The sequence below is a fragment of the Sorex fumeus genome, unplaced genomic scaffold (assembly GCF_029834395.1).
Source record: "Sorex fumeus unplaced genomic scaffold, SorFum_2.1 ptg000232l, whole genome shotgun sequence".
NCBI classification, from domain to species: domain Eukaryota; kingdom Metazoa; phylum Chordata; class Mammalia; order Eulipotyphla; family Soricidae; genus Sorex; species Sorex fumeus.
The window spans coordinates 1,287,504-1,428,562 of record NW_026606289.1 but is presented as its reverse complement, the minus strand read 5'-3'; the positions used below and the strand labels follow the sequence as shown (position 1 = coordinate 1,428,562).

The following is a 141,059-nucleotide window of genomic DNA, read 5'->3' as shown; positions in this document are numbered from 1 at the left end:
GGGCTCTCTGGGGGGACACGTGCACCAGAGAACGGGGGGACACGTGCATCAGAGAACCTGGGAAGATGGGGCTGAGGACAGAAGCGGAGAGAACAAAGGCGCACGTGCTCGAGGATTCCTGAGGCCTCCATGACATACATCTCTTCCATGTAATAAACGGCTACTAAGACCAACTAGCTTGGCCTCGTTTCCTTCCTTCACCTGACCATCGCCATCGACCTCCCTGGAGTGGGGAAACGGCCAGACCGCCGGCCTTTTTATTTTTTGTGTGTTTACACAGACAATAATTGCAGTACACAACTACGAAACTATAGCATAGTCTGGTTATTTTTTTACTGGTCACTGTGGACTCCAGTGGACTAGGCAACTCAAAGTTAGCTATCCATTTTAAGAGATTTCTACATGAGGGTAAGAACATCCACCCATTAGCCTTGTAACTGGCTTGCTCCTCTTTATGCAGGAAATAAGAATCAAAGGAACCATCCTTGTCTCTCTTGGCAGCAGAATAATCAGATTCCCTCCCACCTCGTCTAAGGACACCTAATGTATTCAGATGAAGGAGAAGAGAGTCTCATTAAGCTCTCGGTAGCTATGGAAATCCAAGGATTTCCCTAGCAACAGCTCTGTTTCAGCCTTGTTGCTAGGGAACACTGGGATTTCCCAGGTTACTGCCTGAGTAAGACTGCTCTAGCCAGAGAGCAGAGGTGTGAGCACAGCTACTGGCCTGACCCAGGGAATAGATTCATTCATTTGATCCTGACACTTTCTGGGCATCCTAGCCCATAGCCAAGTGAAACGGAGCTGCATGCTGGGTACAAGGTAATGAAGGGGTCAAGGAGGCAGTGTTGTGGAGCAAGCAAGCTAATTAGAAACAAGATATTCGCCCTGCAGATGCAACCAAATCAAAGACACTGTGATTCAGGAAGCTCTTCAATCCTCAAGACTTTGCCCAAAATATCAGTAGCACAGCCTTGCTAAATGTCAAGGAAAGGCCGAGGGTGAAAACTAAGGCTGGCCTCATGCTTGCATGCCCGGGCGGTTTCACAGGACTCTGCTTATATAGGTTCCATATGTTGGTCTACTGGTCTGTTGGGACAGTTCTGAAATCTGTTTTAAAAAGCCATGAAGTTTTATCTTTCGTTGAATTCTACAAACTATGTAGCCTAGTTATAATACCCATTTTATGAAGAAGAAAACTGGCCCAAAGGGAACAGATATAAGTAGCCCAAATTCACATGGCAGCAAGCAATTACCCTGCTCTACTTTGGGGCACTAGCAACTAGAGGGGCTTCACCCAAATAGACCTTAAGCACGCTCCTGGAATTCTGATGGCAGAAAGACAAGTTTGGCCAGACTCAGGGTCCACTCAATTATGCTCAGGGCTGAACAGACAACTGGAAAAAAAGCTTTCAGGGTGTTCCCAGTTCTAGTCAAGTAGATTGACAGCATTTAGAAGAATCGGACCTGGACCGTGCTGCCACATTCGTAGCTGTGTGACATCTCAAACTCTACACCACTAATAAACCAGGAATAATACACCACATTGGATGGTATGTAAAGTAGAAGATAACCACTCTCCACTAACAAAATATAAACATACAAGGCTTAACCTGTAACAACATGTTAGTAATCTCTTTTATAAGGGCTTAATGGCTCCATGGTGAGATACAGCAATATTTGAACACTTTCTAAGGAAACATTTTTTTGATCATTCTTAGTGAATTATTTATAACAAGCAATATAAAATAAATTATTCAGTGCCTGCAGTATGGGCAGGCTTGAAGGGTGGTTGGGAAAATTATAAATAATGGTTGTTGGAAGGTGCAATGGTGGTAAAATTGGTGTTGGAATATTGAATGTAATAAATTATAATAAACAAGTTTATATAAATTATTTTTAAAAAGAAGGAAGAATTGGAATCAGGACTGAGGCCACGCTGAGTCAGCTCTTAGCTGCTATGACTCTACCCATGTATTACAGAGCCCTGAAGAGGCATTCATAGTCCTACTGTCCTGGCTCTGAAAAATGAAAATGTACCCAGTCTCTTTTCCTCCTAGACACTAATTACAGGGCATCAAGAAAATGCCCACACAACACTGTACACATATTTATTCTATTTTTTATTTTAGGGCCACACCTGGTGACATCCAGCAGTTACTCCTGGTTCTGCAGTCAGGAATCACTCTTGGTGGAGCGTAGGGGATCATATGGGGTGCCGGAGATCGAGCCTAGGCCACCAACATGCAAGGCAAGTGCCTACTCGCTCACTGTAATAGCTTTCTGGCCCCAACACTGTACAGTAAGTAATGTAAAGGTTTCCAACATTCCTGAGATAAATTCTATTATGGGATGAACTGTGTCCTGAGGCTCTCATAATATGATTGTCTTTGGAGATTGCCTTTAAGGAGATAATTAGGTTTAAATGGAGTCATTTGAGTTCATCCTAATCCCATGTGATAGTGCCTTTATAAAAAGAAAATCGGAAATAGAGAGGGAAAACACTGAGAGAGGGAAGATTGTGTGAGAACACAAGGAGAAGGTAAGTTTAGCAATCCAAGGAAAGAACATCTGAAGGAGCCAACTCTGCTGGCATCTTAATGCTAAACTCCCAGTATACAGAAATGTGAGGTAACATAGGAAGAGTGGTGAGGTTCTTGGATTATATTGTTATAAATTAAATATTTACTAGTGTAAGTACTTACCTCTGGAATTTTAGTTTTATTATATGTGATGGTGTGTCTGCTTTTGTGCCAATACCATGCAGTTTTAATTATTGTCATTTTGCAGTAAAATTTAAAGTCAGGTAACATAATGCTTTCATTTTCCTTTTCTTTTTTCACCCACTTTATTTAAACTCTGTAGTTTACAAAGTTGTTTATGATAGTTGTTGTAGCCATTCAATATTCCAACTCCAATCCCACCACCACTGTCACCGTCACTCCACCATTGTCACCATTTTCCCAACCACCGCTCGAGCTGGCCCCTGTAACAGTCCCACAATAATTTATTTTATATTGCTCGTCATCAATAAATGGTTAATGGAATCATAAAAACATTGTAATAGAAGAAAATTTGTGAAAATTGTTGTAGCTCACCACGGGAACATTAAGTCCTTGTCTGAGGGTTTACTAAGCTTTTATTGCAAGTTAAGCCTTCTGTGTTAATGGTTTTGCTAATGGAGATTAATTGAATTCTATGCTACATTCCCATCCAATTTGGTGTGCTCCTACTGGGATAATTAGTATTATAGATTTTGGAGATGTCAACTCCAGAAAATCCAGAATATTTAACTGGGCAGTATGGCTGGAGGTATGAAAGCAGTTGTTGGGGTATGAGGGCAGGAAATTGGTCTGCCCCCACCCCAACATTGCCTGGAGGCCTCAGCTAGGACAGGGTTTCCTAAAAAAATTTGTAGTTTTTATTTTATCTCTTTTGAGATTTATTTATGAGTCTCTGGATCAGGGCTGGTAAATGAGCTTTCATGCCGGCAGCAGTGGGATATGGGTCCATTCTTTTCTTTTTTTCATTAGGATTTAGCTAGCCCTCTGAGGTCTTTCACAGTTCCATGGAAATCTCCATCCTTTTTGTTCTACTCATTTAAAAAGTCTTTGGGATTTTAACTGGAATTGAATTAGATCTGTGTACTGCTCTAGTACACAGCTGGAGTGATAGCACAGCGGTAGGGCGTTCGCCTTACAAGCGGCCAACATGGCCGACCCGAGTTCGATTCCTCCGCCCCTCTCGGAGAGCCCGGCAAGCTACCAAGAGTATTCGATATGCCAAACACAGTAACAACAAAGTCTCCAATGGAGACGTTACTGGGCCCGCTCGAGCAAATCGACGATCAATGGGATCGATCAACGGGAGGGCCTTTTACTGCTCTAGTAGAATGGACACTTGACTATATTAATTCTCCCCATCTATATACATGGAATGCCTTTCCATCTCTTAGAGTACTGTTCTATGTCTTTTAAAATGCTGTCTGATTGTTTTGTTATAAATGTCTTTCTCCTTTATTCATTTTATTCCTAGGAACTTACTTTTATAAGATTAGTCTACACATAATGATAATTTCACTTTTCCCCTCTGGATTCCTTTTATTTGTTGTCAGAATATTTTCCTTTAGGGTTAAAGTAGCTGCACCAGGAGTCCCCCAACGTTTATACCTCCATGTAAAGATGTAGCTCAACTCTTTGGACTCTATCCTTTATCCCCAGTACAGTCGGGTATCTCCCCAAGCAATGAACTATAGCCCCAGAGGAAGCAATGTTGCGTCCCTGGAAAGCTTTAAAACTATGTTAGCAATTCTATGACTGAAAATCACAAACAACCTTGTAACTCTGTATCTCACTGTGATCAGATTTAAAAATTAAATGGTTTTATACATCAAGATTAAAAAATAGGTTGATAGTGCTGTATTAAGGGATGGCGTAAAGGTCTTGAGAGTGATGGGGAAATGCTCACATTTAAATATATTAGTCAAGATGGAAATTGCAGTCCCCAGATATAAATCTTGTGCCTTGCATGTGCAAGATCCTGGGTTTCATTCCTGGATCACGTGTTCTTGGGAGCAGGATGAGGTGGGGCCCTGTGATCCTGAGCATGGCTGGCTCTAAGCATCAACAAAACTGACCTCACACCAATGAACCCAAGAGGCAGTTACACTCTTACACACAGTCTGCCACCTCTCTACAAGGCCCCTGAGCACAAAATACCCTCTGCAGTCTTGTGCACGGTATGTTTGTCCCAGAGGCTGCAGACCTGAAGCATACGATTGGTGGAGTAGGTGACCTTGCTCATAGCAGAGCCAGAATTATGACAGAGATGGAAGGTTCCAAGGGAGCAGAGGAGGAGTATCGATCCGGCCTAAGCTAGTCATAGAAAATCCCTCTGTAATGTTGGCCTGTTACATGTAAACCAAGTGGAGATGAGAAAGGAGGGGGTGTCATAGACGTCATGAGATACAAAGGTTTAGGGGAATCCAACAGTTAAGGAGAGTTCAGAGTAAGTGCATGGTAGGATGCCCCAATAGGGTGTGACTGGGGTTCAGAAGCCAGCTGTGGTGATAGAGAAATAGAACCTGGCTTTTTAAAAAAAATTTATTAGTGAAACACCATGAGGTACAGTTGTAGACGTACAAATTTTTGTGCTTGGGTTTCAGTTATACAATGATTGAGTACCTATCCCTCCACCAGTGCCCATCCTCCACCTCCAATGCTCCCAGAATCCCTTTTGGGCATTATGGTTTGCAATACAGACACAGAGATTATTATGTTTGGCCCTTTATCTACTTTCAGCACACATCTCCCATCCCGACCAATTCCTCAAGCCATCATTTTCTTAGTGATCCCTTCTCTATTCCAACTGCTTTCTCCCCTCCGCTCATGAGGCAGGCTTCCAGCTATGGAGCAATCTTCCTGTTCCGTGTATCTACTATCCTTAGGTGTCAGCTTCATGTTATGTTGTTTTATATTCCACAAATGAGTGTAGTCCTTCTATGTCTGTCCCTCTCTGACTCATTTCACTTAGCATGATACTCTCCATGTCTATCCATTTATAAGTAAAGTTCATTTCTTCATCTCTCCTAACAGCTGCGTAGTATTCCATTGTGTAGAGGTACCAATGTTTCTTTAACCAGTCATCTGTTCTAGGGCACTTGGGTTGTTTCCAGATTTTGGCTATTGTGAACAGTGCTGCAATGAACATATAGGTACAGATGTCATTTCTACTGTACTTTTTTGCATCCTCGGGATATATTCCCAGAAGTGGTATTGCAGGGTCATATGGAAGCTCAATTTCTAGTTTTTGAAGAACAGTCCATATTGTTTTCCAGAAAGGCTGGACTAGTGGGCATTCCCATCAACAGTGAAAAAGTGTCCCTTTTTCCCCACATCCAAGCCAGCAATGGTTTCTTTTGTTCTTTGAATGTGTGCCAGTCTCTGTGGTGTGAGATGATATCTCATTGTTTTGATTTGCATCTCCCTGATGGCTAGAGATGTGGAGCATTTTTTTTCATGTGCCTTTTGGCAATTTGTATTTCTTTTTTAAGAAAACTTCTGTTCATTTCTTCTCCCCATTTTTGATGGGGTTGGAGGTTTTTTTCTTGTACAATTCAACTAGTGTCTTGTATATCCTAGATATTAATCCCTTATCAGATGGGTATTGTGTAAATATTCTTTCCCATTCTGTGGGCTCTTTCTGTATTTTGGTCACTGTTTCTTTTGAAGTGAATAAGCTTCTTAGTTTGTTGCAGTCCCATTTGTTTATGTTTGTTTCCACTTGCATGGTCAGTGCTGTTTCATCCTTAAAGATGCTTTACCTTCAATGTAGTGGAAAGTTCTGCCTACATTTTCCTCTATGTACCTTATGGATTCAGGTATGATATTGAGGTCTTTAATCCACATTGATCTAACTTTTGTGCCTGGCATTAGATAAAGGTCAGAGTTCATTTTTTTTTCAGATAGCTATCCAGTTTTCCCAGCACCATTTGTTGAAGAGACTTTCCTTGTTCCACTTCACGTTTCTTGCTCCTTTGTCAAAGATTAAGTGGTCATATATTTGGGGGTATGTGACAGAATATTCAACTCTGTTCATTGGTCTGCAGGTCTGTTTCTAGCCCAATACCATGCTGTTTTAATTACTACTTCTTTGTAGTAGAGTTTAAAGTTGGGGAAGGTGATGCCACCCATTTTCTTTTTTCCCAAGAATTGCCTTAGCTATTCGTGGAGGTTTATTATTCCATATTAATTTTAGTAGTGTTTTGTCTATTTCTTTGAAAAATGTCACAGGTATCCTGATAGGACCGCATTAAATTTGTATAGTGTTTTGGGCAGTATTGCCATTTTGGTAATGTTAATCCTCCCTATCCATGAGCAGGAGATGTGTTTCCATATCCCAGTGTCCTCTTTTATTTCTTGAAGTAGTGTTTTGTAATTTTCCTTTTGTAATTTTCCTTTTGTAATTTTCCTATAGGTCTTTCATCTCTTTGGTTAAGCTGATTCCAAGGTACTTGATTTCCTGACGTACTATTGTGAACAGGATTTTTTAACGTCTCTTTCTTCTCTTTCATTATTTGTATTTTGAAAAGCTCTGGACTATTGGGTGTTGATTTTGTAGCCTGCCACTTTACTGTACCAACCTATTGTTTCTAGGAGATTTTCTTAGAAAATTTTAGGGTTTTCTAAGTATAGTATCATGTTGTCTGCAAATAGTGATAGCTTGACCTCTTCCTTTCCTATCTGTATGCCCTTGATATCTTTTTCTTGCCTAACTGCTATGGCCAGGACTTCCAGTACTATATTGAACAGGAGTGGCGAAAGTGGGCAAACTTGTCTTGTTCCCGATCTTAGAGGGAAGGCTTTTAGTTTTTCCCCATTGAGAATGATACTTGCCATGGGCTTGTGATAAATGGCTTTGACTATACTGAGGAAATTTCCTTCGATTCCCATTTTGCTGAGGGTTTTCATCATAAACTGGTGCTGGATCTTGTCAAATGCTTTCTCTGCATCTATTGATGTGATCATATGGTTTTTATTATTTCTTTTATTGATATGATGAATTATGTTGATTGGCTTGCGAATGTTAAACCATCCTTGCATCCCTGGGATGAATCCTACTTGGTGATGGTGTATGATCTTTTAGATGAGTCGTTGGATTCTATTGGGTAATATTTTGTTGAGGATATTTGCGTCTGTGTTCATCAGGGATATTGGCCTGTGATTCTCTTTTTCTGTAGTATCTCTGACTGCTTTTGGTATTAGGGTGATATTTGCTCCATAGAAACTGTTCAGAAGTGTTTCTGATACTTCAATTTCGTGGAAAAGCTTAAAGAGGATTGGGAGTAAGTCCTCTTTAAAGATTTGGAAGAATTCACTAGTGAATCCATCTGGGCCAGGACTTTTGTGCTTAGGGAGACATTTTATTACATTTCAATTTCCTTGATGGTGATAGGTCTGTTCAGGTATTCCAGGTCTTCTTGGTTCAGCCTTGGGAGGCTATAGAAATCTAGGAATTTATCCATTTCCTCGAGGTTTTTTTTGTTTCGTGGTATAAAGCTTCTCAAAGTAATCTCTCAGGATCCCTTGAATTTCTATAGCTTCTGTTGTGATGTCCCCCTTTTCATTTCTGATTCGGCTTATTAGGGTTTTCTCTCTCCCTTCTTTGTGAGTCTTGCTAGAGGTTTATCGATCTTGTTTATTTTCTCAAAGAACCAGCTCTTGCTTTCATTGATCTTTTGGATTGTTTTTTGGGTTTCCATCTCGTTTATTTCTGCTCTGAGCGTTAATATTTCCTTCCTCCTGCCTGGGTTGGGCTCCTTTTGTTGGTTAGGTCATTTATGTGGGTTATTTATTTAGGTTATTTATGTGGGCTCGCTCTACCTTCCTGAGGAATGCTTGTAGAGCTATAAACTTTCCTCTTAACACAGCTTTTGCCATGCCCCATAAGTTTTGGTAACTTGTGTCCTCATTTTCATTCGTTTCCAGGAATCTTTTGATTTCCTCTTTGATTTCCTTTGTAAGCCACTCGTTGTCCAATAGTGAGCTGTTTAATTTCCAGGTGTTTGACTTGATTTTCTGTTTGTGTGTGATATTTACTTCTATTTTCAGTTCATCATGGGCTGAGAATATTGTTGATACTATCTCTATCTTTTTAATTTTATGGAGATATGTTTTGTGGCTCAGCATGTGGTCTATCTTGAAGAATGTCCCGTGCACACCTGAGAAGAATGTGCATTCAGCTTTTTGAGGATGAATTGACCTGCATATATCTACCAAGGCCCTTTCTTCCATTTCTTCCCTCAGATAAAGTATGTCCTTACTAAGTTTCAGTCTGCTTGATCTATCAAGAGGTGATAAAGCGGTGTTGAAATCTCCCACTAGTATTGTGTTGCTATTGATGTCTTTCTTCAAGTCTATGAGTAGTTGTTTTAAGTACTTTGCTGGTCCCTAATTAGGTGCATAAACATTTAGGAGTGTAAGTTCTTCCTGCTGTACAGATCCCTTGATTAATAAGAAATGACCTTTACTGTCTCTTATGACCTTCTTCAGTTGGAAATCAATGTGGTCTGATACCAGAATGGCCCCCCTGCTTTTTTATGGGAGTTGTTTGCCTGTAAGGTTGTTTTCCAGCCTTTGACTTTGAGTCTGTGTTTTCTCTGACTGTTGAGATGTGTTTCTTGCAAGCAGCCTCTCTAATTTCTTATGTAGAATTTTGGTAGCCTACAAGGACAGGGGAAGTACTTACATATATGTAGTTCCTGTTGTGGGGTAAGGCCTCCAATGAGGCCCTCTTGACCAGTGTTGTGATTAATTTTTTGTGTCAACTTGATTTGTCCCTGAAGTGTCAAACATTATATCTATGAAGGGGTCTGGCATGAGATTAACATTTCAAATCCATAGTATGAAGACTATGCAGCCACAAGAATCGATGAAGACATGCAATTCACTACAACTTGGATGGAACCAGAGGGTCTCATGTTAAGTGAAATCAGTCAGAAAACAAGGATAAAGACCAGATGTTCTCAGTAATCTGTGTCATATAAAATAACATGTCTAGAGAATGGAATGTGTCAAAGGTGGGAAAAACATTGGCTTTAGATTTCAGAAACAAATGCCAAGGAAGGAGAGAAATGAAGGGAGTGAGGAAGTAGGGGGTAAGAGACAGGGACCTCGGATTTATCTGTGGTGTAGAGGTGAGGGACCTGTATGAATCTAAAACTCTAGAACCATCACTGCCGTAAGTAGAGGACCCAAGTTATTATCATTGGATTGTAGATTGTAACTGTCAAGGGATCAGGCTGGGGAGATGTAGGGAATGCGGGGCCATTGTGGAAGGATGGGGTTGTGGGGTGATGGAATTCGAGGTGGAATATTATATTCCTGAAACCTTATTGTAAACAGCCTCGTAAATCACAGTATCTAAAAAAATTCATAGTGTGTGTGAAAGTCTTTCCTAATGGTATTAGTCTTAATAATAGTCTTACCCAAACAGAGGAAGGCTTGACCAGAACAAAATGGCAGACTCTACCTCCAAGTAAGAGAAAATTTCTCCTTTGAACTGGACAGTAACTTCTGATTCAGGCTGGGACTACTCCTGGCTCTGTGCTCAGGGATCTCTCCTGGTGGTGCTCATGGGACCATTTGAGGTTCTGGGGATCAAACTGGGGTAGACCACATGCAAGGCAAACACCTTAACCCCTGTACTATTGCTTTAGTTCCAACGTCAGCTCTTTCTGGATCGTAAGCCTACCAGCCTTCAGACTTATGTACACAGCTTCCCATGAGTTCTGTTTCTCTGGAGAATCACCTGTTCCCTGGCCCATACTACTGTGGCCAGCAGAGACTGAACCCTCATCCCATACTGAATCTTTCATGTGTTGGTACTCTTTGATGGCTGCTTTATTCCAAAGGAAAAGAATGTATCTAATTCCTTTTATTGCCACACAAAGGAGGGTAATAGAACACTAGTCATAGTTCTGCTATTAGTGACAGAATCACCCACTCTAGTTGATTTTTCCTGAAAATCAAAGACCACATTATTATCCGTGGTCTGGCTGCAGGACAGATTTCTGAAGTTCCACTTCTTCACTAGAATGAATGATGGGATGAGGAGAAATGGATGAAAATGGGCATTGCTCACAGCATAGGCATATATCACACTTGCACCCATGTGAAACTGTCAATTCAGAGAAGAGTCTGAAAGGATGTGCACGAAACTTGCAGGGAGAGGAATTTGCTGGGGGCCATTGTGAAATTTGAAATTTGATTCCATTTCTAATTTGAATCTGTTCTGGGCTTAAGTTATTAATGAGATTTCATCCAAGTGTGCCTTACATATTTTAAAGTATAATGGAATAAGAACATTTTATATGTGCTACCATGGCATCACACAAATAATGGGAAATACCAAATGTTGATGAGGATGTGGAGATATTGAAACTCTATTACATTGCTTTGGGGGGAAGCATTTAGGAAAACTGGTGGTTTCTCAGGAGTTTATATATTAAGCAATAGGACCCAACAGTTCTACACCTAGATATGTTTTCAAACAAATCGAAACTAGGAACTTGAAGAGATATTGGTACATGAACTCCCTAGTTACTCTAGTCACAATAGTCAAAAGATGCAAGGAAATCCGTGTCCCTTTACAGATGGATAATAAAATGTGGTGTGCACCCACATTTAATAACTGAATATTATTAAACTATATAAGGGTCAGACATATAATGCAGCAGGCCTTGCACATGGCTGACCTGGGTTTCATCCCTGGCACCAACATATGACCCCCTGAGTACAGAGCCAGAAGTAATCCATGATCACAGTAGGTTATGACCTAACTCCCCAGTCCTGAAAAAATAAAAGTAATTACACTTTGTTGTTGTTATAACATGACTAGACTCTAAAAGCATTATACTTAGTGATAAAAGTTTGAGAACATGAAGGTCAGGTACATATTCTATGTTAGTTGTCAAAATAAGAAAATACATTGAGACAGAAAGTAGAATAGATTAACAGGGGGTTACAGGAAAGAAGAAAGGGGAAAAGGAGTTATTTCTGAGGATAGAATTTACGCTGTGAATGATGAAAATCTTTTGACTCCAGACAGTTGTAATGGTTAAAAACAAAACTGTGAATATATTTAATGGCATTGAATATACATCTAATAATGGTCAAAACAACAAATACAGTTATATATGTTTCCCCACAGGAAAAACCCTGGAAAATTCTTGAGAGAATGGAGTGCTGCTCTCTAAGATCCAGTCGTACATTATGAGAAAGAGGGCAAGCCTCAGATCTGTGGACAGTGTACTTGAGTGACACAGTAAGTACTGAGAAAGTTTGTGACAGTTGGATATAGTTAATGGAGGTGAAATGGTCCAAGAGAGCTAGTACAGGGGTTACAGTGTTTGCCTCAGCTGACCTTGACTTGCTTTTCACCAATGCATATGGTCCCTTGGGTCCCATAATCAGTGTTCCCTGAGCACAGAGCCAGAAGTGAGTGTTATGAATCCTGCCAAACAGCCCCTGCTAAAATGGGACAAATAAACCACACACACATACACACACGCACACACAGACTGTCCAAGCTTAGGGCCACCTAGGCAGTCCTGAGTGGCCTCCCAGGCTCTCTATTCAATAACCCATGGCTCCCACAGCCAGTTGACATCATTTGAGTTGACAGAGACATTAACACAAATAGGTAGATTCAGAGCGGAGGCTGGGGTATTGCCAAGCCAATAAGCAGGCACCCTTAAAGGATCACATCCTGAGAGTTCCCTATTTTATTCTTGCCCATGAAGTCTCTACTTCTACAAGACCTTTAACAGTCTTATTCTATGCTTACTTGGCACATCTTTGCAGTCAGCTGTTATTTTGTTATCTATTCTGTTTATCCAGGCCTTACAGATTCTTGTGTTTCTCACAGAAAAGAATTTCAGGAGGATACAAGCAGTGAAGTAAAAACAAATTTTATTTGGAGGCTTTTTGAGGAAAGAAAAGGAGAGAGTAACACACTCAAGAGAGACTTCGGGCTTCTCCAACGGTGGAGAGAGCCCCAGTACACATCTCAAGAGGGGAGAGGCAGGCACCACATGTGCTGGGCCACAACACGTGTATACAAACAGGCATCTTCAAGTTGGTCTTTACAGGGTTTTTCCCAAGCTGCCCCATGTGGGGTTTTCTAGTTAGATAAGTCCATTGCTAGGGTGGTTGCCAAGGGGGTATAGAGTTGGGATGGTCTTCTTCGAAGCTCATTTTTAAAAAAAATTTTTTGGTGTTTATGTATTTATTTTGCTTTTTGGGCAACAGTCAGCAATACTCAGGGGTTCCTCCTGGCTCTGCACTCAGAAATTACTCCTGGCTGTGCTCGGGGAACCATATGGGATGCTGGGAATTGAACCCAGGTTGGCCATATGCAAGGCAAATGCCCTCCCTGCTGTAAGATTGCTCAGACCACGAAACTCCTTTTCTTGACCTACTGTTCCTGCTGAACCTTATTTTGGAGAGTTGGTCCAGCCTTCTTTGGTCTGGGCTAGCTCCAGGTAAAGGGCTTATCAGGTCTTATCCTGAGCTCACAAGTTGGGTTCTGAAAGTCCTAGGGTCAGTTTGTTTTTGCTTCCCAAGAATTCCATTGCCATGGGGGCCCTTCCTTATCTAGATGCCTACATCAATATAGATTTCCAGGGGTAGGGTGAGTGCATTTTTTTATGAAGAGGGGTAGTAGGCCAAATCAGTTTGAGAACCACTGTAAAAATCTAGGTGATGGGGCTGGAATGATAGCACAATGGGTAAGGCACTTGCCTTGGCCAACCTGGATGCCATCACCACTGGGTATGCACCCCTACAAAAATCTAGGTGATGATTTTACTGATTCAATTTACAAATTCTGATGTAATTCAAATATTTTGATTCATCTTTCAATTAACTTTTAAAATTATTTTTAGGTGGGAAGATTTTTTTAAAAGTTTTTATCATAACCCCACAATTTACCAAGTTGTTCATAGTAAAGTTGTTTCAGGCATTAACTGTTCCAACACCAATCCCACCACTGGTGTGCCCCTTCTCTCCACCAGTGTTCCCTGTTTCCCAACTATCACCTCAGCATACTCTCTTGCAAGCACATTCAACTTCACATCATATTGTTTAACACAAACACAAATGGAATTCTCTAAACTAAGATCAATAAGAATCAATTAGTGATTATTGTTCTGTCTCACACTGATGTTACTAAAATCGTTGTCTGAGGATCTACTATGCTGCTTGGTGTTAGCTGAGCTTTCTGTGTTTTTGTTCAGCCCACTTGGTGGGCTTCTGTGCAACTTTCTAATCAGATTTTCTGTGACCCCACTGGGCTGACAGTATTAGGAAAATTGGAGGTGCAGCAGCTGTGGATCTGGGACAGTTTGGTGGCTTGGTTGTTTCATAAGATTCAGTTGTTTAGCTGGGATGTACCTAAGTTGAGAGTGTTAGGTATGATTGCGGGCTGCTGTGCCTTCAGGCAGAAAGAGGAATCTTCCCACACCCTCAGCCCCATTCCAAAACCATTCCAAAAAGGTCCCAGAATTCTCATCTAGTCACCCCAGTCTACCTGGGAAACATTTTTTTAATTGAATCACCATGAAATACAGTTACGGACTTAAAAAATTTAATGATTGGGGCTGGAGCAATAGCACAGCGGGTAGGGCGTTTGCTTTGCACGGGGCCGACGCAGGTTCGATTCCCAGCATCCCATATGGTCCCCTGAGTACCGCCAGGAGTAACTCCTGAGTGCAGAGCTAGGAGTAACCCCTGTGCATAGCTGGGTGTGACCCAAAAAGCAAAAAAAAATTTCATGATTACATTTCAGTCATACAATGATCATCAGTGCCCATTCTCCACCACCAATGTCCCCAGTATCCCTCCCATCACCCCCACTACTCCCCACCCCCTACCTCTGTGGCAGGCACATTCCGTCTTTCTCTATCTCTCTCTCTCTCTCTCTCTCTCTCTCTCTCTCTCTCTCTCTCTCTCTCTCTCCCCCGCCCCTTTTGGGTGTTATGGTTTCCAATATAGGTACTAAGTGGCCATCATGTTCGGCCCATAGACTACTTTCAGCACACATCTCCCATCCCGAGCGAGCCTCCAAGCATCATTTACTTGGTGGTCCCTTCTCTATCCCAGCTGCCTTTCCCCCCAGCACATGAGGCCAGTTTCCAAGCCATGGTGTGACCCTCCTGGCACTTATCTCTACTGTTCTTAGGTGTTAGTCTCTTATTTATGTAAACAACCAAAAATTAAAGTAAAAATTGTGTCATCAAGAGAGAACAAGAACAGGACACACTGTTCATTTCCACTGAAAAGAATTTATCTGAAGCCCATCAAGGAAATTGAAATGGTAATAAAAAATCTCCCCAAACACAAAAGTCCTGGCCCGGATGGATTCACTAGTGAATTCTTCCAAATCTTTAAAGAGGATTTACTCCCAATCCTCTTTAAGCTTTTCCACGAAATTGAAATATCAAAAACACTTCCGAACAGTTTCTACGAAGCAAATATCACACTGATACCAAAAGCAGACAGAGATACCACAAAGAAAAAGAATTACAGACCGATATCCCTGATGAACACAGATGCAAAGATCCTCAGCAAACTATTAGCAAATAGAATCCAACTACTCATCAAAAAGATCATACACCATGACCAAGTAGGATTCATCCCAGGGATGCAAGGATGGTTTAACATTAGGAAATCAATCAACATAATCCATCATATCAACAAAAGAAAAGATTAAAAGCATATGATTATATCAATAGATGCAGAGAAAGCATTTGACAAGATCCAGCACCCCTTTATGATGAAAACCCTAGTCAAAATGGGTATAGAGGGGACTTTCCTCAACATAATTAAAGCCATCTACCACAAGCCTACAGCAAGCATCATCCTCAATGGGGAAAAACTGAGAGCCTTCCCTCTAAGATCAGGGACGAGACAAGGATGCCCACTATCTCCACTGCTGTTCAATATAGTACTGGAAGTACTTGCAATAGCGATTAGGCAAGAAAAAGATATTAAGGGCATTCAGGTAGGAAAGGAAGAAATCAAGCTCTCACTATTCGCAGATGATATGATACTATACTTAGAGAACCCAATAACCTCCACCAAAAAACTCCTAGAAACAATAGACTTGTATAGTAAAGTTGCAGGTTACAAAATCAATACCCAAAAGTCCATGGCTTTCCTATATGCAAACAGTGAGAGAGAAGAAAGCAACATGAAAAAAACAATCCTGTTCACAATTGTGCCCCAGAAAATCAAGTACCTAGGAATCAGCTTAACTAAAGAAGTAAAGGACCTGTACAAAGAAAACTACAAAACGCTACTTCAGGAAATAAAAGAGGACATGAGGAAATGGAAAAATATCCCCTGCTCATGGGTCGGGAGACTTAACATTGTCAAAATGGCAATACTACCGAAAGCACTGTATAAATTCAATGCAATCCCTATAAGGATACCCATGACATTCTTCAAATAAATGGAGCAAACACTCCTGAAATTTATATGGAACAATAAGCCCTCACGAATAGCTAAAGCAATTCTTGGAAAAAAGAAAATGGGAGGAATCAACCTCCCTAACTTCAAACTGTACTACAAAGCAGTAATAATCAAAACAGCATGGTACTGGAACAAAGGCAGAACTGCAGACCAGTGGAATAGGGTTGAATACACTGACATCTCCCCTCAATCATATGATCATCTAATCTTTGATAAAGGTGCAAGTAATGTGAAGTGGAGTAAGGAAAGCCTCTTTAACAAAGTGTGCTGGCATCACTGGAAAAAAATGGGCTCAGAACTCTGCCTAACACCATGTACAAAAGTAAGATCAAAATGGATTAAAGACCTCAACATCAGACCAGAAACCATAAGGTACATTGAAGACAAAGTTGGCAAAACCCTCCATGACATAGAAGCTAATGGTATCTTCAAAGATGCCACGCCACTGGCCGAGCAAGTGAAAACAGAGATAGATAAACGGGACTATCTTAAACTAAGAAGCTTCTGCACCTCCAAAGAAACAGTGACCAAAATACAAAGACAGTCTACAGAATGGGAAAGGATATTTGCCGAATACACATCTGACAAGGGGTTGATATCAAGGATATACAAAATGCTGGTTAAACTCCACAAGAAGAAAACATCCAACCCCATCCAAAAATGGGGCAGTAAAATGAACAGAAATTTTCTCAAAGAAGAAATCCGAATGGCAAAAAAGCACATGAGAAAATGCTCTACATCATTAATCATCAGGGAGATGCAGATCAAAACCACAATGAGATACCATCTCACACCTCAGAGACTGGCCCACATTCAAAAGAACAAAAGCAACCGATGCTGGCGCGGATGTGGTGAGAAAGGGACACTCCTTCACTGTTGGTGGGAATGTCGACTGGTTCAGCCCTTCTGGAAAACAGTATGGACGATTCTCAAAAAATTAGAAATTGAGCTCCCATTTGACCCATCGATAGCACTCCTGGGAATATATCCCAGAGAGGCAAAAATGTATAGTCAAAGCGACATCTGCACTTGTTTGTTCATTGCAGCACTCTTCACAATAGCCAGAAACTGGAGGAAACCTGAATGCCCAAGAACAGATGACTGGTTATAGAAACTTTGGTACATCTACACAATGGAGTACTACGTAGCTGTTAGAAAAGATGAAGTCATGAAATTTACATACAAGTGGTACAACATGGAAAGTATCATGCTAAGCGAAATGAGTCAGAAAGAGAGGGATGGACATAGAAAGATTGCATTCATCTGGGGGATATAAAGTAACAAAATATGAGATTAATACCCAAGAATAGCTGAGATCAGCACCAGGAGGATTACTCCATAGCTTAGTGGCCAGCCGGGCATTGTAGAGGAAAGGGCAGCTCAGATAGAGAAGGGCGCACCAAATAAAGGGTGTTTGGAGGATCCTCCCAGGAGGGGAGATGCATGTCGAAAGTAGACTATGGACTGAACATGTTTGCCACTCAATGCCTCTTTTGCAGACCACAACACCCAAAAGGAGAGAGAGAACACAGGGGATTGCCCTGCCACAGAGGCAGGGGGGGATGGGGGGATGGGGGTGGGGGGGATATTATCCATGGTGGTGGAAAATGGGCACTGGTGGAGGGATGGGTATCTGATCATTGTATAATTGAAACCCAAGCACAAAAAATTTGTAAATCTACAACTGTACCTCATGGTGTTTCACTAATAAAAAAAAAACAGTAAAAAAAAAAGAATATCTGAAGCAAGGAGCCAATGAATCACCTTTCTGGAAAAGAGTCATAGGGATGAAAGAACATGAACTTAGTCTGAGTTCTGTCTTCCACGCTTCACCTTCTTGAGCCTCAACTTCTCTCTCTGTCAAACGAGGTAATAACTCCTACCCAACAGCGAGAATGCAAAGGCTACACCCTTTCTAAGCCATTAAGGCTTTGGGAGATCTGGGATTCAGTAGTCATAGGCCATTGTTCCTATAAGGATGCATTAAACCAGACAACCAAGAGTGAGAAGTTGGAAAATAATCAGAACTTGAGGAAAAGTCATACCAGTGAGAAGTTCCCAATAATAATAGGAAGGTCAATGCAACCCCAGCCATGAGCCTATGCCTAGAGTCATTTCTCAATTTGGCTGATAGTCCAAGGGGACCACAGGCGGAAATCACATGAATGAGGGGTCACAAAAGAAGACTGGGGGTGTCAACAGGTAGAACACAGGAAGCAAACAGGTCATAAAGGGAGCATGGATGGAAAAAGGACATTGAGAAACATTGAACTGGAAGACTTGAGGCAGACTCTGGGAGGAAAGGGAGGGAAAGGGAGGAAGGCCACAGGTCCCATATGTGCTCACCGCCTAGCGGTCTCCCGCCCACGGATTCTCAAATGGAAGCTGTCCACTGAGCTCACTCTCAGGCTCATCTCTGCACAGCTGCCCAGGAGAGACTTTGTGGGCCAAAGCAAACTATTTCCCTGCTGAGTCCAGCAATGCCACCTGTCACACACGGAGCATAAACTAACTTAGCAGAACTACAGAGCACTGCCTGGCCAGACTACCCCCTCCTTCCACACCTGACATTTTTTTCATTTGGCTCTGCAGAAGTCACATAGGCCTCCTCAGGCTTCGGCTGTCCCGCCAAGCCCACTGATGCCTCAGGGCCTTTGCACTTGCATTTCCTCTGCTAAAGCAGGCGCCAGATCCCTGCTTGGTTGCCTTCTCCACAGAGAGGCCTTCCTGGGCTTTAAGAGCAGCACCTTCTTCCTTTTCCATCTTCTTATCCTATTTTACTTTCTCGACATCGTTTTCTGTCTGTCCTTTTCATTTAGAATGGAAATCCCAGGTCCAGAGCGATAGTCCAGTGGGGAGGGCATTTGCCTTGCACACAGCTGATCTGAGTTCAATTCCAGCATCACATATAGCTCCCTGAGCACTGACAGGAGTGATTCCTGAGTGCAGACCAGGAGTAACCTCTGAGCATCACTGGGTGTGACCCAACCCTGCCCTCATCAAAAAAATGGAAACCCTGTGAGGCAAGACCCTTTATTTCATTCACCACATGACCTGTGCCAATGAACAAATGCAAAGGAGAGAAGAAGAAAATCTAATGATGATTTTTTTGCTTTTGGCTCATATCCAGCTGTGCTCAGGGCTTACTACTGGCTCTGTGCTCAGGAATCAGTCCTGGTATGCCTCGGGTAGGAAGCATATGGGGTGCTAGGGATCAAACTCTGGTTGGCCTAGTGCAAGGCAAGGGCCCTACCCACCATACTATTGCTCCAGTCCCTAGTGCTATATTTTTAAAGCACTGGTAGGGACCCAGGGGATAATTTGGAGGAGGTCAAAGCTGCAAATGGGGCTTTCAAAGAATATGGAAATAGATAAGTAAAAGAACTGAAAGCCAGTATAGCGAGGGATAAGAGTATCCTCTGGAAGAAAATAAATCCTCTTTCCTTGGCATTTTCCTTCAAGACTAATCGTCAAAATAAAAAAAAAGTATGGATGAAATGATGCCCAAAAGAAGAGAGTAAGAAGGAAGGTGTGTTCCACAGTGGCAGGGAGTGGGGTGGGTGGGGGTAGTGGGAGGAATACTGAGGGGCATTGGTGGTGGAAAATTCACACTGATGAAGGGATGGGTGCTTGGTCATTATATGACTGAAACTTAATCATGATAGTTTGAAACTGTATCTCACGGTGATTCAATATTTTTTTAATTATGGATGGATCCAGTTAAGGGCTGGACTCGAGGGTTCCACGGAGTAAGGGTAGCTGGGAGGTCTAGATGGAGTTGGGAGAATGTCCTCACGCTCCTAGTCTGCGCAGCAAGAGGTAGCCAACGGTGCCCGAACTGCCCCCTGCTAACAAATAACCCTGGCAGGGCCACGAAATTGGCAGGACTCAGGGAGATCCCAGGAGAATGCCAACAAAGGTATTTCTTCCACTCACACACACACTTACACACATACACCCCCCCACACGGTATAATGCTAGGGATTTGTGTCTTTCTTTCCATGACTCAAATCCCGGGCAATAGATCTAAATAGGTCTTTTGTGCACTCTAAACAGAACTGGTAAAAAGTGCTTGCCACTTGTTCTCACACTTTGAACTGTTGTTTAAGACTTAAAATGTTCCCAAGGTGATCTGTGGGCCCCCTCAGGGGTCAAGTGTCTCTGGTTAGGAATCTCTTTCTAAAGTAGCCCCTAAAAGGCATCAATGAAATGAATGGCTTTCTCCTCAGACCCATAGTTATGTTCTCTATCAATTCTCCGTATTTAACCAATAGCTCTTGAGGCATACCACTTGCTGGGCAACGGCCTTTGTGCCTTTACTATATTAACTTATTTAATCTTTCCAACTGCTCTACCATGAGCACTGGCGCTCGGCTTTTCTTTTTATGACACAAGTGCCTGACTCACACCGATTGCTGATGCATTTACTTCGAATAAACATCCACTTCAGGTTCTCTGGAATAAACACGTTGCTGCTGTGGGGCCAGATTAAAAGTGTCTGCAAAACTGTCTTCTTGACCGATACATATGCAGTATTGGTTTCTTCCTTTGAGACATCAGATGCAGATGCAACTATGCTTTCATAAGAACTTATAGAAAACCACATTTCATTTTGTGTTTTTACAAAACCCCTTTTTCTCTCATTTGACCCATACCTGCCTTTTCTACTATGATGTTTTCAGACAAACATCATAGTAGAAAAGGCAGGTAAGGGCCAAATGAGACATGGGAAACTTCAGGATTACTACCCAGCCTGCCCAGGCACAAAGATTGATTCCAGGAATTTCAGAAAAATCTTTTTTAATACTCGAGCGGGTCCAGTAACATCTCCATTGGAGACTTTGTTGTTACTGTGTCTGGCATAAGATATATTTTCTTTTCTTCCTAATTCTGTTGCTCTGGTAATGGTTCACAAGAAGATTCACTATCACTGCTCAGTAGGCATCTCGTGCCTCTTTGACATCTTGGTATTGCATCACTATCATTCTCTAGTTCACAATCGTCTTCAGCATCTTGATAATTCACTGTTATCAGCAACAATAAGACCACTAGAAAGTTCTTCATCAAATTGCTCCAAGTCACTCTCATAATCAAAAACTTCTGTAGAATGCATTCCTTTTCTCTGACATTAGGGGGCAGTGTAACACAAACAAGTCTCACTAATTGTTTCTTCTGTTGTGACGGATACTGAGTATTTTAAAATGAACGAGAATGGCTCTTCCTGTTCGACTGCCGGGCTGTGTCCAGCATGGTCCTCCCATGTTATTTGTACAGATAAACCTTAAAGCAGGAAAACAATGAACAAGGAGGTGCATGGGAAGTGTTGTCTCAACTAACTCATCAGACTTGTCATCTTGTACTTGGGCAAAACAGATGCATGAAGGCTTAAGAGCTGATTCCCCTGCCTACTGGGGCCCTGGAAGCTGTCTCAGAGGGTGGCACCGCCCCCCTTCAACACCACAGAGTGAGGTCCCTGGCTCCACTGGGAGTGATCTCTGGGCTCCAGAGAACTGTTGGGGAACCCTTCCTCCAAATTGTTCATTAAAAATAGCTGACGAGTTGGGTTACTCAAATTTCTCATTCTTACACTTAAACTTTCCAATTTTAATTTCAACTCAAGAGTGCACCTGGAAGAACCCTAAGCTTAGTGCCCCCCCTGCCCATAAAAGCAGACCCCAAGGGCCTCTCCTTATGGTTCTTTCCTCCTCCTGTTCTTCTGCTCCTCACCATGTGGCCCCAGGTGTGCTGTATAATTTTCCAGATTCTGAGAGTCATAAACTTCTGTTTGTTTTTTTTTTCAGTTTCCTAATGGTCTTTGCTATAAGGGCACCTCACAGTCATAATAAGAACCACAAGGAACAGCACAAGCCCGTAACAATGGATATTGATAGACCGAAACCATCACAAAATATTTATCCTAGAGAAAAATGATTCTATTCATAACCTCCTTTTGACAGCTGATACTACCAAGGCACCACAGTTGTGGGCCACTTGTGGAGATCATGTTATGGAAACTCCATTCGTCCACTTCCAGGGACACTTCACCATCATTCCATGGTGTCCCTGGAGTGGCTGGTGTCTATTCCTATAGATAGTCAGTGGCATCCGGAAAACATTTCTCTTAAATAGTAGAAAGCAGAATTTCTTATGCCTTTGCCACTCCCAACCTCTTCTGCCCAAGACTTGGTTTTACAATCCCAAGTATTCGAATATTTAGTGGCAATAGATCACAAATTAGGTAAAGATCACAAATTGATTTTAAAATATTTTTCAAACATTTTTCAGGAGCACACAGTTACCATGTGGAGCTGTGACCCACAGCGAGGGTCAGAAGCCAGGGTCTAGATCAAGAGCCCTGCAACCATGGCACTGAAGGCTTTCACCTTAGCATGACTCATTCACTGGCATGGGGTTTGATGACTCCATTTGGAAACAGCTGTGCACCTTTTGGACCTGTGTACATGACTTAATGAACAAAAATTTTCCCATATACCATATTTCACATTTTCAGATGATTTTATATCCATGGACAAACTTTCACTCCAATTTAAAGGAAAGACCCACAACTGACAGTGAGGCCGTGGGTGTTTCTGGAAAGGCCACACCAACGACTTGGGCAGTGGAGATTCCAAGCACAGGTGTTGCTTCTTGACAATCACCAAACCGCCTCTGGTTGGATTATTTGGGAGACCCTAGAACATTTTTCAGTAGCAGGCAGGGAAGCATATCAGTTTGCTGGCACTGCTAAAATTATTGCGCTGGGCAGCTTAAATGACCAGGGGGCATTTCACAAGAAAGTAATAGAGGTGGGCAAAAGAAAGGGCGTCATTTCAAGAAGAACAATGGCAGATATGTAAAGACATGCATGGGAATATCACAAAGTCCTGGACACTAGACTTCTAAGACCAGGGGTGGTTCCTTCTTAGGGCTGTGAGGGAAAGATCCATTTTGAGCCTTTCTCCGGTTTGCTGAAGGGCTTCTCACCCAGTATCTCATCATCTTCCTTCTTTGTATGTCTGCGTCCATTTCCCCCCTTTCCGAAGGACACATTCTTTCATTAGGACCCTCTTGATAAGCTCTTTCGAATGTGTTAAAGACAAATACAGTCACCTTTGCGGTTTTCGGGGTTAGGATGCACATCTTTTAAGGGAACACAGTTCGAACCTCGCAAGGGATAATCACTTTTTTTTCTTTTTGGATCACACCCGGCGTTGCACACGGATTCCTCCTGGCTCATGCATTGAGGAACCACTCCTGGCGGTGCTCGAGGGACCATATGGGATGCTGGGAATCGAACCCGGGTCGACCGCGTGCATGGCAACTGCCCTACCCACTGTGCTATCACTTCAGCCCCAGGGACAATCATTTTTAAAAGCCATGGAAGGCTAGAATGTTGTATCTGGTAATGAGTTCTGGCTGCGGGATCAACAAAGTTAGCACAGGAGTAAACCTGATCATGAATGGAGCATTGTACCAGCACAGCAAAGGGTATGAAGAAACCAAAGTTACATCTTTGCCCTTCTCTGGAGTGCTGTGCAGAGGAATTAGGTACTCTGCCAGGCCGTGCATGCACTCGGCAAAGCAAACAGGTCGTTTTATTCTTCTAATTAGACTTCATCAGGCCTATAGCCAGACATCGTTCCCTCGGTGTCCAGATCTGGTGACTTTTTGAGGGTTGCCAACCTGCTTGGAGTGTGTCTCTGGGCTGGCATCACGGTTTATGGCTTGACAGCAAAAGGGCTGGGCTCTGCCCAAGGCCCGAGGCGGCCTCTTGGTCCTGGCCCGCCACCTAGTGGCTAGAAGCAGCATCTGCAAGGCTGTCGGGGCCGAACTCTGCTAGAAGGAGCTGCCCACTCAGCCCCCTCCGTCCCCCGCCCGCCCCCTACTCCCCCCCCCACTCCCACGCGTTCTCTCAAACCAAAGTTTTCTGGAGAAATGGGGCTCTGGATAACTTCAGGATCTCTCGCGGATGTGAGACTGGATGATACACAGCTAGGCAACAGCAAAGGGCCGAAGGTCACAGGAAGAGCGAACTGATCCACACAACTGTGTTGGGGGAAAGGGGAGGGGGGGTTGAGACGGGCGCTGAGGGTCCTTGGGTGATAGAGGGGGTACCCTGGGGATGGGGATAATGTTGGGATTATGTGCATGAGAAACCATCATTGACAGTATTGTAAACTGCAGAATCATCTCAGCCAAGAAAATATTAATAATACATTTGTGGTTTTGTTTTGGACCACACGCCAGTGGTGCTCAGGGAGCACTCCTGCGGGCTCAGGGAACCATGTAGGATTGTGGGGATGGAACCCGGGTTGACTATAGCCAGGGTAACACACACAGGCTAGAACAGCCCAGATTGAGGACAAAGGATAGCAGATGAGAGGGGGCCTGGGGGAGGGGTTGTCTGGGCAGCTGGTGGAAGTATTAACATTCGTCCTCACCATGCCCATTTTCCAGAAGCCAGAACGGAGGCACAGGATGTTCTGTCTTGTCTCCCAAGACCTGGCTGCTTCAAAGACAGGGTACACCGCAGTTCTGAGGAGGAGGACACGGCTGGGAGGACAAGGCCAAGCCAGACTGGAGCGGAGATGGGATGCGCTTTCAGAAGCCAAGAGGGGAGGGCTGCCTCAGCCTCGGGGAGAGCGCGCTGCAGGGGGACTTGGCAGCACTCCAGGTGCTCAGAGCAAAGAGAGAAAGGAAAGGAAAATGGCCATTAAAGCACAGCAATCAGGCAGGAAAGGAGGGGGGCAGGTGGCAGCTCAGGGGGGCTCCAGAGAGCGCTTAGCACAAGCGGACTCGACTGATTCAAGACTGCTGTGTTCAGGGTTTGAGCCATCACACGTGTGTGACAGGTCACACATGGCATGCTAGGATGGCACATGCTTCACACTTAGGATCAGTGCTCACCAGCTTCTTGCCTCCAGCGGAAGACGCCACCCCAGAGACTTCTGGAATAGAGTAAGGGGAGTTGGGTGGGTCACGAGGCACTGGGAGGCAGGTCCCCACGGCAATGGGAGGGGGACAAAGGAGGTGCTCTCTGTTGCCCGAGTTGCTAAGTGCAAAGACTGTCCACCTAATGAAGCCCCAAGGTTGGGCTAGTCCCCGGGCCAAACAGCTTGGGGCTTACACAACAAGCGCAGCAAATGTGCGCCCAGGAAAGAAGAAAACACTTGAGTGTCATTTATCTGTAGTGGGAACGTAAGCAAAACGGGCCCGGAGCCATAGTCCAGCGAGGAGGGCATTGGCCTTGCACGCTACCAACCTAGGTTCGATCCCCAGAATCCCATAGGACCCCCAAGGCCAGCAAGGAGTGATCCATGAGCACAGAGTCAGGAGTAAGCCCTGAGTATAGCTGGGTGTGGCCCAAAGACAAAACAGAAAGCAGAGGCGAAAACAGAGTAGGAAACGGTCCAGCCTTTCTGTCCTAAGGTCACCTTTTGATGGCTTTGCCAACCACCCCAGCCTCTGACTAACTGGCCTAATGTTGCTGTCACCTTAACCAACAGCTCAGTGTTGGGAGCAACCCGCGAGACCACTGATGGCTGCACAGGGGTCCCTAAAGTGCAGACAGTCCTTGCCTGCTTGTCTATTCTCTGAGGCAGGTGCCAACCACTCTGCTTGTGATAAACTGATAAACGGCTGCAGCTAGGTATGGAGGGGGGTGTCCCTGGCTGTGTTCTCTGGAGAGGTGAGTGGCAAGCACGAGTGACTTATCTGGCTGAGGGTGACATGCTCCCATGTCTCTCAGGAGGCAACAGTCCATGTGCATTTCTGCCCATCTGTGCCCAGTGGGCCGCCCAGGCCAGCAGCTCATCCGGAAAGGGCACAACACAAGCTGCCTCCTTCTTTCAGCTGCTCCGTGCCCCTTGCAAGAGTCTGAGCGTGGCCCCACAGACGCCAAGAGCCATAAGACTGTCAGTTCCTAAAGCATCATGGCCAGGGCGTGACTTCTCCAGCCCCCAGCAGCCGCCACCGGGCGACACCTGCACATCTCTAGTCAAGCCCTGCAAGGAGGGAGCCCCGTTCTCTGGCCCCCAGCCACCCCGTACCACAATCCAGATCAGCCTCATAAGGCCCATCCTGTCGAACCTGCCTCAGCCCCTCCCCTGAGCCTCACGCCAAGCCCAGGTTTCCCCTTGGGGCCCTCCCTACTCCCTGGGATCTTCCTGCTGTATCTGCACTAGGAGTGACCTCCCCGGCCATCGCTCTGGCGCACTCAGGAGGGCTGAGCCCTGCTCCCTCTCTCTCCCCATCTCTGACGTCCCCCTCATCCCAAGGGGCACTGCCTCTGGCTGCGCAAACCACTCCCCCACATCTCTTTCCTCTCCTTCCAGCTGTCCCACAGACAAGGCCAGCAACAAGGCTCTCCCCTCCCGTCCACTGCCTGTACCAGCTGGTCAGTGTCCCCTGCGGCCACTCCGCTGCAGTCCCACATCTGAAAACTGCCAGCCCGCCACAGAACGGTTGTGCGGGCTCCAGGGTAATGACAATGACACTGGGCTGGAGGAGATAAGGCATTTCCAGGGTGACAGCACTGACTTCTGGCAGCGCTGGCAAAAGGGGTCACAAGGGGAAAGCAGTTTAGAAGCGCTGCTCCTAGAAGCCCCTCTACAGCAGACCCCCGCGGTGGGCCCTCAACGACAGTTCCCCACAGGCTCTGGCCAGATCCTCCTAAAAGACAGCAATGTGCTTCCGTGACATCCTCCCAAAAACGCTACCAACTCGACACAGGAGTCAGTAATCAGAAGCGTTCCACAGACACACATAAACCCCAGGTGTGGTACATGCCAATCGCTCCAAAGCAATGAGGCTGAGGAGAGACACTCTGGGGCGTTGTGCTGTTTTTGTCGGGCCCAAAGTCCAGGCTTCTGTGTCAGCACTGATTTGAACCCAGATTCTGAGGCTGGTACAACTCTTCCTGTGGCGGCAGGACCCTGGGGCCAGATTCCCCCCATTTCCCTCTGCCCCGGAAGAAGTGGCATCCTGAGAACCCAGCTCTGAACTGGTGCCGGCCTCTCTTGCTCCCACCCTTTCCTCTATGACCTAGCTTCTTCAATTGTGGGTGCCATGATCCTTTGGGGGTGCCAAGACACTGAATGTGGTGGGGGGGTGACAAAAACTTCCACAGTAAAAGGTTGCAGCGCTGACTTCACAATCAACCACATGGTGAGTCTGAGGGACTTCTGGCAGCGCTGGCAAAAGGGGTCACGAGGGGAAAGCAGTTAAGAAGCGCTGCTCCGTTGGGGCTGGAACAATAGCACAGCGGGTAGGGCATTTGCTTTGCACGCGGCTGACCCGGGTTCAATTCCCAGCATCCCATATGGTCCCCTGAGCACCGCCAGGGATGATTCCTGAGCACAGAGCCAGGAGTAACCCCTGTACATTGCCGGGTGTGGCCCAAAGAGCAAAAAAAAGAAGCACTGCTCCGAGAAGCCCCTCTACAGCAGATCCCCATGGTGGGCCCTCAGCGACAGTTCCCCACAGGCACTCACCAGGCCGGGTGGAATTCGGTTCACCTCAGCAGCTGGGAGTGCAAAGGGGCAGGTCTCTGCTGAGAGACGTGCCCTGGGCCAGCCCGTGGCTTGCTCCCATTGCAGCTGTGGGCGACTGAGGAGTCCATCTCGGACACTTCCCCCTGACCGGGACCTCAATAGGTCTCATCTCTGTGACAGGCCCCAGGGAGGCCCAAGAGGGAGCAGCTGCACTGGCCCCTCACTCTCCTCAGCCCCACAGCAAAATCCCAAGACAAAGCCAAGCACAGCAGCTGGCCACAGAGGGAGACTCAGCCAGCTGGTGCTCTCACATTTTTTCCCAAGCTCAAATGACTTTTCCTTTTCAGCCTCTCATGGTGCCACAACTATTTATAGGGCTTCATGTAGGCTATGGCAACAGGGAAACTACTAGTTTATAAACTAAGGGGCTCCTAAACAAGAAACAAATCATGTCAACAGCAAAGGATGATTTTGCTTTCTGTCCATAGGCAGTCAAGAGTTCGGATCACCATGCTGCCTTCAACACAAACGTTTAGAATAGTTTCTCACCCAACGCCGCATGGTCCCCAGTGGGCCCCCTGGGATATTCTAAGTGCTACAGGTGAAAATCATGTAAATGGGGGGTCACTACACAAGACTGGGGGGGCACTGTTGGCATAGATATGGGGAAAAGGGAATCCCATCCACCCCTGGTGGGAATGTTGACTGGTCTGACTTTTAGGAAAATAAAGTGACACTCTCATAAGCCTAGGAATTGATGGGGTCTGAGGGCACAGAGGGTTAGACACTTGCCTTGCAAGTTGCTGAGCCTGGTCTGATCCTCAGGACCAGCTGTGGCTCTGGAGCACCGTGCCAGGAGTACGCCTTGAGCACCACCAAATATAGGCCAAAACAAACCACCGAGCTTCCATATGCTCCAGCAATTCCGTTTCTTGGCATCTATCCCACGAGTCCAAAAATTTTATTCCAAAAAGCCATCTACACTCCTATGTCCATTACAGCACCTGCGTCCAAGGCCTCTGGCTGGGTTCACTATAGTGCAAATTCCTCATGGACTACTCACCTGGTTGCAAGACAAAAGCATGCTATTTGCTGCTACGGGGATGCATCCGGAGAGGATTATGCCGAGTGAAGTTAGCCAGAAGGAGAGGGAAGACACAGAATGAATGACCCCTCACAAATGTAGGATGTAAGGAAATACAGTAAGGGAATAAAAAGTCACCCAAAGCAACAGAAAATGAGAACTTGTCAACAGACATGAGCTCACCAAGGAGGCGGGCTAGGTGGGGTGTCTGGTGAGAGGGTACAGTTCTGTACGCATGAAACCCCATCATTAACAGGATTGCAAATCATGGCTCCTCAAATTGAAATAAATGAAAAGACCCGGGGCCACCTAGTAAGACGGAGGAAGAAGCAGGGCAGGGAGAGAGCCACGGTCAGGGAAGGCTGAGGATGGCTGATACCTACAACAGTTTCTCCAACGGGATGCTGCTGCCTCTGCCCACTCCCAGGGGGACACTGCAGCTATTCAGGGGATGGGGCTAGTTTTAGATAAGGTTGGGGGCACTTTGTATTCAATTACTTAAAGAAGGGGACTGGGTGATTTTTTTCCTGAATAGGAGGCAGTAGACCAAGTTAAGTTTGGCCACCTGTGGTTGGCACGATGGTGAACGGGTGGTTTTCAACCTGCCCATAGCTAAAACCCATCGGTCTCGAGAATGAACCGAGACTAAAGAACTCATCCTTTGAGAGTAAAAGCTCAAAATAAGGAATTTATTTTAAGACATAACAAAATAGCACAAATACACATCCAAATGCAAGTGAGAGTTTTAGAAAAGAGAAAGCTCAGGTGTCAATCAAACGGGATCCATCAGAGACAGCCCTGCCTGGGGCATGTGGGCACATGTGCTTGTCCCAAAACCCTTCTGTGGCTGGCCACAAGTGGAATGCATGGAGGAGGGGGGCAAGACCGGCAGGGAAGTACAAGCTCTGAGGCCCTTTCCTCCTCTCTACTGTGCTCTCCCCTAATGTGCCTTAGACAACTGAAGTGGTCAGAGCCTCTGACAGAGAACGAGCTAAGCAAACGTTCCGCAGCGGCTCCAGTTAGCTGGGAAGGTCAGAGGTGAGTTTGTGTTGTGGAGCGTTTCACGCAGGGCAGGTTCGAAGCTAGAGGTGTGTGTGCTTGCAGTGGAGACGGACAGACTGGTCTCAGTAAAGGCTGGTCTTCTTCATGATGCGCAGAAACTCCTGCTCACTCACCTCTCCATCTCCATCTCGATCGGCTTCATCAATCATTTCCTGCATGACGGGAAAAATCCAGGTCAGACAAACTCAGAAGCAGAACAAAAATGTGGTCCCTCAGTAGGCTTTGATCATGGTACATGAAATGAAAAGTGAGTCTGCCCCATCTCTTCCCCTCCAAATGGAGACAGAGATTAGACGCAAGGGAGCAAAAGGGGCATGCTAGAGAGAGAATCTGGAAGCGAGGAAGTTCCTTTGCACGCGGCTGGTGACCCCGGTTCTGACTCCGTTCCACAGGTAGTTCCCAGAGTGCTGCTGTGTGCAGCCCAAGCCACCACCTGACGAAAACCAAAGCGGGCTGGCCTGAGGGTTGTGGCCAGGAGGATGCGACAATCCTGCTCTTCAAGCAGCCACTCTTATGCCCTCTTGGCTTTAATCGGACCAAGACAATCTTACCAACACTTTTCTACTAGCAAAGAGCCCAGATCCCCAGCGGGACAGAGATGGTCAGTGGAGGCTGTGTAGTGCAGTGTCCCTGACCCCATGCCCATTCCATCATTACCACCCGGAAATTACTCCCTGGGGAAGAGAAGGGGACCTCTCTGCCACTTTCTTGATATGTGCTACTCGTTCTGAATGTTCATTGCCTGTTCCCCTGCTGTGCATGCCCACCTGTCCCCTCATAAATATGTGTGAATCCCCCCCTAGAACACCCCTAAATAAGTGTAGCCTGTCACATTATGCTTACTCCACTCGGCAAAAATCCAGACCCGTCGGCTTCAGCGGCACAGTGCCTCTCTGGTGAGTGTGAGGGCCCCAACTTCAATCCCCAACATCGCCACACAGATGCCAAGCGCTCTCCTGGGGACACCTCCAATGCTCAGGGTGGCAAACGAGGGCACAGCTTCTGGCAGACAGATGCTGAGTCTGAGTGGAAGCACTGCAGCCAAGTGGGTGACGCTCGGCCAGCACAACAGCCAAGGGGCCTAGGTTTTTCATTCAAAAGCAGCTACTGAGACTCCAAATCCCCACCCACCCCACCCCAAATGCTTGCCTTATCACTGCTGTGATCGGGGGCCATGAGTGACAGATAGCCGCGGCACACCCAGTACAGACGTGCCCCGCACTTTCACGCACTCAGAGGGGCCCAAAACCCAACATGGTGAGTACAGTTGTGCAATGTGCGTCCTCCGGGAGCAGGAAGGAGAGACCCCAGAGCCAGCCTGGACCAACCTGCAGCTCCTCGTCAGGGAGGTTCTCGCCCAACTCCTCGGCCACGCGTTTGAGATTTTTGAACGAGATCTTCCCAGTTTCATCATCGTCGAAGAGCTTGAACGCTTTCAGGATTTCCTCTCTGGTATCTTTCTCAGACTGAAGGAGGAGCACATGACAGAGTGAGGAGGGAAACGCCACGCTCCCCCGCCCGGTTTCTGTGAGGGCTCTCAGAACATAGGCCCGAGTGACAGACCAGACTCCTTGGAGCAGCAAAGGAGGACAAGCTCAGGGGCTGCGGCCGGACCGTAAAGGCTGCGCTCCGTGCACGGTACTCAGAGCAGAGAAACGGAGGCGGAGCCAGAGCAAAGAGTGGTGCAACCGAGGGTGGTGTGCTGGTCGTGTTCCTTGCCGGAGGCCCAACGGCAAGCCTAGCAGTTGCGTTTGCAGTAAGGCAAGTGCCCACTGAGCTCCCACGGCCAGGACGCCACCCCAAATACACAAGGGTGTGCAAACACAGAGAGGGCCAGGCCGCACCCCCACTGTCACTGGGCCACTGGCCCCCGCTGACCTTTTCCTTCTGTGTTTCAAATTGCAATTTCATCAGTGATGCGAACCCCAAGTCTACATCCCCTACCCTCAACACAACAGCAGCCGCCAGGCTCCTTTGCACAAAGTGATCTCTTACCTGTGTGGGCCAACAGGTATAGTGTGAACCCTGGGGAGCTATGTGAGCCCTGGGGGCATGTGGGTCCAGTGTGCTGTGTGAGCCTAGAGGTGCAGTGTGAACCCAGGGGTGCAGTGTTATTCACGGGTACAGTGTGAGCCCCATGGTGCAGTGTGAGCCAAAGGCTAAAGTGTTAGTTTTGGGTACAGGGTGAGCCCAGGGGAGCAGTGTGGATCCAGAGGTGCTTGTGGGCCCAGGGATGTGGTGTGATCTTAGGTGTAAGGTGTGGGCCCAGCAGTGTGTGGTCCCAGAGGTGCTGTGTTAGCCCAGGGGTGCAGAGTGAGTCTTGGGTGTATTGTGAGCCTACGGGTGCTGTGTGAGTCTAGGAGTACAGTGTGAATCTTGTGTGCAGTGTGAGCAAAAAGGTGCTGTGTGAGCTCAGGGGTGAAGAGTGAGTCTTGGGTGCAGTGTGAGCCCAGAGGTGCGGTGTGAGTCTTGGGTGGAATGTGAGTCCAGGGGTGTTGTACTAGCCCACAGGTGCAGGGTGAGTCTAGAGTGCAGTGTGAGTACCGGGGTGCTGTGTCAGTCTAGTGTTGAACTGTTGGTCTTGGGTGCAGGGTGAGCCCCGGGGTGCAGAGTGAGACTGGGATGCAGTGTGAGCGTCCATGGGTGCTGTGTGAGCCGACAGGTGCATAGTGAAACTTAAGTACAGTGTGAGCCCAAGGGTGTTTTGTGAGCCTCGGAGTGAAGTGTTAGCCCTGCGTGCAGGTTGAGCCCAGGGGTGCTGTGCTAGCACAGGGGTGCAAGGTGAGACTTGGGTGCTTGTATGCCCAAGGGTGCGTGTGAGCCCATGGGTGCTATGTATGTCTTGGGGTGCAGAGTGAGACTTGAGTGCAGCGTGTGCCCAAGGGTGTGTGAGCGTTGGGGAGCAGCAGCATGAGACTTGGGTGCAGTGTGAGCCAAAGCGTGTGTGTGAGTTCAGGGTTGCAATGCGAATCTTGGGTGCAGGGTGACCCCATGGGTGCTCTATGAGCCTTGGAGTGCCTTGCGAACATGGGGTGCCATATGCGACTTGGGTGCAGCATGAACCCAAGCGTGTGTGTGTGAGCCCAGGGATGCAATGAGTCTTGGGTGCGGAGTGATCCCAGGGGTGCAGGGGTGCAGTGTGAGCCTTAGGGGTGCAGTGTGAGACTTGGATGCAGTGTGAGTCCAAGCGTGTGTGTGAACCGAGGGGTGCAGTGTGAGTCTTGGGTCGTGTCTGCCCAGGGGTGTGGTGTTAGCCCTTGTGTGCAGTGTGAGCCCAGGGTGGTGTGTGAGCCTAGGGTGCAGAGGAAGACTTGGGTGCAGTGTGAACCCAAGGGTGTGTGTGAGCCCTGGCATGCTGTGTAAGCCTAGGTTTGCAGTGTGAATTTTCAGTGCAGTGTGAGCCCAGGGATGCTATTAGCCCACAGGTGCAGTGTGAGCCCAGGGGTGCTGTGCTAGCCCACAGGTGCAGGGTGAGTCGAGGGTGTAGTGTGAGCCTAGAAGTGCAGTGAGTGTTGAATGCAGTGTGAGCCAAGGGTGCCTTGTAATCAAGTGTTAAAGTGTTAGTCTTGGGTGCAGTGTGTGCCCAAGTGTGTGAGCCATGGGGTGCATAGTGAGACTTGTGTACAGTGTCAGCCCAGGAGTGATGTGAGCACCCAGGGTTCTGTGTGAGCCTAGGGATGCAGCGTGAAACTTGAGTGCAGTGTGAGCCCAAGCATGTGTATGAGACCAGGGTGAGTCTTGGGTGCAGTTGGGCCCTGGGTACTGTGGGTGCAGTCTTGAGTGCAGGCTTGCTGTGTTAGCCCAGGGTGCAGAGGTAGTCTTGGATGCATGTGAGCACTGGGTGCTGTGTGAGCCTAGGGATGTAGAGTGAGACGTGGGTGCAGTGGTGAGCCCAAAACTGTGTGTGCCCAGGGGTGCTCTGAGTCTTGGGTGCAGTGTTAAGTCCAAAGGTGTGTGTGAGCCTAGGGGTGCTATAAGATTTGTGAGTTCAGTGTGTGCCCAGGATTGCTGTGTTAGCCCAGAGGTGCAGTGTGAGACTTGGGTGGAGTGAACCCAGGAGTGCTGTGTGAGCCTAGAGTTGCAGTGTTAGTCATGGGTGCAGTGTTAGCTCGTGGGTGCTGTGTCAGTCTAGGGGTGCAGTGTAAGACTTAGATGCAGTGTGAGCACAGGGTTGTTTTGTGAGCCTAGAAGTGCATTGTGAGTCTTGGGTACAGTGTGAGCCCAGGGGTGAAGTGTTAGTCTTGGGTGCGCAGCGTGAGCCTAGGGGTGCAGTGTGGGATCTGGGTGCAGTGTGAGTCCAAGGGTGTGTTTGAGCCATGGGTGCTGTGTGAGTCTTGGGGTGCACAGTAAGACTTGTGTACAGTGTGAACTCAGGGTTCTGGGTGAGCTTAGGAGTGAAGTGTGAGTTTTGGGTGCAGTGTGAACTCAGGTGTAGTGTGAGTCTTTGGGTGCAGAGTGAGACTTGGGTGCAGTGTGAGTCCAGAGGTTCAGAGTGAATCTTGGGTGCTGTGTGAACCTACAGGTACAGAGTGAGCCTTGGGTACAGAGTGAGCCTTGAGTGCAGTGTGAGCCCAGGATGCTCTGTGAGCCTAGGGATGCAGTGTGACTTGAATGCAGTGTGAGCCCAATCATGTTGTGTGAGACCAGGCGTGCAATGTGAACCCAAGCTTGCTCTGTCAGCCCAGGGGTGTAGAGTTAGTCTTGGGTTCATGTGAGTCCTGGGTGCTGTGTGAACCTAAAGGTTCAGAGTGAGACGTGGGTGCAATGTGAGCCCAAGAGTGTGTGAGCCTAGAGGTGCAGCAAGATTCGTGGAGCAGTGCGAGGCCAGGGTGCTGTGTGGGCCCAGAGGTGTTGTGTGAGCCAAGGGGTGCAGTGTGAGTCTTGGGTGCAGGGCGAGCCCAGGCGTGCAGAGTGAGACTTGGGTGCAGTTTGTGCCCAAGTGTATGTGTGAGCCAAGGTACTGTGAGCTTTGGGGTCCAGAGTGAGATTTGGGTAGTGTCAGCCCAGGGGTGACGTGTGAGCTGAGGAGTGAAGTGTTAGTCTTGGGTGCAGGGTGAACCCAGGGGTGCAGTGTGAGCCTAGGTGTGTAGTGTGAGAGACTTGGGTGCAGTGTTAGCTCTGGGGTACTGTATGAGCCTAGGAGCGAAGTGTTAGTCCTACATGCAGGCTGTGTGAGCCCAGAGTTGTGTGTGGGCCCGGGGGTACAGTGTGAGGCCAGGGCTGTGTGTTGTACCGGAGATGCAGTGTGAGCCCAAGAATGTAGTAAGATCCCAGGGTCAAGGAATTTGGTGCAGGCCCAGGGGCCATGTTGGCACAGGCATAAAAAGTGACCCTTTTGGGGCTGGAGAGATAGCACAGTGGGTAGGGCGTTTGCCTTACACACGGCCGACCTGGATTCAACTCCCAGCATCCCATATGGTCCCCTGAGCACTGCCAGGAGTAACTCCTGAGTGCAGAGCCAGGAGGAACCCCTGTGCATTTCCGGGTGTGACCCAAAAAGAAAAAAAATAAAAGTGACCCTTTTGCAGTTCCTGGTGGTCAGTACTGGAGGCCTCTGACACCCTTAGAAGCCCAAAGGCTGTCCCAGCAACGCCCTGGTAAGCTGAGCCCGACCTGAACATCCCGAGCAGTTACTCCTGAAGGGGCTAGGGACAGCAAGCCGAGGGCATGATGGAACAGGAATCGCTCCAGTGCCTCATGCAGAGAGAAGCACACGTGTGAGCTGTCGTGAGAATAGAGCAGAGCGGGTGCGGGTGGCCTGCACCATCAGCCTAAAATCACACGATCCCTAGGGCAGCGGGGACCCCGGGAAGGAGGTAGGAGGCGAGGCAAGAGCACCGGGTCAGGAGGCCTCAGGCCTCTCTGGGGACAGAGAAGAACTGGAGCGACATCTTACCGTGTCTTCCGCCCCTTCAGGTGCTAGGAAAGGGGCGCACTGAAGCGCGGTGGCGACAAACACAGCTGCCAAGGCCCCAGGCCGGGGCTTGCCAAATTCCCAAACGGGGGACAAGAGAACGCAAACGGTGGAGTCTACCCAAACACATGGCCTTCCCTTATTCGGGGTGCTGCCGGGCTCCCCACAGCCTGTGCGCCTCGCCCTGACAGAGCAGGTGCAGGAGAGCAGAGTCCTTCCACCCCTGGACCCTGGGGCTCTGTGGCCTTTCAGAGTCCTCGAGAACCTATGCGCCTAAGCTCTCGGCCAGAAATTCTAAGCGTGACAGTGGGAATCTCCAGCCTTTACTGATTTTTCTCGATGGCACTTTCTGTCCTGATTCTAATCCCACCCAATTGGCGGCAAAGAGGCCGGCTGACTTAGCCAACTCACCATTTTCTGAGTCATGACAGTCAAAAAGTCACTAAAGTTCATCTTGCCAGTCCCTTCCTTATCGATTTCGCTTATCATTTTCTTGATCTCTTCTTTCTTGGGTTCAAAGCCAAGGGCCCGCATTGCCACCTGCAACAGAAACAGGTTGTGTGGATAAGCTCGGGTGCACCCAGTGGGGCTGCAGGCCGGCAAGCCCGATCCTGCGCGCACTGCTGAGGTGAGGCGAGTCGGGCACCCAGTGGTGGGCGTCAACCCATTACAGAGGGGAAGAGCGGGACCGGGCCGGGGACTGGGACTTGCCTTGAGCTCCTTGACATCTATGGTGCCGGTTCCGTCGGCATCGAAGAGATCAAAGGCTTCACGGACCTCCTGGATCTGCTCCTCCGTGAGCTCTGGCTTCGGACTCACCCTCTTCCTCTGCGCAGAAGACGCCATGCTCGCCTTCTTTACACTTGAGGCCTTCAGGCACGCCACAAACATAGAAGCAGACTTCTGGAACACAGCTCACATGGTACGTGCCAGTCCCGCCCCTCCGCCAAGCCAGTGCCCAGGCTTCTCTCGGGCACCCCGCCCTCCCTCCTCTTGCTGCTGCCAGGGGCAGCGCCGACCACTGCCTTCTGGACACCTCTCAAGGGAAATCGTCCCCCAGGACAGCTCATCAGGAGGCTGACTGCGACTGACAGTCATCAGCTCGCCCAGAACTGGGGGACTTGAGTCCTGAAATGCCCACTGGCCGTGGCTCCCCCCAAAGTACTCTCACATGAAACTCCATCCCGAAAGCCCCGTCAAATACACCTTAAAGGAGTGGACCAGCTGGGGGTGGAAATTGGTGCCAAGAGGCAATTACAGTGTGAGAGGGTGTAGGGACGTTAAGCAGGGCGGAGGAGGGGGGGTGCCCAGAGTAAGGAAGGCCAGGGGTGGGGGTTTGGAGGGGTGGGGAGCTAAGGAAGGTGCGGAGTGGATAGGGAAGGTGTGGAGAGCCTAAGGAAGTCGCCAGAGCTAAGGAGGACAGGAGGTGGAGGTGGGGGCCAGGGAAGGGGGGGGGGGACTAGGGAAGGGTGGAGGGCTAGGGAAGGCTGGAGAGTGAGAGGCTAAGGAAGGTGGGGGTGGGGCTAGGGAAGGTGGGGATTGGCTAGGGAGGGGAACTAGGGAAGGGTGGGGTGGAGGACTAGGGAGAGGGGATGGGGATGGGGCCTAGGGGGGTTAAGGGGTGGAGAGCTAGGGAAGGCGGGGAATAAGGGCCTAAGGAGGGCTGGGGTGGGGTCTAGGGAAGGCCCGGGGTGGGGGACTGTGGAGGACTGGAATGGGGGGGTTGGGGAGGCCTGGGACAGGGGGCTGGGGAGGCCCAGGACGGGAGGCTGGGGAGGCCCGAGGCGGGGGCTGGGGAGGCCCAGGATGAGGGGGCTTGGGAGCCCGAGGCGGGGGCTGGGGAGGCCCGGGATGGGGGGCTGGGGAGGCCCAGGATGAGGGGGCTTGGGAGCCCGAGGCAGGGGCTGGGGAGGCCCGAGGTGGGGGCTAGGGAGGCCGCGGGGAGCCCAGGGGCGGGAGGAACGGATGGCGGGCGCGGCAGGGCGTCGGGCGACTCTACCCAGGCCTTCCGGGCGCTGCGGACGCAGGGCAGAAGCGGCACCCTGAACGCTGACGTGCGCAGTAGACGCGGCGGGTCGCCTGAGGCCTGGGAACTGTTCGGCCCGCGCGCGCGCCTCCCAGCAGCTGCCACTCACCATCGCTACCGGACGGCGCCGCCCGTTGTCACGGCAACGACGTCCACTCGGACTCAGCACCGTCCCGCCCCTCAGCCCCTGACCCGGCTCCCCATTGGCCAGTCCTTCGCCCTCACGTCTTCTCATTGGTCGAGCGTGGCGTGGTCGAGGCTGACCCGGACGGGGGCGGTGCGCCGGCGGTCCAGGCCCGAGCTCATTGGGCGGCGTCACGGCGCCGGCGCACACAGCCCCGAGCCCGGCCAATCGTCTGCGTGCGGACGCCTCGGCCCATCGTGAGCTCACGTGGGCGTGGAGCTCAGACTAGTCTCGGACCGCGGGCGCTACCGCCGTTAGTGCGCACGGACGCCGGCCGGGACGGGTTCGCCGACACAGCGGTAAGCATCGTGGCCTCGGGCCCGCCGCCACGGGGTACCAAATAGAGGGTCCGGGAGCTGGGCGGGCGTCCGCGATGGCGCGGTGTGGCGGGAAACGGCCAGAGGGACGGGGGTCTTCAGGGCGCAGGTGCACACGGCGTCTTCTTGGTCTCGGGACGGGGGAGTGGGGCTGCGACAACGCTAGTCACTCGTGGGAAAGAGACCTGCCGAGCGACCGGCGGGGCGGCCGCCACTTTGCAGCCGACTCCGAGAAGACCCCCGCAGCCCGAGCCGACGAAGCGTCCCCCGCCGTTCCCGAGCGCGTTCGGTCTTTCTCGCAGGGCCGACGGCAGTGCGCGGAAGTGAGCTCCGAGAGCCTTCGAAAGCGGCGACGGTGGGCATCGGCGGAGCAGCCCCCGCGGCTCTCAGCCCTTACCTGCCTTGCCCCGAGGCGCGGGAGAGGGGGCGCGGGGTGTCGGGCTCAGGAATAACCCCCTGACCCTCTGCCCATCTGCCCTCAGCCGTGGCACCTTCTTCTCCCTGTCTCCTGGCAGCCCACTGCCTTCCTGGCATCGCAGTTTCCAGCACTCTGTCCCTCTCTCACTTCAGCCCAGGGTGCCTGCCTGGCACCCTGCTCCCTGTTCTCCCAAGCACCTTGCTCCACCCCTTCTGCCTTCACCTTCTAACTTCATGTCGACTTGCTTCCTAGGTTGCTTCCTTGGTCCCTGCTGCCCCTTCCTGGGTACCAGGGACAGCAAGGGCTGCAGACCCTTCCAGAGCCACCGGGGAGTCGCCCACCCGATTCCTTACGCTGCCCTATCACTCTCTTCACCCCGTTTATCTTCTGTCACGGGCTCTGCTCAGGTCCCTTGCCTGCTCTCGGCCCTCGGAGCCCTCCTCACTGTTTGGTCAGCCCCCAAGGCTGGCCAGAAGGAACGCCCGCGGGTTCTGCCTGAGCTGGGCCCCAGCTGTGTGACCTTGGGTAAATGGCTTGGCCTCTCAGAGTCTCCGTTTCCCGTCTGTCTCTCCTCTGCCTTCCTCTAACCCTCCCCTATTACCCGCAGCTAGATGCTCTTTCACACCACACTGGACCCTGGGGTGATGACTTCGCCTGGCCCATGGGCGCTGCCTCCTCTCACCTTTGCCCCCGTCTTGCCTCACACTCACTGTGACAGCGCACTGGCTCTGTCTGCCTGGCACCTGTCTTTGGTTAGCCGCTCTCCCTTTATGCTGCTGCCTGCCAGCCTACCATACTGGGATGGCTCCTAGGAGTGGGGCCACATTGTATGCCAGTCCTGCCCTCGCTGCCCTCGGTGACAGAGTCAGCCTGCGGGCTCCACTCCTTTCCAGCTCACAGGGAGGTCTCCCTGCCCCACCAGGGCTCATAGCCAGGTAGAAAATGGGCACCATCATGCTAAGATGGGGTGGAACAGAGGCTGAGGAGGAAAGACGGCTGCCCTTCTCAGGGCTGGGACCCTGAGGATGGGAGGAGAAGACCTTGGAGAAGACCAGGACAACACCCATCAGCTGGGTCGTGCCGGCGTTCATATATCAACAGGCAGGTGACTGACAGTGACAGGCAGCCCCTCAGGCCCACGAATGCTCAGGTTGAACTGATGGAGTGCTTGGGGGGGGTCTTTTGGGATGCTTGCGTTTTCTTGGCCACAAGGTCCCAGACATCCCAACCCATACCCCTGAATTGGTCTGTGTGGCCCATCACCCACGATCTCCCAGAAGACACTGCTCCCTATCTGGCTTGCTCTGGTCAGAGTGTCCCTTTGTGTCCGGGACTCAGTGCTCGAGAACTTTCTGTACTGGACGGATGGATGCGTAGAACACTGCCTGCTCGCCTTGGAGCAAAAGCGGGCAGCCACCCCCCTTCGTGGGAGCTGGAGCGAAGCGCTGGCATTTTATCTGTGTAGCTGCAGGCTCTGTTCCAGCAGAGATAGCTGTGTACAGACTCCCTCTGAACTGAGTCAAGGCTGCTGGGCACTCCTTCACAGTCCCGAGCACATGTTCATTGGGCCTGGGCCTCCTGTCACGGTGCAGTGGCATGGGAAACTTTTGGAACTGGCCTGTGCAGCACCATTTGCTTCTGTCATGCAGCTGTCCCCACCAGTCATCTCTCGAACTTTTCCCTTTCCCAAAGTGCAAGCCATTAGCCATGAGGCAGTTCCCCCGGCACCAGCACCAGCAGTGCCAGGTCACACTTCACAGCTATGACTCTGCCCACCTTGTAGGAGAATCAAGCTCTTTGAGTACCTGTATTTCTGCCTCATTTCACTGAGCGCAGTGCCCACCACGCTCATGCTCCTGGAAGCATCTGTCAGAATTTCTCTTCTCAGTTTAGTTTTTTTGGGTGAAAACAGTGAACATAAGACCCGTGGCGGCGGGGGGGGGGGGAATATAGTATAGCCATACTAACTGTAGATGTTGCTGGAATGTTGGACAGCAAATCTCTAGAACATTCTCATCTCACGCCTCTGATGCAAGCCCCTGCTCCTCCTCACCCCAGTTGCATCGTGCCCATGTTCCTCTCTAGGGCTGTATGAGTTAGTGTCTGTTACACAGTGACTGGCTCCTTTCCCCTTGAATAATGTCCTCAAGGCTAGTTTTTGTTGCCACAAATGACAGAATTTCCATCTTTTTACAAGGCTGAATAGTATTCATTTGTAGCTTTCTTTTCCCACTCATTTTTGGTAGTCATTTCCATCTTGACTGTTGGAAATCGTGCTATAGTAAAAATAGGGTTCCTACTGTGTCGTCAAGATCTATTCTTTTTGAGCTCTCTTAGATTTTTGGGGTTTTTGGTTTTTTGGGGGGAGGGGCCACACCCAGCGGTGCTCAGGGGTCTTCCTGGCTTTGCACTCAGGAATAACTCTTTTTTTATTTTGCTTTTTTGGGTCACACCTGGCGATGCACAGGGGTTACTCCTGCCTCTGCACTCAGGAGTTACTCCTGGCAGTGCTCAGGGACCATGTGGGATGCTGGGAATCGAACCCGGGACGGCCGCATGCAAGGCAAACGCCCTACCTGCTGTGCTATCTCTCCAGCCCCTCCAGAATCACTCTTGGCAGGCTCAGGGAAACATGGGATGCTGAGGATCGAACCCGGGTTGGTGATGTGCCAGTTAAGTGCCTTCCCCACTAGACCATGACTCTCCAGTTCTCTTGGCTCAAAAATCAGACATGATTGCTAGGTTACCTGGCAGTGTTGTTTCTGGCATTGTGTGGAATCTCCACACCAGTTGCCAGTCCGTCCCAGCAGCTTGCCAGGGTTTCTGTTTCTGCAGGTTTCGCTAACACTTCCCTTTTCACCTTTCAGTGGCAGCTGATCTGACAGGGGGAGGTGCTCTCACTGTGGACTTGACCCGCGTTTCCTGGGTGATTCGTAGCCTTCAACGTTTTCTCCGTATGCCGTTTGCCATTTGTATGTCTTCGTAGAAATGCCTGCTCAGATCCTTAGCCCATTTTGGGGGTGGGGCACACTCAGCGGTGCTCAGGGATCACTCCTGGCAGGGCTTGAGGACACCGTGCAGGCTGCCAGGGATAGAGTTGGGCTGGCCATGTGCACGGTAAGCACCCTGCCTGCTGGATTGAGGCTCTGGCCCCTTAGTTTTCAATCAGGCAACTGAGGGGTTTTCTGCTAGTGAGTTGGATAAGTGCCTGCTAGACTTCCACTGGTGGCCAACTCCATAGCAGTGCCCATGGGCCACTTCCCATGATACTTTGCCCAGCTGTGGGCCCAGTGGTTTTGTGCTGGGACCTTCAGGGCTCTGCCACCATGGTCACACCCAGCAGTGCTTGGGGGCCAGCAGGCCCGATAGTGGTAGTGGGGGGGTGGGTCCATGCAGTAGCAGGTATCAAAGTCAGTGCCTTGTGGGGCTAGAGAGAGTACAGCGGGAAGGGTGTTCACCTTGCATGCAGCTGACCTGGGATTGGTCCCTGGAACCCTATATGGTCCCGAAAGACCCCGCAAGAGTGATCCCTGAGTGCACAGCCAGGAGTAAATGCTGAGCACCGCTGGATATGCCCCCCTCTGCAAATAAAGCTCCTTGCCTGTGCATGCAATGTATGCCTTCCGCCCCTTGGCGCCATCTCCCCAGCCCCATGACATAGTTTTGAGATGAGCTCCTTACTACGTGTCTGGCTCACAAATATACTCTCTCATCCCATGGTTACCAGAATTTCTTTTCTTTTGAAGACAGTAATATCCCGTCACATGCATAGTCCTTGTATTGTCCCTTATCAGTGAGCACTTGCTTCCGCCTCTCTGCCATTATCAATAGTGTTTCCATGAACGTTGGTGTCTACTTTTTCGTTCCTGGCTCTACTTTCCATTTGCGGGGGTGCATAGACGCAGATGTGGAATTGCTTGATCGCATGCTGATTCTTGCTCTCTGCCTTTTCTGAGCCCACCCCCAGAACTGTTTGCCAGCATGGCTGCAGCATCTTATACCACTGACCACAGGCGGGCCCCGGTCCCGCTGGCACTTGCGGCTCTCTGTTTTGGCCATCGAGTATCATACTTGGTCTGTTCTTGCACTTCCCTGCAGATGAGCATCTTTGCTTAGGCTCGTCAGCCGTTGGTAAAGGGTGTATTTTGAAGAAGTATCTGTCGGAATGTTAGAGCACGTGGCAGGTGCCAGTGGGAGCTGACTGAGCTCATCCCTTCCAGACACGAGTGGATGTGTGTCTCAGAAGGAGGTTTGCTCAGGTTACTTTCCAGTGGCTAGTTTTGTCCTTCCCGTCCTGGCCCCTTTCAAGCAGGGGAACTGTGTGGAATGGGCCGTGCTACGGCCAGTGCTTGTTTTCCTGCAGCTGCCGTGAGTCTTGGCCATCTGTTGTTTCGGCTCTGGCCTGGCTCTGAACATCAGGGTTTCTGCACATCTACCCACAGCCTCTGCTCTCTGGGCTCCTCGAGAAAGTTGGGGGTGTCTGCATCTCACCCTCGCTTCTAACAGGTGCTGGCAGAGGCATTGGTGCCTCCTTTCCAGTGCTCCAAAGTCTCTCCGCCAACCAGGAAGGGGCTGGGAGGGCTGCACGGGGCCAGACTGGCGGTTCTTCCAGTAGGTTCTGACAGAGGCCAAGGGCGTAGAGTCTTTTTTTTTTGTATTTATTTTTTAATTTTTTTAGTGAAACACCGTAAGATAGAATTACAGACTTACACACTTTGGTGTTTATGTTTCAGTCGTACATACAATGGTTGAGAACCCATCCCTCCACCAGTGCCCATTCTCTACAACCGATGTTCCCAGTATCACTTCTGCCACCCCCACCTCATCCCCACCTCTGTAGCAGGCACATTCCCTTTTACTCTCTTTCTCTCCTTTTGGGTGTTATGATTTGCAGTACAGGTATTAAGTGGCCATCATGTTCAGTCTATATGGTCTACTTTCAGCACACGTCTCCCATCCCAAGCGAGGCGTAGTGCCGTTAGGCTTTTGAGCGCATCCAGTCCTCACCAGGGCTTCCTGCTGGGAAGGGCTTGAGCTGAGCTTGGAGGCCATGCAGCAGCCACAGCTAACATAGCAGAAATCCTCCCACGAAGATGGGGCACAAGACAAGGCTGCCTGCATGCCCCGCTGTTCTTGGGTCGAGTATGGGGGAGCCCTGTGTTGGCAGTCACGTGCTATCTGACGGCCAGGAGCAGAAGCTGATGTTTTGGGCAATGGCACTGGGCCGGGGTAGGGGCTAGCTGCTGTGAGGCTCCTCCTGATTGGACTGAGATCGCCAGCCTGCAGAGGCCAGGAGCGGCCTGGGGGTCCAAGGCCACTGAGCCCCTAGTGGCACACATGTATCGTGGGTGGCAGGCTGTGACCATGTGCTCCCCAATATACATCAGTGAGTAGGGCCCACCCCCTAGCATGCTCTGCTCACTAGGCTGTGGCACAAGAGAGCGATTCCCCCTCACCACCTTCACTGATCCGAGGCCACCAGTCACTCTATTTCCTGTTAACGGATGTCAGGAATCCAACCCAGGAAGGTGGGAAAGGCAGAGTAGTAGCACCGGAAGAGCCTGCCTCCCCGTTCTCTGCCTTCTGAGAAGTGGTTTGGAATGGGGTATATGGGCCTCTATTTTCTCTGAGAGCAACGGCCCTAACCTCAGTTTCTGGGCCAGTCAGGCACCCACAGAATCACTTCTACAGGGAGTCCTGCCCTGTGCAGGGCTGCAGGGGTCTGCAGACACCCCGAGCTTCCCTGAGCCTGCCAGGCTGTTGTGTGGTGTACGCTTGGGCCAACTCCAGAGTCCAAGCTCTATTACCCTAGTCATTCGGCTGCGCCCCGTGCCGTGGGTGTGCGAGCAGATGCCCAAAGCAACGTCCGCTGGCCACTTGTCCCTGCCACTTCAGTATTTGGGATGAATGAAGGTCTGGCACGAGTCTCTTTCAAACACCTCTTCTGCTAGGTGCTTTACGTGACTTCTCTACATCTCGCTGGCATCAAGTCTCTCCTCACCATGCTGGTGACATCCCGAGGGTTTCTGATGGCCCCGGACACTCCCCAGTTCTTCGGCACAGAGACAGGGCCACTTTGGGTCACCGGCAAAGAGAGCCCCGTTTCATTGGCCTTCCAGCATCACAGAGGCAAAGCCTTCATCCGTTTTATTGATAAACGTGGGAGGGGTTCATGAACAAAAGTCCCATGTTCCCCGCAGCCCCAGCAATGGACGCAGGACTCTTAAAGTCTTTGTCTCCTCCTGCGAGCACTGTGCCACCTCCAAGGGGACTTCACCAACTCCCCACTCTACCTGCCCTCTGCCGGGGGCTGTGGCGGCGACCCCACAAACGCCAACCACCCAGAGGGGCTTTGGTTGACGCCATGTCATTGCCTCTCTGTGTTGAAGAAGAGACGTGGTCGCAGTCAGAATGCTGAGTGGAGCAGAAATGGAACCAGAAACCCCGAAGCTCCTGAGAAAGCAGACCTCGCGCTTGCCTGTGAAGAGAGACCCCCCAGAGGTGAGTGTCAGCCCAGCCGAGCCAAAACGGTGTGGGCGAGCTGAGCACGCACCACCAGCCTGCTGCTGAGGTTTCCTTGCAGGGTCAAAGTCGTGGAGACGTTTCAAAACTAGGCCAAGTTGCAGTGTCCTCAGCTCTCTTTTCCTTACTCACGGACTGGCAGCAGCACCCACTTCCTGTCCGTGAGTGCAGTTTGGGCGAGACCCGCGGAGGGTTCTGGGTGGGTCTCTCACGGGCTGCAGTCATAGGGACCCCACAGATCTGTGTTTGTCCAGAGACTGTCTCATAGTAACCATCCCCCGACTGTCCAGGGCTGTGGCTCCCCTTGCGTGGCCTGCTTGGTGGCCTGGCAGGAGCCTGCCCCGAGGGTGGCAGGAAAGGCCACCTCGAGTCTCAGGCCCAAGTGCCAGAAGGGACTTCAGGACTTCTCAGGCTTCTGGAAGATTCTTCACCAAGATTTGTAATAGTTTGGTTTGGGGACCACACCCCATAGTGCTTAGGGCTTACTCCTGGCTCTGCTCTCAGAGATCGCTCCTGGCAGGTCAGGGGACCATTTGGGGTGCCAGGGATGAAACCCACATCAGCCATGTGCAAGACAGGTGACCGACCCGCTGTGCTATTATGGGGGCCCAATCCCATTCACTGCTAATGGACATGACGGTTTGGGGAATGTAGTCACAGGAAGGTAAATGTAATTGCATCAGAGGAAAATGCATGCAACCCCCCAGAAGCTTCAGGGGTGCCAGATCCCCCTGGACTTGGAGTGGAGCTGAGATCAGTTTCCCCTGGGCCTCTAGCTGAGGAGTTGAAGGCTCATCTCAGATGCCTGGCTCCATCAGCACGCAAAACCTCTGTAGTTTCTGCTTTGTGTCAACTAGATTTCACTGACGCTCTGAAACCCACCCCCCCCAAAGAAAGCCCAAATCTGGTTTCCAGTGCTTGTATCCATGTGCCTTTGCAGAGGTTGACATTTTAGTAAGCAAAAGACAAACCCTTAAACTCCGTTCTGTACATTCTACGTAAGACTTCTCTGAAGGAAGGGCGACTGCCAAGGGTGAAGGGAGACAGAAGCCACCAGTGGCCAAGACCCCGCTCCTGTCTCGGGCCCGGTTGCTTGCCCTGAGTGGATCTGGGCAGGTGGCGCTGCCTATTCGTGAACCCCCTTACTACAGGTGGGGTCGCTGTCTCCCCTCACTAGCTGGCTCTTGAGTCCTGTTTCCTGTTTTCTGTGTGGAGTTGCCTCCTTCCTCGGGAGCGCCTCGCCCCGTGTGTCTCACACATACTTCTGCCCTGTCCTTTGTGGCCATAGGAAGTGACTGCTGATCCTATCTCATTACGGGCCATTATAGGTTGGCTCACGGCCCTCTGACTTCACAGGGGGGCATGCTGGGAAAGGCCACTTCGGTCCCATCCCCACAAACCCACGGAACAGCCACGAGTCCAGGCCTTCGAAGAAGATTGGCACCTCAGTTCAGCCCTCTTGGATTCTGTGTCTTGGCAAAGAGATGGGATGTGCCCGGGTTAGAGGGTGGCATGAACTCGCAGTGGACAGACTAGATTTGGGGGAGCATGAGACTCCAGGCCTTTGAGACATCCTTGATGAGAGATGTCAGGCATTCCAGACAAAGGGTCCTCAATTTCCTTGCAAAGTTGCTCAAGTTCTGATCCTCTGATCCCAGGAAACCCTTTAGGAGATGAGAAACCCCCCAGAAGTTAGTGCCGGATGCTCCCCTCCACCACCTTGGAGGATGGGAAGAGAGGCTGCTGAGAGGGCTTCAGGGCGTGCGTGTGACTGGCCCACCTGACTGTGACTGTGAAGTGGCCAGCAGGTCAGCAGAGGGGAGTGAAGGACATGGGAAGGTAGAATCAAGGAAGCAGAACAGGCGTTACCGATTATGTCCCGAGGTCATGGCAGTATGAGCAGCCTCGCCACAGTCAGCCATTCCCGGGAGCCACTGGGGTGGAAGGGGCGCCTCTCCGTCTCCCACATGGGGTCATTGGTCATTGGGCAGGTGCTGGAGGAATAAGGTGCACCTCAGTCAGTTGAAGTGCTGTCATCCCCACTCTACTGCCATTGAACGGGGACAAGGAAGGGTGTGTCAGCTACCGGCTGGACCTGGCCCCCCTCCCGGGCCTCCCGAGGGGCAGTGGCCATCACTTGGCATTGCTTCCCCAAGTCAGGATGTTACCGGCCTGCAGGGGGCGCTGTGGGCCAGGAAGCGCATATAGTGAGGTCTCTGGAATGCAAAGCACTGACCTGGCGTACAGCCCCATCAAGGGATCCAGAGCCGCAGCCCTACTTGAGCCACTGGCATGCTGGATTTTGAATGTTCTGCCTCCAAAGGACCCAGGCCAGGGCCAGAGCGATAGCACAGTAGGAGGGTGCTCAGTTGCACATGGCTGACCCGAGTTCGATCATGGGCATCCTATAGGGTCCCTTGAGTACTGCCAGGAGTCATTCCTGAGTGCAGAGCCCGAAGGAACCCCTGAGCACTACAGGTGTGGCCCTATCCCCACCCCGCCCCAGGCCAGGATTGGAGAAGGCTCGGGGCCTCTTCCTTCGCTGCTCCCCTGAGGCACGTCCCTGTCACGGACCACTTACCACCCGGCTCCGGGACACGGAGGCTCAGGGAGGTGGGTCGGAGGCTCAGGGAGGTGGGTCGGCCATCCTCTCTCATCCCCGCCCGCTGTCTCTGTCCACCCTTTGCAGGCCAAGAAGTGCACCGTGATTGGCGGCTCTGGCTTCCTGGGGCAGCACTTGGTGGAGCAGCTGCTGGCCCAGGGCTACACCGTCAATGTGTTTGATGTGCGTCAGAGCTTTGACAATGCCCAAGTGCAGTTCTTCCTGGGAGACCTCTGCAACCGCCACGTAAGGAACGGCCCCACTGTGCCCCACCTCCTCACCAGCCACACAATGGTCTTTCTGCACAGTTCTGAGTTTGAGCATGTCATTACAGGAAAGCAGTGGACATCCCCTCCCCTGTCTTCTTGGACCGTTTGACTGTGGCCTCTGCCAGGGAAAGCTGAGTGGCAAAATTATCCTGGGGCTAGGGTGGCAGGGCACATGCATGCCCCCTAGAGCACTGCTAGCCAGTGGCCCCTTGCGACTGCCCACGGGTTACTAGACGTTCAAGTCACATTGCATCCAATCCGTGGGCTTCTGCTGCAGTTGAGCTGCTCTGGGACTCGGGTACCACTCCAGGGGTGCTAGAGATGGGGTCTCACTAGGGCCAGGTGTCCCCCCACCCCCCAACTATATACAGGGACAGAGAGCATGAGTGTCCCAGATTCAATCCCCAGACCCTGTCAGGAGTGACCTGTGAACCCGGAGCCAGGAGTAAGTCCTGAGCACTGCCAGGTGTGACCCCAAAGCCCCCAATAATTGATCAATAAAAAAGTAGACAAGCAGTTGCCATCATAGTCACAGATTTGGGCAACGCCCCATTGTCTCATTGTAGAACACCTGCGCCACCCCACAGAGATCTACTTGTCCCCATTTCCTGTCCTCTGGCCCAGCCCTCCACTTCAGTCACCAGCCCCCCATCCCCCCAGGCTCAGCCAGTTGCTCATTTTGGAACTGCTTACACACTTCAGGGCCAAAATCCATGGGACAGGAGGTGAACCCACCTCCATGCCTGAATGACCCTCAGAGTCTGGAGGATGAGGGCCGAGCACACAGCCGTGTGTCTGAGTGTCCTGCCAGCGGGCCGATGGTCTCCCCTCATGGCTCTTTTCCCACCTTAGTAAGCTGGGGCTTCTCTCGGGTTGGATCCAGGCCCTGGGCATGCATGCGGTGCCCACCCACAGCACCTCTCAATTCTGCGCCCAGCTGATACTCGGAGGGAGGGAAGGTCCAGGATGGCTGTTCGCTCTGGGTCACCAAGAAAGGTCGCTGCAGTGAAGGATGAGGGTGGGTCTTGGGGGGGGTCAGTTCCCGGGCACCCGCCATGCGAACCCCGCTTGCTCCTTTTGCCAAGACACGGCATGCTGCCGGTACCCCCAGGCTGGATTGGCCTAAGCCTTGTAGAAATGCCAGTGTGGGTGAGGGGGCTATGAAGTTCCCGGTGACCCTGTCGCCACTCCGAGTGCTCTGGCTTGGGCCCTCGGTCCTTTGTGACTTCCTTACAGTCTAGCCAGACGGTCCATGTCTGCATGTGAGTTTGGGTTTGGAACCTTCCTCAGCACCTAGAGGCCATCACAATCTCAGGATTCTCATCTGCCATCTCTTCTGGAAAATTCTTTGAAGAGCGATTCTTCCTCTGAGCTGTTTCTGGAAGCTCAGCTGGGCATATGGCAGAGTGTTCCGTGTGTCTCTTGGTCTCCGTCCTGCATTCGTTCTGTCTGGACTGTTTCTCATATTGCTCCTGTTCTGTGTCCACTTGCAGCCTGTCTTGTTTCGTCTCTGCCCTCAGATTTTGTTGACAGCAGCCCTAGACATCACATCATCATCTTCTGTAAATGTTCCGGTATCTGCTCCTCCAGGGGAGACGCTTCAGAAAACACAAATCAGTGGCCTCAGTCCTTTGTGACTTCCTTACAGTCTAGCCAGACGGTCCATGTCTGCATGTGAGCTCATGGCAGTTCTTCAGTAGTCAGAGTCGAACCTCCCCACATGTCTCGAGTGTTCTTGTGGACGTCTTTCTAAAGAAGGCACAGCAGTGGGGTGAGGTTGTCTAGGGCTGAAGGCACATGGTCCCCCAAGCATTGCCAGATGCAATCCCAGAGGACTCTGGGTGCCGCCGGTTAGATATCTATTTGCTTTGCTCTGTAAATTATACTTGTTTTATGTACAAAACAAAAAAGAGTCACCCCTCCTGGTGATTCGCGACCAGCTGGGTCTGCAAACTCTGTCTGTGCGAGGAGGCAACTTGCTTTCCTTGAGGTCCGAGCACCATGAGGGTGCCCCTGCAGGGCTGAGTATACCTTCACTGGGCATGACTCCCCTGCCCCTGAGCACTCCTTGGGAACCTCCCGGCCCCCCAAAAAAACTTCACAATGGACGGATTTTTTTTTCTTCTTGGGTCACACCTGGCAATGATCAGGGCTGACTCCTGGCTCTGCACTCAGGAATCACTCCTGGCAGTGCTCTGAGCACCCTATGGGATGCCGGGGATCGAGCCTGGGTTGACCACGTGCAAGGACGGACAATGCCCTCCCCGCTGTCCTAGTGTCTTGTTTGTGTCCTGTGGCTGCCATCTCAGATCAAAGCTAGAGCCGTGCACGGGCAGGGCGGATGCTCTGCTGCTGAGCGCATGTGTCTGTGGTGAGTAGCACATCCTACAGCCCATATGCCAGGAGCAGTCCTAAACACAACCTGTGCGTGTGGCTGCTTCGAGCGGCCCTTCCTCGCACTGGGCACTCCACCCACAGCGCTGATTCCCTCTGCCACCATCGAGGTCAGTGATTCTCGCCCTTTTCCAAACCTGGCTGCCTTCCGGGCTTGTTTCTCTCCTCCGTCGCTCCTGTCCTACTGCCTGACTTCCTGTCGTATGCCGTGTCCACCCCTTACACGATTTTCACCGGTGTCCCCTTGGAATAGGCCCATGGTGGGAGCATAGGGACCCTGGCTGCACGGTACTGACGTGGACAGTGCCCATTGCCCTGCCCTCTGCTTCCTTCTAGAGTCTCTCTAACTAAGAGGCTTTGTTCAATTCATTCTCTGCTCATCTTGCTTGTCTGAGTGATGATGTCAGCGTTTGTCCTGCTCCTGGCCTACGTTGCTCCATGTGGTCCCGGCCGGAGCCACCGGTGAGCTGTACGTCTGCACCACACTATCCTTGGCACTTGGGCAGTTTCCGAAGGTTCTTAGTTGGGAGGAGAGGGGCCTGATGGCTGCGTGCAGCACTGCCCCGGCTTCACAGAGATTCGTGTCCATGCATATCTAGTAGAGAACTGTGGCTGACTGTTAACGGTGGGATCCGTAGGTGAGTCTCAGCACCTGCTTTGGGCTTTTCTTCTTTCTGTAGAGACCTCAGCCTTTTGGAGCATCTGCTCTTGACTGTAGTCCGAGCTCATGCCCCTGTGCCCTGTGTAGAGGCAACGTGACTCTCTTGGTCTGCAGACGCAACCTGGGGGTCAGCTTGTCTCTGCATTGGCCAGCAGGAGACTATTCACATAGATTCCCGTGTCCTTTCCGAGGCCGGCCTCCTCCTTCAGACCTAACCTATGTTCCTGGCCCGGCGCGTCTCGCTGGCCCCGATCTGCCAGTAGCCCCTGGTGCGGGCTGCTCCGGGGCCTTGGGGCAGAAGGGCAGCTGTGGGTGTTTGCAGCCCCACACTTGCTGCGTGCCACCCGGCCTCTCAGGCACCGACTCTCCGAGAAACTGGCCGCTGACACTCTCTTTTGTGTGGCACATTGTTTGAGTCACCTGCCCCTGGAGTGGGCCTCATGCAGTCTGTTTGGATCTGTTTGGTTTCCATGCCCCACGGTAGTTCAGAGTGGGGAGCAGTGACTAGAGGGGAGCCCAGTGTCTGTATTTGCCCATTCCCGGAGCATTCATGTAGGGCGTTCCTGGCTGCCCGTGGGCCAGGGCTGAGCCAGAGGAGCCCTGCAGGCCCGTGGGTGTAAGTGTGTGTATGTGTTTGCTATTGCAGCATCTCTACCCGGCGCTGAAAGGGGTCAGCACGGTTTTCCACTGTGCATCGCCCCCACCTTCCAGCAACAACAAGGAGCTCTTCTATCGGGTGAATTACCAGGGCACCAAGAACGTCATTGACACTTGCAGAGATGCTGGAGTTCAGGTAAGGGGGTTAGCTGAGCCTGCGGGCTGCTTCCCGCACCGTACCAGGGCTTCTCGCCTGGCCACCCGGGCCTAGTCTCCACGACTGTGGAGGCTGTCCTGAAGGTGGAATTTCCCAGGTTTTGTGTCCTGGGGCTCTCCGCTGTATAGCTCCCGTGTCAGGAACCCTTCCCTTAAAGGGCCAAGTAACAGCCCCTGCGTAGACAGCACTGCTATGGGGACTGTATGGCTCCGTGCCTGCTGTCAGCTGTGCCTCTTGGCCAGGAACTGGGCAGGGGGCTTCGACTCAGTCCCCGCTGCCTGTTTGCCTGTATCTCAGCACCTCCCCACAGCGGCGCACCCGCTGCTTTCTCTGCGGGATGTGTACGGCCAGCGCACAGGACTGGTCAGTGTTCTCTGGCCGATGACTGACTGGCACATGGGCTTCGTGTTGCTGTTCCACATTAGGGTCTGAGATTTACCCACCTTGATGGCTATGGCATGGCTTGGTTGCTTGGTTTGGATTCAGGGAATGTTGCAACACCCAGATCAAAAGCGAGTTGAGTGGATTTGTTTCTCAGAGGTTTCAAGGGTTCTTTCATCTGTCGGAAGATAGGATTGTAGCTATCTGAGAGTTTGGTTTGGGGTGGGGCCACACCTGGCTCAGGACACCATGACAGTGTTTGGGGGACCATGCAGTACCGGGGTCAGACTGGGGGCTCCCACCTGCACAGGCTGCTCGGCACCCCGTTGAGCTATCTCCCTAACTCATGATCTCGTGTTTCGCCATCAGCAACATTTTGTGCTTTCCCTAACCAGTGTCCTGCAGGGGCAGTGCCTGCCCGGGCCAGGTTACCAATGCTCCTGCTCCATTGGTCTCTAAGCCCTGCAAGTAGCAGAACAAGGACAAGAGCCAGCATGTGTGTCAGTTCCCTCCTAGACACTGCCGGAAGCGTTACAGCAATTGTGTTGAGCATTGACGCCAGCTCGTGCCCTCTCGCTTTTTCACTAATGTCCCGCGCCTTTCATACTTTGCTTCTGGAAGATTTCACATGTCTACTGTGCTTTCTTCCAGTGTGCATTGAAATAATGCTTGCACACTTCATTTCCAGTTGGTGCTCGGGAGATTACTTCTGTGCTAATAGTATATTGTTCCTTTTATATTTTTTTTTTAATTTATTTTTGGAGGGGGCACACCTGGCTGTGCTTAGGATCACTTCTGGCTCTCTGCTCAGGGATCACTCCTGGCAGTGCTGTATCTGATGCCAGGGATAGAACTGGGGTTTGATGGCTACATGCAAGGCAGTGGCCCTCCCCACTGTGCTTTCTCTCTGGCCCCTACATTATTCTGTTGTTTTTTTTTTTTAACATCGGTTTTGTCCTCAGCAACTTGGCTGTTGTGGAGTGTTTTCTGTGCAGACGGTTCTTAATACTTGCACTTGGCAATAGTTTCATTTGTTTGCAAACCACTATGCCTTGGGGGGCCCATCCAGCAAGAGTTCAAGTCTGACTCCTGGCTCTGTGCTCAGGGATCATTCTGGCTGTGCTCAGGGTATGTGATGCCAGGGGTGGGACCCGGGCCTGCCTTGTGTCAGGCAGCTCCGGCCAGGCAAGCCTTAACTGCTGCAATGCAGTGCTGTGCACGCTGAGATAGGATCTGAGCCGGTGCTCTTCGGGGTGCTCAGTGCGTGTGCACCCTGCCCTGGAGAAGCTGGCATCAGAATGAGACGGGAGTTTGGGCTGTCCTTCCCTGTGGGAAAGTCCCCTCTGGGCAATCTGCCTGACTGGTAGGGATGGAAGAGTCGGGTCAGGAAGGTGGGCTCCAGGAAGCTGCCAGGGGTGGGCTTGAATCAAGAAGGCATGACTGGAGTCAGCACTTAGAAAACGGTTTGCTGGTGCTGCACGACATGCAGCGATGGGATTCTCTTCTGTAGACAACCCTCCAGGCCTTACTGAGCATTGCTCAGAAGTCTGCCATCTTCCCTTCCCCTCCTCCCGCCAGAAACTCATACTGACCAGCAGTGCCAGTGTCACCTTCGAGGGCGTGGATATCAAGAATGGCACTGAGGACCTTCCTTACGCCACGAAACCCATCGACTACTACACGGAGACAAAGATCCTGCAGGAGCAGGTAGGTCCCGCTGGGCGTCGTGAGTGATGAGGGCACGCCGCCATCCACCTCCGAAGCCTGAGGGCCTAAGTTGGGAAGTAAAATGTGCAGGTGAAATAGTTGTCACAGGGGCCAGAGCGACAAGACAGTGGGTAAGGTGCTTGCCTTGCACATAGCCGACCTAGGTTCGATCCACAGCGTACTGTCTGCTCCCCCAAGGCCCACCAGGAGTGATCCCTGAGCACTGCCAAGTGTGGCCCCCAAAACAAAACAAAAATGAAACGGTTTTTAAAATAATAGCACATGAGCCAACTGGCAGACTCTCGCCCGGACAGCATGTCGGAAGGACCCCAGCCAGGGCTTGTGATCTTCAGGATGGTTGAGGACAGTTGCAGCCCCTCAGGGTTGAGCAGACCCCAGCGTGCAGCTGGGGCCCCCGTTCCTCCTGTCTCTCTGTAGAGGACCGGGGAGGCAGGCATAGACTGAGGGTTAGAGACTAGCTCGACGTGCATCCCCAGCCCCTCACGATGTGCCCCCTCCCCCCCCCAGCACAGGCGGGAGTAATCCGGAAGCGTAGAGTCCTGGGTAAGCTCTGAGCAGCACTGGAGGTGGCCCAACCTTGCTCCCGGACCCGGAGTACTGGCTGGCAGCCCAGAGCACACAGATCCCCTCACAGGCTCTGCTCGGGCATCACCCATGCCCGTGTGTCCTTCCTAGAGGCTCGGGGGCTCTGTGAATACCGTGTGGTGAAACATTTCTGGGGACTGCTGAAGCCACGCACAGACCAGAGCTGCCACACGCCTCACGCCAGCTCGGGGAGCCCCTAAACTTTAGAGCCAAGCCTAAAGTTTGGGGGCTTCTCCAGGCATCTCCTCTGTCTCTGGGGAAATGGGGGAGCAGCCTGGCTCTACGGGAGTGCGGAGGGCCATGTCGCCCGCCCCCGTGGGCCTTCACCCCTTCTAAACCCAGCTTCTTCTGTCCCACACAGGTTGTCCTGGGTGCCAATGATCCCAAGAAGAATTTCCTGACCGTGGCCATCCGCCCTCATGGCATCTTCGGCCCCCGGGACCCACAGTTGGTGCCCATCCTTGTCGAGGCGGCCAAGAAGGGCAAGATGAAGTTTGTCATCGGGTCAGTCCCCAGGCCTGTGGCCCTGTCCTCCCTCTCGTATCACTCAGCCGTCCCCCGCAGCACGCATGTACCCCAGTTATGCCCATGCCAACGAGCTCCTGCCATTCCTCCCCTGGGGACCAGAGCAGGCCCCCCACATCCCTCCCACTCGCCTTGCCGTTGTCCGTATGCTGGATGTTGGGAGTAGCCCCCTCTGTGCTGTGCCTGCAGGAACGGCCAGAACTTGGTGGACTTCACCTTCGTGGAGAACGTGGTTCACGGGCACATCCTGGCTGCCGAGCGCCTCTCCCAAGATGTGACCCTGGGTGGCAAGGTGAGTCTCCCCGTCTTCCCACATTGCCCTGAAATGCTTCAGGGTCTCCCCAGACCCTGTTGTCCAGACTGTGGTCCGGCTGCTCACTGCAGCCATGGCTGCTTCTGGTGGGTTCCTCATTCCACCCCCCATAGCCCAGGTCTCCGTGCTCCATCGGTCACCCAGCTGGGGGAGCGCTGTGCCTTGAGCTCCGCTCTTGCTCTCTCCCAGCTGTCTTTGGTTTGCTTTCATTTGGTTTCTTTGGGGGCCACACCCAGCAGTGCTCAGGGGACCTGTGGGATCCTGGGGGTCGAACCCGGGTTGACTGCGTGCAAGGCAAACACCCTCTGCACTGGCTTATTGCCCCGGCCCCTCCCCCGGCCGTCTGTTCCACACCCGCACCTCAGGATTCACCTGGTGGGGGCTGACTCCCTGCCATCCTCCCCACATAGTGCCAGGCTGGGCCGAGTCTGGCTTTTGGTTCTGCACCAACAGCACGTTTGAGCGATGTGGCCAGACCCATGCGTTCCGCCTGAGGGTGAGATGTTTGACGACTGTTAGCGTGAAACTCCGACCCTTCCCCGGCCCTCACTTCATCCGGCCTCCAGCTGCTTGCCTGCAGCTTCAAGGACGGGCCCGTGAAATGCTGCAGAGCGGGGACGGGGCATAGGGAGCGGCCGCCGGTGGCCCAGTTTTCTTCCTAGCTGAGCTGAGTTCCACAGTGGCCTGCCAAGCACTGGAGCTGGTGCAGCCTAAGCTGATCTTCTCCCCAACAGGCGTATCACATCACCAACGACGAACCCATCCCTTTCTGGGCCTTCCTGTCCCGCATCCTGACGGGCCTCAACTACGACGCCCCCAAGTACCACATTCCCTACTGGATGGCTTACTACCTGGCCCTCCTGCTGTCGCTGCTGGTGCTCCTCATCAGTCCCGTCGTCCAGCTGCGGCCCACCTTTACGCCCATGCGGGTGGCGCTGGCCGGCACATTCCACTACTACAGCTGCGAGCGAGCCAAGAAGGCCATGGGCTACCGGCCCGTGGTCACGCTGGACGAAGCCGTGAGAAGGACTGTGCAGAGCTTCCGGCACCTGCAGAAGGCAGAGTGAGGGCCCGCCCGAGGCCCGCGGCCCTCCGTGCATGTGCAGGGCCGCAGCAGCAGCCAGACCTGTGGACTTGGCTCTGGAGCCCGTAAAGCAGCAGCTTTGTATTCTCACCCTTCCGGTCTGTGTGTCTGTCCATCTCCGCTGGCCTAGTGTCCTTGGGCAGAATCCAGAAAGCTGGGCGGGGGGGACCCTCTGTGGGCGCATTGGGGGTTTCTGCATCAGCTGCTCAAGGAACGGGACCCTGCAGTCAGCCAAGAAGGAAAGTAGGTGGTAGGGCGGATGGGTGGCACTGCCTGGCGGGTACAGCAGAAAGCCCCGACACCTGCAGTCACGCTGGCCCTGAGGGCAAGCGCCTCCTGGTCATCTCCCTCCCCAGTGCTTTCACCAGCACTTGCAGATGCTCCCCAGGCGGGTCGACTCCTTTCCCGGACTGTGACAGTGGTCATAAAGAAGCCAGCCAGTGTCCCTTATCTGCTGGAAATGGGAGCAGAAGCTCCAGGGACTCGTGCAGACGGGGCCTCGGAAGCCATGAGGCCGGTTTCCCACAGGCCCCCTCACAATCTCCCCTAGGATCCGCAATGGGGTTCAGAGGCAGACCTGTTGCCTCTCGCGTTGGAGCTGGTCCCAGCGCTGCCAGCAGTCATGGTGATCTAGGTGTGCTTGCCGACATGCCCTTCTAGTAGCTCTGGTCCTCTCAGACTCTGGCTGGAGGCACAGCCTTCTGTTTTCCTCTTGGGCCAGGCAGGATGGGAGGGCCCAGGAGCACCCACGCCGCACGACTTCTCTGCTCTGAGCGTGGACCCTGCCTGAAACTGGCACAGGGGCGCCGTGAGGCCCTTCCAGGAGCAGAGTTGAGATGCATTCCCCAGCCCTGGGAACCCCCACCAGGAAGCACCACGCACACTCACTTCTACCCAAGACAATCAGGACACCCCCCCAGGCTGGAGAGACAGGACATGGGATTGGGCGTCTGTCTTGCACATAACTGACCCCGGTTGAATCCCTGACACCATCTAGGGTCTCCTGAGCACCACCAGGAGTGACCCTGGATCACAGACCCAGGAGGAGGCCCTGAGCAGCGGGGAAGGGGGCAGTTTCAGAGAGCTGCAGGCCAGGCAGAGGGCACAATAGTCTTCTGGACCTCGGCTACATGGACTGAGCAGACCCTGCTAACCCCAGTTCCTCTAAAACCGCTTTGCAGCCTTCCTCTGGAATGCCCTAGCTGACTGGCATCGCTACCAGCTCATTTTGGATCCCGTGGAAACCCTCCAAAGTTTAGGGTTACCTGCTTCCCCTGGACTTCATTCCTTTTTCAGTTCCTGTGGGTACCAAGTACTGGAAAGGTGTTGAGAGAAAGCCTGTAATACCCTCACTGGCCAGCAGGTGGAGCCCCCAGAACAAACTGCCGACCAGGAGCACTGAGGCTGCTGGCAAAGCTGGGGTGCCCCACAGGCTCCCGAGCCCCCAGGCTAGTCACCTAGATTTTGGCGGTCTGCTGCAGGAGACACGTGGCAAGGAGGGGACAGAGCCTAGCTCTGATCACAAATGGTTAGAGTGGAGAGGGAGAGGAGTTTGGGGAGCCATCAGAATCCCGTATTCCCACACTCACTGGTGGTCATGGAGGATGACCTGCTGCTGGAGCCTTCTCCGTCGCTTCTGCCTCTCATCCACCCAGCCCAAGTGGGGCCACAGAACTTTCTAGAGTGCAGGGGTGGAGAAGGAGGGGAAGGCTGAAGACCTCACGGTCTGCCCTGTACCGCATCCTGGCTCCCAGCAACTCTTGCAAGGTTCCACTTCAAGCAGATCTAGGGAAGGAAAGCACTGGCTTTGTCCTCCGCAGGGCTGTGGGGGCATCAACTCAGACCTTAACAAGGTACTCAAGTGCCCAGGGGGGTGCAGTAGTGACTAGAATATAGCCCTTGCCCTCGGCCATCCCACAGAAGAAAGTTAGAGCCCAAGTACTTCTTGCCTTAAGAGCGGGGGTGCACGACAGCTTGGGCTCTGCTACCCAGCATTGGGGAATAATATTTGTACATTGTCTGTGGCTGTGTTCACATAGCAGCAGAGTCCACTTGTTAGGTTGTTGAACTCAGAAGGCCAAAGTTATTTACCTTTGGGACCAGAAACATAGTACAGTGGGTAGGGCGCTTGCCTTGAGTATGGTCGACCCAGGTAATATCCCTAGCACACCACGTGGTCCCCTGAGCCCACTAGGACTGATCCCTGAACTCAGAGCCAGGAGTAAGCCCTGAGCACCTCTGGGTGTGGCCAAAAAACTGTAAAATTTAAAAATACGACCAGGGGGCTGGAGCGATAGTACAGTGGGTAGGGCATTTGTCTTGCAGCAGCCGACTTGGGTTCGATCCCCAGCATCCCATATGGTCCCCTGAGCACCGCCAGGAGTAATTCCTGAGTACAGAGCCAGGAGTAAGCCCCTGTGCATGGCCGGGTGTGACCCAAAAAGAACAAAAAAGTACAACTAGAACTGCTACATGATCTAGCAGACCCACGTCAGGATGATCCCCAGAGCATTGAAGGACATCTGGGAGAGTTGCACTCCCTTCCCTGTAGCAGCATGACTCGAGATAGCCGTGTCCACTAATGGGTGCTCCAGGAGGCGGGATGGGTCCCAACCCCCCATACTCCCGGAAGCCCCGCAGTCATCCCCCTGCCCCAGCCACCACAATGGCCCTGCTCCATCAATTCCCAACTAAATCTCCCAGGAGATGCATGGCAAGCAGCGGAACCTGATGGAATCACCGTCTCCACAGCTGCCAACTCTGTTGTGCCCACAGGAGGCGAGCGGACTGTATACCCAGCAGCCATGCCATGAATACTCTGCACAGGCACCAATCTGCGAATAATCTCAGGTATCCTGTGCCCAGGCTGAGAACTCTGCTGCTTTTTTCGGAGTGAAGAATAGTAGCCTCCCTCCCCACCCCTGTACTTCCGGAAGCCTGGCAGCCCCGCCCACTTCCCACAGCCAGTGCCGTGTGGACTGTTGGGCCCAGACCATAGATCCTGAAGTGTCTGGTCCTCGAGGCCTTGCATGTGGCTGAGCAGCAAATGGCTTAATAAAACCTTAGACGAGGACCCTGCAATCAGATATAACAATGTTCACATCAATTGATTTTGTAGGTCCATTGATTTTAATATTGCAACTTTGTTATCAATTCTAATTCTAGAATTATAAAAAATTAAATACCAAAAAAATCCCCCCAAACCCAGAGGTGCTCCAGGGCTGGAGCGATATCACAGGGAGCAAGACACTTGACTTGCATGCAAGCCTGGGTTCAATCCCTAGCACCACATGGCATCCCCTAAGCCAAGCAGGAATGATCCTTGAGCACAGAGCGAGGAGTAAACCAGAGCACTGTCAGGTGTGGCCCACTCCAATCAGTGTTACTTACTTGGCCGTCAAAGGAAAGAAAATTCTGGCACAGCCTCTGACCTGGGGGAGCTTTGACATGATGCCGAGTGAAATCAGCCAGAGACAAAGGGGCATGCGGTCGGAGCCATCAGCTTCACAGAGGAGGAGGATGGGTCTTGAAGGCTGACAGAGCTGGAGTGTGGGGGCTGAAACTGTGATGGGGCTCCACCTCCCAGACCTCAGCCCTGAAACATGGGAAGGCGCAAACGCTGGTTCCTGATAATAAGCCAGCGTTTCTTTAGGAAGTGACCGCTCAAGGGCCAGAGCTGAAGAGGAAGGAGGTTTCGTGTAGGAGAGATGGCCAGGCACACGGGAAGGAATGGTCTTCGGGGTTCCGGGCCCAGGGAGTCACCGTCCACTGCAGCTGCCTGTGGGAGCTATTTCTGGGGTCAAGGAGCCTGGCATTGAGCAGTCCCTGGAGAAGGGCATGTTGCGGGGAGGAGATGCAGGGGCCAGTAGGGCTACTTCTACTGTTCAGGGTAAGGGAAGAGGCATGCCTGACCAGGATCAGGGGATGCAGAAGGGAGGGCAACCCAGAGACGCTTCTGGGCAAACATGACCATTACTGCAGTGACCTGAGGGCAGAGAGAGGAACTGTAACACCACAGAGTTTCAGGCTAGAGAAATAGGTGGTCAGCAGTGCTTCCTGCCCACCCAGGGACCCAGAAAAGGCAAAAATTGGACACACGTAAGAGAAGTTGACTCCATTATAAGGGTCACAGTGAGTCTTGGGGTCCTAGAAGGCAAGAAAGTGGCATCGGAAGTGTCTTGGCCTCTTGTTGCTTCCTGAAGCCCCGGGAAGTTGGTGTCAGAGGGTCGAGAGGAAAAAGTCAAGAGTTGAGAAGGGTGGTAGTGAGGTGAGCTGTGACTGAAGAGCAAGGAGCACTTCCAGCAGTGACGGGCAGTGCACACGAATCAGGCACTCGCTGCTTTCTTATGTGGCCTGGTGCTTGGCGGGGCCACTGTTTGAGTGGTTGGGACAAGTGTCTTCGTGGATCACAAAGGTGGCAAAGTTCAGCATGGCTTTAATTGGATTAAGCTGGAGGGTGCCGCCACAGGAGGCCATGACATGCAGTGAGTGGTAGACTTGTGCCCAAGGCAGATTCCTTGTCCTGCCGTGAGACATGCTGTTTCTTTGCCCCGGTGCAGACTCTTCTACCCTGATGGGCTCCCTAACCACACTGTCATGAACCCCATCCCGCCCTCCAGGGACTGTGTCAGTCACGTGTGAGCATCTGGGTTAGCTGAGTAGTTGGGGGAGGAGGGGACGGAAGGGAATGTCGATGATGATGGGGCTCCAGTCCCAGTAGCAGGCTGTGGGCAGGAGGGCCCCTCCCCAGCCAGCCAGCACACTCGGCGTCTTGTGGAAGGCCACAATACTCAACAGGCCAGTCTGTTGATGTCCACCCCACACACTTTTCAGCAAATGGCTTTTCGCATCGTTCTGCAGGTGAGGGGGCAAAGCATTTGGCAAAACCAAAGTCCGATTGCTGACAGCGCTGCTTATTCCAGGGTCCGCCTGGAAGCTTTGGTGCTCCGGCCTCTCCTACAAGCCCTTACAAGCCCTCTCCAACGCTCTCTTTAAGTTATTTCTTGCAGCGTGTGTCCATCGTGTCCAGAAGCAGCTCCTCGCCACACTTCCCTCGCCCATGTGGGCCTGAGGCTTGCTCACTGGGCCCAGTGGTTCCCAGAGGTAACCACCTGGTGGCGCCAGACTCAAACTAGGCACAGCATGTGCAAGGCTTGCACTGCACCCCATTTGAGTGCTCTCCCACCCCCACTTTCTCTTAAAAGATTGCTGTGAGGGTATTAAGCCCCCCCTCCCCGACCATCCAGGAGGATTTCTCAGGATCTTTTATTCAAGCACATCTACAAAGTCCTTTTTACCACGGGTGGCAGGGGTGACGAAGTGGGGACCATTGTTCAGCTGCCACAGCTGCTGCTGAGGAGCAGGGAGGTCTAGGAGGACTGTGGAGGTGTGGTCAGCAGAGTGAAAGTTGCACCCCACGAATGCAGCCAGGCATGGTGTGTGTGGGAAAGCAAGATGCCTCCTGGGTGTCTAAAGGCAATTGGATTGGCACCTTTGACCCCTGCCCAGCAGGGATTGGACAGAATAAGACAAACAGACACATGAGGAGACAAACACACATGCACAGAGATTGTCCGAGCTTTAGGGCCACCTGGGCAGCCCCCAGCAAGCGCACAGGCTGCTCGTTCAGTCAGCACAGAGTGCCGAACATGGCCACGGCTATTTCCATTGCCAGAGACATTAAGAAGAGTTAGCAAACACAACGGCCTTCAGCGGGCGCCGAGGGCCCGGGCGCCCCGAGCTTCCTGCTCTGCGTTGGTGCATGCTGTGCCCTACACGCCGAAGGCCCCGCACTGCTCTGTCGTTTCTGCACCAGCCTTCTGGCTGCCCCTGTTCTCTGCCCGCAGCCATTCTTGCCCGAGGACTCTCCCGCCCCTGGGGGTGTAGTTAGAGGGACAATTCCACATGCCTGGCTTTGTATCCAAAGCCTGGTCGCTGAGGGCAGATGTAGCAGAGGAGAGTGCCACAGCCTAGAAGGTGCATGGACAGGCCTGTCCCTAAAGCCCCTTCCCCTTCAGTCTGACGTGGTGCCTGGGCTGGGCTGGCCAAGAGTGCGGCCCGGGGCTGACTGCCCACCTCAGGTGAAGAAGTTCAAGGCCTTCAAGGAACAACTGCCCGCCCCCGGCCACTCTGTGACTGTCCCCTCGCTGGGTTGCCTGGACACTGGCGCTGCCAGCCTCGGAGCTTGGGAGTTCCGGGAACAGCCTGAGAATGTCATGACCCAGGTGAAGAGGTGCCCCTGGGGGTGGGGCGTTTTACATCCCAGGAGGGAGGGACTCAGATTTGGACCAACACCATCCAGAAAATCAACCCAGGGTTCCAAGGCCCTACAGCCTGTGCCCCCACGTTCCCAGGACCCAAGTCTTCTTACCGTGACTCTGACAGCTACTTCTCCAAAGTCAGCTCCAGCTAGACCACTGGGGCTACAAGGGGCCTGCTGCCGTCTTCCTTGATGCTTGCAGTTTCCCCAAGCTAAGACCCACACTCCCAGGAGTACCCTCGCCGCCTGTGCGTCTCCTGCATGCGTGTTCCTCCTTGACCCCTGGCCCCTGCCTCTTTGCACCCCGTGTGAAGGCAGGAGCTGCACCAGGATTAGCCAGAGGTGGCCTCCTTCTGCTGTGGCCGCCCAGGAGCCACCGTGGAGATTCAGGTGGGCTTAGGACTGTCTTGCCCAACAGCCCTCTGGGACCAGACTCTGACAACCCTCCCCCTAGAATTAGGAGCCTGGTGCAGCCGTGTAGGGTGCCCCCTTATTGCCCAAATTGGGGGACAGTCAGACTTAAAGGAGGCACCGGTTTTGTCTAGAGACCAAGGTGAGTCCTGGAAGAGCGTGACAGCTGCCACCTCCTCCAAGAGTCTTCTAGGACACTCTCAGCCACGCCCAGGTTCCTATGCGGGTGGGGCAAAGGGAAAGAAGGAAGCAATGTTTTGAGCTGTTGGGGGTTGTCCTGATTTCAAAGGGGAGGGGGCTTTGTGATCAAGGTAAGATGAGGCCCTGGGGAAAATGCAACGCCGAAAAGGGTCCCTGCCCAGAGCCTCCAGGGTGCGTGGCCTAGGCGACAGTTCAGCCAGAATTAGCAGGAAGCTCTCTCTGCTGTCCCAGGCTGCTGGGGCCACCCTAGCACACGGGCACAGACACTTTCACTGCGAGGACAGTGCTGCAGCCTGATCTTCCTTGCACCCCAAGCGTGACTAAACACGGCTCCTCGGCTTCAAAGCGCTCTGGACATACTAATTAACTCCTGGTTAATTGGATGAAATAACGTGAAGCTCTAGTGACATCATCTCCATTCAGTGCCCAGATCTGGCCACAAGCAGAGGCTGGTGAGTGCAGGCCAGGAGCTCGTCCTGTGCTAACATGTCATGCCTTTCCCAACCGCCCGTGGGACAGCGGGCGCAGAGGCCCTGCACTGCCTTTGGCGCCTCGGACTTCCCAAGTGGCCAGCTGGGAACTCTCGGCCACTCAAGTGTGCATGAAAGCAGCACTTCTGTGATTAAGACTGCGTGAATGTGTGTGTGTGTGTGTGTGTGTGCGCGTGTGCCTGTGTTTACCCCTGGCTCTGTGATGTCCTGCACCACCTAAATGGACTCACTGCAGTTGGAAATACAGGCTCAGCTCTATCTGGACCACACTCCTCAGAACCAACGAGGACCCGTCCTGTGGCCCTCGATCAGGCCCAGCAGCAGGTGGGCAAGTAGCTGCCACTCAAGCAGAGTGGAAAGAAACACAGACCAAGGCTGTTGGCCGCCACACAGGCACGCGGTGCTCACTAGTCCACTCTGGGTCATGGCCGCAGCACGCCTGCCCCTGCAGCTTTGCTCCTGCCAGGCCGGCCGACCAGCCCCTGCCAGAACACCCCCGGTGCCACAAGAGTTCTTGCTGGTCAGCTCTCTTATCTTCTTCTGGACTATTGGCAAGGAACACAAACTCTGAACCTGGTGCTCTTGGACTTTTTCAGACTTGCGTCGGAGAGCAGCAGACACGGAGGGAAATGTGCCTCTCGCACATACGTGTAAGCTAAGGGTGTTCCCAAAGCCTCCAGATCAAGAACAAGGCCATCGCTAGTACCCAGAAAGCTCCCCGACCTTGGGGCAACCCTGTCCTAGCTTCAGCCGTGTATGGCTGCTTCTCTCCCTGCTCGTTGGGTTGGAGAGCCGGGGCCGGCAGTCGGTGCACGAAGTTCATTCTCTCTGCTGGTGGGTGCTGGTACAGAGAAATTACCACCTACTACATTCTACAGAGAGGTGTTGCGGCTTAACAGACACTGATGCTTTGGAGGTTCCTCGTACACACTTTGTGTCAATAGTCCAGGCGCAATTGTGTGGAGCGTATACCCGTGTGAGTCAGCTGGACTGGCTGCTGTGAACAACAGCCGTTTCTTATCTCACTGTCTGAGAAACAGAAGAGGAAGCAACCTTGATTCCTGAGTCTGCCCTCAGTGCGTGGGTGGTTGTGTCCCCCATCGGGTATGAACATGCTGTTCCCTCACTCTGGCCTTCCTCGATCCCCTAGGATAAGGAGGAATATTGGGCTAGGACCCATCTTCATGGCCTGAGTCTCACCTAATCTCTCTCCAATCACAGCCACACTGTGAGCTACAGAGGAGCTGAGACTCTCATGCATGAAATCTGGAGGGACACAATTCCACTCCTACAGAACAGTACGTGAGCTGGGACTTCCAAGTCAGAGAATGTGCATGTTCAGCTTTAATGGATATAGTCAAATAGCAATGAGACCAACAGTTTCTCTAGAAATGAGAAGAGTCTTCTAGCTCCCTCGTCCTTGTCAACACTTAGTATTTTTTATCTTTTTTCTCTTAGACCTTGTGGCTTTCATTTTCATTTTCCTCAGCAACTCTTCATTTGCTGAAACAATTGGTCCTGCTGATTTCCTATTGGATTGTCTAGCTGTTTGCTCCATAGGAGGGCTTCTTTGCTTGTCTGCTGTTTTGATTATTTTGAATAAGTGTTTCATGGGATTTTTCTCTCTCTTTCTATTGAGTCTTGCAAGTGGTTTATCAATCTCATTTAATATTTCAAAGAACCAGCTCTTCATTTCATTGATCTTTTGGATTATTTTTTGGATTCTAGTTCATTAATTTCTGATTTTTATTATTATTTCCTTCCTCTTGCCTGCTTTGGGCTCCTTTTATTGGTCATTTTCCATTTTTTAAGTTATACAGTCAAGTTATTTATGTAAGCCCCTTCTTCCTTCCTGATGAATGCTTGCATAGCTATAAACTTTCCTTTTAATGCTGCCTTCGCTGAATCTCACAGGTTCTGCTAGGTAGTATCCTCATTCTTATTTGTTTCCACGAATTTCTTAATTTCCTCTGTGATGTCTTCTCTGACCCCCCTGGTTGTTCAGTAACAAGCTATTTAATTTCCAGATGTTTGAGTTGTTTCTCCATTTCTGTTTGTGATTCATTTCTACTTTCAGTACAGCATGGTATGAGATGATAGTTGATATGATTTCTATGCTCTTAACTATGTGGAGGTATCTTTGTGTACCATCATGTGGCCGATATTGGAGAATGTTCCATGTGCATTGAAGAGGAATGTGTTTGGGTTTTTGAGGATGAAAAGCCGTGTGCGTGTGTGTATGCACACACACACACACACACACACACACACACACACACACTAAACCCCTATTTTCCGTTTCTTCCTTCAAATCAACTATTTTCTTACTGAGTTTTAGTCTAGTTGATCTATCAAGAGATGACAGAGCAGTAGTTGAAGTCTGCAACTACTATTGTGTGTTGCTATTAATTGTCTTTCTTCAAGTCTATTAGCACTTATTTCGTGTATTCTACTGGTCCCTCATTGGGTGCATATACATTTAGAAGTGTAAGTTCTCCCTGATGTATATAATCCCTTGCTTATTAAGAAATGTACTTCACAGTGTCTTCTTTTTCAGCCTGAAGTCATCTGATACTACTATGCCCACCCTGGCCTTTTTGAGGGAGCTGTTTACTTGAAAAATTGTCTTACAACCTTTAACTTTGAGTCTGTGTTTGCCCTGACTATTTAAAGGTGTTTCTTGCATCCAGCAGGATATTGGGTTCAATTTTCTAATCCATTCTGCCACTCTATGTCTCTTAATTGATGCATTTAGTCCATTGACATTAAGAAATATTATTGTCATGGAATTTTGTGCCATCTTTCTGCAGGAATTTGGTGTGTCTGTGTGACACATCTTGTTTAATAGCCCCTTGAGTTCTTGTAAAAATGGTTTTGAGTCTATGAAGCTCTTGAGTTGTGTCTGTTTGAAGTTGCATGATGTTTATTCAAACCTGAATGAGTCTGGCTGGGTAAAATTTTCTTGGTGAGGTGTTTATTTCATTGAGATTTTTTTTCACTATATCCCATCTCTGTCTTCAGGCCCGGGGGTTTTGTTTGACAAGGTGGCTATAAATCTTAAGGATGCTCTGTTGTATATAATTTCCTTCTTTGATCTTCCTGCCTTCAATATTCTATCTCTTATCTATGGTTTTTGTCATTCTGATTAGGATGTGTCTTGGAGTATTTTTATTTGGATTTCTATTAGCTGGTACCCTGCGGGCCTCCTGGATCTGGGGGCATGCACTCTTCTGCTCTGGGAGCTTCCCAGCAACAATGGCTTTGACTGTTGCTTCTTCACCAGGATTGCCTTACTGCCTCTCTGGGATCCTGATGATTCTTTTGTTGTTCTTCTTGAATTCGTCCCAAAGTTCTCTTGGCAGCTGTTGGTTTATTTTGAGGCTTTTTCACCGTCTTCTGCAGTTGTTTGCAGGTTACCTATACGTCATCTTGGAGCTCACTGATTCTGTCCTCAGCAGCTGTTCCTCTGATGCTGAGGCCTTCCAGTGAGTTTTTCATTTTACAGACCAGATTTTTCAGATCTGTCATTTTTGTTTGTTTGTAGTTTCCTCATTTCTGCTTGTGCTTTATTGGTGATCCATTCCCTTGTTTCTTTGTGCTCCTTATACATCCTCAACACTTCCTCTCTAAATTCCTTACCAGAGAGGTTATTTAGCTCCTACTATTGGTTGAGTCTTTCAGGCTACTATCTTAGCTCACTCAGTCCAGTAGGCTTCTGCATTATTCTCCTATTGTTATTCTTGCAGTTGGAGTTGTTTTTTTTGTGAAAGTTAGTGTGGATATAGTTAAGATGTCTTTGTATGCCCATGGTGAGATAGGGAGTGTGAAAATTGCTCAGCTAGTACTCTTTGTGGACTGGGATAATCCTAACTTAGAGTGGGGGGCAAGATGGAGATCCTGAGTACCAAGCTGGTCCCCAATTCCAAGTGCTCCCATGGGTTCACCTCAATGTCCTGAACTGGGGCTGGGCGGGGTCTGATTTCTGGGATTTTGTGAAACAGAAGTACTTCATTTGCACATGGTTCAATTGATCAGATTGTTATTTTATAAATAGTACTTTCTGTGTCATGTCCAAGAAATCTTTCATTATAAACTCAAAATAATTTTCTACTTTAGGGCTAGAGAGATGGTACAGGGAATAGGGCACTTGCCTTGCAATTTGCTGAACTGAGTTTGATCCCCAGCAACCTATATAGTCCACAGGCTCTACCAGGAGTAATCTCTGAGAACAGAGCCAAAACTAAGCCCTGAGCATTGTCAGGTATTACCCCAAAACCGAAACAAAACAAAGAAAAAAACCCAAAGATTTTCTTGTGAACACTTTATTATATTGCTTGTCCAAGTTATATCTCAGTCTCTCTGAATTACTTTTTACGATGCGTGGCAGAAAGCCATCAAACTTTTAAAAAATCTATTTCTGTACCTAATTGAGTAACGTTTTATCCTCTTAAGGGTATTCTCTTTCATTTTGATCACCAAAGTGATAGCCAATCTTCTCCCCCTGTAATGACAGCTCCCCCTCTTGCAACTAAACAGCAAGAGACACTTCAGGCATAGAACTGTCATGAAATGGGCCCGCCCCTAGATTTACCACCCACTCAGTCTTGTAATAATGATTGAAAACCTATGACAAAGATCATTTACTATGCCAAGGATAATATTGGTGGGAAAGCCCACGAGCTCCCTATTTCTCTACACTGTGAAGCCAGAGTTCCATGAGGGCCTCGCACATTCATTCCATCTTCAGTTCCAGCAGTACGAGAGCCTGCAAGCACTTATCAGGCAACAGTGCCATCTTAAGGTGTGTTTTTTTAATCATTATTATTCTTTCGGGCAGGGCGCTTGCCTTGAACGCGGCTGACCCCTCTTGACTCTTCGGCCCCTCTTGGAGAGCCCGGCAAGCTACCAAGAGTATCTTGCCCACACGGCAAAGTCTGGCAAGCTACCTGTGATGTATTCGATATGCCAAATAACGTCTCATAATGGAGATGTTACTGGACCCACTCAAGCAAATGGATGAACAACAGGAGGACAGTGCTACAGTGCTATTGTTCTTTCTATGGCTACTTTCTATTGATTTCAAATGCTGCTGATTTTCCATGTGTGGTAGTGATATGAAATTTATCTTTTCAATACATGGATATGATTTTAAAGAGTGAGCCATAGCGATAACACCCATTAAAATTAGGTGGTACTTGGATATGGCGAACACATGTGCAGACAGAGTGCCGATGACTCCAGGCGGGCAGCAGGGCCCTCCAACCGCATGTCCTTGCTCTGCAGGAGGTGTACACATACACGCACATGCACACACACTCACGTACACCCTTAATCACAGAAGCTGCTGCTTTCATGCATGCTTGAGTGGCCGAGAGAGTTCCCAGCTGGCCACATTTCTACTGCCCCCAAAGCAACATTCCTTATCACATAAATGCCATTGAAGGGCCTCTTTTACTGTATTTAAGGAAAGGAATGGAAAACTTGCAAGCTACCTATAGGGAAGACAATTGAAATAGCATGGATGATACTTTCTGATCATAATTCAAGTAACTGCACATTCATAACAGAAAACAGAGCTGGAGAATCTTGGCATAATTTGGACTGGGAATGTCTCTGAGTGGTGGAGCACTTGTTTTGCACATGGGAGACCCTAGGTTTGATGTCTGGCACCACATGGTCCCCTGAGTGGCGCTCAGCATTGAGCTGAAAGTAACCCCAGATCACCCCTAAGTGTGCTCCACCCCAAAAGTTCTGCATGTTTGGCAATGAAGTTACACATTTCTAATTAATTACCAGTGAATTTTTTAATGGAATGTGAAAATTTTGGATTATTTTAATAAGGAGAAGACAACATAACAAAATGTTTGAGATACCATCAATGTCAGACGTAGGGGGAAATTTCAGCCCAGATATAAGTTATAAAGAAGAGAGAAAAGGCCAAAATGAATGAGTTAAATACCCTTATTAGAAAGTTTGAAGAGCAAAACAAAGTAAACCCTACAAAAATAAGGACAGAAATAAATGGAAATGGAAAAAATACAATAATACTATTGATAAAATCAAATTTAATTATTTGAGATGAATAAAATTAATAAAACTCTTGTGATATTAATCAAAAAAGAGACAGGGATGCAAATAAGGTCATTATTACAAATGGCATGGAATCAAAAGGGTTAAAGATAAATTTTCAGCAAAAAAAAGAAATCTTGATATCAAATACAGACTCAAAGCAAACATGTGAATTGAAGAAGTCCAAACAGTCCTATCACCGTTTAAAATTTGAATCAATTCAAAGCTGCCTGTCCACACTGGTCAATTTATATTCGACTTCACTTGACTACCAGGCTAGTGACTCAGTCAAACTCTTCTAGGTGATGCAGTGAAGGTGTTTTAGAGGTATGATTAACACCCATAATCAATTGATTTTAAGGGATTTTTATCCTGGGTGGGCCTTAGTCAATCACTTTAAAGGCTTGAAAAGCAGAGCTAAGGCTTCCCAGGTATAGAAACTCCTCCTGCCAAGAGTTCCAGCTTCCCTTCCCCACAGCCTGTCCTTCAGATTCTGAGCTTCCTAACTTAGTCCCCACCAGAATGCAAGCCAAGTCCTGGCCATAAATTTAGCTATACTACTCCTGCTGAGAGGTCTCTCTGATTGAACCCTGACAGATACACCTTCCCCCACACAAAACTTTACACACACGTGGCTTCAGGAATGAATTCTATGACTGATTAAGGAGGAGATTCCAGTCTTACAAAGGCAATCATTTCCAGAAATGAGCAAAAGAAGAAAGACTCCGTAACCGGAACGGATTGGGGAAGAGAAATGACACACCCAACGCTCTTTACCAGCATACATCCAAAACACAGAAATCGTGCAAGCACATCCCCAGTGATCACAGGCAAAGTCCTCATCACAACCAAGGGCTAACTGGAAGCAATCAACAGCTTCTGGACAACAAAAGCACAGCACCAGGCCAACTCTGGCTGAGATGCTGTGCCAGGCAAGGTGCACAGCCTGTGATGACCTTTCCATTGCTAGGATCTCTGACACCTGTGTGCCCACAACCCAAGACCCACGCTGAGTGAGGAAGGCGCCTTTGGCATTGCCCCTACATCATCCTCCTGAAATTCCCCACTTGACTCTGCCTGCCTCTGACATTCCCTTCAATTTCAAAGGTGAGTTATCCACCTTCCCATCTAAGAACACCTAGGAAAGAGGAACTATGGCGTTCTGTGCATGCCCAAGCTTTTGCCCACCGCCTGGCAGGGAAGCATTCATTGGAATGGGAAGCAGCCACACAGCCACCCTATGGTGAGGGATTTTGGAGCCAGAGAGCTGTGTTGAGGGGATGTGCCATGTGTTCCTGGACAAATGTTCTCACCTAAGAGCTTCCAGGCTTTCTGTCCTCCTCCCAACCTGGAGACATCCTAGCCTAAGACGGACGGCAGGGTGAAAACTAAAGCAGGGCCCCAGTGTGTTGAGGGAGATGGCAGATATCTTCTAGGCTGCCAGGCCTGGCCCCAGAAGGAGCCACCTTTCATTCATTCATTCATTCATTTGGGGGAACCTCACGCTTGCCCTGGGTACTTTCTAAGCCACCAACTGAGCCATCTTCTGGCCCTGCCAAGGGGCTCTGTGGAGGTGAAGCTGCTATGGGCTGAACCCCCGTCAAACCCTCACCAAACATGTTGTCCGTGGTCCACATCACTCCCTGAACTTTTGAGAAATATCCTGCTTAAAGGCCAAGCACTCACTTCCTTTCAAATGTGGCATTTTGCACAGATGTTTCCCCACTGGCATAAGTAGCAGTTTTCATCCCCCCTTCCCCAATTTAAGACCTTCAGGCCCCAGTAACTGCATTTTGACTCAAGGGAAGCAACCTCCTATAAAATGGTAGAAGGGAAGGGGAACTGTGGCTCCACAGAGGGTTTTCTCCAAGACACCCATAGCAGGGCACTTAGCATCACATCGGCCACAGAGCAAACCGTTGGTAAGAGCAGCGGTTCCTGCAAGGAACCTCATGGACCCTAGAGCCAGAGGGGCAATGGGTACTGGCCTGGGTGCCATCCCAGCTCCATATGGGAAACGGAGAGCTTCCTGGTGTGGCCCATAGCAAGCCTCTGTGCACTCAGGGCTGCTTATCTACTCAGAGCATCTGGGAATGCTCCTGGAAATCTCTCTCTCTCTCTCTCTCTCTCTCTCTCTCTCTCTCCTGATTGGAGCTTGGAACCAATGACAATCCAGTTGTCATTTCAGTTGAACTTGATTCATACCCCTCATGCTCTGTCATGTCTGGTGCTATCTCCTCTCAAGATGTTGTGTGTGCCTAGGCAGCTAGGGAGGGGTGTGGGCAGGGGTTTGCCAAAATTCTACCCTGAGGCAGAAGAGATACGAGCTGTAAGGCACAGAATACCCTCTATGGATGCACAGTTCCCCTTCCCTTCTGCCATTTGTGCGGAATGCCACATTTGAAAGGAAGTGAGTGCTTGCACACGGCTCACCCAGGGTCCTCTGAACACTGGCATGAGTGATCCCTGAGAGCAGATCAGGAGCAAGCCCCAAGCACTGCTGGATGTGGCCCAAAAAGCAAAGGAAGGGGAGAGGGTGAAGAGAGAGAGAGATAGTAACAGCTCGCAGAGAGATAGTAACCTTGCACATGACCAACCAGTTTTATCCCCAGCACAACTTAAGGTCCCTGAACACTGGTGGGCGTGACCAAAAACCAAAACTAAACCCAAACCCAAACCACCAAACACCCCACAGTTAGACACTGGTTCTTTCACGGGGCAGATGAGAGCATTTTCAGGGGTTTTGTTTGGTGATAATGGGGACCTGGGGTGGGGGAGGCTCTGCCAGCACCTGACCTGGGCAAGCCCTCTACTAGGAAGAGATGGCAGGGCACCATGGAAGTTGGTGGCAATGGCCAAGCCTGGATGATTATCACCCTCCTTCTGTCCTGGCTCTCTTTCCAATTTCTGCAGCTTAGGCAACTCCTGTATCGATGATCCCTGGGCCCTTTGGGGAGAAAGTAGAGCGAAGCCAGTCCACACCCTGCCCCCTCTGTAGGCTCCCCGCTCCCTAGACAGTCTGCCTTCTCCAGGGCTGCAACCATGATTGCTGATGACGTGTCTCTGACCCTTCCATTGCAGGTTCTTTCCTCAGAGGGGACCCCTTGGGGCGGAACTTCCCACTTCCCAGAATGCTTCCACGGTGCCTGGCCTGCTGGTCTGTGCTCAGGACAGCCCCGTGATAGCATGGGAGAGACTCCTCTCCCCCACTGGCCGCTCATTGGGGTGTTCCATGTCAGGGCACTGTGAAGGACAGTCCTGAGGCCCCCACCCGCTTGAAGAGTTCACATGGAGACCCTTAAAGACCCGAGGGCTGCCTGGACAGCAGCAGGCTCCAGTCCTGCTTCTCTCCCACGGTCAACCCCAAGCCCACGGAGCAGAGTCCGGTGGGGGCGCTGCCCTGTGAAAGCTGGGAGTAGGGCAGACCAAGGGGAGATGAAAGCCTGCCTGAGCCGCATAGGAACGCAGCTGCTGGCGCGAGAAACCAACATCAAAGTGGCCACAAGATGAGCAAACAGGAGACTGTCTTCATAGGGAGGAGGCAGCCCGCAGCCCTGACTCTTCAGGATGGCCTTGTGTCGCTGGACGTTATTCTCTCTTCCCTCAATTCGTGTAAAGCCCTTGTTGATCCTCTGTCTCCTTTCCCCAGGGATACAGAGAAAGGCCTGCAGACTTCTTATTCTTGAAAAGTTGTGAGGGACCAGAGCAGGAGGATAGCAGGGAGGGCGTTTGCCTTGCATGCGGCCAACCAGGGTTTGCTCCCTGGCATCCCATATGGTGCTCTGAGCCCCGCCAGGAGGAATTCCTGACTACAGAACCAAGAATAACCCCCAAACTCTGCTGGGCGTCATCCAAGAAACAAAATAAGAGAAGTCTTGAAAAGCCTGACCTGAGTCCAACTTTTCCACAAGGGGCAGGAACTGCTAAGAATCTTGACCCAGAAAAGGTCTCTTCCAAGGCCTATTTCTCCCCACTCTTCTCTCAACCCCCCCCCTCCCCATCCCCCTGTTTGAAAACATGTACAGCACAGTTCATGTCCTCTGGGTGCTTGGTCAAGGCACCCAGACCTTGGCCTGAACTAGCTCTCAGCCACCAAGGCAGACAATGTGACACTAGGACAGCAGCTACGCCACCCAGGATCTCAAGTGCCAAACAGGAGCTTTTTTCAGCCCCTCTAGAGAAGGTTGAAGAGAGAGAAGGGGTTGAAGATTCTCCCTCCCAAAATCCATGCCCTCTGGAGTTGGGCGGCAGGGAGGCTTGAATCTCACAAGACATGTGGACGTGTACACCAGAGAGAAGATCAAGCTGTGTGATGGTGGACAAGGGAAGTGACTCACCTGTCTAGTTTCCAAACTAATTTGAAATACTTCCTCCCTTTTCAGAAAAATAATCAATGTCCCCTACGCCGGAAATCTAGCTTCTTTAAGCAGACCGAAAGTATTGCCAGTTGCACCCCAGGCAACTGCCATCCCACTGGGTCATTCCAGAGTCCCTCCTAGGCAAGGACTCAGTGTCCCCACTGTGGGAAAACACCGCTTCAGCAGGCAGGAGAGACTGCCTCAGGAACAGCGACGCTACGCACACCGGCCACTCCTACACACGGGAACAAGCAGTCTCTGCAGTCCGTGGCGTGAAGATGAGGTCCCTTTCTCTGCATAACTTTGTGTTTTGTGTGGTAATTTCACTTGCTTGGGGCAGGGTGGGAGCGAGGGGCAGCTGCCATGGTTTGGAGCCCAACGGGCTCTGCCAACTCCATGACCTGGCAGAGACACCGGATGCCCCTGGAAATGACTTTGTGCCTGGAGTTGGGAGACAGGGTCGGTTTGTGTGCTGCGTGTCTTTATTCCCTCCCAGCTCCTGGTATGTGCCCCCCACTTGTTCAAGCCTGGAGGGAAATGCAGTGGCAGCACTGGTTTTGGTCTCTGGAACCCATAGGCTATGGGGGAGCTACAGGGACAGCAGAGAGCAGAGGGGCCGACAGATGAAGCAGGCTCTGCCTTCTGGGGGTCTTTGGGCACTCTAGACTCTAGACACCCCTCGCTGTGTGTTTTCAATGCAACAATCCTTTCTCAATCATAGGTGGCCCTGGAGTGGGCTGTGTTGGCAAGTTCACCTTTGCAGTGGTGTCTGCTTCATTTCCAAGGCCTCACTGACACCTATCCCAACGTGCTGCCTTTGACTCTGCTCCATAGTGGGCTTTGCCCACCTCCGCCAGCTTGCCAGGGTCTTGGCTGTGCCGGTGGTTCCAGGCCCTCTGCGGGTACAGAGCCCAGTGAAGGCTTCCCAGGACGGGCCGCACACAGGATCCGGCTGCAGGTCCAGCCAGACCGAGCAGTGCTCGGGGGAGGCCAGGCGGGGCATGCAGCAGAGGCTGGCGAGGCTGGCTGGCCTGTGAACAACAGCTGTCCTTTCTTGGTTTTTATTAGTGGGGAGACTTTTTAAATTATGAAAGTACTATAGTGTCGTAAAAATTCAAAGAGTTCAGAGAGGAATAAAGGGAAAAGGCAAAGTCCCTTCCCACTCAGTGAGATGCGGCCTGTGACGCATCCAGACACTTGCAGGTGTCGCTTTGAACAGCGCTTTGCTTGAAAGAGAAAAACATAAAGTCAAGGGGACTCACCACCCATCTCCTGAGCAATGTGAAATGGTTGTTTCCATGCCGCCACCACCCCCGCCTTACATGAACCCCCCTCCCTCTTGTTGAATGGCATATTGTCTGTTTTTGCTGTAACTAGAGGCCCGGAAGCAGTGGCACCATCGGCCACTTGTCCTGTGGCCAACATGAAAGTGGCCTATTGGTAGGAGCCAAGTAGCAGTTTCATATCACGGACACAGTTGCTCCGAGCTGGTTCTGTCTCCTTGGCCCCACACTATATGTGCAGGTAAATGGGGAGATGTCGGATCACTGGTCCTGGGAGCCAAAACACTCGGAAGTGACTATCCACTTCACTCACAGCAGGATCCAGCGTTGGCAAAGTTATAAGCTTCTCTTACCCACTCCTGTTTTGTGGTCGGGTTGAAAATGCTCGTGCCCTACCACCCAATCATGCCACTCCAGCTTGTATGGTACGTGGGAGCTTGTCTGCAGTACAAACGCATCCTCAGGCCCGTCATGACAGGGGTCTAGGTACAGCACTGCAGGGTTTAACCGCTCCAGGGGACCTGGTGCCTACCGATGTGTGCAAACCATATTTCTAGAGACTGTGGGGTACAAGCCCACGTGGGATCTTGAGACTGAATGTTGGTTCGCAAAGGATCTTTATGTGTTTTTTAATGAGTTTGGTTATAATTTATGGTCAGTGAATTAGTATACCTAGTGTCACAGTCAGGGTCAAGTAAAAACTTGGTCAAAAAGGGATTGCGGTGGAAAAAGCATAAGAAAGCCCTGCTCAAGAAAATCAGGAGCCGAGGGCCAATCAACACCAGAAGGTGGGGAGAAATGACTTACAAGTCAGAGGAAAGACTCAGGAAAGATTCATGAATCAGGCGTCAGCAGCCTGTAGTCATGAGACACACAGAAATCATCATGACTATGAGTATTGTCGAGAAGAGCTGCAAGTACCAAGTTCAGAGGTTGTTCTGGAAGCCAAGAGAGGTGTTTTCAGGAAAAAAAGGCTTCCTGTGGCACTTGCTGCTGCTACGCCCTGCACACCATGAGCCTAGTGAACACACTTGACTATTAAGTGTCAAGAAGGGCATCAGTGGCCTGGCCAAGAGCCATTTCTGGGAAGCTCTGGCAGTGAGACATAGGAAGGATGAACTTCCTTCAGTAGCTGCTCGAGGAAGATGGAACCAAGGAAAACCTTTTTCTGGTGGGAAGAATTGTAGTGTGTTTTCCTGCTGATGGGAGGGATCCAGCTGCCACTGGACAACTAAATAGCAGGTAAAAGCCAGAGACACGGGGCCAGAGCAATAGTAGCGCGTTTGTTTACCTTGCACGTGGCCAACCTGGCTTCAACCCCTAACACTCCATATGGTCCCCTGAGCACCACCAGGAGTAATTCCTGGGCGCAGAGCCAGGAGGAACCCCTGAGCATCACTGGGTTTGACCCCCCCCCCAAAAAGTTAAAAAATAATAAGAAAAAAGTGAGAGATATTTATAGATATCCCTGGGTGGCAGGTGACAGACAGGCTTAAGACACAAGAGAAGAAGCAGAAATTTCCATCCAAGCCAGGACAGGTCATGTGGGTTCCAGGACAGAGGACATAGCTGTTGCTGCTGGCTGCTCAGGAGATACTCCTAAGCATCACCTTATCTGAAACAGAGATTGTGCTTTCCAGATATCAGATCAAATCATCCAGAGCATCTGCAAAGGTCAGTGTCACTGGAACAGACCATGCCCTCCTCATTTGTTTGCTGGCTTGTTTCTCAACCGCCATCCTGGGAAGGCTCCAACGGCTGGCCCAGGACACTGCAAACCCCTCCTGCCCTTTGCAAAGCAAGAGCGTGCGGTGCTAATGCCCCACTGACCCGCAGTCTCCACGTGTGAGTTGGCCCTCCCCTGCCCCGCGGTCCTTCCCCAGTGGCTTGGCTTTTTTCCTTTAGGCGAGTTTTAGTCATTTGCTGTCAAATGTGGTGCAAAGAACTCTCAGTCGTTTGTCATCTGCCCACTGACAGTTATGGTGGGCTCTGCCATACAGAAGTTTTTCATTTCTCTGTCTTTTCTTTTATGGTTTCTGGTTTTCATGACATACTTAGAAAGGCCGTCTCCACCCCAGGATTCCTTCTAGTACTTTTATGGTTTCATTTTTTTTACATTACATTTCGGAGCCATCTGGAGTTGATTTCGGTGTGGAGTGTGAGGTAGGAAATCCAGCTTGTTTTTCCACATGGCCCAGGGTTCCAACCTCATCTACTCAATGGGACTCTTTGAATCCACAGATCTGAAGTGCCACCTTGATTAGACGCTGCCGCTGGAAGGAGCTTTGAAGCAGCCGCCTTTCAATGGACCAACAGGAGGCAGGGGAGGAGCTATGCTGGAACAGAAGGGAGAAGGACCGTTGCAGAGACCCCTCGGTGATGGCTGTCTGCTGATACTGGGCAAAGTCGGCATTAGGCAGATGGGGGGACTCAGTCTGCTCTGCTTGAGGGTCGCAAATGGACAGGGAGATTGAGGGAAAGATCACCAGAAGTTTTGGACAACTCTGGTGTGTCAGGACTGGAAGTCCCCGACAGAAGTGAAGTCAAGATGGGTCTTGGATGGCGCCTCTGTTGTTTCCATACTGGGAAGTGGGGTGGATGGAGTCAGCTGATCCCTGGGACCCACGCACAGGGAGAGAAGCCAAGGCCAGGCAAGAGGTGAACAAGGGCACCCAATGGAACCATGAGGGTGGTGGCAGTAAAATGCCCTCCAGACACATTTGTGGGGCCGGGAAACAATCAGGACTTGTTGATAGACCCACTGAGGCAGGGGCAGAAAGAAAGAAAGAAAAATCAAGCGGGAGGTGACTGTGGAGGTGGTGGCAAGGAAGTCCAGGTTAAGGGGCCTGTGGAGGTCATGGGATTCTGGAGTGTGAGGGGGTCTTGTACAGGTTTCATCTGAATCCATGCTCAGATGTCGTCAGGAGAGGAAGGTCTGAAGGTGAAACCCACAGAGACAGAGGCATGCGCATTTAACTCATCTCATCCATTTGACAAGACGTGGGAGTCTTCCTCAGGAAGTGAAGACTATGATGGAAAGCTGGATGGAACAAAGAATCCAAACGGAGTGTAGTGAGCCAGAGGCAACTAAACAAAGGCCTGCTGGCTGGGATTCTCTGCCTCCCCAGTCTGGAAAATAAGCACGGACCTTGCCTTTGGCTACTGTGAGGGCACCTCTCCCTCAAGGACCCGATATCCCGCCTTCTGGTTTCTGCTGTTTCCTCCAATCCCCTCCTCTTAAAATCATACCCATATGTCAAAGTGCCATGTGGCCGGGGGGCAGGTCCTGAACCCCACTGACATCCATGGGATGATTCTGTCAGGCATTTCCCATGTGCTAGATTCTGTTCTAAGTGCTCTCTGTGTGCTACCCATGGATACATCAAACACCCAGGAGGAGATGCTGGGATCATCACCTCTGGTGTCCAAGTGAGAAATGGAAGGTCACTTGCCCAGGCTGCATAATTGGTCATAGGCTCGGACCCACAGTTTGTGCTCCTAATCGTCTGTATTTCCAGGGAAGGGCAGTGTCTCCTAGAAGAAATGAACTGTGGCTAAGAGGTCGAGAAAGGACGGAGCTGTGAGTTTTGAGTTCGCCAACACAGATGAACATCATCATCATGGTTGAGGTTCACCAACATCATCGTTCAACAAGGACCATCTTAAGAGTGATAGGGCGGGACTCCTGAGGAGCAAATGAGAGTAGGGAGAGAGATAGTGAGTCTAAATGAGCCTTTCAGGGATATTTGTTCAACAGACGGGCAGAAAAGCAGAACAGTCTCAATGGTCAAGGAAAATGATTTCTTTAAAATGTTGATGTGAATGCCCAAGGGGACATGAACATTCTCCTGATGCAGAAGAGAAAGGGACAATCACTCACAGGGTGGAACAGTTTTGTGAAGGGGAGACAGGGTGAATCTAGGAATTGATGTTGGCACAGAGTTTATATTCTTTACTGTTGTATATCCTTTTTCAGAAATCTCATCACCGCAAACTCGAAGGTCTGAAGAAAACCATGGTTTAGATTTTTCCAGATGCTATGTCAGGGGGGTATGATAGAGGGTCAGTTGGGCAAGGAAGGTGAAGATGCTGGCAAGAGCTGTTGACTCTAGCTGGACAGAAAAAAAAGTGGTTAGAGGGGTCAGGGCTATAGTACAGTGGGTAAGGCTTTGGCCATGCACAGGGCCCAGCCCGGGTCTTTCCCTGGTACCCCTATGGTCCCCTGAGCCCCATGAGGAGTGATCCTTGAGCACAGAGGCAAAAGTAAGACCTGAACATCACCACGTGGGGTCCAAAAACAAAAAAAAAAATTGAGAAAGAGAGTAGCTAGAAGAAAAGTAGGACTCACGGGTGGGGAGAAGCAGGACCCATGGATGGTCAGTGCCCACTGTCACTCTCTTTCAAGGTCCAGAGGTGAGGAAGCCCATGAGAGGACTGCAGGCTGGCCATGGTTCAGGACTTGGACATGTCAAGGTGGATGTCCCAGAAGGCCTGTGATGGCAGCAAGCGCCCGGGGGCCTGGGTGCTGAGCTTGCTCTCTGGCCCTGTCACTCTCTTCCAGTTCAAAAGGTTGGGGTGGAGATGAGCGTGGCAGATGGCCTGAGACTCATCAGAGGTGAGCTTTCATCCCGAGACCGACTAGAACATTCGGAGAAGGTACGATGGGGCCACGGGGAGCCCCCACTGAGGGGGGCCATTTCAGAGAAGGCAGCAGTGCAGAGCTTTGGACCACTGGCCACAAAAGGTGACTGAATTCGGAACGTGGCTCTAGTGGCTGAGAAGCAGTTTTTCTTCTCCTCAGTGAACTATCAATCATCTACCCGTCAACGGTACCTGTGGGTAGTGTGTCTCTGGATACAGGTGGTACTTAGGGCTCGAGCCTCTGAAAGTCAGGCGGGGGACAAGGAGAAGGGCAAAAGGGTCAGTGCTGAGTCCGAATTGAACTCTCTGGGGTTAAGTCCAGGGCCAGGTGCCCCTTTGCCAGTAGAGCCCACCCAGCCCCTTCCTTCCATACCCACATTACAGTCTGCACCCAGCTGGATGAGGAAGCCACCCTGAACTGCCCTTCCGGAAGCTTTCCAGAAGCAGTCACAGACACCAGGCCCCATGCAAAGCGGGGAGCCCCCATTTCCCGTTCCCAGGTGGGCAGCCTCAAGTGGAGTGGCAAGGCCCTGTGGCGAGCCAGAGACCCAGAGTGGGTCCCTCCCTGCAGACAGCTGCAGTCACTCAGGTCAACCTGTGCCTCCCCTCCCAGGTGACCCAGCCCAGGGGCCTCAGGCGGGATCTGGGGTGAGCCAACTCCGACTCCGCTTTCCTTCTGGGCCTGGACTTGTGAGGGGAGCCTGGAAGTCAGTGATGTGTGAGGAGGGGGCCGGGGACTCGCTACTGCCTGGGGCTCCGGCAGGCCAGATGCCTCCAGCTTCCAGGCTGCTGACAGGCCTGGGGCCTCGCATGGCCCCTTGCTGGCCAGCTGAGCGACGGAGCCGGGGGATGAGGGGGCTCTGGGCAGGGCGCCCACTGGCTGCTCCTCCTGACTTCCCTTCCTCCTCATCCCAGGAGCCTCCTTGCCGGCCAACTGTACTAAAACTCCGGAAAACCATGGCGGGGAGGTTTTCCAATTAGAACATTCTTTTTCCGATCTGTGGATGATTCTTAAAGCAGCATGCGGGGATTATCTGCCAGTGGAGCCTGGGCTCGCTGCGTGCACTCGTGCTCGGCAGGGCTGGCTCAAGACAAAAGCTGTCTGCATTCGGGCAGCAGGTCACCCGGGCCAAGACTGATGGCCAAGCACGGGGAGGGCGGGTGGCTCAGGGCCGGCTGCGGAGCGGCAGATGCCACGTGTACGAGTCTCCGTGCTCGGAGGTGGAGGGGTGCGGGCAGTGTCCAGATGGCAAGACTTTTCCCCATAGAACTGCAGTGCTTGGCCTCTCCCACCCATGTGGGACCTGCACCAAGGCCCTGCTGGCCACTCCCTGGGCAGGACAGGGTCAGGAGACCCCAAGGGGGCATTGGGTGCAGGGCAGCCTGGTGCCAGGGAGGGCCCAGCCCCTTTGCACAGAGCAGGCTGGGGGCGGGGGCGGGCTGCCCAGAGGCAGAGCCTGGTGTACGTGTGGATGGGAGCTTGCCCTGTGCTGAGTTCTGTGAAAGACTCCGGCCCGGCCACTGGCTTGGGCTCCCCAGGGCCCACTGCAGGCACAGCCACGCCCTGGGGACCCCTGCCCCCAGGGGACGCACCCTGCTTGGAGCCGGTCGAGTCACCCAGCAAGTGGGAACTGGTCGAAGGGCTTAGGAGGATGAGGCGGCAGGGCAGGGCAGTCCCTAGCAGGAGGGTGGGGAAGAGGGTGAGAACAGGAGCCTGGCCCTGTGCAGGTGAACCCGAGCACCCAGTCCAGATCAACTGGAGTCTGGCTTGGGACCCAGCTGTGCCTCTGTTTCCCTCTGGCACCCACATGGGGGGGGGCAGCAGGTGATCGCTGGCCCCAGACACTGCCCCTCACCTCCCTGGCCTGGGAACTTTGCAGTCAGAGAGTGATCCGGGTTCTGTTCGCAACCCTGGGGCTATGAGGCCTGCCTGCCACATCTGAGTTCCAGAAGGCTGCAAGCCAGGGCCCGGCCACACTGCTGTCCACTGCTGCTCCTCACATCAAAGGGGTCTCGATCAGCTCCCATGGCTGTGCCCTCAGTCGGCCCCTTTCCCCGCCAGGAGAGTGGGCCTGGCCCCATCTTTCACTTAGGAACGGGAAAGGGACGGGATGCAGGCCCAAGAGATCTGTGAGTCAAGGCGGACAGGGCTGAACTGAGTCCAGGCAGGGATAGGCACGAGCTAGGCTGGGACTCGAACATGAGGGGGACCCAGGGTCAAATTCAGGGAGGAGCTGGTGCTGCAGCTGAGCGTGCCGAGGTCGCTGGTGTCGGGAAGGAAAGGCAGGCCAGTCCCAGGAGACAGGAGGACGATGACATAAGGGAGCCCAGGGAGTCGCAGGGGCCTCAAAGAGGCTGTGAGGAGGTTCAGGGTGCTCTGGCAGGGGCGGGGGGATTCTGTGGGGGCAGTGAACAGGTGGGCAGGGCAGGGCGGGGCACTTACCGTGCAAGTCAAACCCGTTCGCAGACGAGATCAGCTGCAGGGCCTGGCAGGCCTGTCCCTTGGCTGGCGCTGTCGTGGCGGATCTGGCCTGGGCAGGGGCTGAATCACCAGGAGATGGGAAGGGCTGCGGGCTGGGGATATCTCGCTGACTTGTTTCTGTCAGTGGCCTTGGGGAGGACAGAACCAACTGCCCCTTCATCCCTGTCCTAAAGCTCGGGGCTCTGGAAGGGGGTGGGAGGCTCCAGAGGCCAAAGTGGTGGTCAGCGCTGGCTACCAGCCTGGAGGCCGAGGGGAGTTTATCGGCCAGAGACTTGGGGGACTGTGACGGCTCTGTGCGTGTGGAGCCCGGGAAGGGGAAGGCGAGCAGGCCTGCTCGTGCCTCTGATCATTCCTCTGACCCACCACGAAGGTCGCAGTGACCTTGGTGACAGGGGCCGCCGGGCTGCCTGGGTGTCATCAGCGGGGACTGGGCAGAAAGAAGGGCTCAAGCCCAGCGTTCTCAGGACGGTTCACAGACATGAACGAAGGCTGCAAGAAGAGGGCAGTGTTAGCTTGGCACCCATGGGCCCAGGCAACCTTCCCTGGAGCAAATTTCCCCGGGAGGGAGCACTTTTTGTGGGCTGACAGGTGAGAAGAGGCCAGTGTGGCTGGACTGTGGTGCTGGCCAAAGGGGCAGGGTGGCTGGTCTGTGGTAGGTGGGGCTCCGAGACAATGTGGCTCCCAGCCAGCAGGGGCCCTTGTGAGCACTGTGTGAAAGTCAGAGCAGGGCCGGAACGTGCCAAACAGCTGGGAAACCATCCTGGTGCTGGGGGTCAGAGCCTTGAAGGGCCATGGAGGGCCTTGGCCCTTGACAGCGGCCACCACCACAGACACCAGTGGAACTGCACCTGCCGAGGAAGGATCTGCTGATTTGGCCTTTTGATGCCATCATCATCCCGCCGCAGGCTCTATGCCCTCTGCTGGCTCCTGGCCTGGCTGTCCCCATTGGAGACCCCCGGCCACGCAGTAGGGAGCAAGGGCTTCTACCAGGGCCAGCAGCCTGCCAGCGCAGTGCATGAGTGCGTGAACGCCATGCCACTTGTTCAAGTGCATGCATGAGGTTTCCGCAAAGCGGACAGGGTGCGTCCCCCGGCACCCACCCCCACCCCAGCATGGCCTTCCAGGAGGAGAATTTCTCCGGGCTGGAGTGGTGGGGGGGAGCCACAGCGCCAAGGCAGAGCGAGCTCCCGCACTTTCTTCTCCCCCTCCGCAGCCCCGGGACTTCCTGCATGATGTCAGCCGCCAGCCCCCAGCCCCCCCTTGAGGGCCCTGTCTGGGATCTCCATCTGTAAAATGGATCTAGGAACGGTGGTGCGCGCCGGCCGGCACCCACCGCATCTGTGCAAGCCATTGGCCGCGAGCGAGTGGGAGCGCAGCCGGGGCCCTTCACGTGGCGGCCGGCCGGGCCTGGAGGCTGTCCACGGCGGCAGCGCTGGGCGCGGGGAGCCCGGCCTTGATTTCTCCAGCAGCCGCGCGGGGCGGGGCGAGAAGGGGCGGGCGAGCCGGGGCCACTGGCGGGAGAATGCGAGGAATGTGCCAGGCGCATCTACCTACCCCAGGAGAGGGCAGGGGAAGGGGCCGGCCGAGGGGAGGGGCGAGGGGCGAGGCTCCGGGCGCCCGGAGAAAACCTGTTTGTTCTCCTGCAGCGAGAGCCCAGTCCGTGCCTCCTGCCGCCCCGCGCGCCCCGCCGCGCCCGCACCCGTGCCCGCCCGTGCTGCCCACCTGAGGGAGCCGCGCCCGCCCGAGCCGCAAGCCAGCCACCTGCGCCAGGTAGGGCTGTCGGGTCGCCTCGGACAGGCAGCGGGGGACCGTGTTCAGCCCGGGCGACAGGGCTTCTGCGTGGCCTCAGTTTCCCCGTCTGTAATCTTTGCCTGCCTCCCATTTTCATCTCCTACTTTCCCAGGCGGGCCGGTCCCCCTGTGCCGCCGGGTCTGGCTGCAAGACAGAGGTGCCTTGATTGTTCCGAAGCATCTGGGACCCAGGCTCTGAGAGTCGCCTGCCTGCCCAGCAGCCCCTCACCGTGTGTCCATTATATAGGTAAGAAAACTGAGGCTGCGAGCTCCCACAGGCTAGGGAGCACAAAGCAGAAGCAGGGTGAGCTCTCCCTCCCCTCCACAGGTAGCTGCTCAGACTGAAGGCGCCGAATCAAGTGTCAGTGTGAGTTATCAGCAGGATCTTCTGAGCTCTGGGACTGGATTGTTGGCATGGATGGGGGCAGGGAGCTGGGGCTCAAGGCAGTTGGCTGGGGAGTTGCCCAGGCTGGGGCCACCCCAGTGGCTGGAACAGCGGCATGTCACCAAGTCCTTTGCACATGGCCTTGACTTTGTGGCACACGGTGCGGCCCATCTCAACACAACTGTGAGAAAACGCCCCTGACTCCTCACACAGTGCTCATGCTCATGGTCTCTAGGTGTGGGCGCAGAAGGGTCCCCTGGACTGACAGGCGCGTGCACTTATGGTCGTAGTCACCCACCAACTCCCAGACCCCCGGGGACTGTACCTTTTCGTGTCAGAACTCTGGGTCCTGCTCTGAACAGTGGGAGCAGCCTGGCTGCTTGTCCTGTTCAGCTCCTGTCTGAGGCCACAGCACGATGGGAAGAAGCAGGATTACTCGTGCCCACCCCTGTCCTCCCTGCCTGGCTGCCATCAGTTCCCAGCCTGGTGAGGCCCCAGATTTGCACATAAAAGCCACCAGGTTGGCGGGGCAAGCACAGGCAGAGTCTGGGGTGTCTGTGTCCATGCTCTGGACACACTTGTCAGCGACAGGAGTGACTCATGACCACCTGGGGTGAGGCAGCTCTGAGTGCTCTAAGGCAGAAGTTCCAAGGAAGGGGTATCCCTGCTAGGATCTCTGGGAAGGCCCCTACCTATCTCCTGCCTGAAGCCCCAGGACAGACAGAAAATGTCACGGGCTTGGAGCCAATAGCGGCATGACACTGACCATGTCATGGCTCACGTGCCCTTTGGGGATTCTCATGTCGGCAGCCCCCACGTCAGCACCTGCTGAGACACTGCCCCCTACAGGCAGGCAGAAAGTCCAGGAGGGTGGGTCAGACATGGGCCAAGGATTGACAGTTTTGTTGGGAAGATACTCAGAAAGGAGTTAGAGCCGGATTGAAAATTGTGCACCTTGCTTGTCCTCAGGCCCAACAGGAGCCCCCTCCCCACCTCAGGGTAGTGACCCTGGAACAACCAAGGCCTCTTAGTGACCCCCGTAGGGCAGCCTTCCAGGTCTCTGGCACAGGTGCCAAACTGTCACGTGCCAAGTCTCCAAATCTGGCTCTCCAGCCTTTGCCCCATTTCAGCTGAAGAGGGGAGCCTGAGACTCAGCCCCACCAGCAGGGTCTTGTTGGTGGGGCCACAGGATGGTGGCTTCAGAGTTCGAAGTCCTTGGGCCTCACTCCAGTCGTGGCCTCATGAGAGGGACGCGCGGAGGTCATTGTCATTGCTTCCGGGGATCAGGGTCAGAAAGTTGGCGGGTGGCTGGTGACGTGGAACCGATGAGCTCAGGCTGGGCGTGTGGCTGCAGAGGGAGGCACCGCTTGGCGCTTAGCCTGGCTTCGAACCTGGCTCACCTCCCCCCGATGTGCCCCTGAACACATGCAGCACCGTCGGCTGCAGGCAGAACACCTGTGTCCTGACCACAGAGCACTGGGACCACTGCGGCTACCTCTGAGGGCCTGGTCAAGCTTATTCAGCTGAGGGCACCCAGAAGGGAAGTTCACAGTCACCCCTTTTCTGGGGAACTCCAGTTTCCTGCTTTGCAATGAAGCAATCCATTCTGAGGCCATTTCCGGATGCCTCTCCAGTCTCCATCACTTTCTCCCCCCTCTCCCTTCCCTTTTCACTTTTCACTTTATATCAGATTGGTTTTTAACTCACACAAGGAGCACAAAGAACCCTCTAGAAGCCTTACTGGACTCGAAGCCTTATCTGGACTTGCCCAGCCCTGGATCCTCCTCTCCCACGAACATTTTTGACCTGTTCTCTTCATTCTCTTTGAGAATGACATTGATCCAGAGGGAGACAGTAACCGACCAGAGGTGGGCAGGACTGGGTCATTTCCCTGAGGAACACTGAGGCCAGACGTCCCACTCGCGGTCTGTCTGAGGCTTGGGAGTGGACCTCGTATCTGTATTTGGTGAGAGCATGCACGTACCACGCCTTGGCCGCATTGGGCGCTGGGGTGGGGCTGGAGGTGAGCAGGCTGAGAAGGGGGCAGAATCCTGCAGCTAGAGCAGCCCAAGGCAGTTTGATGCCCAAAGGGCACTTTAGACGCCCAAGGAAGCTGTAAGGAACAGAGCAGATGCCCCCATTTCCAGAGGGAGGAGCACTACAACCACCCCTTAGGTTCACCGGACATGTGGCCTCGGCCCCAGCTTTGACACTGTCTTCAGGAACAGCTGGGCGGTCTTTGGGTCTGGCCCTTGGGTCTGGTCCCTGGATTTGGGCTCAGCATGTCACTCCACTGACTTGGGGACCTTCTCCGAGAGCTTCAGAGGGTTGTTCTGCAGTGCCGGGCACGGGAAGGGGGGAGTCCCTGCCTACTCTTTGCTTCCAGGCATCGCCTCCATTACATGCACACATGTGTGGGCACCAGGCACCAGGGCTGACTGTCCTTGCTGCGTTTGTGTTTGAGGCTTTCAGTGACTTCAGACTTGTTCACAATAGGACTTCGGGAGGGTGGCTTCGAATCTGAATCTGCCTGACTGTGTGAAGCTGGGAGTGGGGGTTGGATGGCCACAGCAGCCGGTGTGGACCTCGTTCAGCAAATAAGCATGTGAGCGTGTCAATTGTAGGTCTTGTGGGTGATAACATCTGAGTTGCTCTTTTGGCGGCTCATGCTAGTAGATTAGATTCTGGGGTAAGATCAAGCTTTGTATAAGCTGCTGTATTTATTCAGGTTTGTCTGGAGAGCTAGTCCAGGGGGTAGGGTGCTTGCTTTGAATGCAGCTGACCTGGGTTTGGTCCCTGACACCACATATGGCCTCTGAGCCTGCCAGGAGCAAAGCCAGGAGAAGGCCCTGAGCACCGCCAGGTATTGTGTCCCTAAACCAGTGTGTGTGCATGTGTGTGTGTTCTGGTTTGATGCTTTGGCAACATATTACACGTGCATACACAGCTTAGGATTTAATGTGGGGTTGAGGGACATTTGGATAGTTTTGTGGAACAGTAGTTGCCTGCGCATGTGTGGGAGCGTACTGGAATCGCGTGTGGACACATTTGTAACTTGCCCTGGGAGCACTTCATTCCTTCATGGTTTGGGGCACCCTGAGCTGAGGGCCCCCATGCGCCCGGAGCCTGGGTAAATGCTTGTTGAGGAAATGAGCCTGTGGCTTTGGAAAAACGTTTTCTACTCTCCATCTTCCTACCCCCAATCAGGGCTTGCGCAGGGGACTCCTGAGGGTGTGTCGAGGCCGCTGGGAACTGAGTGGGTGGGTGGCCGAGTTGGGTGGCCGGAGGGGCCGACTCAGAACCTGCCCTCTTGAGCCACAGTCATGATCACAGTAATCAGGACTAAAGGGATTTACTGGGCACATTAGTCTGCTGGGAGGGCGGAGGGAGGGACGGTTTCCCTGTTTGGGTCTGCTGTGGTGGGGGCTGCATATGGGGTTCCCAAAAGGGGAGAGAGAAGGTCGGGGTAGAGCCCTGGGTGCAGGTGACTATGACCCGGGGTCCTGTTGGGGTCAGGGCTCATGGGACCCTGTTGGTCCTGCCTAACCGCCTGCCCTCCCCGTGCTGCGCCCAGCACAGAGACCTCTCAGCCCTGCCCAGAATCTCTCCCTGGCCCTTGAGCCCAAGAAACCTCTTGGGCCCGTTGCCCAAACCATTGCTCGTAGCTAGCCCGCCAGTGTCTAGAAAAAGGCGTGGGAGAGTAGAGAGGAATCTGTCCGCACGAGTGATGGGTGGCCCCATTCTCCCGGGTGCCCCCTCAGGCCTCCAGCTCCCCACTGTCTGGTGGGGAGGGAGCCGGCTGGCCTCAGACGTCTCCCTCCCAGGGTCCCTCCAGTGCTGACGCCAAGAAGTCTAGATTCTGGGCTGTTGGGGGTGGGATGGGAGGAGGTGAAATTCCAGACTTTCATGCAGAAGTCATTTACCTGTAAAGCACATTTACAAATACTCCCTCCATGCCTTTTTTTTTCCATATTACATTTTTTCCCTCTGCAACCCAAGTCTCCTCCAGCTCTTTTTCCAGTCTCTGCCCCGAGTATCACAGGCGCATCGCAGCCGCTGCTCGGCAGCTGTGCCAGGAGGGGCACTAGGGGCTCCTGAGAGCTCAGTGCTGAGCGGCCGACGCGGGCAAGGGCGTCCTACGTGGCCCAGCTGCTCAGCCTGCAGCCTGCGTTCCCACACGTCGGCCCTGGCCCATCTGTCCGTCCCTCCCTGGATGAAACTGACCTGTTTGCTCAGGCCAGAGAGCGGGGATCAGCATGGCCTCATTCGCCAGCGCTGCTGCAGAAAATGGGACATTTGATCATCCCAGCCCCGTGGGCCAGAGAATCAGGCTGGCTGCCAAGTGCTGGCCTCAGTCTGTGTGGGTCCAAAGCTGGACAGTGGGTCATGTGCATGCGTGGGGGCCCAGTGCAGGGCTAGCAATGGTGCTCTGGGGCTTGTGGCCTCCACAGGTCCGCCCTGCTGGTGCCGTTCCCAGCCAGGCATAGTGAGTGTCCACTGGCTCATCTCTGCTTTCAGCCGGACACTCCCCAACCTGAGGGTTATTACACAGGGAAAACTGGCAGGCAGAGGGAGAAATCACACTACCTGCGATGCTGGGGTCCTGGAGTGGCCACAGGGAGTCCCCATATGGTCATTTGCCTCCCTCCGTGACCAGATACAAGGCTTGCTTCCTTGAAACCTCACCATGGGCAGCGAACCTTGGCATTAGCTACAGGGGATGACACGCCCAGTGACTGCTGCTAGAATGAAAGTGTGGACTCCTTGTCCAGTGCTCTTTCCTAACCTCTTTTTTTATTATTGAATCACCATGAGAAGCAGTTACAAAGCTTTCATGTTTGAGTTTCAATCATACCATGATCGAACACCCATCCCTTCACCAGGGCACATTTTCCACCACCAATGTCCCCAGTTTCCCTCCCCCTTCCCAACCCTGCTCCTGCCTCTATGGCAGACAAATTTCCCTATCCTCTCTTTCTACTTTAGTAACCTCTGTTTTTGCCTGGGGATTGCCAGGCCCTGTGCAGGGAGGAAGGACAGGCTGAGCGAACTCACTGACTGCCCCTCCTCCCTTCAGCAGCCGGCCAGGCTGTCCCCCTTAGAGTCCACTTTCTCCTGCTCAGTCGTGCGTCCTGGGACTCCCTTCCCTCGGGTGTGAAGGGCTGCTGGAGCTCAGCACCACACCTTGTCGGAAGTTGTAGGTGCTGTCCAAGCAGTGGCCACTTTCCTGGCACTCTCCCCAGCTGGGTTTGCCTACAGGCTTGCGAGTTGTCGCGTATTTGCATACTTGTGCCTGGCCGTGTACACAGGCCAACAACATGGTGTGTCCTGATCCCAGGGCCGGTGCCCACCTGTCAGGGGCCCTTTGCCCAGGGAAAGACCAGATTGGGCCCTCTGTCCTGCTCCCAGGTCTGAGTGGGGGGGGGGGCGGTCAGTGAATGAACTGGGGTGGATGCAGCAGCCCAGGGTGTGCGGGGAGCCCCTTCTGACGTCATACCCAGGGAGGGGTGGTGGAGTTCCATGGATGCGTGGCAGGGCCGTGGCTTTGGCCCCAGATGTTACCTCATGGCAGTGCCAGGGAATGTCAATCACAGGAGTTCCAAAGGCCATAGGGGGAAGGGGTCGCCCCTGGACCCTAAATGTCATGGTCCTCACTGTATCTATCCCTGGGATGTTGACCCTGGGAGGTCCTGGAGTGTCCCTTGGGTCCTGAGAGGTTTGCTGGAGGAGAGAGAACTTCAGGAAACGGCCTCAGCCACCACCCTACTTCTCTGTCAGACCCGTCCTTAGCTCCCTCCACAGCAGCTCGAACGTCATTCCTCTCCGTGTCACAACCACACATGCCCAGCAGAGCTGGCTGAGAGACACAGGTGTCTGTCCTTGGGCATTTTAGCTGGGCATGGTTTTACCTACTGAGCCCTTTCTACACGTGCATCTTTGTCAAGTTGGACCCTTTGCTGAATGACATGCAGGAGCCAAGCGTGGGAAGGTCTGTCAACCACCGTGTGTCTCGATGTCATTGACAATGTCTGTGCAGAGCTTGCTCAAGTGAACGGCCCTCACAGCTAGGTCTCCACTAGCATCTGGCCATGACCCTCAGAAGCAACTGACCCCTCTCGTCTCCATCGCCCATGCCAAGGTCTGAGGAGGCAGCACTGTGCCTGCAGCTTTCATGGAGACCCGACCACGGCCCTGCTGTGTTTGCTTGTGATGGCGGGTGGGGCTCTGCGCAGTTGGAGTTGAGGGGCAGTTCTGGGGGTGGGAAGTGGCAGACTGGCCTAGTTCAAGACAGAGGGATTGCCCTGGTGGACAGTCAAGCCCGGGGGAGATCGGGGAGCTTGTTTGCTTTGAGGGTCTAGATCTTACCCCAGGTGCTGCTTTACAGTGAAATTGGAATGTCCAAGGCGGGGAGTGTCAGAGTAGAGAGATGTTCAGCCTCCTTTGCCCACCTCCTTTGCAAACTTCCATGCCTGGGACTCACCACTCCAAAGGCCTCTTGTCTCTAGGAGCTGTGCACCCTTTCAGAGCCGGGGACACACTACATGCTGCCTCTTTCAGATACAGAAACCCACCGAGAAACACATTTGGCTGCTTTTGTGTGTGTGGGGGGCACAGCCAATGGGTCTCAGGGGTTACCCCCTGCTCTGTACTCAAGAATTACTCCTGGTGGGACTAGAGTAAAAATACAGAGGGTTGGACATTTGCCTTGTACGTGACCAATCAGGGTTTGATCCCTGGCATTCCATATGGTCCCCTGAGCACCACCAGGAGTAATTCTTGAGTGTAGAGCCAGGAGTAACTCCTGAGCATTGCTGGGTGTGATTTGGCATTTTTGCCAAAAAACAAAAATTGATTAATTAATTAATTAATTAAGAAAGAAAGAAAGAATGAATTAATTAATCCTGGTGGTGCTTGGGGGACCATATGGGGTCCCTGGGATTGAACCTGGGTTGGCCTCATGAAGGCCAAATGCCTTACTCGGGCCCCAGACATCCCACTTCTGCCATGAAGCATCAGTCCCGGCATTTACCTGGCCTACTGGGCTGATGAGCTCTGAGTCTTGGAACTTAGCTGGAAGGAGGGTCTGAGGGGCAGTCGAGCATGTCCCTGGCCCTGTGACCTGAGTTCCCAGTGGCCCCTCTGCCTGTCATTCTGCTCGTGCCAACGTCTGTCCTGATGGTCTAAGCAGCTCCTCTGCTTCGTCAAGGTGACTTGAATGCATTTCTGAAGGAAAAAAAGGATCACCAGCAGGAACTGAGGGCACTGTGGGTCAGGGGACCCAGAGGGACCCGGCAGTGTGGGGACAAGGAGCCCCTGTACTCCTCTGCTCACGAGAAATCGGACATGGCTGCCTGGGAGCAAGGTGGGCACACGAAGCCCCCATGCATGGAGATGAGGGGCTGCTCCCCAAGGGTAGTTTCTGGGAAGGCCAGCTTGTGCCCTGACCTAGGCTGAAACATGTCCAGACCATGTTCGGCCCCGAGGCAGGCAGGACCCTGAGAGGGAGGCCGCAGCCTCGGCTCCTCCCAGCCCCTCACTGGGCCCCAGAGGCGGGCGGTGTCAGCTCCAGGCTGTGCTGTGTCCCTGCAGCGCGACTCATCCTGTTCTGGAAAGCAGCTCCGTCCCCCAGTGTCCCATCCCCCACAAGGCTCAGAGCCCACCCTGACCTGCCCCCTCCCTTGACTCCAAGCAGAGAAAAGCACAAGCAGGTCCCACCCTCGCACCCCTCCAGGGCCACTGAGATGGAGCCCAACCCTCAACTTCACAGGCACCCCCTGACTGTCGCCTTGGGTCATCACAGGAGTTCTGAGGGAGGACACATCTTAGCTCTCACTTTAGGGACAGGCAGCCTGGAGGGATGAGTGAGTGTTAAGGAGAGAGAACCTGGTCCCGGGGCTCGCACCCTGGCTGCTCAGTTGATGAGCACTGTGTTTTCGTCCGTCCAGGAACTTATTGAGCCAAGTGCGCCTGGAGCCCAGCGGCAGAGCGAGCCATGAGCATTTCCGCCCTTGGAGGAGGCAGCCCCAAAGGTGAGGCCTGGGGGCTTGGGGGTGCGGAGGGAGACCTGAGTTCTGAGCACATCCGACCTCGCCCTGCAGGGAAGCCTCTGCTTCCCGGAGAGGAGGAGCGCAACAACGTCCTGAAGCAGATGAAGGTGCGGACCACGCTCAAGGGGGACAAGAGCTGGATCACCAAGCAGGACGAGTCCGACGGCCGCACCCTGTACGCGCTCGAGCGGGAGGGAGGGGCGTGGCCACGGGGTGGGGGGTGCCACGGCGCCTGGGGATGACTGCTGACCCCTTTGGCCAGAGAGCTGCCTTCTCGCCGGAGTCGGACCACATCCTTTTCGTCAGCGGGGGAGGTCATGAAGGCCAGGTAAGAGGCGCTGCCTCCTCCAAGGGCCCTCCTCCAAGTGGCCCTGGGCATGGGCCTGTTTGGCTGAGTGTTGGCAGCAGTGACCCCAGGGCCTCTCAAAAGTGACGTGTTACGCAGATGGCCAGGAACAGGTCTGCACTCGCCCTGGCTGCAGATGGAGACCACATCCCTAAGACGCCGGGAGAGTTGGGAGCTCCCAACTGGAAGCCTCCGAATGATCAGGAGGGCAGTTTTGGGCAGCTGGTCTTCCCCATGGCCCCTCAACTCTCTGTCTCCTTCCTGCTCCCGCCAGCTCCCTCTCCTGGGAGGGGGCATGAAGCCCTGTGAGGCTGACAGGGTTGGCCAGGGCCCAGGAAGCTTCAAGGAGAATGTACCCATTTGGGCCTGGTGGCCTGTACCTCTTACCCTGGACTTGAGTTTGGGGTGCATTTAGATAGCATGGCCTGGGGGTTGCAGGCTTAGACTCTAGAGAAGAATCTTTGTGAGGATGCCTCAGGTCATCCAGGTGATCTGGGGAGGACCCAAAGGGTCTCGTGGCACAGAGGGACTCGTGATCTGTAAAGTCTCGAGGGACCATAGCAGGTGAAGATGGCTTTGAGGGCTCCAGGGACCATCAGGGTCCGAGTCTAGCATCCCTGGTGAGCTGCCTGGAGGAAGCCAACGTCTGTCGGGATAACCGTGCAGCCCTGGGCCGCCCTGCCCCTGCATTCCCAGAGGCCCACAGCTATCACCCAACCCCATAAGCTGGCCTGTATGGGAAGGCCAGAGCCCCGCTCCTGCAGGGAAGAGGCAGCCCGGACTACGTTTCTGGGGAACAGGGGCTTACACCAGGCTCTCCTCTTTTTGTGTTGTTCGGGGACCACACCTAGCAATGCTCAGGGCTTCCTCCTGGCTCTGGGCCCAGAGATAACCCCTGATAGGGCCTGGGGGACCGTATGCCAGGGATTGAAGTCTGCAAAGCAAGTGCCTCACCCTGCCCTATCTGTCTGGCCTGGGGGTCTCCTGCTCTGGCACCGGGACCCCCAGCAGTGCCCACTCTTTGCCGCATCTTCTCCCTGCCAGGTCCCCGAGCACCAAGGCTCCTGCCGGCTATATCATTCGGTAGGTGACTGAGCGCGGTGCCCCTCCCCATACCTCTGTCAAGGCCCCGGCCTCCTGTCGGGGTGCTCAGATGCTTTGGGGGGCTCTGTTGCAGAGGAGTGTTCACTAAGCCCATAGACAGCTCGTCCCAGCCTCAGACTCACTTCTCGAAGATCAATGGAGCGCCCAAGAGGTGTGCCACTGGGGCTGAGGTGGAGGGGCGGACCTGACTGCCTCTGAGGGGGTGAGGGGTGGGGGTGCCACAGTACCACGTGAAGCCCCATGTCGCTCACAGTGACCGGCTGTGCTTGCTCTTCACTTTCTTCCTGCCCTCCAAGCACTTTGTGGATGGCGGAGGGGACAGCCGTCCTACTGAGGGGAGCGGGGAGGTACGGGTGTTTGCAGGGCTGAGAAGGGCCGCCAGCCCTGCTCTTCACCGCCGGCTGGGCTGAGATGCTGGCAGGGGCCATCAGCGGGCACATGGGAGTGTCTTGCCTCTGCAGTAGCGCCGGATCCCCACGCCTGTCTTCTTCCGGCTACAAGATGACCACGGAGGACTACAAGAAGCTGTGAGTGTCTTCCCAGACCCAGGACAGGCCTCCATCAGCCACTGGCCTCAGAGCAAAGCAGGAAGCGTAGGCAGCTGGTCTGCGGGCCTGGGGCATCTGGACGCCAACTCACAGGCATGGCCAGTACCAGTGGACTGTGCTTGCCATGTGCCTGGGCAGTGCCCCATGATCCCAAATGCACTATTGGCCACAGAGAGGCCTCTGGGCACAGGCACTGTGACGCGGTGGCACTGAGCAACTGCAAATCTTTGGGGAGGAGGGGTGAGGTTTGGGGCCAGGAGAGTGGCGGAAGCCGTGAGAGCCCGAGACTGGCAGGCGGGAGGCTGTGTGGTGGGGGCTGGGCTCAGTGATCTCCTGTGCCCCCAGGGCACCCTACAACATCAGGCGCAGCTCCACATCGGGGGACACTGAGGAGGAGGAGGTGCCTTTCTCCCCTGATGAGCAGAAACGCAGGTAACAGTGCGGGTGGGCAGGGCTCGGGGGTGGGCAGTGTGTGGGAGTCTGGGAAGTCAGAAATGAAGGGTGAGAGGGAGGCATCAGGACCTCAGATCAGTGTGTCTACAGGTCATGAGCACATTTGTGGCCCAGACAGGCCGCTCAAGGTGCCCTGGAAGAAGTCGTTGATGGGCCCGTGTTGGCACCCCACAGGCAGTCTGCAGTGGCAGGGGGAGCCAGGCATTGGCATTGGGTGCCTCCCTCTTCCAGTTTTCCTGGCCTCCATTCTCCTCCGTGTCCCGTCTGTCCCTCACCTAACACAGGTCGGACGCTGCCAGCAGCGTGCTGAGGAAGACTGCACCCCGGGAGCATTCGTATGTTCTGTCAGCGGCCAAGAAGAGCAGCGGGTGAGCCTGTAACGACAGGGTGGGGGGCAGCAAGAGTGACCCCCAGGACTTCTCTGAGGTCCCTTGTAGGAAGGTGCGAGGTCTGGCTATGCCTGCACAGGGTGATGGGCTGGAAGGGTGGCCCAGTGGGCAGGGTCTGCTCCCACGTGACCTCCCACCTTTCTCTGCAGCTCTACGCCGGAGACGCAGGCCCCGTTTATCGCCAAGAGGTCGGTGTCAGGGCTCCTGGCCACAGTGCTGGCTGTGGGGGGGGGGGGCGCTGCAAGGGCTGATGGCTGCATTCTGGGGGCCAGGAATGCTCTTGGATGGCTGAGTTGGCCTCCAAGTAGGCCAAGAGAATCCAGCTGATAGATAAAAGTAAAGTAAAGTAAAGGCCCTCCCGTTGATCATCGATTTGCTCGAGCGGGCCCAGTAACGTCTCCATTGGAGACTTTGTTGTTACTGTGTCTGGCATATCGAATACTCTCGGTAGCTTGCCGGGCTCTCCGAGAGGGGCGGAGGAATCGAACTCGGGTTGGCCATGTTGGCTGCGTGCAAGGCAGACGCCCTACCCGTTGTGCTGTCGCTCCAGCCCTAGCTGATAGATAAAAACTGCTATTTGCCCACACTCCATGGTACTGGGCCCATGTCCTGAGATGCTCGTTCCTTGTCCTCGCACTCCCAAACCATGAGGGGCCACTGGGCTGGGCTCTGCTGAGCTGGGTCCTTGGAAGTCACTGGAACATGGGAGTTGAACCCCAAAGCATGAACAAGGTTCAACAGGGGATCAGTTGAAGGAGGGGAGGGTAGTTGGCTGCACTAGTTGACACAAGACTGTTCAGGAGAGGAGAAGAAAGGATCAGGGAGAAAGTTCTGGAAAGAAGACTTTGCGGGTTAGTGCATTGGGTAGATGGGTAAGGCAGTAGGACGGATGAAGCAGATACCTGTATGCACTTTCGGACTGTATCCACTTCCTGTCTGCCAGGGCGGGACTGGGAGGCCAAGATCAAAGCACCAACAGGAACCTAAGGGCCAGTCTGCCGTGGACTACTCTCCTGGCCTCTGGGGGAAGCTTGGATCTCAGTGCCCACGACCACTCTGTGCCTGTTTGCTCCTCCCCCTTACCCTCAGTCACTTCCATTAGCCAAGACCATTTCCAAAGTTGGCTGTGTCTCAGGTCCCAGGGGAGTGGATTTGTGGGGCGACGCTGAGTGAATGTGTTGGTCAGGGGCATGCCGGGGCGGCTGGCACATACACCATCTTGTCCACAGAGTTGAGGTGGTGGATGAGGACGGGTCTTCCGAGAAGAGACGGGAGCTACCTTCACCCACAAGCTCCACTCCGGGCTCGAGCAGGTAATCCATGGCCCATGCCTGCCAGTCACAAGCTCACTCCAAGCCTGGCCTCAGGGTCACTGTCCCTGTGTGCCCAGTGACAGAGACGGTCCCACAGAAGGAGAAGGGCCATCTGGCTGGATGTCCCAGGGCTGAGAGGAGCAAATCAGCCTGGCCTCCAGAGAGTGCACCTTCTCCTGTCTGTGGGTGACTATCTGTGTCACCTCAACCCTTGGGGGTGACCTGCTGAGAGGAAACGCCAGCCATGGGAGGCGAGGGGCCCCTGCCAGCAAAGAACCTACCATTCTGGGCCATGGCCACAGCTGTCCCAGAGGCTGGCCTATGCTCTTCCTCCCCTAGCTGGCTGGGAGGCTCCCCCCTCACCCCACTCGGCTCACAGCTACCTTCTTTGCCAGTGTGGATGGAGTCAGAGCCAGGGTGTCGCGGGCTATTTGGATTGAACACCCGCCCAGCCTGCCGGGCCTGGCCTGCCCCTCCGGGAGCCGGGAACCCAGGTGGGTGCTGCAAGGAGGCTCGGAGCCAGGCCCGAGCTGGTCCCTCGGGAGGGTCCAGTGTGGGGTGAGGGGCAGGGAAAAGTGAGTGCTGGGATGACCTGGTTTGCCCTGTTTCTGGCCCGAGTGTCCTGCGCACACATAATGGGGCTCTCTTGTCTAGCAGGGGAGCCATCAATACCTTGTTGTCCTGGGGCTGAATTGTGTTGGAGCTGGCTGAAAACTGTGCCATCCTGGCACCTCGGGGAGACCCCAAGGCCAGAGGGGCCCAGCTTCTGTCCCTCCAGGTCACTTGGGGGGCCCCTAGTTCCAGCTTTCCTGATCCAGGCATTCCCAGCTGGACAGTTGAGGCCGAGGAGGCCCCTGAGTGCCCTCACTGTGACTCGTTCGCAGGAGCTTTTGCAGGAGCAAAGTCGGGGCTGGCTAGTATGTATGGCTCTCATGCACTGCTGGGGTTTGGGGGCCGTCTCAGGGATAGGGCACAAACTGGGGGTTCAAACCACAGAAATGCATCACCTCCCACTTCTGCAGCTGCGAGTCTGCCTTCCTTCCAGGCCTCTGCTCTCCCCGTGTTCCTCTGCCAGTCTGGGTCACGATCTCCTCTTCTTCCCAGGACCCCAGTCACGGGGGATTGAGGTCCACCCTCCTGCAGCATAGCCCCCTCTGTGGAAACAGCCAATCACAGCGGCAGCCGCTTATTTCCAAATAAGGTCACATCCAGAGGCACTATCCAGTTCTTTTTTTTTCTTAGTTCTCCTTTGAAAAAGAAAAATGCAGTGACTGGTTTTGGGTGCTTTGTAAAAGAGCAGAGGATGACAGCATCGTGCTGTATTATGGATTTGAGAGGCATGTTAACGCGCTCGAACATTCTTTCGGATGATTTGATCCCCGTCATCCATGGCTGTCTGAGTTTGCTCGCGTTGCCGCAGCAAAGGACCACAGCAAAGGGCCTCAAAGCAGAGACGGAGGCTCTGGAGACCTGAAGGCCCAGGTCAGACTTGGTCTGTTGTGGTCTCAGGAGACAGAACCGGGGCCAGATCACGCATGTTCCACATGTTGGAGATGTGTCACCACACTCAGCTTGATGTGTCTTGGGGTGATTCCTTCAGATTCTGGATCACCACCGCCCACCTCCTGCCCAGACAGTTACCCAGCAAGCCTTTGCGGGGGTGAGGGTCCCCCCATCAGCCCTGGGCTACTGGGCCTGACTATATCCTTAAAGGGGCCCGTCCCATGGGGATCCTGCTTAAAGGCAGCTGGGACAGGCCTGTCCAGCCCTTACCTTTTGACTCTATTGAAGGTCAGTGCCTCAGTTCTGGAATAGGCCACCGGTGGAGCTTGGACCAGTCTTAGGGACTTTAGGGAGGGCTGCACATTTGGGATAGGAAGAGGGTCATACAAGGATGCCCTTGGAGCTGTTCTGGGCCCCCTATTTGCCTGCAACTCCAGTTCCCAAGGCATCTCCAGGCCCAAATGTCTATGTCAGAGCTACTGGTCTCCAGGGTCAAGCTTATATCCCCCACCCCGATACCTGCTCTGCAGTTGAGGGTAACCCTGTGCACTCCAGGGCCTCCTTTTTTTAAAAATTTGGTTTGGGGACCACATCCAGTGGTGCTCAGTTGTTACTCCTGGCTCAGGGTTACTCCTGGTAGTGCTCCGGGGACCATAAGTGCTGGGGATGGATCCCAGGTCTCCTGCGTGCAAATCCAAGGTGACTTCTGTTTTTTATTGTTTTGGGGACACACCTGGAGATCTTCAGGGGTTATTCCTGGCTCTGCACTCAGGAATCACTCCTGGCGGTGTTCAGGGGACATATGGGATGTCAGGGACTGAACCCGAGAAAGCCATGTGCCATCAAGCACCCTGCCCGCCGCACTGTCTCCCCACTGGGGTGACTTCTGAATTGGCCCCTCTCGGGTACTCCATCCCCACTCTTGAGAGCTGCCCCGCCCAGCACTGGTCAGGCTTTCTTGGCTCTCTGCCCCCTACAGCCATGCAGGCAGGGCAGGGTCTGACCGCTGGCCTGGACCACGCCTGGCAGAGCAGCTGGGAGCAGTGGGGGAGAAGTATGTGCCCTTGAACCTTCTCCATGCCTTAGTTTCCCATATGTAAAGAAAGGGCTGCGACACCTGGGTCCCATTGCTTACGCACATGCACATGAATGCTATGTGGCGTATGAACTGCGCCCGGCCTGGGCCGAAGCTTTTCAGCACAGGCGATAGATAGCGCCATCTGCTGGCCCCTGGGGGAAATGCGGGTGCAGGCTGCACTGGCGCGTGACCGGGCGCCCCCAACGGGCTGAGTGGTGAGCACTTGGGAGCGTTGGGAGCCGCGTGTGCGTCCCTGGTCCTGAGAAGCTGCGGTCTCACCAAGAACTTGAGGTTCCAAATGGGCTCCCAGTGATCTAGGGACTGGCGGGGCCTGTGTGAGAGGCTGGAAGGCCCATGCGTGAGGTTGTGAGATCCAATGTAGTGAGTTGCCAGCAACTGAGGCCTTAAAGCAGCAGTAGAGCAAAAACTGTTCTAAAAGTATTATGACAGAAAAAATTAAAAAAAAACAACTCAAAGCTCTGAAAAAACAACTAAACTAGTGTGGAGTGTGTTCCAGACCATTCGGAGCTCCTGTGTCACCTGACACCACTTGTGTTCTCCATTGGCTTCTGCCAGTGCTCCTGGCTCTTTAGGCACGTGTCATTTTTCTCATTTTGCATCAGGGCCACCCTAATGGGGCGTCGTCGGCAATGCCCCTGTCCCTAAAGGGCACTTTTAAAGATCCCCCTGGTTAGAACTCCAGCCATATTGTTTGGGGGAGACAAGAGCCCCCTCTTGCGCTGGGTCTTTAGGCAGAACTTTCAGGGGGCTGAAAAAGTAGGAAGTGGAAAAGAAGGGAACAGCTCGGGCAGAGAGCCTGGCAAGCTCCCTGTGGCGTATTCAATATGCCAAAAACAGTCACAACAAGTCTCACAATGGAGACATTACTGGTGCCCGCTCGAGCAAATCGATGAACAATGGGAGGACAGTGCTACAGTGCAGCTTCGGGAAGCTGGGGCAGTGCTTGGTTCCTCAAAAGTAGTGCTGAGATCTGAGTAGTTCCTGTGACTCTCTGGGTGAGGCATGGCACTTTGCATGGCGCGTGTGCTTTTGGGGCAGGTGGCTGGCTGTGGCTGCCACCCCCAGGGGAGGGGTCTGGCCTTCGCTTCGCTTATGCTCATGCTCAGGAAGGGGGCCTGGCAAGGCCTGGCCCTCCAAGGCTTCTGTCTTTGCTGGAACCGAGTGGCAGGTGACAGAACATGGCGAGGTTCCCCTACGGGTCGCCCCCCCCATCCCCGCCAGCCTGACCCGTGGCTTCCCTGTGCAAAAGTGAGCAAGCTCTCAGATTCTGTCCACTGTCTCCCACCTTCTCTCCCTGGGGCTGAGGAAGCTCCTTGGGGGCCCCGGGGCTGGATCTGTGCAGCCCCCGCCTTAGTAGGTGGACCCCCCAGGCTCTCTGCCCCTACTGGGCTGGGGGACTCATTGCCATTGGCGCGCCCGCAGTGGGAAGAGGCCCCGAGTGGCTGGCACTTGACTGGATGGGCTTGAAGGGTGCTCAGGTCTCACTGTGGACTGGGTGAGGCGTGTTTGCGGTCCAGGGTCCCCCACAAGCCAGATTGCTCCAGTGTCTCCAGCCCCGGGCCACCATCAAGCGTCAGGCAGTGCATATCAGACTTTGGGGGGCTGGTGGCTCTGAGCTCCAGGACTTCTCCCCCACCCAGCCCTCTCTCTTTCCCCCTGCGGCTTTTGTCACCGTGCAAACCCACATTCCCCAGTGACCTTGAACTGAGCCTGCTGGGCGCCCCGGGCAGCTGCCATCAATTGTCTGAGAACTGCGGGGTCCCCTTTCCACCCCTAAGGTCTTCACCAGGTGGGAGACTCGGAGAGGGGCCTAGTTTGGGGGGCCCTGCTGCTTAAGGGAAAGTGGTAACCGGAGCAGAAGAGAGGCATCAGGCTTGGGGGTGGTGTGAGAAAGTTGGGGGCTCTTATCTCCCACTCCCGCTCTGGCTCTCTCCCGCAGCAATGCCAGAGGAGAGGAGATTGTCCGCCTGCAGATCACTACCCAGGAAGGAATGAGGTAAGGAGGTCGCCTCCAGCTTCTCACAGCGCTGGAGAGAGGGGAGTCCGGGGCTGGGCTGGGGGCACACAGGCAGCCGGCTGTGCTGTGTGGGAACTCAGGCTCGGGTCAATCGCCTGCCTGCGTGAGGGGGTCAGCCCTGGGCTAGGCGCTGGGGACATACACAGGGAGGTGGGTGCAACTTGGGAGGGCCGGGCAGTTCAGCCAGGACTCCACCTAACAGTCACTGAGCCCTGAGCCTGTGGGGAATTGCTGAGGGGAAGACTTCCTGGAGAAGGTGACAGTCAGAGCGAATTCCAGAAATCTCTACGTCACTTAATAACAGTCCTCGGCTCCTCCGTGTCCTGTCCGTTCTACTTGAGAGTTATTTCGGTCCCTTTGGCCTGGCCCCAGCTCCCAGCAGCAGATTCTGCAGCAGGCTCCCTCCTGAAGGTCACTCCTGACCTCTTCCTGGCCACACATGGTCCGTGTGTCCTGCATTTCTTCCCTCTGCATAGTCCAGTCTGGGCACTCCTGCCATCGTTGCCACTCAGAGCTCCCGCGTCTGCCCCTTCCCGTCTCCTGGCCTTTCGCCCTGCTGTCCCTCTGTTGCCGTGTTCTTTCTCAATTCCTGAAGGCCGCACCTGGCCACCTTCAGGTTATCACGTGCTATAGGGGCGACTGTCAAGGCGGTGGCAGTCCTGCATCTGCTGCCCTGGGTGGCTAGCAGGGCTTCCGTAACCTGCCTGGACACCCCAGGCTCCCTGCTGAGCTCGAGGGGAGCAGAGAGTTTGAATTAGAAGTTTCGGGTTGGTCTGGCCTCTTGGAGGATTTGGACCCATTAGCTCTGGACCTCAGGGACGAGCTGCTTGTGGGTTCTCATCAGGAAAGTGGCCCCGGCCCAGGTGGTGAGGACAGGGTCTCAGCCTCATTCCCAGTGGCTCTTCCTAATGACACTTGGAAATGTCGCCAGTCCTGCCCATGGGCTCCAAGATCCCATGCAGAAATGGAGGACCCTCCCCCACCCCCGCTGGAGTGTGGGTGATGCCATCCCATCAGCGGAAGTGTCTTTCCTTCCTAGACCATCCCTTGTCCCCTTGAAGAAGGTGCCCCAGAAGGAATTGGCCGGTGAGGACTTCCCGAGTGTGAAAGCAGAGCCTGAGAGGTAAGTCCGGGCAGCAGCACAGACTCCATTCTGCCTCCGTGACCCCAGTGACAGTGACTGATGAATCCTGCAGCCAGACTCAGCCCTGGGAGGACGAAAGGGGACATGTGCTGGCAGGGAGCCTACAGCAGATGCCCCAAATGCCTCGTTCGAGCTGGAGCCGAGCAGGGAAACGGCCGAGGCTTCTGCTGGCATGTTGCTCTCTTGTCTGTCTCTGGGCTCTAGCTGGAGCAGAGCAGGACACGGGCGGAGAGCCCGGCTTGCCAGTCCTGGAGGCCCACTCTCAGGCCATCCCAGCTAGACACATGGCCTCAGCGCCGATGAGGGCTTCTCAGCAGATCCCAGGCACGGCCCATGGCAGGACAGGGGCTGCAGAGCCATGGGGTGCCATGGGGCCAGCGATATAGTTCAGTGGTAGGGCACCTACCTTGCATGCGGCCCACCCTGGTTTGATACAGGCATTCCATATGGTCCCTTGGGCCTACCAGGAGTAATCCCTGAGCACCACCAGGTGTGGCCTCAAAACCCAAAACCAAAACTTGAAAAAAAAAAGGAAAAGGGGCTGGATCATAGAAGAGCAGGTAGGGCGCTGGCTTTGCACGCAGCTGACCTGGGTTAGATCCCTGGCATCTTAAGTGGTTCCCCGAACATGACCAGGTGTGATACCTGAGTGCAGAGCCAGGAGGAACCCCTGAGCACTGCCAGGTGTGCCCCCAAACCCAAACCTCAAACAAACGAAGCTGCGGGCTCCTCACACGCAGGCGTGCCTGGGGCTCAGCTCTGGGGAGTGAGGGGAGTGGCCCACGCTCGAGCTGTCCTGGCTGCATTAACTGCTGTGGCCCTGCTCCTCCTGTCCCCTGTCCCCTGAGGAGGGGCTTAGGAACATCTTTCTCCATTCCCCTCCGACACCCCGAAGGCTGAGCAGTGGGGGACACCTGCACCCCGGCGAGAGAAAGAGGCCACAGGCTTCCCAGACCTGGGTGGAGTCAGGGGCCACTTTCTGGGATGTTTCAGGGAGTGCCTAGGTCCCGCCTGTGCCCAAGCGGCTCCAAACCAAGCATGAGTCATCCTCGGGGCAGAAGGAGTGTGGTCAGAGAGGATTGGCAAACCTGCTTCCCCAAGCTCCTGCCAGCTGCCTTCCCACCGGCCCTCCCGACCACGGGTGGCCTTTACTATTTTGCCACTGTCGCCTGGAGCCAAAGCCTGGCCTCCAAATAAAGGAGCCTGGAGACACAGGGGAAGGGGGTAGCAGGCCATTGTCCCGGAGCCCCGAGGATAGGCTGCTCGGCCCGGGCCTCTGGGTGGCTCTCACGGAAGGCAGGGCTGATAGTGCCTCCTGCCTGCTCATCCCCCTGGCTCAGGCGTCCTCTCTCTGCTTTCCGTGCTTGGCTGCCTTACCATGAGCCCAACTGTCCAAGGAATTTGAAACCCATCTGAAGAGTGAGCTTCTGGATTGTTATGGTTTTGGGTTTGTGGGAGAAGACCTTTTTACAAAGAGGATTTAAGTTAGTTTTTAATTTTGTAATTTTTAAAATTGAATCACAGTCATATACATAGTTAGAAAGTTTTTCATGGTTGGGTTTCAGTCATCTAATGTTCCAACACCCATCCCTTCACCAGCATACATTTCCCGCCACCAATGGTCCCAGTTTCCCCCCGCCGCTGTGGCTGTTTCTTTCTCTCTGTCTCTTTCTATGTCTCTGTCTCTCCCCATCTCTACTTGTCTGTCTCTTTCTCTTCTCTTTTGGGTAAAGAGGATTTTAAACAAAACAATTTAAAGTTGTCTTATCTTGCTCATCCTTATTTTGTTAATAATATTTTGAGAAATTTGCTTTGTCATTCCCAAAGAAAGTAAGGTTGGTTTCCATGGAAACAGACAACCACTCTCCTCTTCTGCTCAGCTTTGACTTAATCATTGCAGTTGTGAGTGTGGTTGCAAGGACAATGGGCTTTGGGCAGAAACACAGGAACTCTTCCTGCTGACTGCTACCGAGTGGACAGGCAGGAGTCTGCTGTGGTCTATGAGCAGTGAGTCCAACCTCATCCTGGTAAGACTGGCTAAACAGCACCCCCAAGTCTCTCTCAAGCCATGTATACTCTTGACGTACAAAAGGGTGCATCTTCTAGAAATAGCCATCAGGTCCAGTGATGATACCAGAAACCTATCACCTCCTTGGCATTCTTTTTTTTCTTTTTTAAAAAATTTTATCGAGACATCGTGAAATACAGTTACAAAGCTTTCATGTTGGAGATTCAGCCATACATACAATGATCGAACACCCATCCTCTACCAGTGCCATTTTCCACCACTAATGTCCCCAGTAACCAACACACCCTCCATCCCAGTCCTCACCCTGCCTCTATGGTAGACAATTTCCCCAATACTCTCTCTCTACTTTTTGGGCATTATGTTTTTTTAAATTTTTATTAGTGAAACACCATGAGGTACAGTTGTAGACTTACAAATTTTGTGCTTGGGTGGAGGGATGGGTATTTGATCATTGAATAATTGAAATCCTTGGCATTCTTCTAAGCACTTGCCATTAATTGACTCACTCACACTGCTCAGAAAATACAAGAAGAAAAAAGAGTTACTAGATCCATTTCATGGATGATCAAAGAGGTCAGGTAGTATGCCCAAGAACACACAACTGGGAGGCAGCAATGTTTTGTCATGGAGCATGGAATGACCACAGGCAGCCATGGGATATGAGTGACTTCTGTGCCCAAAGTACCTATTTGAGCATTTCCTCAGCTACTGTCCTCTGTGAAGGATGGAAGCCCCCTTCTAGGGAGGGGATAGTCATACAGAAACAAAATGCTGAACCTGGACTGGGCTTGGCCCCCTTGCAGGCTGTGCTCAGCTGCTGGCTTCACCTCTCTCTTGGATAACCAGGACGCACATGGTGCCAACTCTCAGCTCCGCAGGCCTGGGCCAGTGACTACAAGGTAAGGCTGTAGTGACTGCCCAGTTACCAGACCCATTATCAGACATGGCCTTTAGGGTTCAGTCTCAGCTGTAGCAGCCCAGGACACCCTCGGCTACATATGGCTCCTTCCCATCAGATGACCAGGACAGGACAGGGCAGGCTGGGAGAGGTTCTGATCTGGATCTGGGCTCACCCACTAGGCAATAAGTCAGGACACCCAGACAACACACAAAGACTGCAACCAAGGCCACCAAGAAGAAGCCGGGGAGGAACCCCAGAGAAGAGAGCGAGGGAACTCAGACGCAGGAGGCAGGTGTAGCTGAGCAGGGGGTGCGTGGCTCCAGGCTCATGAAGCTGCAATGCACGATTGCATGATTGCAATGCACTTTGGCTGTGCATGCCAGATAATGCCCGTTGACTCACCCATGGCGGCTGCCATTTTTCTGTTGAACGTGTTAATGGAGCAAGTGATCTTTTGGGACTCCCACAGAATCCCAGACGAGAGCCCCAAACCAGGAGGGAACTATTCTAGGGTATTGCTTGGCCTTGGACTTAAGGGTTAAAGCCATGGTCAGGGCTCACTCAGTATTGTCACGCACAAGGTCTTCTGGACCATATTAATGGGAGATGGTAGCCAAGAAAGAAAGTCTTGGGCCCCCAGTCCCCATCCATCTGAGGTCTTCATGGACCCCATGTGCTTCTGCCTTTAGTTCTGATGCCACCGGGACCTCTGCCATCCATCCATCTTCTGATGGGAAGAGTGACCGCCCAGCTGATCTGGAGGAAGTAGAGGCAAAGGAGAAAGGGTAAGGCATCTGTCATCTGTGATGAGCTTCTCTGAGGTGCAGAGACGTGGCTCAGGTGTACACTGCCCTTGGCATGAAGGTGAGGCCAGCATGGCCCATGAGCTGCCTCAGGCCTTGTGGTGAGGGCTAAAGGCCCAGCTGGAAGCCTCAGTTCTCTGTCTCTGAGGGCCACCGAACTTTCCACTGCACCTTGTTGCCTCCAGCCAGGATTGCTCCATAACCAGGAAGCCACCCACTCTTTCAGTCAGTAACCGCTCAGATGCCACCTGCCCTGTGCCAGAAGCTGGAGCACAAAGACAAATCAGCGACAGCTAGCAGGAAGCACAGCCAAACCCAGAGTAGAACATGCTAGTGCTGGAAGAGGGTCAGGTGACCACAGGATGGCTTTGTAGGGAGGTGGCTTTTGAGCTGAAACCTGAAAGTGATTAGGAGCTCTCTGAGCAAAGCACTCTAAAGATCCTGGTGCTTTCCAGACACTGTATGTAGCTGAGTATGGCTGGCACGGGGCTGCGGGCAGTGGAACACTCTTGTCAAGATAGGAAGGAGCTGACTAGTCTTTCATATGAGAATGATCACAAGAGCCCTATCCTTAATCACTTATCACTTAAGATCATGAACGATCGGTTTGAGGCCCTTCATGTTCCCAGAGCGAACAGATGCCATTGGGCTACACTAGCACGCGACAGGGACAAATGGAGCCCTATCCTTAGTCCCTCACTTTCCTCCCATACACTATTGTCCCTGAGATTTGTACCTAAGCTAGAATGAAGATCCAGGTGTCTGTGGTTCCTGGGAAGAATAGCACTTGGAAAGAAACAGGGAGCAGAGGTCGAGTGATGGGGGTACGGAGGGCCAGTTCTTACCCAGGTGGAGGGGGTCACACAGGTAAGGTCCCGAAGTCCTGACTCTAGAACGAACAAGGAGAGATGAGCTGCAGAGAAGGAACTGCAGAGCAAGTGTGCTTATTTGTTCCACGGTCTAGAGTGACTTGGAGCCCAAGAGGTAGGGAGATGGATCTGAGTTCTGGAAAGTCATAATATGCAGTTTGAATTTTATTTCAAGTTTTAACCAAAGATGAACATGGTCAGATTTAGGTGTTTAAAAGATGGGTACAATTTAGCACTTCCCCGACAATTTTACAGCCACTCTACTTAAACCAGAATTGGAGGGGGGGGGGGCGGTGGTTAGTGTGGGGAGGTTGACGGGGCAATGGATCTTTAAGGTTCTAAGAGGCTTATCGTGTGGATTTGGGGCTTAAAATTTCACTGCCACTTTAATAGAGTGAAACAATAACAGACACCTCTTGTGCACTCTTCTAAGTGCTCTACATTTTCCCCAGCAGTGGCATGAAATGGATAAGATGGTGCGAAGTGAGGCATAAAACAGTTACATGATTTGTGCAATGCTGACATTACAAATGGCGGAACTGAATTCCAAGGCAAGATGCTCTCAGACAAAAACTGTTAGAAAAGTTTATGAAATCTGTTTTTTGGAGCCGGATTTCAAAACCCAGAACAACAAACTGTCAGCTTCTTAAAAAGCACTCTCTGTGCATGATCTCACCTAATATTCCCCAAACATAGCAAGGATATGGCACCTTTTAACGCAAACTGATTGTAGAGGAAACTGAGGAACCAATCCTGTGAGCAGAGAGTTAGCCATAGATCCCACATCTGACCAAGTTGGTGAGCCTAGGCTCAGAACAACTTCCTTCTGAGGTGTAAAACTTGGCAAAATCGACAAAACTTTCTTTTATGCATAATTTTTGTTTTGTGGTGCAGGGGAATTGAACCCAGGTTACATGCATATAAAGGTATGTGCTTTGCACTGAGCCACATCCCAGCCCCAAGAACAACTTTCTTGATCGCAGTGTTTAATAATTCTGGTTGTACTGAAGAACCGCCCAGGAAATGCTTTGAAAACCAGCTTCCTGAGCCCCAATGCGGACACTTTAATTGTTCTGAGTGGGCTTTCGCCATCAGTATATTTTTAAAAGCTTCCAGTTTGCTCTCATGTCCAGTTTAGTGTGAAAAGCACTGCCTAGGGTAATAGTTTGAAACAAGAGGCACCTTCCCCACCTCGCAGGCGGTCCCTTGGCAATGACTGGAGACACTACTTGGAGACTGTCGTCAGGATCGGGAGGAGGTGCTCCTGGCAGCTGGGAGGTGGGGATCAGGGATGCTGCCCAACCGCGTACACCCGGCACGTCTCCCCACTGAGAAAGCTGAGAGTGGGAAACACTGTTCTGCCTAGAGTTATCGCGATGTATGGGGGAAGCCTGGTAATACTGCGCGAGAAAAGGGGGCGGCTGCAGAGCAATTACACCTGTTCTCCAGGGGGCGGGGAGCTAGACGCCATCACTTCCGCCCAGGCGAGGTGGGAGCGCGCGTGCGCGCCCTTCTCTGGGCGACCCCCGGATCTAGCTGAGTGCGCCTGTGCGGCCCGCCATGTCCTGCAGCCCGGAGCTCGGGCTGCAAAGCATCTCGGGAGATGCGCCCGTCCACAAGGCGAAATGGCTGCCCCGGCTGCGAAGCGCCTCGGTGCTGCTCGCCCGCGGCCAAGCCGGCTTCGGCCTGCAGGTGGCGCGCGAGGATCGCAAATGGACCGCCGCCTCGCCATCAGTTCTCGGCGCCTCTGGGTCCCGCTGCCCTTCCGCATCATCCAGTGGGCAGCAGTGGCGCAGTAGGGTCCAATGTCGGCCACAGGTGCCTACTGCCACCAGGTCCTGCGTGGCAGTGGATAGGGAGGAACTGGCCCGGGTATCCAGTGAACACTAGGCTTAAGAGCTGCGCAGAGGTCACAGCCTTTTTTTTTTCTTTTGCTTTTTGGGTTACTCCTGGCTCTGCACTCAGGAATTACTCCTGGCGGTGCTCAGGGAACCATATGGGATGTTGGGAATCGAACCCGGGTCGGCCGCGTGCAAGACAAACGCCCTACCCGCTGTGCTATCACTCCAGCCTCCGAGGTCACAGCTTTTGGCGTTTGGGATGGGATCTCGGATTCTTCAACCGTTAGGGACCCCCTAAGAGTTGTGTGAGCAAGGAAGGGGGTGTGTGTTGCCGGGGGCAGTGGACATGCAGCTGTACCGTGGGGATGTCCTAAATTGCCCTTTGTATTTCTGCAGTACACTAACAGGAGGCAATATGCAGAATGATTAAGAGCACTGATGGGGTTCTAATCTAAATTCTGTACCTCACTTTGTGGTCTTGAGCATCTTACTCATCTACCCTGTGCTATGGTTTTCTCAGCTGTAAATTAGTGGTGATATTAGTTTCTGACATGTAGGTTTGTTGTGAGGTTAATTGGTTTGTGTAAAGCACGTAGGGCAGTTTCTGGCACTGGACGGATTCAAAATACCCCTTACCAGTTTTATTGGTGTGATTTCATCAACCGGATTCTAGCTCATCCTCTCTCCACTAAATTCTGTTATTAGAAATGAAATTTGAAGAATGTACTGTTTTCTCTTTGTTGTGTTGCAAGACTGGACTCCTCAGACATCAGTTCATTATGCTTGAGGAGCAGGTGAACTTGGAGCACACCTAAGAGTGCAAGCAACATCGGTAAAGCAATGAGGTGGTGCAAGAGATGCAGAGAGTGTAATTGATTGAGAATTGGTAGAGTCTGTCTCTGTCATGCTTCTGGAAATCAACTTTGATTACTACCAGAATTATTAGTGTGCTTGTCTCAATGATTTGGGGCCCTGGAAGACCTCTGAGCTATTGCACTGTTTAGTCACCTGCGGCTGTTTTCGTAAGAGTTCCTTTTCATCAGTTGGTAGCTAAATTCTCCTATAATTGTGACTCTGCTCGGAGGCCTAGAATTCATCCACTTGGCCCACTGTTCACTTTGCTTCATTCACAAGATTGGTGGGAAAATATTGATTATATTTTAGGGGACATAGGATGGAACCATGATTAAGTTCATGCATGGTAATGCTTCTTGGATTGTCTGTGGCTCAATCTGGTAGATCAGTCTGGCTAAAGGAGTGGCATTTCCCAAGCATGCCACCTGTGGTGTCTGGATGGGGAACTAAACTTTCAGGATAGAAGCATCACAATGAGCTGTGAAGCTTTAACAAGCGCAGTGAAATGTGCTGATTGCCTTCTTGTGCCTGTTTGGACCTTTTGGGGTTTTTTTCCACACCAAGCAATGCTCCTGGATTAATCTTGACTCTGCACTCTGGAATAACTCCTGATGGGGCTTGGGGGACCATATGGGATGCCGGGGATCAAATCCGGATTGGCCACTTACAAGCTGGGGCCACGTCCAGCCCCAGCGTTTGTGTTTTTAGTCACTAGTCCTGAAGCTAAAGAGTCAGATTACTTTTGGGGCAGCCTCTCCAAAAATTGTGGTCACTGCTTCCCTTTTTATTGTGGATTGAAGGCAGGGAACTACCTACTATGGGATTAATATTCCCGAATTAAGAGACCCATGACTGGAAGTAGCTGATGATATGATCTTGTCTCAGGATAGCTCCACCAGGTATTTCAGCTGGCTGCAGAGGTTGGGACGATTCAAGTCAGGCTTAGCTAGAATCAAGGTGTTTGTGAGCAGAAATCCAAAAAGTTCATTTTCTGAAAAGCCAGGGTTCTGCTGTCAACAGTCTAGTTCTGCCCCTCTCTTGGGAACCCAAGCCCATTGGACTATGAGTGGCGGGCAACCCAGGGTTGGTCCCAAAACTCATCCATGAAGCTGCTCGTTCTTCCTTAGCGCCTTGACTGGTTCTGAGGAGAAGAAGGTGGCCAGCAAAGTGGAAGAGGCCTGGCAGGAGAGGCCCAAAGCCCCAAGAGATGGCCAAGGAGACGCAGATGCACCCACCCCGAAGCTTGTGGACCTCAGTACTGCAGAGCAGCAGAGCGGAGGAACTGAGAAGCTGGTGGAACTAGACAGCAAGGCCAGCAGGTAAGGACCATCTTGCTACTTCAGTGTAGGGGAGGGATGGCAGGGGCTACAACCCTGGTGGGACCCACTGTCCACCCACATGTGTGCTAGTCCTTGCCATGAGAAGAATGGGCTGGAAGCAGGGCGAAGAGCTGGGAAGTAACTCCAGTACTGCAGGTAAGAAGCGATGGGGCATAGAACTTGGCAGATAGTACTAGGTTTTGACACATGACTTGCATGCAGCAGATCTGGTTCGATCACTGGCACATTATCCATTGAGCATCTCTGGCCATCACCCTGCAGCCCCCCAAACACTACTTGAGAACTGCAGGGTCCTAGTAGCACTGTATCCTCAGCCTCTCACATTGACCCACAGCCCAGTTGACCTTGTATTGCTGGATGTAGCCACCACGGTCACTTGAGCACTGCTTGGGACCTCCCTCCGTGGGTGAGACACCCCCCTGCAGCTGGTTATCATTAAGATCTGGGGGAGAGGTGAGTGGCAAATCCCAAAGCTACAGTTCTGGCTGAAGTAACAAAGTGGATATCTCCTCCAAGTCAGACTGGTGGTCAGAACAGTTCCCAGATGCCATTATCCTGCTTACAGTTAATTGTGGGAGTGCTGTGGGAACACAGCAGGCTCAAACAGGTTTGCAGGCAAGAGTGCCTGAGGCATGGCTCTGGCTTCACATTGGGGGACCCCCGATAGTCTAGCTAGCTGGCCCTGGCACAGGAGACAGCAGCATCCTGCTAGTGACCACCCTTCTTCTGCCCAAGCCCTGGAGCATTTGGGGCATGGCTCAATTAAGCCTCCCTTTCTGATCCAGCTGGCTTTCCTATTTCCAGTCTTTGCAGCCAGTCACTGGGTCGTTAGGAAAGGCAACATTTGGAGTTAGAGGGCCAGGGAATTAAGGACCACTCACTGCGAAAAGTTCTGAGTAGCAAGCGGCCTCTCAGTTTCAGTGTACACACGCACCACAATGCTGTTCTTGGGGATTCTCAGAAGTAAAGGCGGGCAGAGTGAGAAATTCAGGGACATAGGCAAGGATGACAACGTTGTGAGGGAGAACCAATGGAGGATAAGAAAATCCTCTTCTAGGGGCTGGAGCGATAGCACAGTGGGTAGGGCGTTTGCCTTGCATGTGGCCGACCTGGGTTCAAATACCAGCATCCCATATGTTCCCTGGCGCACCGCCAGGAGTAATTCCTGAGTAGGTGAGCCATGTATAACCCCTGTGCATCTCTGGGTGTGACCCCAAAAGCAAAACCAAACAAAAAAGAGAAAATCCTCTTCTCTATTTTTAGTGTTTGAGGTGACTGGGTTTAGAACCTTTGGGAGGCCAAGAAAACATCGACTTCTTTGGAAGGGATGGTTACTACTTCCTGTGAGGACACTGGGTATGACTCAGCAAGGCACGAACAGAGGGATGTCAGTGCTAAAGGTAAAACTATAGGGCACGATGTTACCGAAGCCACGGTCTGGTTGCTTGCCACTTGAAGGTCAATATTCTGGACACAAGAGTCAGTGTGCTAGAAACAGGTTTACTCAGGTGCTGGCAATATGAGAATAGGCTGGACTTTTGCCCATTGGATTCTCACATTGAGGCTTGGGGATGATCACGAGCTGGTAGAGGAACACAGGCAGAAGCAGGAAAGGGCAGGGGCTGGTGGGGAGTAGAGGTCCCGTCAGGCAGCATCTTGCATTTCTGTCATATAATCATGGTAAACTGAATCTTTGTTGATGAATTTCCGTCATAATGATCTCAGCCAGCTATTTTGAATAAGTGCAGTAAGAACAGATAACCATTCAAATGTTTCATTCTTTTTAAAAATTTTTTTTATTAGTGAAACACCATGACGTACAATTGTAGACTTACAAATTTTTGTGCTTGGGTTTCAATTATACTATGATCGAGTACCTATCCCTCCACCAGTGCCCATTTTCCACCACCACTGATCCCAGTATCCCTCCCACCCCCATTCCCCCATCCCCCCGCCTCTGTGGCAGGGCATTCCCTTTATGTTTCATTCTTTATGCTGGGATTTAGACTCTCAGATTGAGCTTTTAATGGCTTCTTAAGGTTCAGAGTGATAGCACAGCGGTAGGGCGTTTGCCTTGCACGCAGCCAACATGGCCGACCCGAGTTCGATTCCTCCGCCCCTCTCGGAGAGCCCGGCAAGCTGCCAAGAGTATCTCGCCCGCCCGGCAGAGCCTGGCAAGCTCCCCGTGACGTATTCGATATGCCAAACACAGTAACAACAAAGTCTCCAATGGAGACGTTACTGGGCCCGCTCGAGCAAATTGACGAACAACGGGAGGGCCTTTACCTTTACCTTTTACCTTTACCTTTCTAAGGAGACATCATAAGATTTGGCCCATACACTTGGATTTTGGAGTTCCTCTTTTTTTAAAATTTTGGGCTACATCCTCTGTGTTCAGGGCTTAGTCTGGCTCTGTGCTCAGGGATCACTCCTAGTGAGAATCTGGAGAGCATATGTGGGTTGGCATACTCAAAATGGGTTTGGCAGCATGCAAGACAAGTGGCTTTACCCCTGTATTTTCTCTCTGGCCCACTCCTCTATTCTTTCACCCCTATATTTTAATTAAAAATTTAAAGTCTCCAAAAAATTAGAGATATGTGATGGGAGAGAAAGAGAGAGATGCATCTTCAGGAGAGAAAATGGCCGGAGTGATAGTGCAGTGAGTAAGGCACTCGCCTTGTATGTGATCCTCAGCATCCCATATAATCCCCTGAGAACTGTCAGGAGTGATTTCTGAGTGCAGAACCAGGAGTAACCCCTGAGCATCACTGGGTCTGCCCCCTCTGCACATAAAAGCCCCCGTTCCTCTAATGTTGAGTTCCCTAAATTGTTCAGGAGCCTCTGGGCCTCTCAAGAGGCCACCTTCCTTCCTTCCTTAGTGGCAAGGTGTCAGGCTGTTTTCACTTTTTTTGGCTTTGAGGTTAACCTTAATTCCTGAAGCACTTGTACGTGGCCAATCTGGGTTCGACCCCCAGCACACCATATGGTCCCCAAGCCCTGCCAGGACTGATCCCTGAGCACAGAGCCCAAAGCACCACCAGATGGCCCATTCTCAATAGCCGATTCATTTCCATGCAGACAATCTCAAGCCTCTGTTTCTAGTGTTCATTAAAATGATTTCTGTAATGTCTCCTTCAGTTTCGAGACATACTCTAGTGTATTTTTCCTCTCCTGTGATGACTCCTCAGTACCAAGCACTGGAGGAAAGATGTGCAAGAGGCTGACAACACAGAATTATGAATCAGGGCTAGAGAGAGCTCTAAGGGCTGACGCATGGCTTTGCATACAGGAGGGCCAGGTTTGATCTCTGGCACCACTGGGATTTACCTCTGAGCACTGAGAGCAAAACAAAACAAAATGAAAAAAACATGAAAGAAACGAATGTGATCAAAGAGTGCCCTTACTGACAAGGGAGTCTGTTCAGCTTTATGAGTCACAGCATTGCAAAGTAACATTCAGAATTGAACTGAACACAGCAAACTCTTCAGCAGGCTTGCATACTTTTAGAATACCAATATTAATATTCAAATAGATGTTAAGGGTAAAACTTTCTTTCTTATGATACACATGAAGTCTCAAGATATAAATTAGGCCTCATTCATATCTATTCCTCTTTCTGTAAGGGTACAGATAGTTATTGTGGGAGATTTAGGAGCTCTTTCAAGGCATTCCATAATTCTTTTCTTTTAATCACGACTTCACTGTTTTTTTCTTAGAATTTTGTTTTGGGAGTAGTTTTGTCATAAATATTAAAAGGTTTAAAATACTTATACTGATTGCTATGAAACAATACCCAGTTACCCATTTATTCAAAGTGACAAAGATCTCAAAAGCGATATAAAAATCTCCATGGCTGTAAATAAGACTTAGCTTTTAAGACTAGATCCATTTAAGTCCATGAAGTCATAAGCAATGTTTTCTAGGCAGATCACTCAATTTACACATCTGCTTCTATTGCTGATGTCTTAAAAATACTTTTGTTGTTTTAGGAAGTGAGAGAAATCAAAGGTGGATTTACACGTGCATGTCTAACATTAAGGTTTAGTTTAAACTTTTTGCTTCTTAACTTTTTGCCATTCTCAGTGGTGCTCGGGGTTGCTTCAGGCTCTGTGCCTGTGGACAGCTCTCCAGAGTACCTGCAGGACCATACAGTACTGGAGCGCGACCCCCAGTTTTGACCTTTCTCCTTAGCCTTCTGCCACATACATGCACTTTCTTCTGCATACTAGTCTCCTTCAGCTTTATTCTTTCAGAAACAAGTTTTTTCTTTCTTCAAAAGAAATACCATGTTATTTATCCTAGCTGATTCACAAAATATATTCTGTATTATTTTTATTCTCCTTAATCTTTGCCTAGGCATTCATTTTTTTTTATCAAGGGTTTATTTATTTAAACTCCAAATTTCTAGGGGCTGGAGTGATAGCACAGCGGGTAAGGCGTTTGCCTTGCACTCAGTCGACCCAGGTTCGATTTCCAGCATCCCATATGGTCCCCCAAGCACCACCAGGAGTAATTCCTGAGTGCATGAGCCAGGAGTAACCCCTGTGCATTGCTGGGTGTGACCCAAAAAGGAAAAAAAACCCAAATTTCCAAAGAACACTAAAAGTCACGGCAGATTTTGTAGTATTTCTGTATTTTCAAAGGACTCACCTCACTTTTTTTTTCTGGTCAGTCTCTTAGGGTAGCTTTAGTATTCCCCCTGTTTTACAATTTAAACAAGTGGTTATAGATATTAAGGAATAGGGAGGGGGAGTTCAGGTTTTCCCCTGAGGAGTGTCAGTCTCTGATCAGGCAGCCACAGCCAGTCAGACTTTTCCTAGTCATGGCCAGCCCTTTGAGGAAGTCAGGAGAATTGCTTATCAGGCATCCCTGGATGCACTGGCTGCTGGGAACCGAGAGGGCAAAGCATCTGAGGTTCACAGTCCTTCCTGGCTGGCTTTTTTCATACTGTTACAGAATCCAGGGTTTGTTGCTCACTACCAAGGGGCCAATATTGACAGGTGTTGGTGACCGAAAAGATGATGGACTTGAACCCAAACCATCTTTCTAAAGTTGGGGCTAGAGGCTTCTCAAGGACTAGGACAGGAAGTAGGCAAAAACACAGAAGGGAAGTGGGTTAGTCTGGGAGATGGGGTCATAGAGCCTCCTGCTGACACTCGTGGTTTGATGAAGTCTCTGGGGCATGTCTACCCGTTCTTTGTAAAATTTAAGACACCACCACTGTGTAAAGCCAGCCTTCAGTGCTCTATGTGACATCATTAGACATAAGACAGCCATCCTTTGATTTTTCTCTTGTCCGTGATTGGATTCTAATTTAACACTAAATACAGTTGGCAGAAACATTTCTTAACATCAAGGGAAAGGCAGAAACAATGGGTGAGCAACATAGCTGAAAGTTCTTTATTTTGGGGGGTGCACCTGTAGATGCTCAGGGACTGCTCCTAGCACAGTGCTTGGGGTGTTTGGTGGATCATGTGGTACTGGTGATGAAACCCAGGGTTTCTGCATGAAAAGTGCTGAGCTCCAGCCCTTCAAGTCAGTTTTCCTGGCTCCAGGTATGCAAGTTCTGTGAGAACAAGATGGGATTTTGAGTAAATAAGTTCGTCCATGAATTTACCAGGCTGTAATTTGATTAGTGCACTGGCTCTGTAATTACAGATGACTGAGGATCTTAAGGTCAGTATACTTTGGGGATAAACTTATTGAGGGCATGAAAGATAGTACAGAGGTTTGAGGTGCTTGACTTGTACCCTGCTGACCCTTATTCGGTCCCCTGGCACCACATATGATCTGCCAAGCACCATCAGGCATCACTCATGAACATAGAGGCCAGAAATAGTCCCTGAGCACCCCTGGGTATGTCCCCCAAACCTCTCAAATAAAAATGAAATAAAACCAGGATGAACTTGTTGGATTTCTTGTATGTCATTACTGGTAAACTAGATTCCTCAGATACTTGAAAGAGCCAAAATTTCTTTTGCAAGGAATGAATGTTCTAACAAAAGTTCAGCCACAAAACTCCAATCCTTTCATTTGGGAACTCTTCAAACTATCGAGAGTTCATATACATAGTAATAAATACATACTTATAACCACGAATGAAATCAAATTGCCATCGAAGGAAATGTTCTAAGCATCTAGCTGTATATTCACAAAAGTCTATAGGTAAATTTTGTGAATTTACAGTTGAAAAACAAGTTGCCTAGAAAACCTTGAGTTTAAATGAAAGGAATACATATCTGACTACTTTCACCTAAAAAATCAATCGAAGTTCTGACTCAGAGCTGTTGCTATCAGGGAAGGCAACTCCAGGACACTGAGAAGTAGAAGCATCACATGGGAACTGAGGACACTTCAAATCTCTAAAAAATTTATAGGATTTCTGAAATGTTTATAGCATTGACATTTTATCTATTTAAATATAATTTAGGAAAGGCACAACATTATTTTTTGACAGTACTTTCCATTTATAAAAAGTTAAACAAACCTAATTATTTTTAGTACCCATCTTGTTTAAAGGTGAAAGAACAAATAAGTCATTTGGGATATTGTCAGTTTTAAGTGTAAAAGAAATTTTTGATTTGTTTTTGTAAAAACAGCATATCAAATGTGATCAGGAGATGTGAACACCGGATTAAATAACACTATAAGATAGAAATATTTGGTTATTTATTGCACCCGACTGACCAAAACATTTTAAGTAAATGGAGGGAGTAACATGATTATATAGACTCTTAGAACCTCTAATCGGCGTTGGTGGGGGGTGGTTTGGGGCTACACCCAGTGTTGCACAGGGACTACTCCCAGATCTGTGCTCAAGAGTTACTTTCTGGGAGGTTCAGGGGACCATGTGGTACTGGGGTTAGAACCCAGGCCTTCTGCATACAAAGCATGAACTCATTTTTAACGCTTCTAACTTAAAAAATTCTTTTAAGGAACATAGAAAATAATTGTCTTAAAAATAACTGCAGACATGATTAAGTCAACATAAAGTATAGGGCATTAGTTTGATAAGATCTAATATTTTGCCTTTTAGATTACTCATGAGGAAAGAATGGCAGTTTATATGTATTTGTGTTAAAAGCAGACCAATGATCCAAGAACGTATTACTTAACAAAGAAAGCCAGATTTTAGTTTTGTATCTTAATATTTGATACTGCAGTTCCATTTTGAAAACATTATACTCCTATTAAATTTTAGTCAGGTTTGACCATGACAAGGTTTCTATAAAACTCTTATAATGTTTGAAATATCCCTTTATATTTCATCTTACATAGTTTTGGAACTGCTATTTTACTTTAGGACAAAACGAATTGTTTTTCATTAACAAAAGTATTTTAACATCTTACATGGTTCCCCTTTATTACTGTTCTATTAATCTCATGTATGTATAGGAATTATATTTTAGCCACCAATAAATAGTATTTTATATAGAAAACCAGGCAGAAGAAAAATTTTAAATTATTTGCAGCAACATTTTGTTGCAGATTCATAAAAATGTACAGTTGTACAGAAATTTTCAATGTGAATAAACACAATCAACATCTCCAAATATAGCCTGTCTCTACTGTAAAAATAAAAAAGAAAGAATAGATAAACTTAAATTATACAGAATAATCTTTACATATTTTACTTTACTTAGAAATGATGTAGTATTTAATGACTATTAGCTAATTGAATTTATTATAATCATAATGTTCCAAGTTACCAAAAATATCTTAGATACTATCTGAAGTTGATCAAATATAATTACAGTTGAAATAGCTTGTCATACTAATGACTTGGTTAAAAGTAAATGTATATTTTTCTAATCAAATAGGTAGTAGGTGTCACATTAGCCTAGTCAACTGTTAAGACTGTTTAAGCTTATCAAAATATACCTGGTTATAATAGTGTTTTTATTATATAGAATATTGGTAACTCCTAAGACACAGCTAATTTTTGTTTTGGGGCCACACTGGGTGGTGTTGAAGGCTTACTCCTGTCTCTGCTCAGGAATTACCCCTGAAGGTACTGGGGAAACTATACGGGGTACCTGTCTGTTTGACTTGCAAGGGAAAGCACCTTGTCTGCTATACTGTCTTTCTGGCCACACGGCATAACTATGCTTAGTTTATAACAATATTAAAGTACTTTTTGCCAAAGATTTTCATAAAATATTCAAACTTGAATTATTAAAATATTCGGACTATGGGGACCAGAGCAATAATATAGCAGATAATGCAGTTGCTATGTATGCAGGTGACATGGTTTTGATCCCATTCATCCTATAGGGTCCCCCGAGTCCTACCAAGAGTGATCTGTGAACAAAGAGCCAGGAATAAGCCATGAGCATCCCCGGGTGTGGCCCAAAACAAAAAACTCAGAAAAAACATTTGGGTTAGTTTATATGACAATACATTTTTAAAAATTTGAATTATTAGAAATTATCTCTTGAATTTGAGTTTTCTAATATTAAATTTATATGAATGCTAATTTCTAAGTACATTGAAAGAGAGGATAGGAGATTTTCCAAGTTATTTTTGTAATATCCAGAGGTGAAAAAATAGACATATCACACATATACATGTAAATATGTACACGAGAGTTTTTTGTTTTGTGGTCGCACCTAGTGGTGCTCAGGGCTTACTTCTGGCTCTGGGCTCAGGGATCACCTCCGGTGGGACTCTGGGGACCATATGGGGTGTCGAAGATTGATCCAGCTTTGCATGCTGTGCTCTCTGGTGCCCCAAATAGAGTTCTTAAGACTGTAGTTAAGGCATTTTCAGTATGGGTCAGTTATAAACAGAAAAGTCACTGTTGGTTTCCAGATACTCAGGGATTCCTCTTTACTTAGGAATCACTCCTGGAAGTGCTGGGGTCAGGGGATGGAACCAGGGTCTGCTCTATATGCAAGGCAATCGCCTTAAGTCCTGTACTTTTTTTTTGTCTTTTTAGAATTTAATGATTAAATGCTATTCCTTTATCATCTATGGAATGATACTTTCTACAGTCTGCTGACCCCCCAATTCAATTTCTGGTCTTAGAATATGAAAATGATTTATTATATACTATTTTTGTGTTTTTTTTAATTTTTTTTTTATTAGTGAAACACCATGAGGTACATCTGTAGACTTACAAGTTGTTGTGCTTGGGTTTCAGTTATGCAATGATCGAGTACCCATCCCACCACCGGTGCCCATTCTCCACCCCCACCAATCCCAGTATCCCACCCTGTACTCTTTCTTTGACCTAAAAACTTGCCATATTATTAGAGGGTTCTTGTGATTGATATATATATTATATATATATATATATATATCACTGTTGCACTGTCATCCGGATGATCATCGATTTGCTCAAGCGGGCACCAGTAACGTCTCCATCGTGAGACTTCTTGTTACTATTTTTGGCATATTGAATATGCCTGGGGAGCTTGCCAGGCTCTGCCATGCAGGTGGGATACTCACGGTAGCTTGCTGGGGTCTCTGAGAGGGACAGAGTAATCAAACCCAGGTCGGCAGCATGCAAGGCAAACGCCCTACCTGCTGTGCTATGGCTCCAGTCTCTCTCTCTCTCTCTCTCTCTCTCTCTCTCTCTCTCTCTCTCTCTTCTCTCTCTCTCTCTCTATATATATATAATATATGTGTGTGTTTCTGGTATATGGGACAGGTTAAAATTATCTGCAGAATGAGAAGGGCAAATCGTTCTAGTAATCTTTATAGAAGACACTTTAAACAATGTGTCCCAGTATGTAATCTGTGACAATCAAATAAATTTGGGGGGGTGGGGGATCTGAAGAGAAACGAAACAGGGTTAGAATGTCTCCACAGGTTATATGTAGTATAAATACATAAATGACATGTCGTTATTTCTAGTTATTTCCGTGTCAGATCCCTGAGGTGTCAGAGATCCCCCTAATGGGTCAGGATCTAAATCAGTAGTTTCTAAACCTTTTTCATGCTGGGGGGTGGGGCGCACCCGGCAGTGCTCAGAGCTTAGTCTTGGCTCTCCGCTCAGGGATCGCGGCTTGAGGTTTTGGGGAACTATATGGGGTACCGGGATCAAACCCGGACCTTCCTCGCTGCACTGTCGGCCTTTTGTCGGTCAGAGGCTCCCTTCCAATCCTGTCACCTCGTGGTGTCCCACCCCGCCCCGGGCCTGCCCCTGGGCCCCCTAACGTCCAGCTGCCGCGCTTCCGGCGTCTGCGTTATCCCGGGGCCCCGCGCTGACCAACATCGGCTCAGAGAACCGCGTCTTGGGCCCTGGCACACGGGAGTTCGCGGTGACCGGAGTGACCAGCCCTGCACAGGCGGCCCCGTCAGCGAGCGAGGCCCGAGACCGCGGTTCCTGGTCGGGAAAGGCCGTTGGGCGGCAAACGGCGAGGCGTCACGGTCATGCGCGCGGCCGCCTGCCCGTCTCGGAGAAGAGCCCGACAAAGCTCGCGCTACTTGGCCTCGAAGACTTGCGCGGCGCGCCGAGAGGCGAAAACAACGCCCGTGCGCCTGCGCCTGCGCCTGCGCCTGCGCGCCGCACTACCCCCCTCACCCCGCACCCCCGCCGGGCCGGGGGGGCAGCCAGTGTACGCATGTGCGCGCCGCCATTTCCTGCAGCCTCGCGCTGGGGCCGCGGCGGCCGCCGGGAACTGCGACGGGCGAGAGAGAAAATGGCCGCGCGGGGCGGCCTGACCCGGGGTGGGGCGCCCCCTGCGCCGGCCCCGCTGCTGCCAGTAGATGGCGTGCGAGGATCAGAAATGGGCCCCGCCGTGCGCCCGGCCCGGGCCTGCCCTTCCCCCATCGCCTGGCCGCCTCGCGGCTCCCGCTCCGCTCCCCACCCGTGTCCAGCATCGGGGCAGTCACGGGCGCGCGGGAAGCAGCAGGCCTGGCACTGGGGGCCGGGACCGTGCTGTAAAGACCCGGTGACGCAGCAGGGCTAGTGGGAGCTGCCCTTGCCGAGGGAGGAGAGCCGCACCCCCCTCCCGGAGCAAAGGCCACTGCGGCCAAGGGACACGACCCCCTCCCCCCCCCGAGCCTGCCCCACGGTGTTGATTCAATAAAAACACGAGTGTTTTTCCTCAGTGCGTTGGTGGGTTCGGACACAAAGATGGTAACCAAGGTAGGAGAGACCTGGCAGGAGAGGCCTGGGAGCACCAGAGATGACCGTGGCTGCACCAGCCATCAGCCTGACGACTCCAGCGACATGCAGGCACAGACCCATAGCAGCACTGAAGTATTTGAGCAGCTGGTGGAACTGGACAATAGAGCCAGTGGGTAAGGTCCCTCCTGTGCCGGGCCACAACCTAGGACAAACCCTGACATCTCACACCCGTTCCCCTCAAGGGCTCCAAGAGAGAACACTCTGGCCCGGAGCATCTCAAGGGCATCCTGCAGGTTTCAGCTCACACTCATGACATGAAAGCTCTCTCTGGAGGTGCTGACCGTGTGCATTTGGTGCGGTGCCTTCCATGGGGAAAGGGTCATGCATTTGTGTAGGGTCGAGAGTTTGGCTGCATCAGCAAGTGCTAGTGAACTTAGAACAGCCTGTGAAGGCAAGACTAGGAGCCCGGGAGGTAAGAGGATTCCCTTGAGGTCTCTGCCAAGGAGGTGATACCCCTGAGCATGGAGCGTGTGGATGCACCCTCCTCTTGAGTGGGTATGGCCTCTGCAGTGCGTTGCAGAGAACATCATGTCAAGCAGGGACGATGGGCAGATGTACCCAGCATATGTCAGCGGTGATGCTTTTGATATGGGACTGGGGACCAAGGAGTCAACAGAGTGACAGGGTGTGAGGGTCTGGCCAGACACAGGCTTGCTGAGCTGCAATCTGGCTGAATGGCAGGAGCCCATGTGGGTAGCTGCAGGGTTTAGCCTGAGGCTGAGTGCAGACAAACTGAGGGATATGTCAGTTTGCTGTCTCTGCATGGGGCGGATCCTTCTGAAGTGAGGGGCACAGAACTGTGTCTTGGCAATGGTCAGGCCCCTCCGTTCCTCTCTGCCTTGGCCTTGCATTTTCTAGGGAGTTTTCTAAAGGAAGGGGGCCTGACCCTCGAAGGGGCTGTTCCCTCCAGTGAGGCAGTGATCTGTGTTGTCTGCTGTGACTCTGCCGGGAACCAGCAGTGGGGAGAACTAGGCAGATCCCACAACACTGGGGACTTGTTATTGGCTCAAAGTGTGACCTCGACTCCAGGCCAGTGAAGTAGGTGGCCATCTGCGCCGATCTCAGAAGAGCCTTTTAGAATAAAAGCTCAGTGATTGGCTGGAGCTGTTGCGAGCACAGAGGTGCTTTGAACCCCTGCAGGAGGCAGTCACGATGCTCTCTGTGCTGATGCACTGGCCCTTGGCTTCTTGCAGGACAAAACCACCGTCAAGCTGCATGGTGACCGTGACCATGTCTGCCGCAGCAGAGCAGCCTCACGCTTATACTCCAGGGTCCCCAAGTGAGCTGGAGTCTGGTTCAGCCAGGTAAGCAGAGACAGTGTGCAAGATGGTGCCCCAGTCGCTGTCACAATGTGTGCTCTAGTCCTCCCATAGCCCCACACTGGCAGAGGGGCCATCTAGTACAGTCCAAGTCCCCACACTGTGCCCTCCTGTCTGTGGGTCTGGGCAAAGTGCCACCACCACCCCCATCTCCCCAGGTCAATGAAGAGACATGAGTCGGCACTTTCTGGGCTCTGCCCTCTGTAGCACCTTGCTGATGAATGCCAAAGGAAGTTCATGGGCTCCAGGCCTGACTGACTCTCCTGTTGGCCACATACCCTTCCAACACAGGAGGGGTTGCCCCAGCAGCAGGCACCACAGTGTCGTAGCAATCGGAGGGACCTCCGCACATTGGGAATGGCACCACGTGTCAGCCTGCAGTGAGCCTTCATGAGGTAGAGCTTGGGGTCTGGCCGTGTGTATGAGTCCTCAGCCGCTGGGGCTGGATGGAAGATGTGGCAAGACCCAGAGTGGTCTCACACTGCAGTGTAACTCTGAGGCCAGGAGACTCTCCCAGTCTGCTCAGAGAGTACAGCGGGCTGGTAGATAGAATGCTTTTACTCTGTACCAGTGAATGTGACTAGGTGCCTTCCTCTGGGCATGGGGTCATGAAGTATTGAGGTCCTCATGAAGCACAACGTCATGTCACCACCGTAGGCTCCAGGGAGCCTCTTTGTAGTTCTCCCACCCACAGTGTTCTGAACCCTTGGGGCCAGTGCCACATTAGGCGTGGCCCAGCACCTTCCTTTCTCTGTCATCCTGGAGCCTGCCCAAGCTTCTTTGCTTCCTTCTAACCTGGCAGAGGGTTTAAAGCCTCCTCCTCGTCTTGTCTGGGCCAGCCCAGTTCCCTGGGACATTCCAGTAGAGCCCAGCTTTATTCTGTCCACAGCAAAGGGATTCTGTTTGTGAAGGAATACACGAATGCCAGCGAGGTGTCTTCTAGGAAGCCGGGTGCGTCACTCTACAGCAGGTAGGAGTGATTCCACACTCTGTGTGCTGACCTTCTCCTGTCAGGCCCTGTGTCACCCCATTCCCATGCCCCCACCACCTTAGCCCAGAATTGTCCCAGAGTGCCTTCTGGGTGATCATGGGTTGAATGGATGAATGATACACTTTTGAGGGTGTGATTTTTGCATTTCCAGCTATTGTATCTTCATATTTCCCTGCCTAGTTAGTTCCCCTGATATCCTACTTCTTGTGCCATCCCTTTCTACCTATATTTGCTTCTTGGTGGAGACCAGCTTCTCTTGTAAATCCTAAGGAAATCACTCCTCACAGCTGACAGGACTCTTCCATATCATACAGCTTATTCCATCTTATTCTAGAACACAGGATTCCTCTCTTCTTCTCCCCTGACTTTTATTTTTCCATCTTTCATTGTTTGAATACACATTATACTTCAAAAACTGACAGATGTGTTGCTTTGGAATTATTTCTTCTGTCTGATTGCCTCCTCCCTCCATGCCATCTCAGTTGGAAACTAAGCCATGCTGACACAGTGCCTGTGCAAGTGTTTCCTATCACCCTATTGATATGGGGAGTATTTTTATAACAGGGATAAGCCTCGTTCTTTCAGGTTCAGATCACCAGAATTCTGGATGGCTTATTATGGGGCTGTAGAATGATGAGCTTGGGCCTGGGGCTCAAGTTCAGGCTTGAGCTTCAGCCACATGGGATATATCATATTGGACAAAATGTTCCACCTTTCTTAGCCTTGGTTTCCTAAATTGTCATTCCCTAAGTGCTTTTTCTACAGCTTTATTGAGAGAATTCTCTTCTTAGGCTCCTTAAGGTATGAAGTCCAGTGGTTTTCAATCCATTTAACTTCCATCCAATTCCAGAATGTCTTCATCGCCCAAAGGAAATCCTGCACCCAGTAACCCCCGTTGCCACCAGCCATCACTTCTGGCCACCATTAATCTGTTTTGTGGCCCCGCAGCTTTGCTCAGGAAAGATTTTCAATTAGGTAATGTGCGGAAGCTCCACAACCCTAAGAGAGAAGTTGTTGGTATCTTGCTTTTGCCTCTGTAAGGCATCTCTGGGCTGAACTGTGTCCATCTCCTGCCATCTTCCTATCCCTTCACTCTGGGTTTGAGTCAGTTTTGTTTCTTAGGCCACACCTATTGGTGCTCTCGGTCTACTCCTGGTTCTGTACTTGCCAGGTCACTCCCAGTGGTGCTTGGGGGACCTTGTGGTCCCTGGAAGGGAACCAGCATCAGCCACATGAAAGGCACATGCCTTACCCCCTGTACTGTCTTTCTGACCCCTGACCCCATAAGCTGTTAATCTTACACTTTGACACTTGATTTATTCGAAATATGACTGTAATGTTCAGCAAAGCTCCAGGCTTACTTTAGCACATGTGTGCTTTCCCTTCTTTTTCTTGAAGGGAGCTGAGTTTTTCTCTTAAACCTTCGTTTATGCTCTTTAAAGTATAGTACTCACAAGTGAAGATGCAGAAAGGAACAGAACCTCTCTGTCAAGTTCACCCACCCCCAGTACAGCCATTGTGTTGGGGTCATTCTTTCCTCTGTGTCTGATTTCTGCTGCGAGTGTGCTCCTTGTGAATGGCCAGAGCTTCTGCCAGAAAAACCCATCTCCTTTCTTCTGGCCGGTGAAACTGGGAGTCCTCTTGGTATCCACAGCCTCGAGAGTCTGTTCCCCTGCGAGGCTCGGTGCCGAAAGACTCATGCCCACTTGGCACCGCGTTGAAGTACCCCCGTTGGAGTCATGTCTTGGCAGTGGCCCCGGGGTTTCTCAGAAAGTGTGTGTGCTCATGACTGCTGCCATCTTCTTTCTTTCTGGCCTCTTCTCTGTCCTCACAGCTGCAGTGGCGCTGATAGCGGGGATGCATTCAGCAAAGAGAAGAAAGCTCCATACAGTAGCACTTCATACCCCGAGAGGTGAGTCTGCTGTGTTAGCAGGAAGCTTGCAGATCTCCATGGGAGAGACAGCAGGGTCAGGCAGCCGTGCTGTCTGCTGCTTTGCTGCTTCTGACTCACTTGTAGGATGCTGCACAAGGTATGACCCTTTCCAGGATGCCTTAGTCAGTGCAGCCTTGGAACCTAGCTGAGGCCAGAGGTGGAACTGAGGGAAACGGCAGGGTCTGGAAGCCTGAGGGCCGTGTCTGCTGGGGAGACCCCTTGGGCTCTCAGGATACTCAATCATTTGCTAGACAGACTTACAGATTACCCAGAAAGGATAAAGGAAACTACAAAACATGGTGGCTAGTGGGAAGTCAAGAACAGAGGGCTGCCAGCTCCAAGAACCCAGAAAAGTGGCAGGAAGAGCCGTTTGTTTAAACTGAATGCTGCCCAGAGGGGCTCAGTTATCCGTTTCCAGAGCTCTTAGGAACTGCTGAGAGTTTTCAGAATGGTGTTTGTGATGAAGCACTGGTGGGTAAAGGACTCTCAGATGGGTCTACTAAGGTCACAGTGAAGGGAACTGGCTGCAAGGAATGGGCACCCCTGAAGTCACGCTGTGAGTCAAGTGGACCTAGAACAGAGCAGAGACTTTCCTGTAGTCGGCTGTGTTTGCTTCTGAGGCCAACAGTGATGAGTCCAAGGGCATTCACCACACTCTAGCCAATACTACAGTCACACCGACGCCGATGGACCTTACTGTGGCTGAAAGACGCCCCTCATCAATAGCCATTAGATAGTTCTTAAAAACAGGGGCAGTTACTCACGTCATGGGGATATGTGGCGTTCCTATGGTGGGAATTTAAGTCACCCCAGACTTTCATAAAGGTGACTTTCATGGGGCGGGGGGGGGGGGAATTCTGGTTCCTTGCCTAGGGGCTGTATTGCATATAATTGTCTCACATAGCTAGTGATATGTTTACTGAAGAGGGAGGCAGGCCCTCCAGCAGGTTCTGAGGAGGAAAAGCAGGGGTGAGTCTTGGAAACAAAGGTGGGGAATCTGAATATAGGCAAGATCAACAATCCAGAAGTCACTAACTAGAACTTTGGCATGAGATCCTGACAGACTTAGCAGCCAGACTCCTTTGCTATCACCCCTAGAGTTCTTAAGAGACAAGTGGTAAGCTGGGGCCAAGAATGTGGGTCTGGGAGACAGGGTTCAGTGATTACAGGCATGAAGAGAAGGGCCATCAAGAATGGACATGGGGGGGCCGAGTGATAATACAGTGATTATGGTGCTTGCCTTGCATGCCACTGGCCCCAGTTCAATTCCTGCCACCCCATATTGTCTCCCAAATACCACTGGTAGTAATCCCTGAGCATAGAGCCAGGATTAAGCTTTGAGCATAGCCAGGTATGGCCTGAAAACAAAGAAGGAATAATGCATTTAGGGAGGGCATATCCCTGTAGGAGACATTGCTCTTTCTGTTTGAGGGGGGGAGAAATTTCCCCAGATATACCGAGCTGAGGACAGGGAAGGCAAGCTGCCCTCAATAAGGTGAGTCCAGTGAAGACACACAGTTACCATTTGGACATCATGAAAGTCTCCAGTAGAGATCCAAACCCATTCTTATCTGGGACCATATGGCTCATTACACACTACAGAAGGTGGCAACTTGGAAATCCCATGAGCAAACTTAAGGGTCTGATTGGGTGCCCTCATGTCTGCATGCCAGTCTGACTAGTGGGTCCTTGTTTTCACAGAACAACTGGAGGAATATGCACTTACTGCAGTCGGGAGATCCGAGACTGCCCAAAGATCACCCTAGACCATCTTGGCATCTGTTGCCATGACTATTGCTTTAAGGTAAGGAACAAGTAGTGGTGTCATTCAGAACATCATTCCGAGCTGGGGTGTGTTAAGGGTATGGCTTGATCATGGAGAAAATGTGTTCTTTGTGGGACTACACTCCATCGCAGAACTTTTGCAGAATTCTGAATGAGTCCCCAAGTCCAAAGGAATAAACGAGTCTTGGTGTTTCCAGGTTCTTAGTACTATGGAGGAGACAAAAGCAGTCTTCTGGGGAAAGATTGTGTAAGTGCAAAGGCTCTGGGTTAGGAGCACAAAATTTAGTTCATGTGGCTGGGATGACACAAGTGAAGGCTGAGTGGCAGGGAAAAAGGCCACGGAGACAGTTGCGGGTTTTACATCCAGGGCTTAACTCCCATGACTTGGAGGACACAGAAGAGACTTTGAATGTTATTGAAAATGTCATGAGCACCCACTAGAAGGTTTGAAATCCAGGCGGGGTATTCTCAGGGTACATGTGTTCCCTTAGCCATGGGAGCAAATGGAGCTCAGGCAGGGTGTGAGCAGATCGAGAAGGGTGTTGAACTTCTGCAGAGTGGTGGGTATTGGAGACCTCGGTAGTAGCAGTCTTAGTGGCATGGTGGACTCTGGATCGTGACTGAGTGGGAGCTTGAGAGAGCAGGGCATGAGGAAGGCATGAGGTGGGTTGGAGCCTGGGCCTGTGATGATGTGACGATGTTGTAGAGGACACACTCCACCAGTGGCAACTGTGCTGTTCTCTTGGAGACAGGACAGTAGCGTGCTGCAGCACCCAGAGGGAAGGGTTAGAATGTGGGTCTTAGGAGGAATGAACTTCCTCAGCAGTTGATTCTCATTTCTCAATTAAAAATGGGTGACTGCTCGTCACCTGCAAGTTAGAGTTGGGTATTTACAGAGAAAGGGGAGGGTGTGAAATGCCTCAGAGAGGGGTGGCGGTGAATGGGCAGCAGGCAGATGTGGACAGGGTGGTGACAACTTGAGGCATTCTTGGGGACAGGAGTGAGGCAGGGGAGCTGCTTTTGTCAGGCGTGAATTTTTCTAGGGGAATTGGCAAAGTGAAGATTGTACGGGAGAACATAGCAGTGAGGCTCATTGCATTGTACCTGGGGTCTGTCAGAGTGAGCTGTGTGCACTCAAGGAGTGGGCCACCTAACATATATTTGTTTGGGATCACACCCGCTTGTGCTCAGAGCTTACTCTTGGCTCACTGCTCACGGATCACTCTGGGTGATGCTCAGGGAACCATATGGGGTGCTGGGGATCAAACCAGTGTCAGCCCCATGCTAGGCAAGCATCTTACCCACTGCACCATCTCTCTGACCCGTAGCATGTATTTTTGGAACCCAGTGCACTTATGGCTGATGAAAAGGTCTCAGGCACTAAAACACACATCAGCTTCCCTGAAAGTCTTGTTAAAGCACACAGCAAGGTGTCTGGACTTCTAACAAAGTGCCAGGAAATGCTGAGGGTGGTGATCTGAGGACCCCACTTGGAGACTGACTGGAGCAGTAACTGAGTTAGAAGAAGCACATCTGTCTGTGGGGGGGTTCAACTTCACTCAGGTCTCACCATCTGGCCATCTCACTACTGACTGTGAGAGGCACTGGAGCTACAGTAGAGAGACAGCCACAGACCCATGGCCTCGAGCTGCACTTCAGGGACTTACAATGAGAAGGCTCAGGGAAATTATGGGAGGGATGACTGTGTTTCCCACATTCTACATAGGTTTCTATTCTTCAACTTAAAGATTGAGACTGATGATTTGACAAACAACATTTTGTTTTCCTGAGCATCGGCTTACATGAGAAGTCCTAGACAATTCTATATACCTTGGTCATGCTACTAATTACAGAGTATTTTGATTAAACACATGAGCAAAATTCCAGGAGTCCCGAGATCTAAGCACCTTGACATATTTGGTCTCTTTTGGCTAAGTTGGATGTTTAAGGGCCAGGGAGCTGTCATTGTGGATGAGGCCTTGGGTAGGCATTATGGCAGAGATGGGTGTAGAGTTGGAAGTGAAGGGACTCATAAGGATATTTTATGTTATGGTTTTGGGGCCATACCTGATAATGGACAGATGGTCAGTGGTTACTCCTAGATCTTCACTCAGGAATTAATCCTTACAGTACTTGGGGTACCACATGGGATGCGAGGGGTAGAACCTGTGTTGCCCGTATGCAAGGCAAGTGCTTTGCCCGCTGTACTGACTCATCAGGGTGTATTGTGTTTTCTACACAGCCAAGCAGAGGGCAGAGGAGAGGAAAAATAGGAGGTGTGGAGGGACCGAGCTTTGGCACTTGCCTGCTGGGGCTACTGGGAGAGCGAGGAAGGTAGTGAGATGGCCAGATGGTGAGACCTGACCATCCTGGCGGCTCCTGAAAGGGAGGAAGATCATGGAAGTTGGGAGACTTTCTTGTCTAGAGTCACAGATCTAGTCAGAGCTAAGGGCTGCAACCCTAGGTTCTGCCACTGAAGTGCCCTCATCGTGCTTCTGGTGTGCCCAGTTTTATAGATGAGGCCACAGGGGGTTGCCTAAGCCACCCCAGCTTATAAGCAATAGAGTTCGGGCTCAAACCCAGGCCCAGTTATGAAGGCAGGACTCCTTACCACTGGGGTTAAGCTGCCCCTCCTGCCTGTTAGGGTTTGTTTTGATTTGGGGGTTGTCTGTTTTATGCCATTTTTTATTGTCTGCTTCAAGGTCCAGCATGTGTCGCCAGCTCCATGTCTTCCTGCCCGCCTTGGCCAGGCACGGCCTCCCCGTCACTTGTTTCCAGTGTGTCTCCTGCATGCTCACCTCTAACTTGCTTTCTCTTTCAGTGTGGGATTTGCAATAAACCTATGGGTGAGCTTCTGGATCAGATCTTCGTTCACCGGGATACCATCCACTGTGAGAAATGCTATGAGAAGCTCTTCTAGGTGGGTGTTAGCACCTTTGGGCTGAGTTGCCAGAAAACTCAGTAGGAGAAAGAATCACCCCTGCTATTTCCTCTTGCATCTGGACCCAGGACCGTGCTTTTTCTTTTCTCTCTTTTTTACAGTTATTTTTAAATCGAATCAAAGGTGTTTTTCAGCCATACAGTGTTCCAACAACCAACCCTTCACCAGTGTACATTTACTAGCCCCATGTGTCTCCCCAGCCTGCCTCTATAACAGACATGTTTCTTCTTTCTCTCTCTCTTTCTCTCTCTCCCTCTCTCCTTTCAGGCATTGTGATTTGTAGTACAGTTACTTAAAGGTTATCATGCATATCCCTTTCCCTTCTTTCAGCACCCAGTCTTTGTACAGAGTGACCATTTCCAACTATCATTGTCATAGTGGTCCCCTCTCTGTCCTAACTGCACTACCCCACAACTTGTGGCAAGCTTCCTACCACAGACTGGTCCTCCTGGCCCTCATTTCTACTGTTTTTGTGTATTATTCTCACACTATGTTTTTCTTCTTATATTCCACAAATGAGTGCAATCACTCTATGTCCATCCCTCTCCCTCTAACTCATTTCACTCAACATGACACTCTCCATATATGTATAAGCACATTTCATGATGTCATTTTTCTTTTTGGCTGCGTAGTGTTCCATTGTGTAGATGAGCCATAGTTTTTTTTAATCCACTCATCTGTTTTGGGGCACTTGGGTCGTTTCCAGATTCTGGCAATTGTGAGCAGTGCTGCAATCAGCATGGAAGTACAGATAGCCTTTCTGCATTGTACTTTTGGGTCCATAGGGCATATTCTTAGGAGCAGTGTTGCTGGGTCATATGGAAACTCAATTTCTAGGTTTTTTTGAGGAATGTTCATATTCTCCAAAAAGGCTGGACCAGTCAGCATTCCCATCCACAGTGAATGAAAGTCCCTTTCTCCTTGCATCCACGCCAACACTGGTTGTTCATGTTCTTTTTGATTTGTACAAGTGTCTGTGGTATGAGATGATATCTCTTGTTGTTTAAATTTGTATATGCCTCATGATATACCTTTTGACCCTTTGTATTTCTTCTTTGAGGAAGTTTCATTTCTTCTCCCCATTTTTTGATGGAGTTGGATGTTTTTACTTGTAGTGTCCTACCAGTGCCTTACATATCATTGATATTAACCCCTTATCAGGGTATTGGGTAAAAAATTTTTCCCATTTCATGGGTGTCTTTGTATCCTGGTCATTTTCTTTGAGGGCAAACTGTCTTTTCTTAGCCTCTATGGTGTGTGTGTGCGTCTGTCTGTCTGTCTGTATCTGTGTCTGTCTGTCTGTCTGTGTGTCTGTGTGTAGGAGGGTGAGTCCTTGTGTTCTGACTTCCTGAGATAATTTGAAATTTGGGGTGGTACAAATAAATGCCCTCTCCAAGCGTCAGAGTTTGTAGTCTCCCTCCCATAGAGCATCTCAGTCGAGTCCTCAAGATGTCGCAGATGCCTATCAGGCCCCGGCTCTTTGCTCCAGTTCCTCAGACGATGTCCACCATTACCCAGTAGCATCAGCTCAAAATTCCACAGTCTAGAATTTAGAAAATCTACACAACCACCCAAAGGCAGAGATCAGGGTAAGGGGGCAGAGCCTAAGAGGGCACTATCCTTCTGGGGCTGGACCAGCTTAGTCTATACTTAGGGAAGAAGACAGGTTTGCTTGCTAAGTCAGAGGAATTAGCCCCCATGTCTGAGCATTGTGTGGGACCCAGTGCCCCTAGGACACTGACTTCCAGGTACCTCTTCAGCTAGAGAAAGATCAGGGTATCCTGGATAAAGGCAGGGAGTTTAGCCAGCAGCCAGTCTCTCCACAGACTCTAGTATGTCCTCTTTTTAGAAGGAACATTGTCTCCATTCTTAGTCCAGACATCCACCTGGGGCCCCAAGCTGTCTACTACATTGCATGTATATTTCTGCCCTCATGTATCTTTGATTTTTTTTGACTTTCCAGACTGAGAAGATGCTGAAGACTCCTGGACAAGCTTGGCTGTCCTGATCCCCATTTCTGATTCCCCATCTCCCCTCTCATTCAATTTTTTCATGCTTTTGTCCTGACCTTGAACTTGCTTACACCCAGTAGCTATGAAAATTTACTTGTGTGTAGTTTTTCAAAGCTTAGAAACTACTTCTTATCCATGATCTAATTGCAGGCTTGAGCAAAGCAGATTGAGCAGGAATCCCAGCGTGGCTTCCCTAGGACAGATTGACTTTCTGATGCATTGAGGTGGCCTGATATGTAAGGCTAGGCCAGAATGTGGGGCTCCTTCTGTCCTGATTTGGGGGTAGAGAGAATTCCCCCTTCTGACCCGCAGCTCTGAGTGTCTTTGGTATTGGAGAGGGGCAGGATAAGCCCCTGGAGCTTCTCGGGGTCCAGCATGGAGACTGTGGATGATCCCTGGTCGGGAAATTGCAGGCACTGAATGCTAGGGATTGCCATAGGCTATGTTTAGCTTATCTATTTGTCTCATATATTTTCAAACCTTTCATAGGCTTTTCAAGGTCATTAGTTAATTTTGAATTAATTAAGTTGCAGATTTTCATGAACAGACATCAGATTTACAGCATATTTTCATGAGTAAATTTATTATTTACAGCATGTTTTCATGAGCATATTTCTGATTTACAGCAGATTTTTGTTACCTCTTTCCCACCTTTCACTCTAGTTGATTTTTTCCCTGCAACATGTAGGCCTGTATTCGGAAGGTTAGGTTTAAATTCTAGAGGATGTGATTCTTTGAGATGTCTGTTTCTAAATTTTGAGAGTTGATCATGTGACAACATATGCCCTCAAATCCTGATCACTTTACTTGATGCAGAAATCCTCTCAAGTAAATCTAGGATGTATCAACTCCAGCAGGATTAAGAAGGGAGAAAAGCAGCTAACCTTTCTTGAGGCTTTATGGCATATCAGGCATTAACATTGCAGAGTGATGGCATTAATCCACCTACTAATCCTGTGCAGAGGGTACTTTTGTTTCCACTTCACAGATAAGGATATTGGGTTCAGAGAGGAGGTCTGTGCATTGTACAGAACCGGTGCTCTTTCTCCCGAGCTCTCTTGTAACATCATCAGAATAGCAAGCGCCTGTTCTATGCTGAGTGCCAGGCACTACCAGGTGGTATCTCTTTACTAAGCATCCCTAAGGGATGCTGTTACAAAGAGATGCTAGTGTTAAGTCCTGCCCCAGCCCCTGGGCATCCTGGACCCTCGTGGCATGAAGTACCACAAAGACCAAGCACTGCCTAAACCCTCTCTCCTCTCCTTCCAATGATGCTGAGCTGAGAGGTTCTCATCTGTGAACAGGTTTGACTCAGAGACCTTCCCAAGAAGGAGCCCAGGGAGAGCTCCAGTAGGTTAACTCATCTGAGCATGAGGTTTTCTGAAATAGGTTGCAAGTTCCAGCAGCTTGGTTACTTGCAAGACAGGACCTGTTGGCCAGTGGGCCAGCTGCATGCCCACCCTTGCAGTCCACTGACTCCGCTTAAGCTCCCTGGAACTCCTCTCCCCTGACTCACCATATCTTCCCTGATGGGGAGGGACCACTTGAGGGTTCTTATGATGAAAAATGAGGACAAAAAGTATCTGTCTTCTATCCAGTTTCTGCTCTTCCTGTCAGAGATCAGACAAGATCTTTATTTGCATGTCATATGCCACATGCCAGTCCTAAATAAGAGTCTAGCTCAAGTTTGAGACTTGATACATGGTGAGTACTCAAGTGCTGAATGAATGTGTGAAAGGGAAAGAAAGGTCTCTCCTCTGTGTGGGAGATGCTTCTTGAGCCACTGTGCAGACCCAGCTGTGAGGAAGCGCAGAGTAAAGACGTTCAGGATATGCAGGCGTCCCTGTATTTGAGATAGGCTCTGCTGTTAAGGGAGTTCTAGAACCAGTACATAATGTAGTGAAAGACTGCAAAGTCAATATTGATTGTAATCCAAAATAGCCTCTTTCATGTCTAAGAAAGGCACGGAATTATCCAGACTAAAGGAAGAGGGTGGTTATATTACACTTTTGCTTCTTTTTAATTGTCTAGTATTTTAATCATACTTGTTTAATCCACATTAATGTACACAATTAAAATAAATATTAAATATTGCATCTTACAGTGTTCAAGTGTACCTTATTATTTTAATTTTCAAATTTTTGACCAGACCTGGCAGTGCTTAGGTCAAGGATCACTCCTGGTAGGACTCAGGGGACCACATACTGTGCCAGCAATTTAACCAATCCCTGTTAGCCAGTGGGTAGGGCGTTCGCCTTACAAGTGGCCAACATGGCCGACCTGAGTTCGATTCCTCCACCCCTCTCGGAGAGCCCGGCAAGCTACCGAGAGTATTCGATATGCCAGACACAGTAACAACAAAGTCTCCAATGGAGACGTTACTGGGCCCGCTCGAGCAAATCGACGATCAACTAGGGCTGGAGCGATAGCACAGCGGTAGGGCATTTGCCTTGTACGCAGCCAACATGGCCGAGTTCGATTCCTCCGCCCCTCTCGAGAGCCCGGCAAGCTACCGAGAGTATTCGATATGCCAGACACAGTAACAACAAAGTCTCCAATGGAGACGTTACTGGGCCCGCTTGAGCAAATCGACGATCAACGGGAGGGCCTGTTAGCCAAGGGCAAGGCAAGCGCCTTAGAATCTGTTCTATCTCTCTGGGCCCATGTTTACTTATTAAGCATAATTTTACCTCGTGTGTTCAACTGTATGATTTTCTCTCAAAAAAGTTTTTGGGCCACACCTGACATTTCTCAGAGGTTTCTCCTGGTTCTGCATCCAGCACTTACTCCTGGTGGTGCTTGGGGAGGGGGACAGCACATAGGGTACCAGGAATCAAACTTGGGTCAGCCGCGTGCAAGTGTCCTACCCATTGTACTATTGCTCTGGCCTCCGTCACCCTCTTTTTAAAAAATTTTTATTAGTGAGACATCATGAGGTACAGTTGTAGACTTACAAGTTTTTGTGCTTGGGTTTCAATTATACAATGATCAAATACCCATCCCTCCACCAGTGCCCATTCTCCACCACCACTGATCCCAGTATCCCTCCCTCCTCTGTGGCAGGGCATTCCCTTTTGTTCTCTCTCTCCTTTTGGGTGCTATGATCTGCAAAAGAGGCAATGGGTGTCACCCTCTTTTGGATGAAAGAAAGTCTCACAATAAATTTATCCTTCAAGAAAAACAACTCTGATCTCATCAGATATTATCTGATTACGTGCACAGATGCAACAGAATGATGATCATCTAGGCTTTTATTTATTTACTGGGGGACCACACTGACTGTTCCAAGGAATCACTACGGGAGGTGTTGGAGCATTATATGCAATTCCATGGATCAAATCAAGGTCTGCTATTGCAAGGCAAGTGCCTTCTCCCCTGTACTATCTCTCCAGCCCAAACCGGCCTTCAAAAATTGGTTTGGTGAAAGGTTTTTTCAGCAATTTCAGACCTGAACTTCATTTATTTGAAGGGGACACACCAGCTGGTACTCAGGGATTACTCCCAGCTCTTTGTTTGGGGGACCATGTGGTTTCCAGGATCAAACCTGGCCCTCCTGAATGTAAATCATGCGCTCCTATCCTTTGAGCTTGCTCTTGAACCCACACATTTGGACTTTTAAAAACCTTTCAGGGATAGCAAGCTAAGCCAAAAAAATCACAACCAGAATTTCCCTGCAATTCCTACATATTCGGGTAACTCTTCTAAATGTTCCCAAATATCCTAAGATTCCTTCATCTGTAAGGAAGTAAATTTCCTGATCACTTGAAAGGCTGGGATCCTTGTGGACCAGGTATCTCACTGGTTTTGCCTAAAGGATATATATTTTGAAAGAATTGAGTTCCTAAGCTCGGCCTTAGTTATGGAAACTTGTCAGGGATATATGTACCAGAACCTATTTCTGAACGCTGGGACTATGTAGGTATTGCCCTTGAAGTTCCCCAAGCACTGCAAGGTGACCCTGGTGTCCCCCAGTACTGAAGAGTTCAAGCAGCTCCACATTCTGGGTACTGAGTGTGGAATAATACAGGCTGCTTGGCTGAGTATCAGTGGCAGTGGCCCCTGTCACCCCGAGCACTGCTTGGGAGATCACCCTCCCCCTAAATTGTCAGGGATAATTGATTCTAGTGAAAGCCTTGGCTATATCACCATTTCCCCCAATTAGATCTTGTTATAAGGAGAATATAATTGGAAATTATATCCTGCAAATAAATGTATTTTCTCACAGAATGTTAAAAAAATACCAAAGTTCTGGAGGTAGTGGGCAGGGAAAAAAAGATAAGTGCATCATTTATGCCTATGAATATATGAACGACTAATTGTTGTATCACTTAAGAGACATGAGCTGGGGTATGGTGCCACCGGCAGGTCAATCTGTACCTGTGAGGCGAGTGCATCAGCAGCCTGATGGTGCCATCAGACTTCTAGATACCCCAAAATTGTTGCTGTGCCTTGGGGCCAAGTTTACCAAGAAAGTAAACAGCCAAGAGTTAGGTATGTGGGAGACACACCCACAAACCACCTCCGGCTCAGCTATATAATTGGAGGCAAGGCCTCTCTGGTTCCTGATCAAACTGTTAATGGTTATCATCCTAGAGACTCAGAAACAAATCTCGGAACCCAGTGGCTTTTGGCAGAAATGTCTCCAGTTCCCGCAGTAGGCTACCGCCGCTGGGCCACTCCAGGTGGGAATAGATTTCTTGCCTTGGCCTGTTCCCCCTGGCGACTTGGTGACCGCTATCCTCCAGAGGCCATTGGACAGTCAGGTTTGGGCCCGCAGTGATGAGACACACGAAGCCTCACGAGATGGGGGTAGAGCCGTCCCTTTCCTCCCCACCCCAACGAGACACCGAGTCACTGTCCATGAATGGCCTCTCTGGCTCCTGATCAAGCTGCTTAATGGCCATGATCCAAGAGACTCAGAAACAAATCTCGGAACCCAGCAGCTTTTGGCAGAAATGTGTCAGGTCCCCGCAGTAGGTTTTGGCAGAAATTCCTCCAGATTTAATTATTAAAATTTCAGAATTCCAAAATCGCGCAGCAACTACTGTGGCGGCATGACATCATAAAAAATGTTATTCATAACCAGCAATAGAAAACAAATTGTCTACAGTTGCTTTTTCAGCAGATCTGAATGTTGGTGTAAAATCCCAAATAAGAATGGTGGGTCTGGTATCGAAATATTGAATGTAATCAAAGTAGAGAGAAAGTAATGTGGAAATCATCTGCCCCACAGATAGGAGGAGGGTGTGGAATGAGGGGTATACTGGGGTTTTTGGTGGTGGAAAATGGGCACTGGTGAAGTGATGGGTGTTTCTTCATTGTATGACTGAGACTTAAACTTGAAAGCTTTGTTAATGCTCTCATGGTGATTCAATAAATAAGTTTATTAAAAAGAAAAAAGAGAGATGTGAGAAAAGAATTTCTTATATCTTCAGGACAGAACCTTAAGGCAGCCTCATCATTTTGTCCTGTCCTGTTGTTAATTCTGATGCTCACTATTGGTGTAACAGTCTCATTACCCTCCAAAGTACCTCCTTTTGGAGTTGTGGCCACACCCAGAAGTACTCAGGGTTTACTCCTGGTTCTGTGCTCAGGAATCACTCCTAGCAGACTCAGGGAAATCATATGGGCACAGAGGATCAAACTCAGGTCGGCCACTTACAAGGCAAACAACCTACCTGCTGTACTATCTCTCTGTCCCCTGGCCTTATCAGTGTGTTAACTAGTACTCTGCAAATTTTGGCTTTGTCAAATGGTGGGATAAACAAATTATTTAAATCATGCCACCAGAAGACTCTCCCCAAATGACTATCTATCCATATTCATGAGAAACTGAGGTAGTCCCTTTTTGGAGATGAAACATTCTGGCCTTTAATGAATTTCCAGCACTTTGAGGGAAATTTCACTACAAAAAAAATTGTGCATCATAGAAGTCTTCAAAACACACAGAGTGAAATAGAAAATGAGCGTTTATAAAGAGAATGCAAATGGAATATTTTTTTGTGGTGTGGCATGAAAGGACAACCATATGAGCAAGCCGGATTCTGAAAAGGATTCAGCACGATCAACCATATCCAAATGGTAACCAAACTCATTGAGGTTTCTCAGGAGTTCAAGATGCCGCTCTGTCTAATGTTCATTGATTTAAAAAAAAGGCTTTTTATTCTGTTGATACTGAAGCGGTCATCGAAGCCCTAGCCAAACAGGGCATTCAAACTCAATACACCAGGATCCTCCGTGAGCTGTATTACGGATTTACTACTAGGATCTCACCATTCTACAAAGAAGTGACAATCCATGTCAAGGGAGGGGTTTGGCAGGGTGATACCATTTCACCGAAAATCTTCAGTACCACCCACGAGAATGTCATGCGATGACTGGAATGGGAAGGAATGGGAGTGAAGATAGACGGTTGGCAACTACATCACCTCTGCTTTGCTGATGACATCATTCTAATGACACAAAACATTAGCCAAGCAGCACAAATGCTGGCTGACTTCAACCATGAGTGTGGAAAGGTCAGACTGCAGCTGAATCTAAGACAGTGTTTATGAGAAACGAACTCGTTCCTGATGTTCCATTCACTCTCAACAGAACAAACATCTCCGAATGCAGCAGTTATGTGTACCTAGGTCGAGAACTCAACATGCCGAATGACCTGGCACCTGAGTTGCACAGGAGGAAGAGAGCGCCATGGAATGCCTTCAAGAGCATTGAAGAAATAGCTAAGAGGACGAAGAACATCTGGATCTGGGCACATCTCTTTGACTCTACTGTTCTTCCTGCATTAACATACGCCTCAGAGTTGTGGGCCCTACGAAAACAGGATGAGAACGCTATTTGGGTCTCCCAAAGAGGAATCGAAAGAGCTATGCTTGGATTATCATTCTTCACTCAAGTGAGAGAAGGAATCTCAAGTTCCGACCTCCATCGACGATCGAGAATCAGGGACATGGTCTCGTTTGCCAAGGCATTGAAAACCAGATGGGCTGGACACGTAATGAGATTTGGAGATGATCATTGTACCAGAGCCGTTATGGGTTCCATGGGATGTCCAAAGATTGTGTGGCCGCCCACCTACGAGATGGTCAGACTTCTTCATCAAGACCCTAAACGAATGGTTTGTGGCTCTTCGTGTTTCTGGAGCGAGCAGATGCCATTGGGCTACACCAGCACTCGACAGGGACAAATGGAGATGTTACCAGCACCAGCTCGAGCAAATCGATGAGTAACGGGATGTCAAGTGATCAAGTGGCATGAAATAAGTATTTAAAAAGATAAATGGAGTGAGTTTGGTCCTGAGGCCTGGGTTTGATCTCTGGAACTACATGGTTCCTGAAAATACCTAGCTGGAAGTACTTTTGTATCTCTGTTGGGTGTGATCTCAGAACCACCGCCCCCCCCCCCCAAAATAATAGATTCCCACTGATATCATTGTACCATTGATAGCAGGCAAAGTAGTACCAGGACATCTTGTGGGCCATGGAGACACTGAGAAATCTCTAGAAACTCTATGCAATATCTGATATACTAGTATCATTTTCCCATACAAATTTAAGCTAAAGA

The 141,059-nt window shown here is 51.2% G+C and overlaps 3 protein-coding genes across 4 annotated transcripts; 2 read left to right on the top strand and 1 right to left on the bottom strand.

Annotated features, from left to right (window-relative positions):
• Positions 1-29,278: 29,278 nt before the first annotated feature.
• On the bottom strand, positions 29,279-37,792 carry CETN2 (centrin 2). Its single transcript, XM_056108728.1, has 5 exons — positions 37,716-37,792; positions 36,292-36,450; positions 35,992-36,120; positions 30,995-31,132; positions 29,279-29,818 (listed from the first exon to the last, which is right to left on the bottom strand). The coding sequence occupies exons 1-5, from the start codon at positions 37,716-37,718 to the stop codon at positions 29,729-29,731; spliced, it is 519 nt and encodes a 172-aa protein (XP_055964703.1). The 5' UTR covers positions 37,719-37,792; the 3' UTR covers positions 29,279-29,728.
• Positions 37,793-38,018: 226 nt separating this feature from the next.
• Positions 38,019-56,481, top strand: NSDHL (NAD(P) dependent steroid dehydrogenase-like). Of its 2 annotated transcripts, none has more exons than XM_056108726.1 (8): positions 38,019-38,089; positions 44,915-45,026; positions 47,737-47,895; positions 51,620-51,766; positions 53,747-53,875; positions 54,843-54,985; positions 55,196-55,298; positions 56,054-56,481. In XM_056108726.1, the coding sequence occupies exons 2-8, from the start codon at positions 44,937-44,939 to the stop codon at positions 56,384-56,386; spliced, it is 1,104 nt and encodes a 367-aa protein (XP_055964701.1). In that variant the 5' UTR covers positions 38,019-38,089; positions 44,915-44,936; the 3' UTR covers positions 56,387-56,481. The 2 variants fall into 2 exon arrangements, with proteins under 2 accessions (XP_055964701.1, XP_055964702.1); XM_056108727.1 differs by lacking the exon at positions 38,019-38,089 and adding an exon at positions 41,416-41,479.
• A 7,060-nt stretch (positions 56,482-63,541) lies between these two features.
• On the top strand, positions 63,542-133,701 carry ZNF185 (zinc finger protein 185 with LIM domain). The gene is made up of 27 exons (XM_056108742.1): positions 63,542-63,726; positions 83,812-84,368; positions 84,502-84,635; positions 92,720-92,803; positions 92,873-92,996; positions 93,084-93,149; positions 94,212-94,250; positions 94,345-94,422; positions 94,733-94,798; positions 95,165-95,251; positions 95,557-95,640; positions 95,811-95,849; positions 96,891-96,974; positions 97,370-97,468; positions 101,516-101,572; positions 102,633-102,716; positions 105,570-105,665; positions 106,357-106,452; positions 108,706-109,134; positions 111,163-111,354; positions 122,434-122,625; positions 123,706-123,816; positions 124,721-124,801; positions 126,657-126,734; positions 128,457-128,559; positions 131,362-131,460; positions 133,445-133,701. The coding sequence occupies exons 4-26, from the start codon at positions 92,767-92,769 to the stop codon at positions 131,458-131,460; spliced, it is 2,421 nt and encodes an 806-aa protein (XP_055964717.1). The 5' UTR covers positions 63,542-63,726; positions 83,812-84,368; positions 84,502-84,635; positions 92,720-92,766; the 3' UTR covers positions 133,445-133,701.
• The last annotated feature ends 7,358 nt before the right edge of the window (positions 133,702-141,059 follow it).

What these genes read in the sequence shown, in the direction of transcription:
- NSDHL (XM_056108726.1), top strand. Translation starts at nt 44,937, where the DNA reads ATGCTGAGTGGAGCAGAAATGGAACCAGAAACCCCGAAGCTCCTGAGA. An exon ending in TGAAGAGAGACCCCCCAGAG is followed by an intron (nt 45,027 to 47,736) that starts GTGAGTGTCAGC and finishes CACCCTTTGCAG; the next exon opens with GCCAAGAAGTGCACCGTGAT. An exon ending in CAAAGATCCTGCAGGAGCAG is followed by an intron (nt 53,876 to 54,842) that starts GTAGGTCCCGCT and finishes TGTCCCACACAG; the next exon opens with GTTGTCCTGGGTGCCAATGA.
- CETN2 (XM_056108728.1), bottom strand. An exon ending in TAGATGTCAAGGAGCTCAAG is followed by an intron (nt 36,121 to 36,291) that starts GCAAGTCCCAGT and finishes TTTCTGTTGCAG; the next exon opens with GTGGCAATGCGGGCCCTTGG. An exon ending in CTGTCATGACTCAGAAAATG is followed by an intron (nt 31,133 to 35,991) that starts GTGAGTTGGCTA and finishes CTCCTCCTTCAG; the next exon opens with TCTGAGAAAGATACCAGAGA.
- ZNF185 (XM_056108742.1), top strand. Translation starts at nt 92,767, where the DNA reads ATGAGCATTTCCGCCCTTGGAGGAGGCAGCCCCAAAG. An exon ending in ATCAATGGAGCGCCCAAGAG is followed by an intron (nt 94,423 to 94,732) that starts GTGTGCCACTGG and finishes TTGCCTCTGCAG; the next exon opens with TAGCGCCGGATCCCCACGCC. An exon ending in ACTACCCAGGAAGGAATGAG is followed by an intron (nt 101,573 to 102,632) that starts GTAAGGAGGTCG and finishes TTTCCTTCCTAG; the next exon opens with ACCATCCCTTGTCCCCTTGA.